At 42.7% G+C, this 144179-nt stretch overlaps 3 protein-coding genes, 1 non-coding gene and 1 pseudogene across 7 annotated transcripts in view; 3 read left to right on the forward strand and 2 right to left on the reverse strand.

Annotated features, from left to right (window-relative positions):
* Window positions 1-6713, forward strand: part of Slc35b1 (solute carrier family 35 member B1) — an 8583-nt gene extending 1870 nt beyond the window's left edge. For 2 of the 3 annotated variants that reach the window (XM_027924719.3, XM_027924720.3), the window contains exons 3-9: window positions 96-201; window positions 493-523; window positions 1117-1274; window positions 2065-2191; window positions 3097-3203; window positions 3377-3530; window positions 4120-6713. In XM_027924719.3, coding sequence (XP_027780520.1) covers window positions 96-201; window positions 493-523; window positions 1117-1274; window positions 2065-2191; window positions 3097-3203; window positions 3377-3530; window positions 4120-4172 — 736 coding nt within the window. In that variant the 3' untranslated portion in view covers window positions 4173-6713. Of the gene's footprint in view, window positions 1-70; window positions 202-492; window positions 524-1116; window positions 1275-2064; window positions 2192-3096; window positions 3204-3376; window positions 3531-4119 lie in introns of all 3 variants that reach the window. The other variant, XM_027924717.3, reaches the window with a different exon arrangement.
* A 13118-nt stretch (window positions 6714-19831) lies between these two features.
* On the forward strand, window positions 19832-100353 carry Spop (speckle type BTB/POZ protein). Its single transcript, XM_027924680.3, has 10 exons — window positions 19832-20070; window positions 79213-79356; window positions 79997-80118; window positions 82222-82373; window positions 82471-82598; window positions 89185-89362; window positions 92947-93002; window positions 93465-93587; window positions 97079-97221; window positions 98675-100353. The coding sequence occupies exons 2-10, from the start codon at window positions 79279-79281 to the stop codon at window positions 98817-98819; spliced, it is 1125 nt and encodes a 374-aa protein (XP_027780481.1). The 5' UTR covers window positions 19832-20070; window positions 79213-79278; the 3' UTR covers window positions 98820-100353.
* Window positions 31274-31346, forward strand: Trnaa-ugc (transfer RNA alanine (anticodon UGC)). Its single transcript has one exon. It is a non-coding gene; the product is annotated as a tRNA-Ala (tRNA).
* LOC114083404 (U2 small nuclear ribonucleoprotein B'' pseudogene) lies at window positions 39751-40254 on the reverse strand (annotated as a pseudogene).
* A 16825-nt stretch (window positions 100354-117178) lies between the features above and the next one.
* On the reverse strand, window positions 117179-120872 carry Nxph3 (neurexophilin 3). Of its 2 annotated transcripts, XM_027924700.2 has the most exons (3): window positions 120341-120458; window positions 119767-119857; window positions 117179-118277 (listed from the first exon to the last, which is right to left on the reverse strand). In XM_027924700.2, exons 2-3 carry the CDS (start codon window positions 119770-119772, stop codon window positions 117573-117575), a joined length of 711 nt encoding a protein of 236 aa, XP_027780501.1. In that variant the 5' UTR covers window positions 119773-119857; window positions 120341-120458; the 3' UTR covers window positions 117179-117572. The 2 variants fall into 2 exon arrangements, with proteins under 2 accessions (XP_027780501.1, XP_027780500.1); XM_027924699.2 differs by lacking the exons at window positions 119767-119857; window positions 120341-120458 and adding an exon at window positions 120674-120872.
* Window positions 120873-144179: the final 23307 nt, after the last annotated feature.

Raw genomic sequence — 144179 nt, forward strand, 5'->3', positions numbered from 1 at the left:
TTTGCTTAGTGGTCCATCCTAGCCCCACCAGGTTTCTCTTGTATGTTTTTTTTTCTTCTTCTTCTCCCAGTGATCCAGTTTTTTGACACTGCCAGGGTGGATCGTACTCGGAGCTGGCTCTATGCTGCCTGTTCTTTGTCCTATTTGGGTGCTATGGTCTCCAGCAACTCAGCACTACAGTTTGTCAACTATCCAACTCAGGTGAAACTTCAGGGTGGGATGAGTGTTGGCTCAGAATTGTTTGAAAAGAACTGAGGAGGCTTCTGTCATGTCTGTGACTTAAATAAAAAGAAACAGCCTTGGGAAACAGTATTTGAGAAATTCAGAGTATAAAACCTGGAGCTAGGGTATAGTGGTGGGTTGGGCAATGACAGGGCTGCTTTCTGAGGCTAATGTGCCCCATGTAAGCCCTTTGCTTACTTAATGTGACATGCAGTATGGTTCCTGGCATGTCATAAATGCTCAGAAATTATTTGCTGAATTTAATTTCAGGTCCTTGGTAAATCCTGCAAGCCAATCCCAGGTAAGCAGAAGAAGATGATCTCCATCTTCTGTCCTCACTTTTCCTGGAATAAGCTCACTTTTCCTCTGCCAGAGAGATCTGTGTCTCTCTGGATTTCATCATACCTTTCTCCAAAGAGTTTCCTTCAGTCCTTCTCCCTGCCCATCTAGGCATCTTTGCCATTTCCTGTGGTGTGTACCGGCTGGTAAACCTCAGTGCAAGCTGGAGACTAGCCTAGTCAGCTTCACGTGGTCAGTCATTTTGGTGTCCATGTGTTTACATTATTATTACATATCCTAAGTCCCATTTTGCTCATCAGTTTCTTTTTCTCAACCCCTCATCTTTCCCCACTGTTTCCCACTCATGCTGCATTTCTTCCCATAACTTTCACCTTTGTCCTCTACCTTTTCTCCGCCTTATACTCTACTCAAGCTTGTTGCTCAGTCATCTTTATCTAGGTGCCAGCTTGGCACCCCTCCTCTCATTTTCTTTAGGACTTCTTTCTCAGACATTCTTTTCTTCCTGAGTCTTTTCTTGGCTCCTGGGAGGAGGGTAACCGGGGTAATTGATGCCTGTGAGTACCTGAATTTTCCACTCTGTTTTTTTCCCTGTAGTCATGCTCCTTGGGGTGACCCTCTTGAAGAAGAAGTACCCATTGGCCAAGTACCTGTGTGTGTTGCTAATTGTGGCTGGAGTGGCCCTTTTCATGTACAAACCCAAGAAAGTAGTTGGGATGGAAGAACACACAATCGGCTATGGAGAATTACTCCTGGTATGCAGTCCTGGGGAGGGCAGACTTTTCTGGCAAAGTTAACCAGAGGACAGCCCTACTTTGGAGACAGAAGGCTAGTTACATGTCTTGAGAAAGGTTGTGGTACTCCTTGCCCTCCATTTTTGGGCTCTGCTGAACCCATGATGGGAAGCCTGAAATATTTAACTACAGCTTCTGGGGAACAGTTAACTCTGAGGTTTGTGTCTAGATCATAATGTGAGGTCATGGAGACCTGAGAAAAAAGGAATAATGTAGCTCTTACTGTGAACTTCCAAGCAGTGTGGAGGCCAGGGTTAAAAATAATACACTGGGAGCTATTGCTTATGTGTTAGGGACCATTCCAAATCTTTTACATATTAATTGATTTTTACAACAATCTCCTAACACAGGTAATATTTTACAGATAGTGAAACCTAGGCTTGTTGTCCATGCTATTTAAATGGTGGAGTTAGGATTCCAAACCAGGCAGTCTGACCACAGAATCCATTATTTGAAGCACTGTACTTCAAGCTAGGAAACTAACCTGATGGGATTAGATTTCTCCAGTTTTAATGAAAGCTCTACTCTATTATAGTTCCATTCTACAGCTCAGTTAGCCTGTCAATTCAGTGCCTGGGGGACGGATATCATCTCTGCCCACCTTCTACCCAGGACCAAATGACATCAGTGTTCCTAGGTCTCTGTCCTGGGGTAGTGGCTTTTTGAGGAGCCCTGAGGATAGGAATCCTGTGTCCTGAATTAGGGAGAGGACTTGGTGGTTGCATTGCAGGTTGCTCCCTTTCTTTCCCAGCTATTGTCTCTGACCTTGGATGGACTGACAGGTGTTTCCCAGGACCACATGCGGGCTCATTACCAAACAGGCTCCAACCACATGATGTTGAACATCAACCTTTGGTCGACATTGCTTCTAGGAGCTGGTAAGGAGCAGTTCTGCTATTCTTTCCATGTATCACCAGAGGGCAGACTGCACTTGTCCAGTTGATCCTATCTCTGCTGCCAGTTGCTTACTTTGTGCAGACCAGTGCTTGGTTCCAAGATGCCCTTCTGTCTAAACCCTGAGAAACCTTCCTGGAATGACCTGCACTAGCAGGATTTGCTTACTACCTGTCACTAATGCAACAGGGGGTCTCTCTGTGTGTCAGATATCATGGGAAGACACACATTGTAAAACACATGGAAGTACCTGGGAACTTTCCCTCTTAGAGGCAAACAAGATATTGGAATGGTGTTCATAGGAAACAAACAGGTATACACTGAAAGCAGTTCAAATGTGAGTGCATTTTTCTCCCCTGGTACTGGGGATTGAACCCCAGGGAAACTCTACCACTGGACTATATCCCCAGCCCTTTTTATATTTTTAAACAGGGTCTCACTGAGTTTCCCTGGCTTATATTTTGCTTTGAAATGATTGTTTCCTAATTTTTCAAATCTGGGCACCTGTAGAAAGTATTTTTTGTGTAGCACATCAGGTTAATGGAGGAGGCTAGAGGTGGCTGGAGGTGACTAATGCAAGGAGCTTCTTTGAGTGAGAGGTATATGGGTCACTATCTCTCTCCACAGCACCCAAGGATCTTTGCTGCCTCCAATCACTGGAGTGGAAGTAACTCCTTAACTTTCAAGCCTTTCTCACCAAATCAAGTCTTTAGTTAGTTTTTCTAATCAGAAAACAAAACAAAAACATGAGAAAGATGCATGACAGGCAATATAAAGGCACTCCATGTAGTTTTCCATACTTATCCTCCTTCATAGTACTGGAGCAGACCATGCATAGGTGTGTGTGCCACATAAGATGTGCCATTTATCTTTCACTGTTTCTTCTTAGGAATCCTGTTCACTGGGGAGCTCTGGGAGTTCTTGAGCTTTGCTGAAAGGTACCCAATCATCATCTATAATATCCTGCTCTTTGGCCTGACTAGTGCCTTGGGTCAGGTGAGTTCTTGAGAGGGGATATCTTGGCTTCCTTGTGGTAGTGGCTGGTTCCTTGGGAAAGACTGGCCTGGCTGAGATAAGAAATGTCAAGATTAGCCCTGATGTCTGTTACTTTAGACCTAATGGTAAGATACCTAAGAATCAACCTGAGCCACCTTTCTCTCATTCTCTAGAGCTTCATCTTCATGACAGTTGTGTATTTTGGTCCCCTGACCTGCTCAATCATCACAACAACTCGGAAGTTCTTCACTATTTTGGCCTCTGTGATCCTCTTTGCCAACCCCATTAGCCTCATGCAGTGGGTAGGCACTGTGCTTGTGTTCCTGGGTAAGTTCCATCCAGAGAAGACACCTCTCTTGGCTACACAGAGGGGCGATGACAGAGCTCTTTATGTTTTTTCCCCTAAAATATATTTATGTATTTGAAAATTTAGCTGTTTTAGAGAAAACTTTCTCAAAAGAGAAAAGGAAGCATTATTTCTAATGTATTCTTCTTAGTGTGCTGTTCTTCAGTGGTCTCCTTCCACTGACTTGATTTACCCAGATCCTGAGCAAGACAAAATTATGCTATTCCCTACTAACTTGTGATGACATAGATGAACTGAGAAAACTATCTTAGACATTCTGACTCAACTTTCTTTCAGTCTTGCTATATGTACACACACACACACACACAAATATGAACATGTGAACATGCATGCGTGCACACACACATATTTGTCATTACCAGTATCTTGGTCATTTTTTTTTGTTTGTTTGGTGCTATTCTGTTGTCTCTGAGAAAGTTATGTAGAACCAGTGTTCTGAAATTCAGTTTATTTAAAGTCCCCTTTTGGAGAACCAAGACTAACTCCCCAAAATCATTGGTAGGTTTTGTGTCTCCCCATGAAGCTAAGTCCATTTTCTCCTTTCCATAGGTCTTGGTCTTGATGCCAAGTTTGGGAAGGGAGCAAAGAAGACAACCCACTAGGAAGAGAGAGACTACCTCCACTCCAAGAATACTTAAGTTATTATCTCCAACAGTGACATCTCCTGGGAAAATGGACTTAGTAGTGATAAGGAACTGGGTTCCAGATTTTGTTTGTTTTTTTTTTTTTTTTTTTAATCAAAGGAAGCAAAATCACATATTCTAAAAAAAGCTCTTGGATTTTCACAAGATGAGTGGGCAGTTTCTGTTCTTGATCAACTGGGGCATAGTCTAGTACAAATAAAAAGAGAAGGAAGAGGCAGGGGTCTGCTCGCATCCCACTCTGCCCCTGGCCGCTCTCTTAGGTGTGGGTGGCATGGTTGTCCAGGTGATTCCCCAAGAGTCTGAGCATGATAAGGTAGAACCTTGAGAGATTGTATGATTGTATGGCTGTGCCAGCAGTCTCTGTTCCTGTGGGCAAAGCTCTGAATATGCTATGACAGGTGGCTGTTTTGTTATAGCTACAGATGTAGGCATCACTTCTTAAGTTTGGGTGGGCAAGCATGTCATGAAAAACCGAAGGTATATTCTCTCCTTATGAAGTACCTCAAGGTTAGGGTTAAATGAACCCAGATTCCCAGAGTTTGCTAGTTTTTCTCTTTTCCCCACTGCCTCTCTCAGCCAAAGCATGACAGAGAGACCCCATGCATGTATCATAAACAGCTTTGGAAAGTCTGTGAATGTACTTTTCCTATTCCCTCCCTCCATCTCTCCGTCTGTTCTCAGTCCACCTGGTCCCCTCCAGGGAGGCTGGATTAATCCCTCCTATTCCCCTGCCCCCCTTCAGCTGCGAAAGCATTGCAGTCCTCTGCCATCCTGGCTGTGCCAAGGTGTCACCATGCCAGCTTCTGCCTGTTGAAAGGGATGCTGGCGGAAGGCATGGTGGCTGAGTCCTGGCACAGAGCCGCTGTAGAGTTTTCTGGGTGGTAATGGGGGGATAAGGCGGAGCATGGAGCAGAGCCACCTGCCCACTGCTGCCTTCAGAGTTGGAAATCACAATCCTCCAAGGACCAAACTTTACACATGAAAGTGCATTTCTACCAGCTGCAACTTTCCCTCCATCTGTTCAACAGCCCCAGCCCCTTGGCTCTCCAGATGGGAGCGCGGCCTCCTTCCTGAGCACTGCCTTGGCACCCCCCCTCCCCCTGACTTTCAAGCCCTGCCTCACTTGCACTGATCTTGCTCCCTAGGGGCCAGGGTTTCACTGCAGCCCTGCCTCCCCAATGGCTCCTTCCCCCATTTTTAACTCTTCCTTGAGAAGTTTTAAGTACATCTGGCTGAACTAACTTCCTTTCTCCACCCTTTCCCCTCTGTTTTTTCATCCTGAAGGTTTCATCATTTGGCTTCTTGCCTGCTAGACTGATAGTTCTTCCAGTGTCTTCTGGAGATTAGTTAGATGGTTAGATCGAGTTACAGGGTCAAGGCTGACAAGCAAGCATCATCCAAGCCTGCTGTTTAAACAAGAGACATCTTCCTAGCTATCAGACTTGGCCCTTCCATCTCTTCCCTCTGCCATTCCCAACTAGCTGTCTCAAAAATGCCTAATACTAATCACCAAGAGCAAGACCGGGTGACAGCAGCTCAGCACCCTGGAGAGATGGCTCACAGGGTAAGCCTGTTCTACCAGTGGTGGCTGGTCCTGTTCTAATGTGTTCACTCAATCTCTTGTCCATTCATCCAACATTTATTTCCTTCTGGATGCCACCCACTGTGAGCATGCTGGGAGTTCAGTTAAGTAGAACTAGTACTTACCCTCTAGGGGGCTCACAGTCTAATTGGGAGATAGGAAAACCGGATCACTGCTTCTCAGAAATGCAGGGATAACAACGAAGGAAGGTGTCCAGGCAAGGTGAGGCTTGACTGGAAAGTGTAGGAAGATGAAAGTAGCAGATGGAGCTTGGCAGCATTGCCAAGCAGGAAAAGGGTTTTCAACTGCCTGACTGCTCCCCCTTTTACCCCTCTGGTCAGTTCCAGTGAGAACACATGGCAGGACAATAGTTTTCATTACTCAACGTGAAGATAATCTGAAAATGTTTTGTAAGCTGCCAGCTTATCCCGGGTGACATACTTACCTGTAGCATCACAGGGACCGAGAGTGCCAGATTTGACTAAAATCGGTACCACTGTAAGCTTGTAACATTAGGGCTGATAAATGTGAAATACCAGACAAGTTCAAACAGAAGCGTTGTTGATCACTAACCCTGGGCGGCCTGATGCCTCAGGTTTCTAAAGATCAAAGGACTTTCATCTGCAGTTAATTCTCAGCTATGTGCAGAAGGGAGGGAACCAGCATGCAAATTTCTCCAAGCCCTGTGTTTTTAGTTTGGGGCACGTTGTACTTATTTCTATTTTGGTCGAAGCATCAGGTCCACCTCCTTTGCTGTTCTTGCACAGGCTCATGGTATAGTGATTTTTCATTTCCTGTTTACCTCAGTCTACAGCAAGGGGAGGGACCCACAAATGTGATTTGGGATACCATCCTAGGATAAGCTATTCTGGAAGTAAACATTAAAAGAAATAAAAATCACATTGTTTTATAAAGGACTTCAATTGGCAGGAATTAAACATTAACTGGATAATCAATGAAATGGGTATTTAGGAATAAATGATGTGTTTTTCCACTGCCCTGTAATACCCTTGTGAAGAGGACTGAGCAAACTTCTGCATTTTTTAGAGATGGAAGAACCTAAAGGAGGGAATATAAGGTGACTTGCAGTAGGTTCCTGGGTATGTCCCTGAGTTGTGTCCTCCAAGGAAGGAAAATAAAGCTCCTCAGAAGCCCTATAGCCTCCACTGTCTGGCTCCACTTGTCAGGGAACAGTTTGCACATTTATGAGTGGAGCTGGTCATTTTCCCCAGATGCCCTGGCAGAGAAATTGTCCCAGGTCTCTGTGGGATCATTCAGCCCTTCCCATCAAAAACCTACCAGCTGTCTTTAGGAACAGTAATCTCATATATTTATAGAGCTCCTGTTTTCCCAAAGCTCTTTAGTACGTGACATTTTATCCTTAGAACACTCCTGGGGAGGGTTAGGCCAGAAGCAGGTCTCTCCATATTTGGAGTAGGAATCCTGAAATCCACCCAAGTGTATCACCTGAAGGTGGCAGGACTCCATGGGAGGGTGGGAATCAGAAGTGAGCCTCCTGTCTGACTTCCCACCACTGGGGGTCAGGAAGCTCTTTAACCCTCATCTAAGCCAGTGGATCCCAGCTGTTTGGGTTCTCTGGAAATTCCCAGTAGAAATTCCAAATAATTTGGTGGTCTGATACAGGTATGCTGGCTTTTTATTTTTTCAAGGACCTTTTTAAAAAGTTAATTACCATTGTAGAGGGCTGGGGATGTGGCTCAAGTGGTAGCGCGCTCGCCTGGCATGCTTGCGGCCTGGGTTCGATCCTCATGCACCACATACAAACAAAGATGTTGTGTCCACCGATACTTGAAAAATAAATATTAAAAAAATTTTTTTTAAAAAATTACCATTGTAGATTAGAAAAGGACATTTTAACTAAAAAAAAAATTAGGAAAGGCTTTCTGCCTTCCAAGGTAATTATAATTGAAAACCATATTGCTATTGTAAATTGCAAGTTAAATGCAGAAAATATTCATAAAATATTACTCTGATAATATATTGTAGGGTATATTGTTATGATTATTTGCCTGATACAACTTGGGGTTTGGCAGCTATGTTCCATGGCACAATGCAAAGGAACTACAATATCAGATAAATGTGGAGAACGATAGAAGCAGACTGCGATGAGATTTTTCATGACTTAGAACATTCTGAGAACCCAAAAACATCCCCTGGCATTGGCTCCTGCTGCTTTCCCTCTGTGGGGCCAGGAGGAGAGCAGGCTGTAGAGGCTCCAAGGGCTTTCCAGGAAGGGTTGCAAGGAGACCTGGGCAGCCCTACCAGATATATATCCCCAGCATGCTCACAGTGATCAGACTGTGGCTTTGATCACTCAGCCGAGGGTCCAGACTGTATTCTAAAGGGTAGCCATCTACTGGTGAAAGCCAGTTTCTGACAGGCAGTCCTCAGACTGGGAGCCAGTGGGCTGGGCCTGCCATTGGCATGAAGGATGGGAATGGGAACTGGGAAGGACTTGAATTGAAGAGTGATTCATATAGTACCTTCCGCTTAGCTGAGGCACGAGCCCACAAGGGCTGTTGGGTTTTCTGTCCCAATACGCCTGACTCCCTGTAATTTCTGGGAGCAGTAAAAAAAAGAATTGGTTCAAGGCATTTACCAAGGGGGAGGGACAGTGCTATTTCTGGTTTTGTCACAGTGTTCTGGGGTCCAGAGCGAATAGAGGAGCACCTTGTTTTAGCTTAAGTTTGGACCAGATGCTGTTTGCTCCTATTCAGGACCCCAAACTGCCCTAGAGGGAATGTGTTACTCCTATGTAAAGGCTGGGAACTCCCTGAAATTTTATGTAAATTGTGTGTGTGGATGTGCACGCACACACGCAAGCACGCATGAGAAAAGAGGAGATATGTCAAGCTGGTAGATTCGTTTTTGTTTTTTTTTTAAAGGAATCTACAGTTCTCTTCAGATTAACAAGGGGGTTAGTACATAGGCTCCACCATACTCATTGGACTCCATTAATTAAAGGTGATTTCCCAGATAGAATTGTAAAATATGAAAAGCCATCACTTGCATCTCTGCTTGCATGGAGGACTAGGGTTGAGGATACAGAAATACCTGAGGAGAGCAACCCATCCAGCTTCATTTCTAGTTTTCACCTGGCATCATCCACACACTATCTAGGGCTAACAGATTTAACAAATAAAAATACAGGATGCTTGGCTAAATTTGAATTTCAGATAAACAACACATACTTTTTTGGTTTAAGTATATCCCCAGATTCAAATTTAACTGGCATTCTGTATTTTATCTGGCAACATTATCAGTAGCATTAGTCATTATCACAAATGTCCTCATGGTCTCCTCTCTTCCTAGGAAGGCACTTTCACATACATCACAACTTGCAGTTCTGTGTGCAAGGCTTTCAGGTGCTTTTGTTCTGGGCCCAAAAGTTTATAATTCCTCTCATGGACCAGGGGAGGTGCAGGTTCAGACTCCGTCAGCAGGGGGCACCATTCTCTAAAAATAGATTCCCAAGAGAGTTCCAGGGGCTTCAGGAAGGGGAAGGGGGGACACGTGAGAGTTGAAGGTTCTATTTGCTGCTCCTGTCTTCCCCCTGGAGCTCACTTCTCACCCTGCCATCCTGCCAAAGCTATTTTTGTGAATCAAGAATCTGATCCTGTCACTCCACTCCTCACTTCCAGGGTTCCACCGTTACCTTCAATGCACCATAAAAAGCCCTTCAGGATCCCACTGGAGTCTCTTTTGCCTGCATCATCAACTCCTGCTACTTCCAGCTTGCTTATCCCACCCACCTCACACTCCCGGCACCCCCATTCACCAGCAACTATTTGTAGTTTCCCTGTATGCTATTTACTGTCATGCCTTTGTGCCTGAAATTTCCTCTTAGAATTCCTTTTCCAATTGGTCCTTCTAGTGACTGTTCATTCAACACATTTCACCATTATGCATTCAGATGAATCATATAACAGGCACCACACTCTGAATTGCAGGTACAATGAAGCAGGCCACTGACTGGAGCCTTGATTACAATTCACATTGAGGGTTATGGGAAGAGGGACAATAAACAAACAAATAAACAAGGCAGTTAGTTCAAGGGTTAACTAACATGTTTTACTCAAATAGAGTTGACTGTTCATACCTAGGGCCTCTGATGGCTTTCATGTTGAAGGTTCTAAGTCCCAACACCCACAAAATCATTGCTGAGAATATGCAGGAGTGAAGCAGTCAGGTTTAAGTCAGTAGGAAAGGGAGTGGGTGAAGGAGAGTATGACCTGTGATAAATTGAGAGTGCCTGTCCCACCTACAATGTGCAGTGACTTTTCACTTCCTGATTGAGGCCAAATTTGTTATTTTAAGAAAAGTTGGGGCTTGGGATGTGGCTCAAGTGGTAGTGTGCTTGCCTGGCATGCGTGAGGCACTGGGTTTGATCCTCAGCACCACATAAAGATAAAATAAAGGTATTGTGTTCACCTAAAAAACTAAAAAAATAAATAAATAAACATAAAAAAAAGAAAAGAAAAGCTGGAAATCCTGAGTTTTCATGAACTCTCCCATTTTTTGGAATTCTTTGCCAGATTAAACATATAAGCAGGTCAGATTTGGCCCAGGGCCACCAGTTTGCCACCTTCCATACTGCACCACTTGCATCATTGCTTTTTTTTTTTTTTAAAGAAATTTTTAGTTGTAGTTGAACGCAATACCTTTATTTTATTTATTTATTTTTATGTGGTGCTGAGGATCGAACCCAGGACCTCACATGTGCTAGGCAAGTGCTCTACCACTGAGCTACAATCCCAGCCTGCCTTTTATCATATTAGTGCTCATAAATGTTTTTAATCCCAAGATTATTTGTATCTTTAACCCCTAATGCAGTGTGACTGGCTCATCTAAGAGTTTGATAAGTGTTGGTGGAAGGGAGAAAAGAAGGAGAGAGGGAGGAGACAAACTGGGAACAACAGTTTATTGATGGAAGTTCTTATTGCCATTGCTCTGGGCAGAGGACAGATGGAACAAGAAAGCCTGACTCTGAATTTATTGCTGAGTGTGAGTGTGTGCATACAAGTGTGAGTTCCCATGTTAGCAGGTGTGACAGCTGGAAAATGTGTCCAAGACCCATCAGCTCCTTTTCCTGTGGGCTCTCAAGCTACTCCTCCTTGTTCTTGGAGGATGAGGGGGAGGAGAAGAATGCAGGGCTCATGGTGGACCTATTGGCTTCCTTCCAGGACTGGCTGCCCCTGGCACAGAGATCAGAAAGAGCTTAGATAGGCTTTTGGCACCAACTGATGCATCCTCAAGGGAAGGTGTCTGGCAGCTGCTGCCACCCACTGCCTACCCACCCAAGTGCCCACTGCATAGCAAGCAGTCATGCAGGTCAGAGTTAAAAGGCTTTCTCTTCTCACTTGTCCAAAATGAGATCATCAAAATGATCCTTTACCCTGTGTTGGGGGAGGACACTTATGAGCAATCAAAACTCCCAAGTAAAAGAGAAGGATGGGGGTGGCTTACACTCCTTGTTGTTGCCCCCAGAAACAAAGCAGGCACTTGACCCCTGAGTAGTCTGCTACTTTCCGCGAAAGGTATGCTGTCCTTTTTATCCAGCAAGGATGCTGCCTTACGCCCACACGGAGCAACCCATATGCGTTCTCCCCCTCCCAGTGAATAAGGACATATCTTTGAAAAGTAGACATGTGAGCTTCAGAAGGTATATTTTCTCTGAGAAGTAACTAGATCATTCAAGAATCAGAGCCTCCATCTTGGCCCTGAAATCTCCTGGGAGGCTTGGAAGTGGCAATTTTCTGAATGGGACAGAACAGAGGGTATTGGGGCCATCTCAGTGGGTTGGAGTCACTTTCTAGATTGGTCTATGGAAATTTCTGTCCCATGCTTCTCTCTCTGAAGAGAGGTACCTTGAAAGCCAAAACCACCCAGATATCCACATTTCCTATGCTCCCTACCCAGCACTAGGCCAGCCAGAAGTTTGAAGTAGGACTTCCCAGGAAGCAATCCCTCCTGCAGGCAGTGCTAACTTGGCCCAGACTTCAAGCTCTAGATCAGGTTTCTGTCCCAGAGTGACCAACTGAGACAGGAGCACCCAGGGGACTGTGGTCCCGAGCTGTGCGTGGTCTTGGGGAAAAGGGAATAAGGGAAGGAAGGGCAGAGACAGTGGGGAAAGGATCCTGAATTGTTTAGGCTTTTGCTCAGGGAAAGGACAGAATCAAAAGTGAATTGAGTCATTGGGACAATACCTATTTTTCCTAAATTTCCAGAGGCAGGAATGCTGACCCAGTGTCTTGAATCTGGAAGTGAGAAGATTCCTTGATACCTTCCTGGCTCTTTTCTAATCCACATATTAGGATTTCTAGTAAAGCGTCTCCCTGGGGTTGCCACCTGATTCTAAGCCCCTTTCTTCCCAATTTGCCCCACTTGGATTAAAGGGAAAAGGCACACTCCCTCTCTCTCTTTTCCCTCTGCACAAGCTACCTATGATCCCCTTCCATACCTGCTGTTTCCTTCCCTTTCACAGCCCTCCTTTCCTCTGGTCCTTCTCTGTCTTTCCCCTCTCTCCACACTTTCTTTTTCTTGCTCTCCATTTCTGTGGTTCTGACAGTGAATCCTTTCCTTGGCACAGGCCCTCAACTGCTCACCAGCCCCACTGGATATCTCTCCTTATTTCTGTAGATTCTTCCAATTATCTCTCTGGCCTTTTTGGGAGCCTTCCCCTCTGGCCACAGCAGCCTCCTGTGATGATCCAGAACTAATTTCCATTAGGGGGTGGGAGTGGGAAACCAGTTTGAATAAACTGGAAGCTGTTTGGCAGTCTGCTCTGCTCTGCTCCGAGGGCCTTACCAGAGTTAGGTGAATCCTAGGGAAGATGACACCATTGCATAGACTATTAAGAGCTACAGGATCTAGTTTTAATGAATGGAGGATCAAAGACATTTTAGAGTTAGCCAGTCCTTAAAAACAAGGGTCAATGATGGGGAGGATCCGAGGCCCTTACCACAGAAAACAAAGCTGTGACTCAAAGCCATCATCAAGATGTTTCCTTGCTCATCCATGTTCCTGAGTTTAATGTTGTTGGCTTGGGAATTAACTTTGAGGCTTTCCAATGTAGATAAAAATAGAGCTCATAAATGCCATCAGAGGCACTTCCGATAAGGTGGCCTTTTAAGGGAAGACTGGCTCCCAGCAGAGGGTCTGAGTCAAGAAGCCTTTTGGAGGAGTGTTTGGGGCTCTCACAAGCTGCTGACCAGCCTGTGGCTGGCCAAACAATGGATGGATGCAGGAAGAGGAAGCTAAATGGAGGCTTTTGTGGCTGAAATTCCAGGAACAAAGTTCTTGAAAGGAATGTTTATTTCACTGATTCATTTATTAATTCCACATGCATTTATCTGAATACCTTTATGTGCTAGGAATGCTATTTGGTGCTGGAATCAAGAGAGAGAAAAAGGAGATCCCTGCTCCCAAGGAGCTTACTGCTATTTGAAGAACAGAGGGTGGGACTAGAGCAACTGCAGTACAGGTGAGATGCAGGGAGGAGAAGCAAGGCAAGAACTAGCTCAGGGTTTTGGGACATTTGACAGCTTCCTAAAGGAATAGCAGGAGGAATTGAAACCTAAAAGATCAGCAAATTATTACAGGGGGAGGTGGGATGAGGGCAGGGAAAGATGTAAAGAAGACTGTTCTGAAGACAGGGACTATCCTTCTTTCACCAGGAACACCTTGACTTCCCTTTGGGAAATTCTGTCCTCTCTGTTCTCAGTACTGTGGTTTGGCTCCCAGGAGAGAAATGCTGTGTGGCTTTGCCCAGTGCTGCTAACCCATCTCAGATGGCCCTCCCACTTGCTCTCCACACTCCAGTCTCAACTAATTTTCATGTAATTTCTCAAAAATGCCATGCCCTCTCTAGCCTTAGGATCATTTTCTGAACTGTTTTTCTTTCCCATTCGCCTTCTCCATCCCTTTTGTCTACTAACCTTCCATCCATGCCTCTAACCTTTGCCCAAGTCTTCTTTGACATTCCAAGCAAAGTTCTGTTACATATTCATTCAGTAAGAATGTGCGGAGAACCTTCTGCCTATGTGTCAGCTGCTTTGTGCTGGGTGCCAGGACATAATGCAGAGCAAAACAGACATGTCCCTGCCCCCATGGAGCTGACAATCTTGTAGGGGAAACTAGTTATAAACAAGGAATACACAAAACAATTACAGATTGTTGTTTATGTTGTAAAGGAAGTAAACAGAGTTCCATGATAGAAAATAACAGGTCTTTATTTTAGAGTGGGGGGGTGGTTAGAGAAGGCTCTCTGAGGATGTAACAATTAAACTGACACCCGAAAGAAGAGACAGAAGCAGCCACATGAAGAGCGAGGAGAAGAAGGGCAGAAGGAACAGTAATAGCAAAGGCCTGTGGAGGCAAAGAGCTTGGTGGGTTCTAGGAACCAACAGATAGCCAGCATGGCTGGTGCAAGGACAAGAAACAAAGCAACATGATATGATTGAAACATGAGGCCAAGCTCCTGTAGTTAGTGATACAAGGTTTGGATTTTATTCTTGGTACAATGGACATTCAAAAGATTTTAGATGGGCAGCAGCGTGATCTGACTTCAGTTTTAGTCAGATTGTCCTGGTTACTAAGTGAAGGATGGATTAAAGTATACAAAAAGGATTAGGGAGACTAGTTAGGACCCTTTTTCTATGGGCAGCTAGAATTTGAATGGGACAAGAAAGATGGAAAGAAGTGGCTAGATTCAAAAGATACTTTTTTTTGGTATTGGGATTGAACTTAATGAACGTAAGATTTTTTAATGAATGGAAAGAGAATCAGGTTTGCTCCACTTGGCCTACCCCATCCCTATTAGACCCCCACTTCCTTGGAACCTCTGAGCAACTCTTCAGAAGCACAGAGTTTGAGACACCAGCCTCATTTGAAAGTCAGTGGGTTGGAGAATCTCTAAGGTCACTTCTAGTCATAAAATTCTTTTATTCTGAACTGAGAAGTCTGTGAATAGGGACAATAGTTCTATTTCTTTTGACTCATCCTGTAGTATCCTGATGGAGCTCTGTACCCAGGGAGCATTCAGTAAGTGCTAGTTGACTTTTCACTTTGGCAGACATCTTCCATAATTGAATTTTAGATTAAATTCCTTTTTAAAAATAGGATTCTAACATAGAGTAAACTTTCAATTGAAAACAATTCAACCTGATAGAGTAGAATCATGGCAAAGAAATCTAAAATTGTAAAATCCAAGGTAATTCCTATTTGAGTGGAGGCAGAAAAAAATTTTGTTTTTTGCTAAACTAATTATCTACAATTAGGTAAATGTTATTTGGGGGCAAATGCCAATAGGTGGGGAATCAATCCCTTTCCAAAAAGGACCAAAAAACAACTACTGAAAATAATTCACAACAGTGAATACAATCTCTTCTTGATAAGATATTCTTTGTTGAAAACAAATATTAACCTTCTAAAACTTATTTTGAAGTATGACTTCAGATAATTTTTAGACCAGTTTTAAAGGTGAATGAGATGGAGATGGAGTTGCATTGCCAGTCCAAGACAACAATCAAAAGCTAGGATTTAAACTTGCCATTTCTTGTGCTCTCCTGCTCTGCTGCTTTGCCTGCAGCTCCATCCTTCAGCGATCGTGTTTCCCAGCATTTCCCCAGGTCAAAAAATCAGAACATCAATGTCTGTAAGCACATTGATCAAATCTTTGGGTAAGTACATTTCAAACCTTTTGTTTTATTAAAGAGAAAAATAAAATGACAGAATGCTTTTTATATGCCAGGTTCTTTTGAATAAATGTGTCATTAAATGCTATTTACTGCCTGATGATAAATGGCCCATTTTACTGATTACATAAGGGGATTGGTGGTCCAGCATCTGACCCACTTTCTGTTTGGGACGAATCCCCTGCTGTAGATATCATCAATGAGAAGGAAGGCTGAATATCACACTGTGGACACCACCAAGGATACCATAGAAGTGAGACCTTTCCCTGAAATGGACAGGGTCCAGGATTAGCCAACAGGGTGCTGCTGCATATGAGGCACAAAGATGGAGAAAAGAGTAGACATCCTTTGAAGCAGTGGTGATATGTCTGATGGTGGCACTTTGTGGCAGTGCCCAACAGTTGGACCTCTCCTGTCCATCTAAGAAAAGGTTGTTTTTCTTCCTCTACAAACCCTTTGCTCACAGCTGAATTTCCAAGCCTGTCCCTTTAACTCCTGTCAATCTTGGGAGTCAGCAGTACAGTATTTCTTTGGTAAATTCCAATTCTGGTTGATATAACCAGAGTTGGTGCAGTTCTTGCAACCAGGATCCCTGACTGATGCATGAGGAAATTGGCTCCAAGGTTGAAGAGCTTGCTCATTCAGGAATCATAGCAAGAGAAAGTGTTCTGACTGAGAAGTCTTCTGTTTTCCTTGACTCCAGCTTCCCTGGAGAATTCTAAAGAAAGCACAGAGAGGGCTGGGGCTGCAGCTCAGCAGTAGCATGTGCAAGGCCCTGGGTTGGATCCTTACCACCATATAAAAATAAATAAATAGAAAAAAGAAAAAAGGTATTGTGAAAAAATTCTTAAAAAATAGCACAGAGACAAGGAATTAGCATGGTGTACAGTAGGAATTGAATACCAGTAAGTTTATGAACATTTACCCCTAAAATCCACATACAATGACACATCCATAAATAAGTGGGTCTCCTCTATGCCAGGGACCATGCTGTTTTCAAATATTATTTTAGTACATCCTCACGCCAAGGTGATAAGGTGGGAATTGTTTCCATTGTTTCAGTGGAAAAACTAAGTCCCGAAGAAGTTTGTCCAAGTTTACATTACAGTGGTAGTGCTGGGATGAACTTGACTCTCCAGAGAAGAAAACTGTTCATTAATTAATCCACAGCTCCACTATGAAATTTAATCAATCTGCCAATTTTCTATTAACCCCACTGTGGCCCTCATACAGCTTCATCGGTAGGTGTATTCTTGTTCTTTCTTTTTGTGTGGTCTTATATCTGTCCCTGGGTATGTCATTTGACTTTTTTCCTTTAGGCCGGGTGTCTGGACTATATCCCTACTGAGGTCTTCCTTCCCGTATATCCAACTCCAAAGTCCACCATAGCAGTTACTGGAGCAGGCACCAATTGAAAGTTGGCCATTGACTGGTCAAGGAAGAACAGTACAGACAGAAAGACTTATCTTCCTAAAGAGCTTACAACCAAAATCGGAGTTTGTACTTATCTTCTGTGCCATTCTGTTTGCCTCTTCCTCCCCTGTAGCTCCCAGAAGAACCATGCCTTAACTTACTAGACTGTAAAATGGAGCAAAAGATCCTTGTTGGCAGAATAAATAAATACCAGACATTTCAGGGTCTTTGGGGACAGATCCCTTGCCCAGACCTGGCTCACGACAGGCCAATGAACACTTCGTTGTTTGTGTTTTGGATTAAGAAAATGAGTTCTGCATGTTTCCTACCATCACAAGAAGCAGCGAATTGAATTGGTGCCATTGTAAGCTTGATTGTTGTTGCATAGATAAAAGCCTCATTAAGTCCCTCATGAGGAGAAAAGAATTTTATTTTGAGGAAAGAGGAGCAAGGAGGGCTTCTTGCTTATTGTGGTTACAACAACAAAACATTAAATGGAGGAAATAATTAAATAACTGCACTTTTTTTACCCTCGTCAAGAGACTGGGTGAGTTTTTAATTAGTGCTGCATTTTCAATAAATCTGTATCTGTACATGGTGCCGATTCTTTCCTGGATAAGGAAAAGATAATAATGAGAATCCTATTTTTTCAGCCCACACTAAAGGGATGCCTGGTATATTTAATCATGCTGTAGAAATCCTGGCAGCTTTCTCTGAGCCCGGCCTCTGCTCTAATTACATTTCTAGATTTTAGTAAATTGAAAGGGAAAATGTAGGAACAAAATAATTAAAACCGAAGAGGAAGTGCATATTAAAAAGGAGAAGCTGTTTAAAATTCTTCCACATAGTGCTTCCAAGGACATCTACAATCGTTTAATCAGCTCCACACCAAATCAAAGTCCTTTGTACAGAGGCTGGTAGGATCATATCTCAGGTGGGCGGTATGGTCCCTTCAGTAGAATGGGAGCCTCATGGCATGGAGCTACAGATGGGGATAAGGACCTCTTCCAGATGGGGACAGGAGCTATAGATGTGAATAGTGTTCTTCCATATCACTGGGGATTTAGGCCCAGCCTGGATAAGCTGCTGGCATGAACTCACTTGTCCTGAGGAGCCCCTCCCAGATCCTGGGCAGAGCCTGACTAGGCTTCAGGGATTCGTTTCAATTGTGAGAAAGCTAAAGCAGGTTGTCAGTGTTTTCATTTTACCTCTTTCTGCATTGATACCCACCACCATGCTCCTTTCTCCAAGGACTACCCTTTTCTTTCTTCCCTGCCTCCCTGTGATCTCTGGTTAAGAGTATAGGTAACTGAACAGTCTCAGTGACATGAGAAGCCAATTGTAACTGGTTATTACTGAGTTACCTCTGGGCCTTTCTGAATTTTCACAGGGACCAAAAACTTTTCTGGCTTTAGCTAGAGGAATGAATGAATGTTTGTTGATAATGATAAATGAAATCTTAAAAAAATTAATAAGATTAGTGTAATCTAATTGAAAAGTTTCAAGTGTCAGCCTAATACACATGACAAAAACTCTCTTTGTTTTGAAGTGGAGCAGAACACTAACCACATCATTGTAGAATTTGAGATCTCCATCTTTTGGATCATTTTGGCTGAAATGAGGTTTGTGTAAGCTCTAGGAGTTTGGAGTATTTTGTCCATGATTCCTAGGAAGTTTTAAGATGTGGGATTACTGGGTCTACTTTTGTAGCTAAAAGTAAAAGACAGCCTGGCACTATTAGAGGTTTCTCTCCAAACTCCTGTGGCTTTGCTCCTGGGCTGCCAGCCTTCCCTGCTGAACAGGCTCACCAGCCAACTGATGCCAGCACGCATGTGGCAGGAGACAGCAAGCACTGTCTCCTGGAGACTCTCCCATAGGCCTGAAAGGCAGCAGGACTCCCAGAAGTTGTTCCCCAGACAGGGCCCACACTGTTACCCAACGACCACAGGTTGATCTCTTTCATCCTATGCTCTGGGAGAGAGAGAGAGAGAGAGAGAGAGAGAGAGAGAGAGAGAGAGAGAGAGAGAGTGTGTGTGTGTGTGTGTGTGTTATGATACTATCTCAGTACAGAAGAGGCAATGCAGGATTATTTGGTTTGATTCAGTAAGAATAATTTTTTAAGATTTAAGCTAAGGAAAAGAATCATAGCAATAAAATATATCCCATTACTGACATTATTACTCCCATACAGAGATTATTTTTCCCCCTTGCAGGGCCAAGATGCTGCGAGACTTTCTTTTACTCAACCCAGGAATTAGTGATGGTCCTTGGGAGCTAAAATGTGAGGCAAACTGGGGATCCAGGTGTCCAAGACCACAAATGTCAACTGAATCAACTTCCTTTCAGTTAGTTAGGCCACCTACATACCCTGCCTTCCCCAGAAAGAACGGTCCTTCTTGGTTTTGTTTCGAAATGCTAAATTTTAAAAGATATTTTTAAAAGTCTCTATCATTGAGATAAAGTCCAAAAAATATTTTACTGAGTTGGTTTAAAAAAAAAATGAGTGAATACATGTAAAAGTCATTGGTAGTCCATAAACTGCTTTCAAACATAGGTTTTCATTGTGAAATGCCTTTAATATTATATCGCCCACTCCATCCCTCGACTTGGTGCTCTTCCATCGGGTCCTCGCACCTCCGCGCGGCCTCCTGCACCTTACACGCGACCCCCTCCAAGTTCCCGCCTCTTTCTACTCAGGCCCCACCTTCTCCTTAAATTCCCGTGCCCTGGCGAGGCCCCGGGACGCATGCGCACCAGGGAAGGTAGGCGGAGTCTTGAGGAAGAGAGAGGAGGGGCAGGAGAGCCCAGGGAGGGGAGGGAGGAGAGGGAGAGGAGGAAGAGGAGGGGAGGGGAACAGAGGGGAGGAGGCCGCGTGGGGTGGGGCCCGGCGGGTACGCGCTCGCTGCGTCGACGTGCTGACGCCAGGACGCTCCGGCCGGTGTGTGTCGGTGTGTGTGTGTGTGTGTGAGTGTGGTGTGTGTGGTGTGTGTGTGTGTGTGGTGTGTGTGTGTGTGTGTGTGTGTGAGTGCGCGCGCTCGGAGTGTGTGTATTTGTGTATCGGCGGTCCCGCAGGTCCCGGATGTTGCGGACAGTATGAGGCCAGCGCAGGGGGACGGGGACCAGCAGCTGTCGCCGCCGCTCTCAGGTGAGTGGGGGGAGGAGTGTCGAGGGAGGGGGTTATCCTGCCGGGTGGGGGGGCGCCTCCCTTAAGACGTGACTAACCCCATTACTCCCCCACACACATATTATCTGCCCCATTTCCTACTCCTTGGTTACTTGGCCTATGAATACCAGCACCTAGTCAACCGTCTGTTCTCCCTATCCCAAGCATTCAGAAGACACAAACGCGCCCCCTGCCTTCAGCCCCCCCATCATTTCCCAGCCCCATCCCCCTTGCCAAATAGTGAGCTGTCGCCTGCGGCGAGATGGGTGATTGCGCATGCGCGAGTGTGAACGAGCTCGGGGTGCCTGTTCGCTGCCCTTGGGGCGCATGCGCATGACTGTGTTGCAGGGACCTGCGGGATAAAGAGCCCCTTCACCACGCGCCCGCCTTCTTCCCAGGCAATGGGCTAGACTTGCTGCCCAATAGTGAGCCTGTTGCTAGTATCTGAGAGGGAGAATTTAAATTATGTGAGTGGCTTAAGGACAAAGCACTATTCGCATCTGGTGTTGCCCTAGAGACTCCCAGACTACCACGCCGCCCACAGCCAATATGACCCATGCTGACCCTTCCTTTGAAACTACCACTGCAACTTCTGGTTCTAAGATTACTTTTCCTCTACTCATGTTGTATCTTTAGTGTAAACTTTCCCTAAATTTAGGAGTAGGTGTCCCAACCCATTTATTCTGGCGGGGGATTTTGATAGCTTTGCTAAAAGAAATGGAGGGGGAATTCCTTTTAGTAAAATTCTTAATTACCCTCACAGAACTAGGTAAGGAAGGGCTGAAGAGCACGCACAAAAGCTTAGGTTAATGTAAATCAAGACTTAAGGATTCTCAGTTACCAGGCCTCCTACTTTGTGTGACCTGTTTGCCTCTTTTTTTTGGGTCAAAGATCTTCCTTAGAGCTTTTGTTTTAGCTGTACATTATTAATGCCCTGTGACCATCACATGAAAACAAAGACAGTCTGAAACACTTGATGAACAATAATTTGTCCAGTGAAAATTTTAATTTTAAATAATGAGTAAGATGTTTTCTTTCTCATTGGAAAATCACAAAAACAATTTAAAATAAAGAATTTTAAGGTACAATAATGTTCCAGTGAACTAGGACCTGGGTTTCAGTTGGCTTGTTATATTTGGTCCTTTAATTTGCTCCTGTGTTATGACTTTCTTGGATAGTTGGCTGCATCTTACCTCTGCCATCAGAAGGAAAAGATAAACTCTTTCTTAGCAGAAGACTTTGCCGAAGAGTGTTGAAATGAATAGCTAAATTGTGGGGGGAGCACAAAGGGGAAGGAAGGGACATTTTCTGTTTTTCAGTTATCCTGCCAAACTTGTCTCCTAAGTGGATAAATGGAAATGGAAAGTAAGCCTTTCTAGTCTTTTCCTTTAATATTCTTTTCTCAAAGTCTCCCCATTCTTAAATCTAGGATCTCGTGTTTTGAGGCCTTAAAGTATGTATGTGTGTATAAATATGTAATGTATGTGTGTGTGTTTTTTTTTCCACTTCCCCATTTAACCCTGGTCTTATGTGGTTCAGCTGTCTTTTGTGAAATTTCCTGTTGCCATATTACTGTTGGAGCCAAGAGATGAAATAAGAGAAACTACAAGGGATTTGGGGTACATATATCATTCTATGTGCTGGGAAAGAGCTAGAGACTCACCTTTTTTCCCCTCATGCTGAGAAGTATATGTTATTGTGACAGCCCCACACTTAGGATCCGAGTAGTTGGTATCCATTTGGTACTTTGATGATTTCTCCTTTTGGAGCAGTCTGTATAGTGACTAGTTTTGTAGTTGGAAATACTTAATGTCACCCATGATCCAGACTTGGATCAAGGTTCTGGCAAAATCTAGAAGTGAGGTAATAAATTCTGTCTTCTCAGTAGGCTTCTGTCATCTGGGATGCTTTGTTCTTATCTGGAAACGTTTCATCTAGTTGAATTCATTGAAGCTTTGTTTAAACTTTGATGGTACAAAGGCATGAAATGCTTTTAGGATTAAGATAAGTATTGTTAAGTAATTTGTATTGGTGTAGAGCCTTGTTTAAAAAAATCACTCTTTAAAACAATATGGGTAATACATGTACATATATATGAAATAAAATTCAGAAAGTACACAAAGAGAGTGAAAAGCTTTTTAGCGCCATCCTCCTGTCCATCTAGTGACCCTCCCCATAGTCAGTATCTTGTTTATCCTTCCAGAGAGAGTCTATGCAGTTTATAAGTACATATGCCTGTACTTTGGTTGGTTGGTTGGTTGGTTGGTTTTTGTTTTACACAATGATAGATACTGTACCTGTTATTCTGAAATTTTCCTTTTCACTTAGATTTGTCTTGGTGATCGTTTCATACAGTATATGCAGTATCTCCTTGTTTTTGAAAGATGACAGGTATTGCATTTTTATAGAGGTATTTCAGCCAATTCTTACTATTGGACATTTATTTCTAGAGCTACAATTAATTTTTTATATGTACTTGGATATTTGATTAAATTCCTAGAGAAGTGATAGATCAATGTGTGTGTGCATTTTTAACCTTAGATATTGCTAAATTGCTTTCTATAGAGGTTGTATGTGCAACAGTGCAAGTCTGCCTGTTTCCTCACCAGTACTGTGTTATCAAAATTTTTAATCTTTTGTGCATTCTTTATGATTTTAAAGTTAATTATGTAGCTTGTTATGCTTCATTACACAAAGGAGTTGTGAACAAATACAGTCACTGTTTTTTTCTTTTTTAAATTTTTTTTTTAGTTGTAGATGGACACAATATTTTTATTTATTTGTTTGTTTGTTTATTTATTTATTTTATGTGGTGCTGAGGATCAAACCCAGGGCCTCATGTGTGCAAGGCAAGTGCTGTACCACTGAGCTACAACACCAGCCCACAGTCACTGTTGTAAAGATCAAGGATGGTAGAAGAAATTGTGCAACTGAAAAATAATGCCATGAGAATGAGGCCATGTATCTGGATAACTGCCACATCCTTGACAGTGCTAGGGAGGCATATAAGACCTGTAATCTAATTTCTTCTCTTAACTCTTAGATGCTAGTTTCTTTTTTTTATTATTTTTTATTCTAATTTGTTATATATGATAGCACAATGCATTACAATTCATATTACACATATAGAGCACAATTTATCATATGTCTAGTTGTATACAGATGCTAGTTTCTTTATGTGAAACTCTTAAAGCTGTAAGTGATGTTTTGTGATATCCTTTTGATAGCTGTGATGTGAGATTGATTATCCAAATGAATTGCTGTTCTCTTGAAGAACCAGTTAGTTAAGGTGCTTTACTGAGTGCCTACTGTCCCAGGTAGAATGTTGGTATTTGCACTTTTAAAAGTCTGCTGATTACAGATTACTTCAGTATAAGCCATGAAGAAATAGAAAAGAATGAAAAGATGTCTGTGTTTGGAACTTATAGTCTTACTAGGAAACCAGATCTACTGAATATATGAAATATAAGAGGACAGTTAGAAAATAGGATGTGAATAGGATTATATTGGACTTTGTGCTGAAACAATCTTGCAAGGAAGTGATCAAAGGTATAGGAGAATTTGCTCAGGAGGACTTATTGGAAGAAGTGCATTTTGAACCTTTTTACCCTTTTTTTCTACAACTGTTTAAGTAAAAATTAAATATACAGAAAAATGGAAAGAATAGTATAGATAACATCTTTATGCCCATCACTTTGATTTAGCTGTTGTTCACATTTCTGCTATACTTGCTGTATCTATCTATATATGTACATATGTGTTTAGATACATAATATGTACATTTTTGTACTGCAGATATCATGACTTTAAACTTAAATACTTTAGATGTATCTCCTTGAAATACATTGTTCTATTTAATTGTCCTTACAGTACTTGTTACAGTTCAGGCAGTTAATAGTAATGCTGATATTCAGTTTCTTTCAGATTTTTCCCAGTTGCCTTGAACATGACACTTTTTTTTTTTTTTTAGCTGTTTGTTTATTTTCTTTCAAACATGTCTCTCTAGTCTTAAAAATACAGAAAAGTTTAGAAACCACACAACATGGGTTTTTTTGTTGTTGTCTTTAAGAAACAAGATCATTTATGTTGTAGCATATACCACTTCTGGAATTTTCCAGTTGTTTCTTAACTGTTTAATTTCTTTATCCCTGTGTTACCTATGAACTGGTATTAAGACTAAAGGCTTGATTACATTATCATTAAACATTTTTGGTAAAAAATACTTCTCAGATGTTGTTCTGTTCCTCATGGCATCATATTAGGAAATACATTAATGTCATAGCCCTGTAATGAATAATGTTAAGTTTGATCATTTGTGTTTCAGGTGATAAATAACAGATCTCTTCATGGTAAAGATGTTTTTCACTTTGTAATTAGCAAGTAATCTGTAGAGAGGTGCCCCTCTGGCACCATACTGTTAATACTTCTCCTGCATCCTTTAAAAGGATGGTCCTTGCCTGAATCAGTTAATTCACTGGTTGTTACAAAATGGTGATATCTAATTGTACTAGTCCTTTTTACATTGGTTTTAGATTGGTTTTCAGTCTTCAATGAAGATTTTTCTCATCACTTTGGAATAAATGATAATTTCTACTAAAAAGAGAATTTCTTAATTCTTTCAACACTTTTCTAAGAAGGGAGATGGTCAGCTTTAATGGTGGTAAATGAATTTTCCTTTTCTCTCTTTTAGTATCATCATGAACTCATGGTTTTTAATTTATTGTGTTCTACCAACAATTACAATCTTTGTGATGCACAAGATGTTCCATATTTGGCCTGTGGGAGCCCTTTCAGCTCAGTGTGTGAGTGCTTCCTTGCTTTCTGGCATAAGTTGTTCCTGGCTCACTTTGTATTTTTCCTGTCCCAGATGTGAAACCCTCACTCTACCTTTATACATCTTCCCTTTCAATAAATGAGGTTTTTCGTCTCCCTTATGGAGCTTCTGGAACCAAATTCTCAAAACTGAAGGTGCCTTTATTTAACCTGGTGGACTTAGTGTTTTACTTCTGTGCCACTGGCATTGCTGGATTCTAGATTTTAGAACTCACAGCTTCTTTGTCTTAAATATTGAATATTCTTTTCCACCCCCTGTACTGGAGATTGAACCCAGGGCCATTCTACCATTGAGCTACATCTCCAGCCTTTTTATTTTTACTTTTTTATTTTGAGACAGGTCTGAGTTTCTGAGGCTAGTCTGGAACTTGTAATTTTCTTGCCTTAGCCTTTCAAGTAGCAGGGATTAGAAACATGTGCCACCAGGCTCTGCTCTCTTAAATATTCTTTGTAAAAGACAGGTAGTGTCTCTCTCGAAGATAGTGGTGCTTTCCGCCCCACCTAAAAGTTTAGCTAGAAAGGACATGGGGATTTTTTTTTTTTTTTCCTCATGAGCAACCCTGCTTTTTTCTGAGATGAAAAGTACACAGAATGAAAGACTGAAATTTGTATTTATAAGTTTTGTTGGGGGTGTGGCATTTTCATTGTTGTATAAAAACATCTTCGTATGTATATGCATGCATATATTTTTCTTCTGTTTTCTTCATTTACATACATTTCTTACATGGTTGGAGTATTATGTAAGATTATGCTGTAATAACACATTTTTTCCCATTATCATTAGATTTTCATCATAAAAAAGGAGTAAGACAAATTGTTCTTAATTAGGGAATAACTTCAGCTAGGTTGTGAACCCTGATATCCAATTGTCCTAACTCTGGGTCTGGAACAATGCTGAATCCTATGAATTTCTTTTGTGTACTGTATAGACTCAGGAGAAATGTCAGTGCATCTGCAGTGTTTTCTGAAATTCACCATGCTAATGAAGGTTAATACAAATGAAAGAACAGAACTGCATTCTAAAGCTGGTTTCAGGGGCTAGACTAATTCCTGCCTTAGTAAAAAAAAAAAAAAGAGTCTTATTAAATTTTTCCCATGTAGAGTGGTATTTTGAGTTTTGTCTTACTGATTTCAAGTTACTCAAAGTCAGATAATAACAGTATTCTGATACTTATCTGAAATTCATTTCTCAATTTCTTTTTTACTCTCTTGTCATATTTACAAGGTTATTTATCTTCAACCTGGTTTCATAACATTACTGGCTCCATATTAATTCTGGTTGTGTATTCAGAGAAGCACACCTGTTTCTTGTATTTATAAGGCATGGCTATGCTGACACATTTAATAGTAAGATCTAGTAGCTTCTTTCCCCCCCACCCTCACTCAGTGCCAGGAATTGAACCCAGGACCTCATGCATGAAAGGCAAATACTGTATCACTAAGCCACATTTTCAGCCCTTTTTTTACTTTTGTTTTTTTAATCCCTCCATATCAGGAAAAAAAAAAAATCCTTACAGACTCTTTAGGGAATGTAGAGGCTGTCATTCATAAAATTACTGTCAGGATTGGCAAGGAGTTGCCCAAGTGCTCTGTATGGCAGAGCTGGTCAAGGCAGCTTTGGGAGACCTGGGTACAACCTTAGAGTGGGTATAACCAATGTGATCCTGCAATCTGTACACGTGGTAAAAATAAGAATTCATACCCCACTTGAATCAAATGTATGAAATATGATATGTCAAGATCGTTGTAATGTTTTGAGCAACCAATAAAAAAAAATAGAGTGGGAATTAAATATTCAAACAATAACTCTTGTTTGGCTAGGAAGACCTTTGCTCTTGGATGTTTCTTGCTATGAAGCTGTTGGCATAAATCTTCATGCTGTGGCGCCATTTACATCAGAGAAGGGCCTGGAGTAGTTTTCTAAAGCCTCTGGTTTCTCCTGTCTGCCTGTTTATTTATTTGTAAGGGGAAAAATATGTGTGTAATCATTTTCTCCTTAAATTGAGATTTATATAATCCTTTACTTGATATTTAGAAATAGGTAAGCCACATAAAGTTTGCTGTAAATAGAAATGATCTTTTTAATGTAGAACATCATTTGTGCTGTCTTAATTTTTAAAATATAAAATGTGTTAAACAGTGGCACATGCCTGTAATCCCAATGACTCCAGAGGCTGAGGCAGGAGGATCTCGAGTTCAAAGCCAGCCTCAGTAAAAGTGAGGCGCTAAGCAACTCAGTGAGACCCTGTCTCTAAATAAAAAACAGAAAAGGACTTAGAATGTGGCTCAATGGTCCAGTGCCCCTGAGTTCAATCCCTAGTACCTTCCCCCACCAAAAAAAGTAACACATCCTGAGGCATGATGTGCTGGGGAGTGACAGTGTCCAAATTATATTGTTATATTGTGTGCATGTATGAATATGTAACAACAAATCCCATCATGATGTACAACCATAATGCGCAAATAAAAAATGTGGGAAAAATAAATTAATTAGGGCTAGGGTTGTGGCTCAGCAGTAGAGCTCTCGCCTAGCACATGTGAGGCCCTAGGTTAGATCCTCAGCACCATATAAAAAAATAAAAGATATTTTTAAAAATAATTAATTAAAGTGCTGTGAAGGAATAGAAAAAATATGTATTAAATATTAAAAAAGACTTAACACTTTTCTGAATTTGGTTTTTATCAAATTCTAGCTTTGCTACAATTCAGTGTGCACCCTATAATTCTGATTATCATTCTCTAATATTTGTGTTTAATATGGTTTTTGAGATTTACTTGGTTTATATATAACTGGAGTTCATTTTAATTGCTGTATGGTATTTTACTGTATGAATGTATTGTGTTAACCATTTATCCATTTCCTGCTAGTAAACGTTTTAAGATATTTCTAATTTTTTGTTATTATGCATAATAATAAACATTTTTATTATATTTCCAACATAACCACTTTAAAGTGTACAATTCTGTAGTTGAAGTACATTCACAATGTTGTTCAACAGTGTCTAGAACTTTTTTTTAAAATATTTATTTATTTTTTTAGTTATCGGCAGACACAACATCTTTGTTGGTATGTGGTGCTGAGGATCGAACCCGGGCCGCACGCATGCCAGACGAGCGCGCTACCACTTGAGCCACATCCCCAGCCCCCTAGAACTTTTTCATCTTGTAATACTGAAATGCTAAACAATATCCACCCCTCTACTTTCTATCTTTAGGAATTTGACCACTCTAGGTGCCACAATAAGTGGGATCATACAGAATTTGTCTTTTTGGTGACTTTTTTCACTTAACATACTATCCTCAAAATTCATCTGTGTTGGGACAGGGTTGTGGCTCAGTGGTAGAGCGCTTGCCTAGCATTTGTGAGGCACTGGGTTCAATCCCCCGCACCACATAAAAATAAAACAAAGTAAAGGTATTGTGTCCAACTACAACTAAAAAAAAAAAAAATTTTTTAAATTCATCTGTATTGTAGTATGTATCAAAATTACCTTTCTTTTAAAGACTAATCGATATCCCATTGTATTTGTATACCATATATTGTTTATTCATTCATCAGTTGGTAAACATTTGGTTGTTTCCAGCTTTTGTTGTGAGTAATGCTACTGTGAACATGGATTTACAATATCTCCTCAAGACCCTCCTTTTAATTCTTTTGAGTATATACCCAGTCTTAAAATTTCTAGAATATATGATGATTCTGTTTTTAATTTTAACTTTTTGGTACTAGGTTCTATTTTTAATTTTAACTTTTTGGTACCAGAGGTGTTTTATCACTGAGCTACATCCCCAGCCCTTTTATTTATTTTTTAATTTTGAGACAGGGTCTCACTAAGTTGCTTAGGGCCTAACATTGCTGAGGCTTGCCGGAGGCCGGCTGGCTGGGCAAAATAGCTGGGGGGTGACGAATAACTTGTATACGTTGATACAGCAGGAGTAGGAGCTGTTTATTGCAGGACAGGAGCAGTATTTATACATTCCACATAGCTTATCTAATTAGCATAAACTAGATACATCAGTCAACCAATAAGGAATCTCCACACTTAATGGCTCGCTTTTGTTACTTCTCAAACCACTCCCTCTGGCATTTTGCCAGGCACCATCCAGACTTGTTTACGAACTCTAACATTTCCCCCTTTTGTTTAATTTAAATAATGACCATAGTGGTTTTTACACAAACACCATAAATAATCTGCTATGAGCAAAAGGGGAGGATACAAAATTCCACAATACCAAGCCACTTGATGGCTCCATGCAAGAAGCCCTTGGAAAAATTATACCAGCAATGACACCGTTAGCAAAGTTACAATTTGTTGTAGATTACAGTTTGTTGTCTCAGTCCAGGTAAAGCAGTGTTTCAATAGATTAACTCACAGTCCCGGTAAATCACAGTCCAGGTAAGTTCTGCAGGCAGCTAGCTTAAATCACAGTCCAGGTAAGTTCTTCAGGCAGCTAGCCTAAGCTGTAGCAGCAGAAACAGCAACAGCTCCGAAGTCTCGTCCGTTTTTCAGCCGAAGTTTCATCCGGTTTTCAGCAACACTGGAAATTTTTCCATCCTCGTCCTCACCGGCACTGGGACGAAGGCAGGAACTCTTGCAAAGATGCTAAAGAAAATCCTGTAGCATTCCACTAAGAAAACAACTTTCTGAACAATTTAGTACATTATCTCAAGGTTTTTTACATTTAAGTAAGCCTTAATGGTGCTCATTACTCATTAGCTTCCAGGTGTGGGAGAACCATTGTAGTTACTGGCCTTGGAAATGACCAAACATCAGGGACGCCAGTAGCGTCTTCTGCTGGCTGTAGTGCCTGGGCAGCCCCAGATGGCCCTGGGGAGTGTCCCGGACTCAAACTGCTACTGGGCACAGGGAGCAAGAGCCTGCGAGACTGTTCCTCCAGGTCAGGTCTAGATTTGGGCGGGGCAGTGGAAGAGCCAGCTCCCTGGCCAGGAGGCGGGGAAGGGCCAGTCGCTGCCGCCTCTTGGAAAATCCTTGCTGTGCTGTGACCAGCTTGCACACGGCTTGCACACTCGGCAGCCACCTCTCCGCTTCACGCACCCTCCGGTAAGGAAAAGTATTTAGTAATAGCCTTTTGCTGCAACTTTTTTCCTGATAATCCTTCTTCTTCTGAACTTTCTTTTTCTTTCTGACTAGAGTTCCTGGGCTCTTATCAACACATGCCCTAACTATTCTTGGTTCCACTGGGGTGCCTTCTTTCCTTAGTAATTTACTTCTCACCCCTTCCATATTTTCATCACAAAGACAATATAATACACTGAGACAAAACAAGACACAAACATACTATATCAATCTTCTCCATCTTCTTAAAATGGCCATTTTTCCTCTCGCCCTATCTGTCTAGGGACGAGCAGATTTGCTCCCGTCCTATCTATGGATGGGCAGCTTTTTTTTCGTCACTTACCCCCGAGTGTCCCGGGGCTCCCCATACGGGCCACCAGTTGCCGCAGTCTGGCTGGGCACAAATCACGAGCCACTGAAGCAGGAACAAACTTTATTTTTGAACTGCAGGAAAACACTTCACACAGCTCCCGGGGAATCCTCCCGAACGCCACACGGCTGGTCCAGGAACCCCCAGCCGGAAATATCTCTCCCGGAAATCCCTCCTCCTGCACTTCCCCAACCAATGGGAACTCTTGGGGAATCCCCGGAAATCCCCATGAAAACTCCAAAATAGTGCGAGAACTCAAAAGGTTCGGCAGAGGCGGATAGTAATGCCTCGCCTGTCAATCAATACTGTTGGCAAAATGCCAGGGGCCATACAGACTCGGCCGTGGCTCTCAGCAGAGGCTGACCTCAAACTTTCAATCCTCTTGTCTCAGACTCCCAAATTGCTGGGATCACAGGCATCTGGCACTGGCTTATTTGTAATTTTTTTTTTTTAATATTAGTTTTAGGTGGACACAATATTTTATTTTTATGTGGTGCTGAGAATCGAACCCAGTGCCTCACACATGCTAGGTGAGCGCACTACCACTTGAGCCACATCCCCAGCCCTTATTTGTAATTTTTAAAGGAAACTCCACTCTATCTTCCACAGTGGTTGCCCCATTTTACTTTCCCTCCCTCCAACAGTGCACAAGTTTCAAGTTCCGTACATCCTCACTAACATTTTTTTGTTGTTGTTTTTTAGTAGCCATCCTAATGGGTGTGTTTTAATTTGTTTTAAGTTTGTCTTTATTATTAAAGTTGAGTTTTAAGTTTTAGCATGATTAATTTCTTTTTATGGCTTTTTTTAATGTTTTCTTTTTATGGCTTGTGTTTTTTGTGTCTTGATGAAGGAATACTCCATTCTACTGAGGTAACATTTTCTTCTAAAAAGTTTTAGATGGTCTGGGGATATAGCTCAGTTGGTAGAGTGCTTGCCTTGCATGCACAAGGCCCTGGGTTCAATCCCCAGCACTACCAAAAAAATTAGAGTTTTGCTTTTCACATTTTAACCCCTAATCTACCTGGAATTAATTAATTAATTAATTAATTTTTAAAAAGACTTTTTAGTTGTCAATGAACCTTTATTTTATTTATTTATGTGCAGTGCTGAGAATTGAACCCAGTGCCTCCCACATGCTAGGCAAGTACTGTATCACTGAGCCACAACCCCAGCCCCCTGAAATTAATTTTGATGTTCAGTGTGAAGTAGGAATCAAAACTTTTTTTTTTTCCCCCTGTAAGGTTAACCCTGAAGTATGGTTCTAAATTTCTTTTCTTTTTATTTTTCATAAGGATAATCCAGTGACCCAGCATCATGTATTCGGTAGTCCATCTGCTTCGTTCTACTTTGTAATGCCACTTATATGTTTCCATACATAAAAGCGCTTGCATGTGTTTTGCCTCTATTCTGTACCATTAGTCTGTTTGCTTTATTGTGCTGGGTGCTGCCTTAATTATCAGAATTTTATAATAATTGTTCTTACTTGGTAGAGCAAAACTCAGTACCTTTTGTTTTTCTGTTTATCAAGCTCCCTAAAAAACTTTGTCAGATTGGTACATTTTAATGAAGCCATTTGCTATCTAAATATATTCACATAAAAAAATAGGCTTGCCTTATCTAATTAGCAACTGATTATTTGTTCTGAATGAGCCTACAGTTTCCACTCAATTTTTAATTTTGTTGGAGTGATTTTCATTTTTATTTAGGAATATGATTCTTCAAATGGAAGACACCAAATAAAACAGTTTGGTATTGAGGTTTATGATGTTAAAGCTTTCTTGATCTTAAGAAAATGGAACCTATTTAAACTAGCTCATATAAAAAGATTTATCAAAAGGAAATAATAATTGTAGAATGCAAGGCAAAGTTGACCAACCAGATTTTCAAAAGAGCTGGAACAAAAACAGTTCCATAGACTTCAGCAATAAGAGCTGATGGAGTCTTGTTCTCTGCTATAAATAAACTTTAGTTTCTATGAGACTGTATTCAGATTCTTGAGGGAGATCTAATTTGGTCAAACTAAGACATGATTTCCTCCAGGTTCACCCCAGTTGTGGAAGGGGAGAGGTAGATTTGGTACATACAGCAATTTGGGGGTTGGCTAGACTCAGAGACAGATTTTCTTGAAGCAGGGATCTCAAACATTGTTGGTCATAGGACTGTTTACACTCTTAAAAATTGAGTACACTAAGCTGGGTGTGGCGGCATATGCCTGTAATCCTAGTAACTTTGGGTGCGAAGGCAGGAGGATTACAAGTTCAAGACCACAAGACCAGCCCCTGTCTAAAAATAAAAAGGACTGGGGTTGTAGCTCAGTGGTAACATGCCCTTTAGTTCAATCCCCGGTATCAAAAAAAAAAAGAGCTTTTGTTTGGATTATATCTGTTGATTTTTATCAAAGTAGAAATTGAGATGGAAAACATTTACAGAATAATTATTATTTAAAAATAACAATAAACCCATCTCATTAATGTAATATTCTTATGAAAAATAACTTCAAAAAATGAGTGAAAAGGGTGGTGGCACTTTTTCATTTTTGCAAATCTCTTAAATATCCAGCTTAATGGAATACCACTCGATTCTCATATCTGCTTTTAGATTCAGTCTGATGTGATAGGTGGTTTTGATTGAAGTATAAGAAATATGACTTCAGAGGATATGTAAAAAGTATATGAAGAAAATATGGCCTCAAAGTATAGTTGAAAAAGGGAGAAGTTTTTTTTGTTTGTTTGTTTGTTAGCATTTTCAGACAGTTGTGTATATTCTCTGATACCATACCAAAAGTTGACAAGTGTTTCTTACAAGTTAAGTTACATTGTGGAATCTGAAATTGTATCATGTTATTGTTAAATTCAAATTCATTAGTCTTGTGTTGTGTTTGAATGCATTATTTATTTAATTTTTTCAGAAGTGGGATCTCACTATGTTGCCCAGGCCAGCCCCAAACTGCTGAGCTCAAGTAAACCTCCTGCCTCAGCCTCTTGAGTAGCTGGGACTACAAGTGCATGGCTAAATGGATCTTTTACCCATACATGATTTTATAATAGTAGGCATTGATCATTTAGGAAATTTAGGAGTTAAGCAGATCTTCCATATGTTTAAACATTTCACAATGCAATATTATTTATTTATTTATGTTATTTAATTTTATTTACTTTTATATGGTGCTAAGGATCGAACCCAGTGCCTCACACATGGTAGGCAAGTGTTCTGCCACTGAGCTACAGCCCCAGCCCCACAATGCAGTATTTTAAAAGCTCACATTAGTTAATATTACCATTCCATTTCATGAGAAAAGTTTGCTGGTTTTGGGAAGATGTCAGGCAACTGTAAGTTTTCTAAAATTGTAAATTTTTTCATTAAAGCTCGGGTTTTATCATTGGCAACAAAAACTGTCAGTTGTTTTTCTTTATGTGGCAGACTCCATTTTCCAGAAAATGTCTGCTAAATATTCTTGTCTGAATAACCAGTTTGTTCTTTGTTCCAAGAAAAAGTAGCGTTCCATAAAAAAAGTGACCAATTGAGCTGATAACCCAGTCTTAAGTGCTTTTTTGAAATTATTGTGCTTGAGTATCCTGTGAAGTGCTTTCTTTCATTACACAGAATATTTAAAAGACCTATATTCAAAGGTTCAGATTTGATAAAATAATTTTTATTACTTCCATCAAGAAAGTCCTAGCTGGGTGTTGTGGTGCATGCCTGTAATCCCAGTGGCTTGGAAGGCTGAGGCAGGAGGATTGCAAATTCGAAGCCAGTTTTAGCAACTCCATGAGATCCCATCTCAAAATGGAAAATAAAAATGCCTGGGGATGTGGCTCAGTGGTTAAGTGCCTCTGATTTCAATCTGTGGTAGGAAAAACAAAACAAAACAAACAAAAAGAAAGTGTTAGCACAATTGGCTCCCCCCCCATCACCTATGCATGGTGGTGATTCTAGTGCAGTTTGAACAATCAAAAAAAGGCAAGTTTTTTTAGTATTACTATAAAATATTTTTGACTTAACAGACCTTTTAAAAGGGAATTTCAGGGATCTTTGGGGCATATTCTGAGAACTTATAGCCTTAGGAGAGGATGTGGTGGGGAGAAAAGGTCTGTACTTAGATATAACAAGCATTTCATAACGTAATTAAAAAATATATTTATTTTTTAGTTGTAGTTGGACACAATACCTTTATTTTATTTATTATTTTTATGTGGTGCTGAGGATCGAACCCAGGTCCTTGCATGTGCTAGGCGAGTGGTCTACCGTTGAGCCACAACCACAGTCCCTCATAATGTAATTTTACTGACTTGCTAGTGAAATCACTTAGCACACTTAATATGTCAAAATGAATGGAATATTTTAAAAGAGCATAAAAATCTTGAAATGTCAAATTGAATAGAAATGCATCCCTAGGAACTAATGTTTTCAAACACCAGAGTTTTAAGATTTTCAACCAGGTAGTCTTTCAAGTCTATAATAATATTAGAATAAACTGTCTTAATAAACATAAAATTTGTGGTATGTAGTAGTGCATAGAGTTTAACATTTTCCTGTCTGCCTCTTTCTTCCTTCCTTCCCCCTCCCACCCCTTTCTCTCTGACAGGGTCTTATTATGTTGCCCAGGTTGGTCTTGAACTCCGAGCTCACACGATCCTCCTATCTCAGCCTTCCAAGTAGCTGGGACATAGAGGAACATGCCACCACACCTGACAATTATATATAATATATATATTTTAATATTTATTTTTTAGTTGTAGTTGAACACAATACCTTTATTTATTTTATTTTTATGTGGTGCTGAGGATTGAACCCAGAGCCCTCTACTTGCTAGTCAAGCGCTCTACCACTGAGCCACAACCCCAACCCCTTAAGTATATTTTTTTAAATTGCATTTGAGAAAAATTTCTCTAAAAATTGTGTTTAGGAAAGTAATACCTTTTCAGAAAACACATAAAAGAAGAAAAGTCCTGAAAGGAAAGGCTGGGAGTCCACCATACCAGCTTTATTATACCTTTTGGTCATTAAAGGGTCTTGCTAAAGAGAAACAGCCCCCACTTCCTTCCAACTATTTAAGTTATGTTTTGTCACAGATAAGGGAGTAGTGTTGTTAACTGACTTCATTTCAGTGAATATCTATTAGTGACTAGGCAAAAGGCGTTAAAGAAGGTATGTTCTGAAACAGTGGAGCATTAAACCAGCATTATTTATTTGGTGTTTAGAAGAAGAAATCACTGAATTTAGAAAGCTGGGGTGAGAGGAAAGTCTCTGTGAAGGTTAATTTACCCTGGGTTTTGAACAATAGGTATTTTGAAGGTTAGAATTTTGATTGGCAGAGATGGAGAAGGGAATTCAGGAAGAAGGTATGTCATAAGCAAAAATGTGGAGGTAGGGAATTTCTATGTTTGTTAGTAGAGGGTTTGTACTGGAAATCATGAGTGTAGTGTGGCTGAGGCAAAAGATATATGGGATTATGAGAGATAAGACTGAAGAGTAAATTGGCTGAGAACATGGAAGGTTTTCTACTATTGCCAGGCACTTGGGTTTAATGTGGTAAACCATGGGGGACATTGGAAATTTTTGAGTTGGGCATGGTGGTATATGCGTGTAATCCCAGGGACTTGGGAGGCTGAAACAGGAGGATCTCAAGTTGGAGGCCAGCCTTGAAATTTAGCAAGACCCTGTCTCAAAATTAAAAGGTCTGGAGGTATAGCTTAGTGGTAAAGCTCCCCTGGGTTCATGATAGCAGTGTACTTTCAGAAAATTTTTTTACTTCATTTATTTATTGATTATTGACTAGTTTTTGAATAGTTATTCTGTACCATGTAAGCATGAGCCAAGGTATATATAATGGCCACCCAAACAGAAAATTTCTACTCAGAATTTGCAATTTAGGAGAGGAGTTTCAGCAAATAAACACAACTATAAATTATAAATGGTATGAAAGAATGGGATAAATTACTAGTAGGATAATGGGGGGAGATTAAATTTAATTTGGGGAGCCAGAGAAAGCTTGCTGAGACATTAAATATTGAGTTCCTACTAGGTACCAGATGCTGTTCTGGGTCCTGGGAATATAGTTAAAGCACAAAGCAGACAAAATCCCTCTCTCATGGAGCTCATATTCAGGCAGCAAATAGGATTCAATAAAGTATGTGGTATGTGATCACAAGTCCCAAGAAGAGAAATTGATAGGAAATACTGGGTGGGAGTAGGATTTGCATTGTTAGGTAGAATAGTGAAGGAAGGCCTTTCAAAATCACTACAAAGGTAATGTTTGAGTAAAGGTCTGTAGAAAGAGGAGGAGTGAACTAGCACTCTAGGTAGAGGCCTTATCGAGGGCAAAAGCCATGAGGCATGTATAAGCCTGGCCTGTTCAAGGAACCAGCAAGTCCAGTATAGCTAGAGTTAAGTGAACAAGGGGAAAGTAGTAGATATTAAGTCAAAGAAATTCATGAACGTCCGGCTCCTATATAACAGTGAAGTCCAAATCCTGTTAGAATCACCTGTGGAGCTTTAAAAACTCATACCTGGGCTGCACTCATACCACTTAAACTAGAAACTGCTGGTGGGACTCAGGAGGTAAGAGATGGAGAAAAGTAGATATATTTGAGAAGTATGTTAAAGAATTAATTATAGATTGAATGTGGGGATTGAGGAAAAGAAAAGTGTCAAGAATGACTCCCAGGTTTCTGGCTCAAAACAGCTGGATGGGTAGAGGTGTCACTTACTGAGATGGGGGTGGGAGATAAAGAGGAATGGGAGAAGTAGGTGTGGGATTTGGAGGGAAGATCAGAAATCAGGAGTTCAATTTTAGATACGAATAAAGCTAAGTATAAATATGTTGAGTAGGCAGATCTGTGAGTGGAGCTTCAAGTGAAAGCAGAGCTTGAGGTAATAAATTTGTATATCATATGCTTATTGATGGTCTTTAAATTGTCTTAATGACATCATATGGGCTAAATTTGATGGAGAAAGAAGTGGAGGTGTGTAAACTAGCTAGCCTATTCCAGTAATCAGAAGAATAATTGGTGCTAGCATAAACTAGGATAATGTCAGTGGAACTGGAAATGAAGGAGTAGGTTGGGGATTTTAAGGATCTGTGGAACCTGTATTTAGTGGGGGTGGGCATTAGGCAAGGAAATAAAGATAACATCAAGATGTCAAGCTTGGATGAATTGATGGGTCTATTAGCAGATATAAACCAGTCAGAATGAGCTGCTGTGGAGAAAAAAGTGCACTTGGTTTTGGATGTGTTGCCCTTTAGGACAGAGACCCCCTTCAGCAGGCAAGCAGTTGGATCTTTCATACTGAATTTTGGGAAAGGGAGGTGAAGTTTGAAACAGCTCTAGAAATTCATTTTCATACGTTGAAAATGAAACTTTTATGTACAATTGATGCACCATGGGAACAGCAAGATTCATGAAAATGACAACATTCCCTCTTCATTATGACTTCTTAGGCCTTCTATTGTATGGTCCTTGCCTTTTTCTTGCATAATAGTGTTTCCCTTTGGTTGCCATATATAAGCTTACTGCCTTTTTATTCTAGTATATCCGTTCAAGTCTTCTCTTGGGACTTTTACACTTTTTGTTTTCTCATATTGACTCTTCCCTTCCTCTTGGTAGGGGGATAGAAATGCAGACATAATCCAGAAGTTAGTATCTGGGAAGTGGAGGAAGTCCAAGAGATCCTTGCTGAGAAATTGGAGTATGGATGAGCATCTGAAATGGAATGGCTCTGGAAACTTATGAAATTGAAATCCAAACCCAAAGACTACCAAGTATTGGGCACCCCAGTACTCTAAATCTGTTGACTAGAGGTACCAAAGCAGTGGTGGTTCCCTGAACCTTGGTCATATGTGATGATGTGGTGGTGGTGATGGTTGACATTTGGAATATAATTTGACTTGGTGATAACTTGACTCATTGCCATCTATCATGTTTACCACTTAGGGAAATATCTTCTCCATAAAGTAGAAACTTCCTTCAGTGAAAGTTATCATAAATTATTTCAGAAATTTCTGGCTTTAAGAAACAATATAAAGACAACAGGGAATTTAGTTACATATCAGTTTTGACATATTTTTTAGTAGTTATAACTTTTTTTATTTTGGTACTGGGGATTAAACTTGGGCACTCAAATCACTGAGCCACATCCCTAGCCCTATTTTGTATTGGAGACAGGGTCTTACCGAGTTGCTTAGCACCTCGCTTTTGCTGAGGCTGACTTTGAACTCATGATCCTCCTGCCTCAGGCTCCTGAACTACTGGGATTACAGGCCTGTGCCACCATGCCCAGTGGGGTTATAACTCAATAAGCGAATGTGGCACTCTGAGTGGTGGTGATTGTAGTAAATGGGAGTAATACACTGGGTACAGATCTTTAAAAAGAACTGCATGTAATTTAAAAACTTACACTGTATTTTTTCATAATAAAAGTTTTCATTTTCTGATTATAAAATAATTCATGGAAAAAATAGAAACAGGGGCTGGGGATGTGGCTCAAGCGGTAGCACGCTAGCCTGGCATGCGTGCGGCCCGGGTTCGATCCTCAGCACCACATACAAACAAAGATGTTGTGTCCGCCAAAAACTAAAAAATAAATAAATAAATATTAAAAAAAAAAAAAAAAAGAAAAAATAGAAACATATAATGAAAAAAAGTTTAAAAAATTGCCCCAAATACAACCAGGCAGTTTCTTTTTATAAATATTTTTTTAGTTATAGATGGACACAATATCTTTATTTTTATGTGGTGCTGAGGATCAAACCCAGTGCCTCACATAGGCAAGTACTCTACCACTGAGCTACAACCCCAACCCCAGACAATTTATTATAGTTAACATTTTTCTGAATATTATTGGGTATTTCTCTAAACGTGTATTTGCATGTGTTGTTTATCAGTGTATTTTTTCATGCCAGTAAAAAAAGAAAAATCTCTTAAAGTGACTACATAGAATCTGTTGTATGGAGACATCATATTTTATTTGTCCAAGTGCATATTGTGGAACTTCTCTAGTTTTTGTTTAGATAAATTATGCTGTCACGAATAGCCTTGTACATAAATCTATATACGCTGGTCAAATTGATTCCTTAGACTTAACTGCTGAAGTGGCACTACTGTGTTAAAGAGTATGCAATGTTACATTTTTTTCTTAATCATTCCTTATTTTTTTTTTTGTATAGGATATAAAGAAAAGTTTATTGTACAAAATTAAGGCCTTTGTATTTCCTAGTTCACTAAGGTTAAAGAAAGAGTGGATGAATTTTTTTTAAGTCCTTTGCAAAAATTTCACTTTCACTTATCCCCCACCTTGAACCATTAAAATGACTTGACTAAATGTTATCAAAGCAAACACTGTGGATAACATCAAGTCCATTAAAAATGACTATCCCAAGTGTTATTTCTTGGCATAGTTGATCATAGCATGGGATAGGGTGATCTTAAACCACCCCTGGCATCTCCAGCCTGCTTGTCATTTTCAAAATTGACAAAAGCAGTGTCATACCTTCCAAGTATCAGACTGTATTTCCTTAAAACCAGGGAACAGATTAAACAGCATGGATAACATCATCTTCTTCTCTTCTGGTAAATTATTAAGGAATAAAATATAGTTTTGAGGGTAATCAGGAATCTGAGGATTTGGTGTTGAATTTCCTTGGGTGTTAGCTGAATTTGGAATTTCCCGACCAGGCTTTTTGTTTGCAGTTGTTGCAGTCTGTTCCAGTTTTGGCTTTTTTCTTTTCTTTGTCAGCAAAAAGTGCCTCATATTTTAAATATCGTATCAGAATCTGTTTTTGCATACTGGATTCACATTGGTTTACCATAAAATGGAAATCCTTGTAACTGTCTCAAAGCATTTGTAGATGAGCTCAGTTCCTTAAACAGAGCCCTGCCCTCTCATATAGAGATCTCTTCAGTTCTTCTTAATTTTGTCATTCATATGGTTGATATAAATTTATGATTTGGCTTAATATCGAAGTTTGGGTTAGATTCTTCAAGTAGCTTTAGTGCCTCATCTGCTCCTGTTCAAACAGTGAAGAGGTGGGCCAGCCCAGTAGCCCCAGCAACTGTGAAGTACAAGTCACTCCAGTCCACATAAGGCCTTCACTCCTTAGATATTATTTATTTATTTATTTAAGTTATACATTGACACAGTATCTTTATTTTGTTTATTTTTATGTGGTGCTGAGGATTGAACCCAGGGTCTCACACGTATGAGGCAAGCACTCTACCGCTGAGCCACAGTCCCAGCCCACTCCTTAGATATTTTTATAGTTGAAAAGATTTATCATCAGTAAAGGATTTTTAATTTTTTTTTTTTTTTTTTAAGTAAAGGACTTTTGTGTGTGTGTGGTGCTTGAACCTAGGGCCTTGTGCATGCAGGGCAAGCACTCTATCAACTAGCTATAGAAGCCCCAGAAAGAACTTTTTAATAAAGGAAAAGTTACATTCTTATAGTGACTGTTCTTACCATCTGACAAATTGTGTTTTTTCAAAGTACTTATTCCTATGTCTCATTAGATCCATCAAGAGAATTTAAGGCCAGCTTATGGCATATGCCTGTAATCTCAATGACTCAAGCCAATTTAGTGACTCCACAATTTAGTGACACCATGTCTCAAAATAGAAAATAAAAAGGGTTGGGGATATGGGTAAGTGGTAGAGTGTCCCTGGGTTCAATTCCAGTACTCCCCTGCATCCTCTCCCCTCTGCAAAAAAAAAAAAAAAAAAAAAAAAAAAAAATTTGGGATAAAGAAAGACATATACCGAAGGATTATAAGTCTGAGCATCCTATGTTTGTTGTCAGCTCATGGGTTCTAAGTAATAATTATTAACTGCTAAGAAGGTGACAGTAAGTATGATTGGAATTCAGAGTGTACAGGGTAGAGCTTGATCTGAATCTGGAAATATAGTATTCAGATAAGAGGTAGGAGGATCTTCTTGGCTTTCAGAGGGTATGAATAAATGAGAAAGAGATATAGAAATATGAATGAGCTGACCAACAAGTTAGAGTCAGCTAATTGTGAAGAGGAGAATTTATGTATGATGTAGTGGAAAGGCATGTATGGGAGTGAAGTTAGATCCCAGATGATTGCTTTTATTTTTATTTTATTTTTTTAATATTTTCTTTTTTTTTGTACTGAGGATTGAACCCAGGAGGGGCTTTACCGCTGAGTCACATCCCCAGCCCTTTTGATTTTTTTTTTTTTTTTAACTTTGAGACAGTGTCTCACTAAGTTGCTTAGGGCCTTGTTAAGTTGCTGAGGCTGGCCTCAATCTTTTGATTGTCCTGCTTCAGCCTCCTGAGCTTCTGTGATTACAGGTGTGCCTGACTGCTTTTATTTTTACAACATCTTAAGTTGTGCAGTATGGAACTATAAGATAAAGCAGATGTGTAGATGTGGCCTCATTTTAAGCAAACTAGATATATTAAAGTAACTTTTTACAAGAAATGTAGGAAAAGGGTCATTTATTTATGTATTTATTTATTTATTTATTTTCATACAGTTATTTATTTATTTATTTATTTTTACGTGGTGCTGAGGATCAAACCCAGTGCCTCACACATGCTAGGTGAGTGCTCTACTGCTGAGCCACAACCCCAGCCCCTGAAGGGTCATTTATTTATGTGTAAATTATTCAAATAACAAACTTTCCAATAATACGTATTTATTTTACCATGTAATTCAGTAGACATGTTGCAACTTTGTGGATCTTAGTGTCTTCTATAAAATCAAAGAGTTTAGGCAAGGTAGTCTCTGAAGTCCTTTTCTGACACTGAGATTATTACATAACTGTTGAAGAATAATATCTTGATTTTATGAAATAAGTTGGCCTGTGATCAGATTGGTACCCACTTCTAGCTCTGTAGGTAAAATATAACCCCATATCTGTGGAAACAAAATCCTCAACTGAATGATTCTGTAATGGCCTTGCAGATTTAGTTTGATTCACCTTTGGAAATTCAGTTCTCATCTTTTATTTCTGAATGACAGTTATTCAGTTGAAAGAATGTTATGGCTAAGAGCCACAAGAGGATGCTGTGAGGTCAAGAGGGATTATTACATCATAGTCAGTTTTAACATTATCCTCATGTAAATTATCCCTCAAAATTTTCTCAGGTTGGCTTCCTGTTTTATGTTCAGTTCAGTCCCATGATATCTTTAATGTATGTCCAGACTATGTAAATAATTATTATAAGTTCAGACAAAAGATAATTTGGATGTAAATCTTTAGAAGAAATGACAGTGTATTCAAAAGTAAAATGTGTTAAGGATTTCTTTTTACTATCTGTTTTGAATTATTCATATCACTTTTTACCTCCCTTAATATGAATAATTGAGAACTGACTAGTACTTTCTTAAAATCAAGGACTTTTCTCTGTAAAGTACATAATCAAAGCTAGTTAATGGCATGCTTTGTGTATTTCTCTCCTAATGTAACATTCTTTTCAATAAATTTTACTACTTTTGACCAAAATAGTACATTTTAAAGAGAACTGAGGTAAGGTGTCACAAGGTAACCAACTAGCTCTTCTGACAGGCTGTCTCAGGATGCCATTAACTTGGTGAGATCTTTAAAATTCAGGCTTCATTCTTCAGTTTTGTTGGTAACTTCAGTTGCTTCAGTGTCACTAGAATTGATTAGTGTCAGGTAAAATAGCTAATTCACAGGAGCTGACAGAATGCCATTTTATTAATGTATTTAAAAAAATTTTTTTAGTTGTAGTTGACACAATACCTTTATTTTATTTATTTATTTTTATGTGGTGCTGAGGATCGAACCCAGTGCCTCGCACGTGCTAGGCGAGCGCTGTACTGCTGAGCCACAACCCCAGCCCTTATTAATATGTTTTGAGAGGTAGTCTTTTCCTTGGCATAGAAAATATGTCATTACTGTCCATTCCCTTTCTAGAGTCAAGGTACTACTTTAAAAGGAAGAATATCTAATATTTACTGAGCAAGTTACCATGTGTCAGGCATTATTCTAAGCATTTTACCTGTATTGAACTCATTTAATCTTTAGAATAACCTTAAAGAGGAAGATAATCTCATCTGTATTTTATAGATGAGGAGTCTGTGACACAGAAAGGTTCTTAAGTAATGTTCCTGAGATTTTACAGCTAGGAAACATACTGTACCATACAAATGAACAGATCACTTGGTGGGACTGGGGATGTAGTTCAGTGGTTGAGTGCGTGCCTACCATGCACAGAGATCCTGGGTTTAGTCCCCAGCATGGTGGGGCAGAGTGGGGCTTGGGTGGGGGAGAGTTTATTGGTAAGCATGGAATCTTATCTAAGAGAAATAAAAACCTTGATGCCATTTCATCTGGATCGTGTTAGAATCACTCATTTTTTTTCAAGCATTTACTATTTGCAAGACACTTCCTAGACACCTGGCTTACCTTGGTTAATATAACATAGCAAGTGCACTCCAGGGACTCTCAGTCTAGTGGGAAAGAAAAATAATTACAGCAGCAAGAAATCTACACACGGAGATTGAGAAGGAAGTATTTAATTCTATTTGGAGAGATCAGAGTTTACAAAGATGAGGGAGAGGCATTCTGGGTAGAGAAAACATACTCAAAAGATGTCAGCAAAAAATAGTTCATTCTGTTTGTAGGAATAGAAAAAGAAAATATAGCAATTAAAGTAATACTGCAGTGTGCTAATGTCAGGGACTTGACTGCTTGTGGTTGTGGGATGAAGAGAAATATGGGTTTGGGATGTATTTCTGAGGTAAAATTGGTAAGATGTGATGACTGCATTGTGGGATGGGAAGTAGAAGAGTGTATAGGGAGCAGGGTGGGGAATTGAGGCTGACTCCTAGGTTTCTAGTTTGAATACTTGAATGAATGATAGAATCATTGGAAAAATAATCAGATTGTGGGAGGAAGTAGGGCTATCATTTTGGACTTGTTGAGTTTCATATGTTTATGGGATAGCCGTGTTGAAATGTTTAGTAGTAGAAAGTTGGTTTATGGTACAGAAGAGGTACAGAAGAGATAAGCAGGCATAGAAATCAATAAAATGATAATTGAAGAGTGGCTAGAAGGCAGGATCAAAAGAAAAGGACCATTATTTCTTTTCAGTAAATCCTTGCTTAACCTTTTGGATTTTGTTTTGCCTGCTTTTGACTTGGTAGAAATCTTTTCTTTTTAATTCACAGAACTGTACACCAGAAAGTATAATTTTACTGTATGTAAAATTGTAAATAAACAAGGATATAGCTCAGTTGGTAGAGTGCTTGCCTCACATGCACAAGGCCCTAGGTTCAATTCCCAGCACCGCCCCCCCCCAAAAAAAAATAAAAAATGCATCTAGAGTTTTTATCCCAGAATTTTGTGGATGATCTACTCTTTGCACTCTTTAACAATATATGGGTAGGTCTTTTTGTAATGCAAAAACCTCATTTTATTTTATTTATTTAATTTTATCTTTTTGGTGGGGATTGAATCCAGGGTTGCTTAACCACTGAACCACATTCCCAGTTCTTTTCATTTTTTATTTTGAGACAGAATGTCACTAAGTTGCTTATTAGGACCTTACTAATTTCCTGGGGCTGGCCTTCCAACTTGTGATCCTCCTGCTTCAGCCTCCCCAGTCTCTTGGATTATAAGTGCACATCACAATGCCTGGCAAAAACCTCATTTTAACAAAATTATCTAGGCTTTTCCAACAGTACTGTGACCATGTTTGCAAATAAGTAAGTGTTGAGTTTTATTTTGTCAGTTTTTCTTTTACTTAATCATCAGTACTTAAGCAAGCAAGAAAGGACCTGAAGAGTCCTCAGACTGAAAGGCACAGTACTAATTCTACTCTTTTTCCAAACAAATTGTGAATGACTTTACCATGCAAATCTGAGTTTTGTTTTAATTTTTTTTTTTTTTTTTTGGAAATTTCCTCTTGAATAAGATATTTTAACATTAGCTGCCGCAGTCTGGCTGGGCACAAAATCATGAGCCACTCACAGCCTTGTAGATTAAAACAGCAATTCTTTATTCCCGAACTCACACCGGCACCCTACAAACACGTTCTGGGCAAAATCCACACTCTCCACCGGGCTCTGAATCCCAAAACACTCTCTGAATCCCCAGGGAACTCAAGGAGCAGGCACGTCTGAGGCAGTAGGATACGCCCTATTCCCAGCAGGGTACACCTTAAACCTGGAACGGCCCTAAATCCCAATCTGCCCTAAACCCTGATCCACCCTAAACCCGGATCTGCCCTGGTCCTTGAGCAAGGTCACTTTTCATGCAAACTCACTGCAAATGACCTGGGTCCACCATGGAGAGTCCTTCCTCTAAGCAACATGGAGTAGGCTGACAAAGAAATTGCAATGCGTCATTCCTACTTGGCAATGGCTCTCAGCATCTCCCCACTTCTGATTAATTAAACAACAAGCAATGTGGCTTAAGGACGGTGCCTGGTAGGTTGTCCAATTCACCATATGGTTCTTACCCGTCATGGGAAAAACTGACCTCTAGGCATCAGCCTCCTGTCTTAGGTTGATACCACTGCAATTGAATCATACCCGTCACTGACTACCGGTCCAGCATACAGCCATACTTGTGGAATGGCCTATGCACCAGTTTGGGGGGGGGGGTGAGGTTCTTCCCTCACCTCTGTTGGCCCCCAAATTTGGCCTTGGTGCCAGTGGGGGGGTGAGGTTCTTTGCCTCACCTCTCTTGGCCCCCAAATTTTAGACCATCACTAGCAGAAGGGAGGAGGATACAGAAATGCCACGACACCAAGCCAATTAACAGCTCCTTTGGAAAAATTGGATCACTGGTGACACCATCAGCAAAGATATGCCAGCACTACCACAATTCGCTGCACCAAACGATAGTTCACAATGCATACAAGTGATACATAGTCCAGGCAAGTTCTGCAAGCAGTTCAAAGCGGAGGAGTCTATCAATATGTCCATTTCCTCCCAAAGTAAATCGACTTCTTGATTGAGCATTACTTGTTGAGTTATATTCATTGATGCATCAGTTTATACAGTTTACAGTTTATACAGCTATCATAGAAGCTGTAGTTTGGTTTTATCTTAGTCTTCACCGGCACTGGGATGGAGATAAGAATTCTGGCAATGATGCTAAAGAGACATTATCCTAAACAGAATTATTAAAAATAATGAAAAGGAAAGGTGAAAGTAAACAAACAGATCTGTTAACCTCCTTTAAAAACAATCCTTAACAGCTGTTTACCTAATTTAAACCATTTAAATCACGTGAATAAAAAAAAAAAATAATTCGGATCCATTTTTTCATGAGCGCTCCTCATATAAGAAATATGGACATACGCACACACAGACATACAACACAAAACACAAGAGTGCACACAAACGTACAACACATAAGACAATAATAAAGGCCTTGTAGCTTTACCTAGGTGAAATCTCCATTGCAATGTTTAAAAACTCCACAGTCAAAAAATAAAACTGATCAGAAAAACATTAACCTAGGTTTGTATGAGCTCAAAAAATAAAATAGAACTTTATGATGTGGGAAAAGGCAATAATAAAATAGATATTGAAAAAAGCATCCTGGTTAATCACTGTCACAGATGTAAGAATAGCCAAGCTGGAGCTCTGGATATCAGCTGTTATGGATTTGAGTCAAATCATCTTCTTTTTGGTCTGTAGAAATTGTTTTGGTTAGTCTCTCTGGAATCCAAATCGGCTGCTGTTCTCCCTGTGGAAACACACAAACAGAACCCCAACTACAGACAATCACTGGGTCAGGACCTTTCCATTGTCCTGTTAGAATATCCTTCCAAAGTACCTTAGGCTTATGTACATTTTTTGGATACATATGCCTTTCCGCAGCACTAAGTCCTGATGAATCCAAATTTGAAAAGTTTAGAGTAAAAACGGTTATTTTAAGTTTATCTTTGGGGGATATATACCCCTTTCCAATTCCCTCTTTTTTGCTTTAATAAGTATATGTCTGTATCTAAAAGTTGTCTTAGCTTTTTGCGTTTTCTATCTGAAATACCTTACTTGACATTTTCAACCATTTTTTATCTTATTTCTATCTTCTAGTCCCCCCCCCCAAGGTTTGTACATTCACCCTTAGTTGCTTTTTTTTCCTCTTAGTTTTCTTTTGTTTCCTATTTTGTGGGTTTAAAATTATTGTCTTCCTACATCTTTTTTATCTTCCTACATCTTTTCTATCTTTTTTTCTTTTTAACTTTCTATACTTCTGTCTTTAAAGTTTTTCACTTCAAATTTTTAATCTTCTTTATCTAAGTATCTTTTATCCTGTTATCTTCCCATTTTCATGGGTTTTCTTTCCTCCATCATGAAGGCATCTTAACCACCTTCAATATAACCTTTTAAAGCCTTCCAATTATCATCTATACTGTACTTTTAAATGTACTTTTTCACCACCTGCAGCTTCACTCTTTTAAACGAGGCTTAGATTCTGTTTAAATCGCTTAATGTTAGTTTACATGGCTGCCCTTCAACTAAAGGCTTTTTTTTTTTTTTTTTACTCCATTAAGAAGCTTTGTCTCAATCTGCCATGTACAAATACCTTTTTTTTCTTTCTTTCTTTCTCAAGCTTTTAAAGTAAGTCTAGTTTCCTCAAAATCTTTTTAAATGGCATTTTACAACTTTTTACTTTACCACACAGAGATTATCTCATCTAGAAACATATCTTTTTCTTTTAACCTTCCATATTAAAATATATTTTCACATCTTCAATCTTTTAATATCTCTTTTCTAGCCGTTAACCCTTTTTATAAATTCACATTCTGAAACAACTCTTATAAAATTTCTGATTTAGACAAATTACTCCACTTTAATAAGATGAAATACTTTCATGTTTTTTATGATACTATAATATTATAATTGAAACCCAACTGAAACTTCTTATACTCTTTGTATATAAATTACACATGATAGAATCTTAACTTAGTAACCTTGTTTTAGCAAAGACACAGACACAAAGCAATATTAAACTTTTTTCCATTTACCAATTTATGAAAACACACATAATGTTTAAATATATTACCTTATGGAACTTAATAAGTAAAGAGTACTTGATTTTATATTTAGTGGTTGATATTTTAACACTTTAGCTTTGTAAATTAATCAGATGTCTGTAAAAACCAAGATCTTGGACAAATGTAGTAAACAGAACTAGCCATCTCTTTCTTGTTGAAGAAAAATCCTTCTACAGGATACCATGATGGTCCCGTTGATAGACTTAATAACTCGTCTTTAAAAAGCCATGGGCTACATTTTTGTATTGTATCAACATATGTCCTAACTGTTCTTGGTCTTACTGGGGTGCCTCCTTTCTCTAACAATTTCTCTTCCTCAGAGGCGAACAACTTCAAACCTTGAGTCAACCACTTTCCCCAATTTGCCTGAGAAAGTTCTAGGAACAGGCAACTTGAAATAAAAACAAAATAAATCAAAACAAGAACACATTGTTTTTTGAAATGCTCACCTATTCTTTCTCTCTTCCTCAAGAGCGAGAAATTTCACTTACCTCCAAGTTTCAGGCGTTCCCCGTACGGGCCACCAAATGCCGCAGTCTGGCTGGGCACAAAATCACGAGCCACTCACAGCCTTGTAGATTAAAACAGCAATTCTTTATTCCCGAACTCACACTGGCACCCTACAAACACGTTCTGGGCAAAATCCACACTCTCCACCGGGCTCTGAATCCCAAAATACTCTCTGAATACTCAATGGGAACTCGAGGAGCGGGCGGAGGCAGCAGGATACGCCCTATTCCCAGCAGGGTACACCTTGAGCAAGGTCACCTTTCATGCAAAGTCACTGCAAATGACCTGGGTCCACCATGGAGAGTTCTTCCTCTAAGAACATGGAGTAGGCTGACAAAGAAATTGCAGTGCGTCATTCCTACTTGGCAATGACTCTCAGCAATTAGCTATGGCAGGAACTGAAATAAAGATCATAGTTTCATTCCAGAGTAAAGAATAAAAGTATTATCTTTTGCCAACTACAGTATAAAGACATTGTGAATTAGCTAAATGAACATCAATTTTTTTTTGGCGGACACAACATCTTTGTTTGTATGTGGTGCTGAGGATCGAACCAGGGCCGCACGCATGCCAGGCGAGCGCGCTACCACTTGAGCCACAGCCCCAATGAACATCAATTTTAAAAGTCAAAGTTTATAGACGTAAATTATCTATAGAAGTGATTGCGTTAATTACAAGTAATATGAAAGTCTCAAGAATGTTTGACATCAGTTTTGAAGCTGAATTTGAAAGTTATTTGCATCACATGATCTGATTGGATAAAATATTCTGGTTGCAATGTCAATAACCAATAGTGTGCACTTTGGTTACATGTCTGCAACCAATAATGACCTATTAATGGTTCTCTTTTATGTCATAATAGTTTGCATTTAACATAGCAACCCAACCAAACATTGCTTCAGTTTGTTCTTGACAGTGTAATTGGCAAGCTGTGTGTTAAATTGAGTGTCTTTGGATTTGACTTTTGGACTAGTTTCAAGTAGTCATTGGTCCATTGCCACGTTATACTAATCTCTAATCCAAGAAACACATTCTTATGTATCTTGGAAAGAGTGGATAGTGTTGTTTGAGGCTTACCTCTTTTGTGTGATTGAGATTTTTTCTTTGGTGTAAAATTTTCACTTGAAAATTTTTTACTTAAAAATGTTATCCACTTACCTGTGTAGTTCAGTCTGATAAACTGGACATTGAACTCTGGTAAGTAGAATTTGTTAGCATCTAGAAGACTTTCATAATTTTTCAGTTACAGTCAGTCTTAAAGGGCCTACCCATATACCTGCAGGTAAGGACTTATTTATATCATGGGTAGGACCCTTACCAAATAACCCTTATTTGACTTTTCATCCTATTAATGTCACTTCCTCTCCTTTTCTATTGATATCCTATTGGATGCCTAGAACTGTTTGCTGTGAGCCCAATGTCTTCAGCTGAGCCCTTACAATAATTTGTGGCATAGTTATAGTAAGGGCTAGAAGACAAACCTTCTTTTTAAAAGATATTTCTGGTCTACGATCCTGATTGGCTAGTTTTATGTGTAGGTTTTTAAGGTTGGCCTTGATTCTGAGTGCTTCCTGTTAATGCCTAAAATCATAGGGCTTGTGCTTTAGTGATCACTGGGAGCTTAGTTTTCTCAAGAGATTTAATATTGGATGCATCTGGTTTATGTGAGTGAGGAAAGAATATGGTGGGAAGTCTTATGAGTTCATAAATTTTATTTTTTCACTTATAAATTTAAAGGAACGTCTGCTGAAAATATACAAATTGGATGTATGTTTCCTGATTCTGTTTTTTTTTTTTTGAGGTGCGAGTAACTGTAGCTTGAACTCAGGGCAATCAACCACTGAGCCACATCCCAGCCCTGTTTTGTATTTATTTAGAGACAGGGTCTCACTGAGTTACTTAGCGCCTCACCATTGCTGAACTCACCATCCTCCTGCCTCAACCTCCTGAGCCCGTGGAATTATAGGCGTGCACCATTGCACACAGCTCTATGTTTTTTATTTGTTTGTTTATTTTTGGAGTGGGGAATCAGGTACTGGGATTGAACCAGTGGGAGCTTAACTACTGAGTCACATCCCCAGTCCTTTTTTATATTTTTATTTAGAGACAGGATTTTGCTGAGATGCATAGCGCCTCACTAAGTTGCGGAGGCTGGCTTTGAACCTGTGATCCTCCTGCTTTAGCTTCCTGAGCTGCTGGGATTCCAGCTTGTGCCACTGCCTGGCTCTGATTCTGTAATATGCATTTTTTCACATTTCAGTGTAAGGACAAAATATTTTTAAATTTTGCATGATACAGTTGAAGGTGTAATAAATATAATAGTTACAGGAAAGTAAAATGGGAACTTTGTGTATATTTATTTTGATTTTAGGAGATCATGGGAACCCACCCACACCCACACTCTTAGAGTTGCCTGTTGTTTATATGGTCCTTTGCAAATACTTTCTGTAAAATTAAGATGATAATTTCCAAAGTGGATACTATGAATTAATTTAAAAGTTGTTTACTGGGTATCTACTACATTATAGACGTTGTACCACTTGTTTAATTTAAAAATGTAAAATCATTCTAAGAGCTGCTTCCTGTGTGTTTTATTAACACATTTATCAGGTCTGGTATCATGCACTATCCTTTTTAATTTGGGGGTAAACAGTTGACTTAATGGGAATCTTGTCAATGACAAAGACAAGGAACTAAATTTACTTTTATGTGTGCTGATAACATTCTCTGAAAGCGGACAGATTATATGTGGAGGAATTTAGCCACTGCTTGTTTGCAATGTTGTGGATTAAACCCAGTGTCTCAAGCCTTCTACCACTGGCTGAGCTACAGCCCCAGCCTGCAATACACCTTATTAAATCCACATTCTGATCTAAGACAGAACTGGACTTTTTGTGGAGTTTCATAGAATTTACAATATAAATTGTTTGCCTATTCTGTGAATAGAAATTTATTTTCTGTCAATATCTTTTTTTACAAGCACCACAAGGAAATATCAACACTTAAATCTTGTAAGCAACCAGCAGGCAAGTACCATATATTATGTTTGCTATATTTTTGGTTGGAGTTTGTCAATAAAAGATTTGGTTGTTTTTTGTTTATTTAAGTCTAAATCTCACTGTTTCTTGTACTTTGCATGTTTGTACCCATTCTTTTTTTTTTTTTTTTTTTTTTTAATTCTCTCTGTCTATCCTGAATGGATAGTGAACTAAGAGGTAGATGCTCAGTGGGGAATCACATTAGAAGCATATATTGATAACTTTGGAGGGCAATTAGAAGTATCTATCAAAATAAAGTGTGCAGGCTCTTGGGCCTCCTTGTACTTTTTTGTTCAGGTATCTCGCTCATGTCTTGCATGGGTGAGGGAACAGTTTCCCATTGGAGGACTGGGTTGACTCTGAAATAAAAGCTATGAAAGTAGAACCAAGATACAGCCACAGAAGACCAGAAATATGTTTTACAGAACAGGGGCAGTGCCAGGTTAAGCCAATCAGAGGGGGGTGTGGGTATTGGTGCACTTGCCTTATTTATATCGGTATATATCAAGGGTAGATATAAAGTTTCAGTGTGGGAGGAGTCTTCTCTAGGTGCTTGCTTTTTCTCGGAAAATAGGATATAGGTGGGGGGGGTAAACAGGCTGTTTGGCTCTTAGTAGGTCATGCCCATCTCAAGTGCTGTGCTAGTGCTTAAGATAAAACTAGGCAGGACACCATGTGAAACAGGCCTTCTCAAACCAGCAGGTTTACTGCTGGGAGTTCCTGATACCAGGCTTTCCTGTCTAATGCTTCAACAACCACTTGCATTTCATGCACAGGTACACTTGTTTGCCACATAGTTTGTGAGAAAAATCTGAAACCACCAGGTGTGGTGGCACAGGCCTGAAATCCCGGCAGCTCTGGAGGCTAAGGCAGGAGGATCAGGAAGCCAGTCTCAGCAAAAAAGCCAGGAGCTAAGTAACTCAGTGAGACTCTGTCTCTAAATAAAATACAAAATATAGCTAGGGATATGACCCAGTTGTTGAGTGCCCCAGAGCAGAGTTCAATCCCCAATAACTACCCCTCCACCCTACCCCCCCAGACCCCCCCCAAAAAAAAAAAAATCTGGAAACCACACAGCATGGTGCAGTAGAATTCTTTACAACCTTTAGAAAGAATAAGTATATGTATGGCCTACAGGGAATTTGCTGGTACATGCGTTTTTTGTTTGTTTATTTATTTTAATTTTTTATTTTTTTGAGAATACAAAACAAACAGTGGTTGTTTTAGGCTTTGGAGGGACTCAGGAGTCTAGGAGGAAACTTATTTTTCAATTAAAGCTTCCTGTAATTTTTGAATTATGTTGTGTGTGTGCTGGTTTTAGTTTTTTAAAAGAACATACGAAGAGAGATAAAATAACAGTCTTTCCAAAGCATTAGAGCTTTAGCACTGGTTATGACTTTAGACATTCTTACACAGTTGTGCCTTTAATTTACAGATGAGAAAATTTAGATTTAGGGATGGGACTGTGGCTCAGCAGTAGAATACTTGCCTTGCATGTGTGAGGCCCTGGGTTGTATTCTCAGCACCACGTATAAATAAATAAAGATCTATCAACAACTAAGGGAAAAATATTTTTAAAAAGATAGATTAGATTTAGCTAAGTATCTTCGAAGATTGCACTAGAATTCAGGTCCCAAGGATAGCAGTAGCTTATGAATGTATTGACTTGTTTTGTTCTTATTCTAAGTTTATTTAACTGATGGCCATTTCTCATGGTGAAGAATTGATTTTGGAAGACCCAATAAAAAGTTGACCTTTGTAAGACAATTCTTAGAGTAACAACCTCTGGCAGTAATGATAAAATGTTAACTCTTCCCACATTTTAGAACATTGAAGTACTCAATACCTTAAAAGTGAATTTATGTATGAAACTTTGAAGTATTTATTTGAATGAATTTGTATCTAGCGTCTGGAGATTCCCTGTTTGATTTAAATATCTAGCTGACTATTCTGTATTTTTAAAATTGATTTTTATTGTGTTTTTTTTTTTCCACCAGTGTCTAGGGGTGAATAGATGGCTAAGATAGTCTTGTGGTATCTAAATGGCTTGCTATTTAAAGGCAAAATTATCTGTAAGAGATGGTGGAAAGGGGCTGGAGTTGTGGCTCAGTGTTAGAGCACTCGCCTAGCACATGTGAGGCACTGGATTCAATCCTTAGCACAACACAAAAATAAATAAAATAAAGGTATTATGTCCAACTATAGCTAAAAAAATAAAAGAGATGGTGGGAAATTGCTTAAAGAAGGAAATTTTATGTATTGAGGAGAAGCTCTCAGTTATTGAATATATGAAAGTTCTTTTAACTCTTCAAGACCAGAAACATTTTTGCATTCAAACCATCCAAAGAAGTTGGTCATGAGGCCAGGCTTGGGAGGCTAAGACAAAAGGATCCCAAGTTCAAAGCCGCCTTAGCAAAACCAAGTTGCTAAGCAACTCAGTGAGACCCTGTCCCTAAAGAAAATACAAAAAACGGCTGTGGATGTGGCTCAGTGGGTGAGTGCCCCTGAGTTCAGTCCCTGGTACCCCCAAAGATAAATAAATAAATTGGTTATGGTAAGATTGACAGTTAAGTATGGAACTATTGGGGATATAGCTCAGGACCTAACATGCACAAGGTCTTGGGTTCAATCCCCAGCACCATTAAAAAAAAAAAAAGTAAACCTCATGTTTTGGGCTGGGGTTGTGGCTCAGTGGTAGAGCACTCGCCTAGCAAGTGCGAGGCTCTGGGTTCGATCCTCAGCACCACATAAAAATAAATAAATAAAATAAGTATGGAACTGGGCATTCAGACTACATTCAGTGAGTATTTTTTGATTAATCGAGTTTAGGGCTCAAGCAGTAGAAACCCATTTATTAATGTTAAGATCAATTGTTAGATTTGAAATTAAAAATCTACTTGTGACTCTTCTACTAGCATAGGTGGAGAAAACATACTTTTCCAAAATTTAATTGATACATAGTCATATCTCAAAATACTCTAAATATTTGATAATAATTTGACTAGGCTGACATAAAAAAATCTGCTTTGAAGCAAAGAATTTTCAGGAAGTAAAGAAACCTTTCACATATTGAACATCAGAGTCAAATTAATTTTTCTGTGCCGTTTTAATTAGTAAAGGTTTGGTTGAGTTGAGAAGGAGAAAAGGTTGTAGGAGCCAAGAACAAATAGATTTGCAAATTTATCTTTGTAACTCTGTATTCTTAAGAAGGAATCCAGTTTGTATAGCCACTTTAATTAATTTTTTTAAACATTTATCTTTTAGTTGTAGGTGGACACAATATCTTTATTTTTATGTGGTGCTGAGTATCGAACCCAGTGCTTCATGCATGCTAGACAAGCACTCTACTTCTGAGCCACAATCCCAGCCCCACTTTAATTAATTTTGTCATGGATGTAGACTGAGCAGTGGAACTGGGTGGCTTAATATGAACAGATAACTTAATTTGGTCACATTAGATAAAACTGGAAAGCTAGGTTGGGAGTATTAATGTTGCATGTATTTTTTGGTTCCTAGTATCTTTTCTGGTAATGCAGAAAATTTGGTTGGTTCCTTGATTCTACATAGTGCCTCACCAATATCTTTCTTGAGTTATTACAGTTTATCTGTCATTGAGCCTGACATCCTTAATTATAGCCTGATTGTATCTCACTAATGTATTATTTTTCATTTTACTCACTTTGAAATACTTGATTCCTTGGGGCTGGGGTTGTGGCTCAGTGGCAGAGCACTAGCCTTGCGCATGTGAGGCACTGAGTTCAGTCCTCAGCACCACATAAAAACAAACAAAATAAAGATTTTTTTTTTTTTTTAAAGAAAGAAATTCTTGAGCCCAACATCTCCTTTTTATAGCAAAACTGTGGGGAATGATAGTCTGACTTCTGGTCTTTGCTCTTCTGCATGTAATAAATACATCATTGGGCAAGCCACTATTCTGGTTTGGGGTTCAGTTTCCTGATCTCTAAAACAAAATATAGTTCTAGATTTGTTTTATTAATTCCTTTATTCATCAAACATTTATGAAGCACCTTCTGTGTGCCAGACATAATACAAGATGCTCTGGGTACAGTCCTTGTCCTTGAAGAGTAATCCAATTGAAAGAACTTCTTTCATTTTATTCAAAATACACATTTTTTGGTGGTGGTGCGTGGGGATCAAGCCTAAGGCCTTGTACTTGCCTGCTCTCTACTATTAAACCACATCCTCAGTTCATTTTTTTTTTACTTTATTCAAATCAGCTTTGTCTTTTACTTCTGGATAATCATGGGGTATTAACAGTTTTCTTGATTTTTTACTATAACCCTATAAAATATTTATTTAAAATGGTATTGTTTATATTTTCATCTCTAAAAATACTCATGTCTTGCTGGGCACAATGGAGAATGCCTATAATCCCGGGGGGGTTAAGAAACTGAGGCAGGAGGATTGTGAGTTCAAAGCAGCCTCAACTTCTTCATGAGGCACTAAGCAATTCAGCAACACCCTGTCTCTAAATGAAATATAAAAAAGGGCTGGGGATGTAGTTCAGTGGTTTAGTGCTCCTGGGTTCAATTCCCAGTGCAACAACAACAACAAAAAACACCTCACCAGAAAAAAAAAACCTCATGTCTCTACACTTTTTTATTTGTAAGCCAGTTTCCATTCTGGAAAATAACCCCAGCTCTCTGGTTCCATTATGATCAGGTTTTTTGTTTAATTAAAAGAAAACAAACTATCTGTATCCTACAGAATAAGACTTAGTGAGCAAAAAATAGTGATTTTTCTTTCTTTTTTTTTTTTTTGCAGTGCTGAGAACTGAATAGAATAAGATTTAGTAGTCAGAAAAACTAGTGATTTTTTTTTTCTTTTTTAAAGTTCAGGGTTTGAACCCAGGGTCTTGTACATGCTAGGCAGGTTCTCTATCACTGGGCTATACTCCCAGCCCTAAACTAGTGATTTTTTAAGGCAAATAAAAAGTAAAGGCAGAGTCTAGAGATGTGGTTTTACAGTTTTCAAAAAGAAAGGCCTGAATAATATTATCAGAGAATTTTCAGATATTAGAGTATGACTTTGTTTAAAAACTTTATACTCAAAGGAAAAAGAAATTTTGATAGAGATTCTGTTGAGTGCTAAAAAGTCAAGACCAGGGAGCTGCTTCTGACTTGATATATGGGCATTATCTTAACAGAGCCCCACTGTACAGGCTCTAGTTCTTAAGTCAGCAGGAATAGAAGTCATTATTTTAAGTGCACCCAGAAGATTATCAGGCTAGACTGTAGATGGTGTAGTGAGTAAATTCATATGAAATAAATTCATAGAGGAGCAGGGTAGTTCTACTCATTTTGATTATGGTCAAAGATGTGACTTTTGAACTGAAGCCTGAATAACAAGCGGCAGCAATGAGAAGATCTAGAAGAGTCTTCCAGGCTGAAGGAAAGAGTGTGTAAAGTCCCTGAGATGGAAACAAGCTTTGCTTGTTTAGAAAGAAGGCCAGTAGTGTGTTTGGTCAGGTGAGTAGTAAGAGGCAGGGGTAGGTGATGAATTTGGTATCATGGGACAGCTCTTTTATGAGGACCCTATAGAGTTAAAGACATTGAATTTTATTCTAAATGTGGTTAAATGGAGGAGGTACATAGTTTGATTAACATTTTAAAAGCTTCCTATGCCTGCTATGTGGAGAACAGATTGGTGCAAAAGAAGCTGGGAGATCAGTTAGGAACCATTAAAATCTGGTCAGGTGAGAGAAAATGGTGGCTTGAACAGAAATGGGTAATTGAGAAGCAGCACAGCTTACAAGTCTTGCTGATTGATAGAATATGAAAAGATAGGGTTCTTGGCTTGAGCGTCTTGGTTGAAGATAGTGCCAGTTAGAATTTTAGTCATTTTAGACACCTCAAATGAATATAATTAAGAAATTGTGGAAATTGTGCTTTTTAATTCTATAGGCTTATGGCAAAAAAGTGATAGAAATCTCTAGGGAGGAAAGACATTGGCTTCTTAGAAACTCAGACTAGAAAATTACTCCAGCATGTTAGAGTACTTTTTAATTAATTAATCTTTTGTAGTAGAGATTGAACCCAGGGGCACTCTACCACTGAGCTACCTCCCCAGGCCTTCTTAATTTTTTTTTTTTTTTTAGACAGGGTCATGCTAAGTTGCAGGGCTGGTCTAGAACTTGGGATCCTTCTGTCTTAGCCTTCTGAGTTGCTGGGATTATAGGTGTGCTCCACTGTGCTTGTTTAGATGTTTTATTTTTTAAATTAAAGATGATGAGGTGCTAATGCATTAAAAGCCATTGTAAAAGAATTAGGGCGTAGCTGGGCATGGTGGTACTCACCTGTAATCCCAGCAACTCAGGAGGCTGAGGAGGAGAATCCCAAGTTTGAAGCCAGCCTCAGCAACTGAGCAAAACCCTATCTCAAAAATAAAAGAAAGGGCTGGGGGTGCAAGTCAGTGGAAGAGTGTCCCTGAGTTCAATTTCCCAGTACTGCAGGATGGGGTTGGAGGAGAGGATATAGGGTTTGTTTCTAAGTTCAGTCTTGGAAGTAGGCAAAAACCCATCAATGATTTTCTGAGGTCTCCATTAATAAGGGTGTTTAGTATTCATTAGAACTAAAAAGCATTTGTAGAGTTGTCACTTGAAAATTAAAACCAGAATTGAAAGCTATATTATATTAATGTGTCTTCTCATATTTTTCCAATTTCTGCATGTTGAATAAAAGACTATACTTGATCTAAGAATCAGCAAATCATAGAATTAAAAAGTACTGGATTAGTAGTTAAAAGATTTGCATTCTAATCCAAGTCCCTTAATACGAATGTGACCATGACAAATAGAAATCTTTGTTTCCTTATTTGTAAAATACTTGCCCTGCATGGCTCACAGAACTGTTGAAAATCCCAAATAAGATCATGAATGTGAGAGTACTCTGAAGACCATGAAGCTTTGAAAACAGTACTACTTTTGAGGGGTGTGTTACACAGCTGCAGCATTTAATGCAAAAGGTCTTTGGAAGGCCTTAGAGGAGACCAGAAGGTTGGGGGTGGGAGTGCACAGGTTGTAAGTCTTCTGTGAATTTTGAGGTTGTGATTTCCATTAGACTGTAGTACTCAACTGTATAGACGTATTCTAAATGGCTTTATAATTCTTAGTCAAAGGGATTTGTGAAACAGATGACCCTGAATAAATTTAAATGCTATAAAAATAAAGTGTACAAGTTTGATTTTACTTCCTTATTTGATAGTCAGAAATTTATTTCTAAACATAATGCTAAAATGAAAAGCAGCAAAAAAGGGGGGGTAGTGTTTTTTACTTTTTAACTTTTTTGCCGCTTTATTTTACCTTCGGGCTGTGGAGTGGGATGTTATTTGGTTTATTTGGGAATATCTTTTCCTTTAAGTGAAAAGTATAAATATGCCAGAGGCATGCTGGCAGTTTAAAGCAGTTGGTCATTGAGAGAAGGGAAGAGGAAAAAAAAATATTTTGGAACAGGACATGTAAAAGGAAGAGAGAGGACAAAACATTTGAAAGAAAAGACTTAAATTATTTCAAGAAAGCAAAGGACAAAAAAGTCTCAAGTGTTCTTTCTTAAATCTGTCTTTGAGTTTACAGATACTAAAATTTGAGATGATTAGAGGAGGAGGAATTGGTCCTTACAGATAATTAAATAAAATTGAGGAAAGGGAGGACAAATTACTTTAGGAAGTTAGAATGGTGGAGAGGAAAGAGAAGGTGCTCTGTGGTAACAGTTTCCTTATAAGGATTTACAGTCTCTCCAAAGATCTGTTGGATTGCTTCTGAGCATTATTTTTATTTAAGAAGTGCTTTCTTACTAAAGTGTATGTTTATTCCCTTTGCCTAAGTAACCTCAGTGCTATATAATTCCCATCAACTATAGGAAAAATATTTTACCAACATAGGATTTTCACTAATAAGATAATTTGGACAATTCATTGCCTTTTTAAATTTTTGATTTAGACTACAGTATTGACTGTTCTCACTGGGCACAGTGGCACATGCCTGTAATTCCAGTGACTTGGAAGACTGAGGCAGGAGGATGGCAAGTTTGAGGGCAGCCTCAGCAATTTATTGAGGTCCTAAGTTATTTAGTAAGACCCTGTCTCAAAAAAGTCGGGGGGGGGGGGCGCTGGGGTGTAGCTCAGTGGTATAATAGTACTGGCTTCGATCCCCAGTACCAAAAAAAAAGTATTCAATAAAATAAAATATTACTCCGGCTGGGCATTGTGGCACACACCTATAGTCCCAGTTGCTGGAGAGTCTGAGGAAGGAAGATCTCTTTTTGCGGGGGGCAGTGGGAGGTACTGAGGATTTAACCCTAGGGGCACTTTACCACTGAGATATATAGTTCAAATATAAATATGTAGATATTTGTTTGTTTATTTTGATACTGGGGATTGAACTCAGGACACTTGACCACTGAGCCACATCTTCAGCCCTATTTTGTATTTTATTTATAGAGACTCACTAAGTTGTTCAGTGTTTCGCTATATATTTTATTTTGGACAGGGCCTCGCTAAATTACTTAGGGCCCCTCTAAGATGCAGAGACACACCTTGAACTTAAGATCCTCCTGCCCCATTGTGCTTACCCAGGAGGATCTCTTGAGTTCTTGAGGCCAACCTGCACAATAGCAAAACCCATCTCAAAAAAAAAAAAAAAACAGTTCTGATGTTCTGAGTTTTGTTTGTTTTTGACGTACATTTTTTTTTTCCTGGTATTAGGAATTGAGCTCAAGGATGCTCTTTTATTCAGTCACATCCCTAGCCCTTTTATTTTTTATTTTGAGATGGTCTTAGTAAATTCTCTGGGCTGGCCATGAACTGGGATCCTCCTGCCTCAGCTTGGGATTCAGGCATGCATCACCATTCCCTGCTTTTGTTGTTGTTTTTAAAGCTTTTCTACTTTACCATTCCCTGAATTCATTGATTTGAAATGTTTTATTAAGTCCAGTGTGGTGGTACATGCCTATAATCCCAGTGGCTTGGAAGGCTGAGGCAGGAGGATTACAAGTTCAGAGCCAGCCTCAGAATTTAGCAAGGCCATGGGTAACTTAAAGAGACCCTGTCTCAAAATAAAAAATAAAAAGGGCTGGGGATGTGGCTTAGTAGTTAGGCATCCCTGGGCTTAATCCCTGGTACCAGAAGAAAAAAAAGAAGACTTCTAAAAAGATAATACAAACATAATTATATATTTCCCCTAACAAATGTGTAACACCTATTTTAATAACAACAATATTGTTGAGGGCAAAAAGAGACAAGAACACTCATATATTCCTGGTGTGGTGTAAACTGGCATAACTGTTACGAGAACCACTTGACAATATATAACATTAAGACTGAGTGCATGCTTCCTTTATACTTCTTGCTATTTTTTTAAGCTTGTAAAAAATTAGCACATTTTATTTTTATAGTCAGAAAAAATATTTGAAGAATCATGCAAACAAAATATAACTTCAAGAAGAAATTTCTTTATATTTTATTCTGACTCCTACAGAAACAATAAAAACTTATTATGTATGCAGATGAAATATCCCAAGAGGGCAACTATGGTTTGAAAAAAAATATTTTTGACTTAAGAACTAAAAAAATTTATAGCAGAGTTCAGAGTAGAAGGGAAAACAAAACTCCATGGTGTTAGTGTTTTAATAAGAATATGATATTGTTCTAAATAAAGATTTAAGATAGGAACATTTTTTTTCTGCTGCATAAAATGTGGCGATGATATGACAAAGAGCAGGCAACAAACTTCATTCAGTGATTACAGTGGCATAAAGAAGGATCATTCAGTAAGCAAAACTGCCTACTGGGTAACATGACGGGTATGTCTGAGTATACAGATAGCACTCATACCCTTGATGGAATATTTCGTCCATGTTAAAATCAGAGTAAGCCTAGATCCAAAGGAACTTTCTAACCAAAATACTTATGACCTGAGCCATATTTTAAGAACAGATCTGAGAAGAAATACACAGGCATCTAAAATTCTAGTTATATTTATTACTCTGATTTCCATTTTAAGCTCCTACTGGTTGTTTAAAAAAAATACTCAGCATATAAATTCCCTTCAAATTCTTAAAGATAGTTCATATATTCATGAGACAGGTGGCTGCCCAAACTAGTTGTTAAGAAAGGAAGTCCTCCTCAAACACTTGCGCAGGCAGAGTGTGTTATTAGAGAAGAGTAACAGTTTTCATTTGTAACACTTCAGGATTCCAAGTACTGGAAACTCTGAATGGGATCCAGGTTTAAAGGAGTAAAGACATGCAGTATAAAAGTAAAAAATATACTCAACCTCACAATAATGAATAAAATACATGGATTAAAGACACCTATGAAAAAAATTGTTAAATCACTGGTCACTGAAACATATAATCCTTTGAAGGATATGTTCCTATCTTAAATTTTTATTTAGAAGAATATGTTCTTCTTGGAACATTAACACCATGGAGTTTTGTTTTCTATTCTGGAAACTGTCATAAAATTTGAACAAAATTTATATGTAATAATTCTAACACAATAACAATGTAAGGCCTATCTTTTAAAATGCTTCCTTTGGCTTAGAATGCTCTAAGAAACTGCTAAATAGCTGTGTCTGAATCATGTTAAGGAGACACAAAAATCACATGAACTGGATTCTACAGATCACTAAATAGTTTCACAGTTAGTGGGTTAAAATATTATAGGAGTTAAAAAGTAGTAAATGAGGGGCTGGAGATATAGCTCATTTGGTAGAGTGCTTGCCTCATATATACAAAGCCCTGGGTTCAACCCCAAACCCCCCTCCCCCCCAAAAAAAATTAGTAAATTAAAACTTAGGAAAAGGGGAAAGAAAACTGAAGTTTATAAAAAACAGCTATTGGGGGGGGCTGGGGTTGTGGCTCAACAGTAGAGTGCTCGCCTTGCACATGCGAGGCCCTAGGTTCGATCCTCAGCACCCAATAAATAAATAAATAAATAAATAAATCGGCAACTACATTAAAAAATAAAGAAGTGAAAACGTTCAAATATTCATCTAAGAAGTTGTAGAAGTGCTGAAATATTGATTCTGTGAAGTTAAATGGGGAAACCTAGCATACCCACATAGATTTTAGAAAACAAGAATAAATGAAAACAAAATGACTGCTATAAAATGTCTACATATATATACATATACACATGTATATATACTCACATAATTCATTATGTAAAAATTAAACACATGAAGCAATACATTTTTATACACAGATTCACATACACTGCTCTGGAAGGATACATAAAATTCATTGCAATAAGATTTCTCTGTGGAGTAAGGGTGGGAAACAGTGAATAAAGAGGACTTGAGTTCATAGAATTTGTCATAATTGCTCTTTGGCTTTTTAAATAAAGCATTCCTTCTTCTTTTTTTCTGGTATCAGGGATTTAACCCAGGGGCACTTAACTACTGAGCCACATCCTCAGCCCCTTTTTATATTTTATTCGAGACAGGGTCTTGCTGAGTTGCTTAGGGCCTCACTAAGTTGCTGAGGCTGTGTTTGAATTTGTGATCCTCCTGCTTCAGCACCCACCTCCCTCCACCCACCCTCCCGCCCAAGTTGCTGGGATTACAGGCATGCATCACTGTACCTGGCTTTTAATTTCTTTTAAATGTGATTTTTTTCCTTTTTTTTTTTTTTTTTGGTGTCTTCTTTCAGAACCTAACAATATATGGTTATGTAGAACTATAATGCATTTTTACTTTATAGAGTTGGTTATTTTCTCTCTAGGAGCAATGTCTTATTGCTATATAACATTCTACAATGTGAATATACTGTAACTTATCCATTCTGTTAATGGACATGTGAATTATTTCTAATTAGCTGTTATGAAAGAGGCTGTTATGAACATTCTTGCTAACATGTGCTAGTAGTTTCGTATTATTGTACAGAAGTTTCTCTAGGCCATTTGGGAATGGAATTGTTGGATCTTTAGTGTTATTATATTATATTATAACATAATATAATATTAAATTGTTTTGTACTCAGCAGGAAAAATGATAAATATTTGAGGTGATGGATGTGTCAATTACTGTGATATAATAATCATTACACACTAAATGTGTATTGAAATATCAGTGTTCCACAAATACGTGTAATTATTGTGTGTTAATTAAAAATTGAAAAAAATAATAAACTGTTTTCCAAAGGAGAAGCACCAGTTTGTCCTGTCAGCACAATCAGAGTGGCCTTATTTCTCCTAGTCCTTGTGTCTGTGTATGTGTGTGGGGGGGGGCTGGAGATCAAACCCAAAGCCTCACAAATGCCTGACAAATGCCGAAACCACTCAACTACAGTCTCAGACTCTTTTAACATTGGCCAGTTCGTTGAACCTGAAAATGTTAACTCTGGCAAGTTAACTAGAAACCAAAACTTTAAATTTAAATAAAAGAGAGGAAAGAACTAAAGTTATTGATTTCTGCTTTAAGAATCTAGATATTCAGAGCATTTTTACTTTACAGAGTTGGTTATTTTCTCTGTAGGAGCAATGTCTTATAAGATCTTAAAGGCAGAAGGTCAGGCATCTTGCCTGTCTCTTTCACCACTGTCCCCCAAAATACCTTGCATTGTTGGTGCTCAGCAAATATTTGTTGAATGAGTTCCACCTGATTCCTGCTACATTTTTTTGTTTGTTTTTGGTACCAGGGATTGAACTCAGGGGTGCTTTCCCACTGAGCCACATCCCTGCTCGACCTTTTTGTCTTTTTATCTAGAGACAGGGTCTTCCTAAATTTCTCAGGGTCTAAGTTGCTGAAGCTGGCTTTGAACTCATAATCTTCCTGGCTTTGGAGGCTAATCTGCTGTGAATACAGGAGTGCTCACCACTACACCTGGCGATTCTTGCTACTTTTAACTGAACTACTTGACACATTTGTAGGCTTTGTTTTATGGTATCTGATCAAGACTGCCCTGTTTTGGCACCAGTATAGTTTTGGGTGATGGCTTATTCCATTACTGGTTTACCAAAATCTATTATATTCTATAAGAAACTTAATTGTACCAACATACTGGTTAAAGTTGGTGTTTCAGGAGATATTATTTTTTTTAAGAACAACTTACAAATGATTAATGCAGTACTTTGTTTTCCCATAAAAGGGAAGACAGTGTCAGAATTTTCTGCCTAGGTTAAGCTCGTAGAAGCCTTGCAACCACTTTTATTTGTTTCTGTTTTGAGTCACCTACTAGGATATGGCAGATTATTAGAGTAGTGGTGTTGTTTAACCAAGATATCTCACTAGTCTTCAGAAGGAACTTTTCTTTCCCTTGTATAATCAGTATACAAGGTCTTTTTTGGGGTGGGGGGTTACTGGAGATTGAACTCAGGGGCACTCAACCACCGAGCCGAATCCCCCGCCCTATTGTGTATTTTATTTAGAGACAGGGTCTCTCTGCTCACTGGTTGCTTAGCACCTTGCTGTTGCTGATGCTGGCTTTGAACCTAGGATCCTCCTGCCTCAGCCTCCCAAGCTGCTGGGATTAATGGCGTGCACCACTGTACCCAGCACAAGGTCTTAACATAGCCCAATCTTCAGTGAAATCCTGCCCACTCCCCATCTTAGTGTGGCAACTACTTGTTAAAACCATAGGTAGTACATGGCTTTGTTTAAATATGTCTTGTTTTGGAGTAATTTAACCATATAGCAATTTTAAAAATATATTTTTTAGTTGTTGGTAGAACTTTATTAATTTATTTATTTATATGCAATGCTGAGAATCAAACCCAGTGCCTCACATGTGCCAGGCAAGTGCGCTATGGCTAAGCTGCAGCCTCAGCCCCATATAGCACTTTTTTTTAAAGGGAATTTTACATAAAAACTCAATAGTAATTCTTTCAGCATTTTGTTAGGGAACTGGCAAAAATGACCACTCCTCTCTTGTGAATATTGACATAGGGTAAGTCATTTGTTTTATTTTTGCTGCTCTCATAGGCCAGTTCATTGGAAGAGCTAACTCAGATGTTTCTTTCATTTTTATACATAATCTTTTTTAAAATATTTTATTTTTTAGTTGTAGTTGGAAACAATACCTTTATTTTATTTATTTATTTTTATGTGGTTCTGAGGATCGAATCCAGGGTCTTACACGTTCTAGACAAGTGCTCTACCGCTGAGCCACAACCCCAACCCCATAATCTTTTTGATAGATGACTAAAAAATAGAGCATTCAGAACTAGTGATGAGATATAAGAATGATAATTTTGTTTAGTAAATCCTTTTTACCAGTCATTTCTTTGTAGATAAATCACTTGATTTTTGTGAGCTTTTCCCTTTAAAGGATAGCCCAAGTAAAGACTTATGATTCAGAATCCGGTTAACTCTGATTAATTATCTTTGTTTCCAACAAGATTTCTTGTTAGACAAATTAGAGTTTTTCTACTGACTTTTGACTGAGTGAATTTTAAAAATGTAGTTTAATTTCAAACATAGTTGTGGGGGAAAAGCAGAATGAGATACATAGAAATATTTACCATAGCTAAAAAATGCATATCTTGAGTGTAATCTGCTGTTTCATTTCAGTGCAAATGGTAGGTATAGTTGAAGTCATAAGGTAGGCATGTATGATTTTTTTTAATAATAATGAAGCTTTACAGCATTAAACATTTTTTTATCACTGACTTCAAAAAAGTTTTATTATAAATATCCCTACCTGGAATAAACCAGAATTACTTATTCAGATCTTTTCTGGTGGCTACTATATACTGGGATGAGGCTGTACATTGATGGTAGAAGGAAACAAAGATGTTTGGATTTAAAATTTTAATCAATGATTGGTAATACATGATACAGAGGCCTTAGAATAAGATTATTTTTCTCTTTAGAAGAGATCTTTAGGGAAGTTAGAATGATAATTTATTTTTAAAAAATTATAATGATAATTTTTTTTTAAAAAAGATACCTTGAAGCAATGTTATAGGCTTCATTTTACTGTATAAAATGAGTTTGATTTTTTTTAATAGACTGCCTTTGGGTATTGTACCTTAATCTTTAAAAAAAAAAAAAATCTTCCCATGAAGATGACTACCACCTTAAAATTTTTACTTTGCAATGTGAGACTTTTACTTGTGGTATGAGATTGGTGTGGAGGGTGACAGTACTGGGGCTTCAATCCAGGAACAGTCTACATTGAGCTACACCTCCATCCCTTTTTTATTTTTATTTTGAGACAGGGTCTTGCTAAGTTGCTGAGGGTCTCTTTGAGTTGCTGAGTCTGGCCACAAACTTTAGATCCTTCTGCCTCTGCCTTCTGAGTACTCAGAATTACATGTGTATACCATAGTGTCCAGCATGGTATGAGAATTTTGCCTCAAATACTTATGTATGTTTTTATAGTCTTGGATGAAATAGGTGTTAATGCATTTTAATCTTAAATTCTGACACTGTTCATCAGGAGCCAGGAAATTCTGTTAGGATAGACATCCTGTCTAACTTTCCCCTGTTTTGTCTGCCTGTGTGGTTTTACTTTTTCCTGGAGTAATGAATCTTGGAATGAACACTTCAAACTGAGAACTTCCTGCCCATCCTTTGTTCCATTTAGTTTAGTCTACTTAGAACTTTAGCATACAATTCGGCTTATTTTTAATAACTTTAGAAGGGAATTTATTTTCTTCAGATAATTTCCAGGTAAGGCACAATGGTCCACGTAAACAGTAGTCAGGTATCTTCTGTTAAGAACACAAAGGAGAAGATGAAACACTCCCACCCTTATAGTTGGATGAAGGTCTAGGTATATTTCGCTAAAAATGTGTCTCCACAGAATAGTGAATTCTGTACTGTTAGGTAGTAGTAGTTAATGCCCAACATAATTGGTTTCTCTTGTAATATAATAAATTCTCTGGAGCATGCGAGCCTTTTTAGTTTCCAAGTTAATGTACTTATTCCGGATTGTATATCCTAAGACTCATTTAGACTTTCATCCTTGAAACAGATTTCTTGGGCCCCTTCTGTAGCCAAATAATGTTAACAAGAAATATTTTTAAATGGTATGATTAAAGTTTAAATGGCCAAAGAGAGGACTGGGGCTATAGCTCAGTGGTAGAGCGCCCGCCTTGCACATGTTAGGCACTGGATTCGATCCTCAGCACCACATAAGAATAAATAAAGATATTGTGTCCAACTACAATTAAAAAAATATTTTTAAAAAATAGATTAATAAATGGCCAAAGAGAAAAACACCTGTTGAATTTGGTTTTTGTAAGACCAGAGGACCCTGCGGGGTTGTGCAACCTCTGCTTATTTTATGAAATGACTCTTTTTTTAATTCTTTGCATACTGGACATACTTAAATAGTATTAGAGCCAACACTGTTTAGATTTTATAAGGTTCTTTCTAGTCATAGTTGAAGAAGAGACCATAACCTCTCAAATCTCAAAACAGCTTTGGGAATATTAAGTATTTAATAAATAGAATCTTCTTAACCATAGGGGTTGCCCTTACCCCGCCTTTCCTCCTACTCCTCATTTTTATTTATTTATTTTTATTCTTTTCTAGCTGTTGTTTAAGTGGTTTTTTCAACCTAAAAAATCTTTGACCACATGTGGGATGTGTTAAAAATCTTCATCTTTCCCAAGTTCACCTTTTGTGACCCTAGAGAATTTTGCCCAAGTCATTCATTGAAATTGACACGATTCTGGTTTGTGAAAATGGAGCCAAAGCTGGTAGGTTGGTTTTACCTAACCTTATTTCTAAAGATGTATTCTTTTGGAACTGAGACCCACTTTGAAGTGAAATAGCCCCTGCATAATCAGGTTTGTTTCTTGGTTTGAATTCATGTCATTTCATTTTAAACATCTCCTAAGTGATGGTTTTTCAAAGTGATATGTGGAGAAGCTTAATCTCGTGAGTTCTATCTTTTTTTGCCTTTTCTTTTCCTCCCTCCCTCCTTTCTTCTTTCCTTTCTTTCTCTTTTTTTCTTTCTTTTATCGGCCGGTTGAGTTTTTCTTCCCTATAGGGGTTCTGTAATTAACAGCAGCAACACATCACCTGATGGTATTAACTCAGACTTTGTGAAATTTGTGCTTGTTGCAGCCATGGTTATTTGCTGGATCCTCCATCCAAGCAGACAGTAATTTTTTTCCTCTTATGTTGTTACATGGTTGTATTTCTCTTACTAGTCATTTGTGCCTAAATTAAAAAGCAAAACATAAACTCCAGAAGTCTTGTTAACATCTCAGTCTCACAAGATGTATGAGTGGCATCTGTCCCTTTCCAGGACAAGCCTCTCTGCATTTGGAACAAAGATGCATTGTATTCCCCCTTGACATATTTTGGGTTAGAGAATTGTGCTGATATGTCTATATCAATAACTCTTACATAATGGATAGTTTTTAAGGGGAAGGAATGATTCCCTGGTCATTAACTTAAATCAGCAATAAATTTTTCTGCTCTGATTATTTTGCTAACTGAAGAAGTTGCATTGCTACTGGAAAAGTGAGAATTATTCCATGTTCTAACCTTTGAGCTGGCAGCTAAGATCTCCTTGGGGACAAGGACAGTTTGTAGTTATTTAGAATCTGTAAGAAGGGCAGCAGTGCTGTAAACAGCCACTAAGAATGGGGGATTCAGTGGAAGCATTCCACTGCTGTCCTACTGCATTCAGTGACTTGAGAATCATGTACCTCCTTGTCATCTTCAGCTTACTTTGGATGAACCTTACTAGTGAGGCTATTTCTATAAAACACTATCGTATAATGCTTGGGTTGAGAAGAAGGAAAAAAGGCTATTTTAAAATGTACAAAAGCATATCTAAACCTCAAAACTATTTCACAATCTATACTTGCCTAAGAAATATCTGCAAACTGGGAACATCTTAAATGTATTGACTTGCACACTTAATATTATACTTTTATAACAGTAGCAAGAACAATTCAGTTCTTTTTTTTTTTTTTTTTGAGATATCAGGTTTTTTGCTTTGTTGCCCAGGCCAGCCTCAAACTCCTGAACTCAAGTGGTTTTCCTGCCTCAACCTCCCAGGTGCACACACCATTATCATGCTGACTTTAACCCTTAATTAGAGAATCTGTGCCGGAAATATGGTCCTACTTCTTAGCCTGGCCTAAAAAAACTTGAGTTAAGTGCCTAAACATATTTTTAAAACATGTCTTCATAGATACATGTTTACACATATGTGTATTTAATGTTAGTTATCTTTCTCCACATGTCAATTTTAAGGGAATCAAACCCAGCATCAGATATTAAAATTATAGCTCAGATCTAAGGAAATGCCAATGATCTGCCTTAATTTGATCAATACTTTGGAATTTTATTATGTAGAATTTAACTTGAAATAACCTGAGGTTTAGGCTGGGTTCCTGACAGCTGCTGTAAATAGTACCTTCTGTACTTGGAATTATTCTGAGAAATGTGCTTCTCTCAGTATTGTCTTGTGGATTCAGGAAGCCCCTTCCCCATGTCCCTTCAAGTTTCCCTTTTCTCTTCAAGTTTTCTGGAATTATTTTTTTTTAAATTAAATAAGAGTATAAATAATTTTGGAATGAACTCTTAAGTTCTTTATAATGGGAATGAGATGAACTGATGATTTTCTTTTTAAAATGTTTTATTGTTACAAAAGTATGCCTGGGTTTCTATAGCTGCATTTATTCAGCAACTCCTAAACTTGTAACTTATTAACTAAAATTCACTAAGGAAAAATATATCCTAATGTGGAAAAGTGTAGTTATTCAACATAAATTTCTTGTAACAAATATTAATTGAGTACCTTGATACCTGTCATCTACCATTCTAGGCACAGGGAAATTCTGTTCTCTGTTGAGTGTAACTTCTACTGGGGAAGACGGTAGACAAGAGAGAAAATAAAAAGATAATTTGAGATAATGGTAATAAAGATGACAATAAAATAAGGTAATATGGAGAAAGGAGCAGGATAGAAATGGAAGCTACTTCAGATCAGTGGTCAGGGAAAGATCTCTCTGAGGATATTACATTTTATAGGAGACCTAAATGATATGAAGATCTGGCTATGAAAAGACCTAAGGGAAAAAAGAACTTTCAAGATTGAGGGAAAAGATGTGTGTTCATAGAATAGAATTCAAGTCCTGAGGACTGCAGCATAGTGATTGAGAACGGAGGTGTGCCAAATCAGGACAAGAAGTTTGATTTTATTTAGATAGCAGTGGAAACCACTGAAAAATTCCTGTTTTGTCTCTCATGGGTCTGATTTAAAAGCTTTTTTATAACTTGGAAAGATTCATTGTAAAGGCTGCTACAATGCCCTTAAATTTTTTTTAAATTTACTATTTTAATAGGTAATAAATATATTTACATGGCTCAAAACTGGAAAAGACCAAAAGTAATACAGTGGAAATTGGTTTTCCCATCGGGGTACCCAGTTTCCATCTGAGGAAGTAAGCAGTGTCCCTAGATTGTTGTGTAGCTTTTCAGTGATATTCTATATATTTTTAAACAAAAATGTTTTTATTAAAAATTGATTTTTACAGATGTTTATTATATCATATCTGTCATAATTATTTAATCTATTCACTATTGATAGACTTTCAGATTACTTCCATTTTTTTTTGTGAGTTTACAATTAGTGCCATATTGAAAAACCTTTTGTATTTGTCACTTTAAATAAATTAATAAGGATAATTTTTAGAAGTGGAATTGCTGGATTAAAGGGCATGTGCATTTCTTAATAGATATTGCCTTTCACAGAGATTGTAATGATTTGTACTACAACCAGATTTGTTCTCCTTACCCTGGGCAAACGTTATCAAACATTTTGATCTTTGCCAATTCAGTGGTTGAATCAATGTGTAATTCAAGTTGCAATTATCTTAGTAAGAATGAAAGTTGAATATCTTTCCATATATTTAGAAACATTGATACTGCCATTTCTGTAAACCATTTTTACCCCATTTTTCTGTTAGGCTATTGGCTTTTTTCTTCTTAATCTCTAGATTCATTTAATATTGTTAAATCCTTCTATAGGTTCAGTGTTTAAGAATTTTAAAAAATGAAATGAAAGACCAGACATCTTTAATTCATATAATTTTACAAAGCATGAAACTGATTAAAAAATAAATAAGGAAACCTTAGTTCTTCCTTTGGTGATTGAGGTCACTCTTCATTGCCCCTAGGTTCATTTTAAGAAGTGTCTCTAATTAGAAAAACAAACATACATACACACGTTTAGTATTTTGTTAAATTGAACTCCAGAAGATTTACTCATAATAGATATTCAAAAGTCATTCAAACCTTGCAACAAAGGAAAGTCAGTATGACCTGTAATAACTGTCCTTGAGGTAATGAGAAAGAAATTATTACCTCCTGGGCTGTATATGATTGAGTACACTGTAACAGAAACAAAAAGGAAAAGCTCCTCTTAGGTTACATTAGTTTCTCAAAAATGAGTATACCCAAGTCTTTTATAGTTGTTGGTTTTGGTGTTTTTTGTTTTTTTTTTTTTTTTTAATCAGTGATCTTTTTTGGCATCTCTGATTTGGAAAATGCAAATGTCTCTCAGGTTTAAAATAGATACGACATTGGATTTTTCTTTACTTGGAAACTGTACAAGGCTTTAAACCAAAAGATTGAAAAAGAGAGAGAGGGATAGGTTTTTTAAAGTCACTAACAAACCATTCTCTGGCAAGAAACTACATTCCCAGCTTGTGCATATTGTGTATTATGTTGTACCACATGAAATTGCCTATATTCAACTATTTTTTTGGCACACAAAACAATAGTTTCGTGGTTCAATCTAATAATTTCACAATCTTATTCCTATCATTTTAAAATAAATGGACATAAAGCTAATTCATAGAACTCATATATGAGATACGTGTCTACATGTGTTAATTGGTTGATTTGATTTCTTTTTTTTTAATTTAGATAAGTAGAATAGATTGATGAGAGGAATATGGTCATGGAGGAATCAAAGACAAACAAATGACTGCACAGTATGTAACACTTTCCAGAGAATATTCTAGCCTAGTCTGTATTCTCTATGGGATAAACTATTGGGACATTTCCCTTTTTGTACAAGGAATTTATATATCTTGAAAGAATTCTGATAATATAGGAGTTTAGCCCAAATTAGTTCAAGAATAAAGACAATTATAACCAGTCTTTCTCTTCTTGTTGAATGAAGATAATACTGGGGGGGCCTACTTTTATGAGAATTGAGATTGATGTGCCAGGTTGAGAGTTTGGGACTTTGCAATTTATCCAAAAGAATAAATTAATGTGATCTGGGGTTGTGGCTCAGTGGTAGAGCGCTTGCCTAGCATGTGAGAGGTACTGGGTTCAATCCTCAGCACCACATAACATAATATATAAAACATAACATAATATAAAAAACACAGCACAAAATAACTAAATAAAATAAAGGTGTGTGTCCATCTACAACTAAAAATAAAAGTAATAATTCCACTTTTAGAATTTGTGTGGTACTAAATTCAATAAATAAATAAATCAGTGATCCTTATTACACTGCAAATCTGATACACTAAACATTGTTGAAAGGGCTGTGAAGAAGCAACAAATTAGAAAATATAAAGAACTTAAAATGCAACTGGATAAATACTGAGTGAATATCTTTGGTTAAAGGCAAGCTATGCCAGGTAGTAAGGTGATGGATACAAGGAACACAGCTTTATATTCTTAGTAGCTTAAAGTCTGCTGGAGGCAGCAGAACTTTTGAAAGTATAAAAGAAGGCAGGAAAATATAGGTTTGGTTGGAAATCGAACAGTGTAATTTCTTTTTTTAATTTGTTTTAATTAGTTACACATGACAGTAGAAGGCATTTATGCACTTTGATATATTATACGTAAGTCAATATAATTTCTCATTTTTCTGTGTACATATTGCAGAATCATATCGGTCATGCAGTTACATATATACATATGGTAGTAAAGTCTGTTTCATTCTACTGTCTTTTCTATCTCCACATTCCCTCCTCTCCCCTCCCATCACTTCCCTTTACCTAATCTAAGGTAATGCTATTCTTTCCTAGTGCCCCCCACACACACCTTATTGTAAATTAGTAACTGCATATTAGAGAAAACATTTGGCCTTTGGTTTTGTGGGATTGGCTTATTTAGCTTAGCATCATATTCTCCAACTCCAACCATTTACTGGCAAATGTCATAGTTTTACTTTGCTTTAAAGTTGAGTAATATTCCATTGAGTATATATACCATATTTTCTTTATCCATTCATCTATTGAGGGACACCTAGGTTGGTTCCATAGTCTAGCTATTGTGAATTGAACTGCTATAAACATTGATGTGTGGGGCTGGGGTTGTGGCTTAGTGGTAGAGTGCTCCCCTAGCATGCACGAGGCAATGGGTTCGATCCTCAGCACCACATAAATGTAAAATAAAGATATTGTGTTAAAAAAAAATTGATGTGGCTGCATCACTGTAGTATGCTAATTTTAAGTTCTTTGGGTATAAACCAAGGAGTGGGATAGCTGGGTCAAAAGGTGGTTCCATTCCCAATATTCTGAGGAATCTCCATACTGTTTCCATAGTGGTTGCACCAATTTGCAGTCCCACCAGCAACGTATGAGTGTACCTTTTTCACCACATTCTCGCCAACATTTATTGTTGCCTGTATTCTTAATGATTGCCATTCTGACAGGAGATGAGATCTTAGAATAGTTTTGATTTGCGTTTCTCTAATTGCTAGAGATGTTGAACACTTTTTCATATATTTGTTGATCAATTGTATTTCTTCTGTGAAGTGTCTGTTCAGAAACAGTGTAATTTCTGTTCAAAGCATTATTTGTGTGTTATAACAGCATCAGTACATTTTATTTTTTATATTTGTCTGTCCTCCGGAATTTAACCTTCTAGGTTGAAATCATATTATGTTGATTGACTTAAATCTCTTGTCAAAAATGATTAATGAGGGGCTGGGGTTATAGCTCAGTAGTAGAGTGCTTGCCTTGCACGTGTGAGGCACTGGATTCAATCCTCAGCACCACATAAAAGTAAAGTTAATATATTTAAAAAGAAAAAAAAATAGTTAATGACCTCATGGTCTCATAATGCCTGCTAGGAAGCATTCTGTCTGAGAGAGCTATTAGTTGTTAACTGGTACTAATTTAAGTGATATTACAAAGATTGACAAAGATAATTTGAAGTATATTTCTTGATGTAATCAGAAGAGGTCTTTCTTCACAAGTCAAGATTGGTAAGCAGGAAAATAAGTGATGGTATATAACAGATATGTTCAGCCTCAGAGTTGTCAGCATACTAGAAGCTTGGCATTAAGAGAACTCGGACGGTCTTGTCTTAACTTGTTTGAAGCTATGAACAAACATTTTGGCTCTAGTTGTCTCCTGCAAAGATTCTCAACCTATGACCCTCAAATAGATCTTTTCTAAAATTGTTTTTCTGCTGGGCATCTGCAGCAATTGGCATGAAGTGCTAGAGAGTTCATGTAGCACCAGGCTACTTTGCTGATGAAAACTTTGCCCGTGGTGCCTGCTATAAGTGAAATTAATTAGACTTGTGCTATCCTAGTCAATTTCCCTCCCAGCAGGTTGTATGGTTAGAGCTCCTGAGAGTCTTAAGACTGAGTCTTCAGTTCTACTAATTGCCGGGTTGTACATTTTTAAAAATTGGAAGATGGGTGGTGATACACACACACATGACTTGGCTGCAGCAGAGAAGATGGAGAAAAATAACTAAGACCAAACTAATATTTTTTTTCTTGGTTGTAGTAATAGACCAAGATTTTGTAGCAATAATTAATCTGGTTTTTAAATTTTGTCCTTTTCTTGTGCTTGAGAATTTCTAGATGATTAATTATCAGATAAATTTGAAGTTTACTTTTTTAACAAAAAACTTCAAATTAGAATTTTTATGATGGCTTAGTGTAGAGAGAGTGTGAAGCACACACCTCCAGAGCCAAATTTTATGCTAACTACTATGTAAAATTCACATCTCATTGCCACCTTACCCAAAAGTGGGACTTTTGAAATTTCATTCTGACCAGTAATGGTAACTGGGATTTGTAAAACTGCATAAGGTATATTTGCTTGTTACTGAACAAATAAGTAGTTCTGTGAGAATGTTTTCTTTCAAATGCAGGCTTACTTTGAAGGTGATCACAATAGTATTTAGTGTTTTGTTTTGTTTTTTATGGGGGATTGAACTAAGGGGTGCTTAACTGCTGAGCCACATCCCCAACAACATATAAAAGACAACAGTTGAGAGAAAAGGGAATAATTAAGCTATTAGAGTTGTTACAGAGTGAGTATATGATCATATATAAGATGTAAAATAATTAAACAGGCATATGAATCTGTAGTTCTAAGATATAAGTCACAGATTTGTCTTTGGGCTTCCTACTGGCCCAGTAAAGAGGGCAACATGATCAGTTATAATATTTAAGTTGTTTGTCCATAGTTGAAAACTAACCAGGTGTTCAGGAAAGAAAATTATCCCTTGGTTATTATAAATCAGACAATATCCTTAAACTGTTGTACAATACCCAAGTACCTGTCATCCCTAACAAATATTTGTATTCTCATATTTGCCTCATGTCATCCTTATTTTAAAACAAACATAACACAGTTGAAGTATCTTATATTCTCTTCCCAATCTTATTCTTTCTCTCCTGTGATCATAAAACTTATAACTTGTCAGTGTTGTTTTTTCTTTCTTTCTTTTTTTTCTTCTACTTCATGCATATATCTGTAATAGTACTTAAATCTTAAATTTGCATAAATAGTATACTGCACGGCACATGTCATTCCAGAACTTTCTTTTTTCATTAGTTCTGTGATATCCATGGTGCTATAGATCTAGTTTATTAATTACAAATCACGAAATAATAGTTTCCCATTATGTGGAAGTAATCTAATTTAATTATCTATTTCCCTACTAATGGATTTTTAGTTTGTCTAGTTTTTCACTATTAGAGTGTCATTTTGAACACTCCTGTCTATGTTTTCTTGTGCCTAAGCATAGAGTTTTCTAGGGCAGTGGTTCTCAAATGTGGCTCCAGAAGAAGCACATCAGGATCACCTGGGATCTTGTGTCCAGCCCAAACCTCTGAATCAGAAACTTTGGGGATGGGGCCAGCAATCTGTTTCAGAGGTGATTCTGAAGAGCTCCAAATTTGAGAACTAGTGCTCTAATGCATACACAGCTAAGAATGAGATTACTAAGGCTTAGGGTACATATTCTTTAAATTTAGCTGGATATGGCCAGATTCCCATATGTAGTATAGTTACTGCTTTACAGCCTTACCAATAGTTTATGAAAGTTCCTATTTTCTCATTCATACTATGGTTAAATATTTTTTTCTTACTGGTCTAGGAGATATAAAATGTTTAAGAGATATTTTCTTTTTTCTTTCTTTTATTGTTAGTGATAACTTGTACAGGATAGTTGCCCTTTTTCTTATTGACTTTTGTATGAACAATTTATAATTAATTTTTATATATTAATAAAATTATTAATATATGCATTACAAGATTTTTTTCCTTTCCTTCTGTTTTGACTTTGTTTATGTTACTTAAAAATTGTTGCCAAGCTGGGCACAGTGGTACACGCATGTAATCCCAGCAGCTCGAGAGGATGAAGCAGGAGGATCATGAGTTCAAAGCCAGCCTCAGCAAAAGCAAGGTGCTAAGCAATTCAGTGAGACCCTGTCTCTAAATAAAATACAAAATAGGGCTGGGGATGTGGCTCAGTAGTCAAGTGCCTCCTGAGTTCAGTCCCTGGTACGCCTCCCCCAAAAATTCACCAGTTTTAAAATCATATGTATTTAAGGTATGCAACCTAGTATTTTGATATGTATATGCATAGTGAAATGATTACTTCAGTCAAGCCAATTAACTTATTGCCCACATGTGTACATGTGAAAAAAGCACACGAAGTCTACCCTCTTAGCAAATTTCCAGTATAGAATACAATACAGAATATATTACAATTAACTGTAGTCTTTATGTTGTTAGATCTTTAGACTTACTCAGCCTACCTATGTGCAACTTTGTACCCTTTGACCTATATTTCCTTATTCCCTCCTGCCCAAAATTCACCAATTTTTTTTTAATGTCCTTTGTATTTAGAAAGGCCTTATAGAGAAGTTTAAGTTGGATTTGCTTTGCTGCTGGAATACTATCCCACTGAGACATATAGCAGTTATTTGAAAATAGGCTGGGGCTGGGGCTGGGGCTCAGTGGCAGAGTGCTTGCTAGCATGTGTAAGGGACTACATTGGATCCTCAGCACCACATAAAAGTAAATAAATACAATGGAGGTATTGTGTCCATCTACAACTTTAAAAAAAAATAGACTGGGATTTATGAGAGAGGTAAGACTTAGAGAGATTTGGGAAACATTTGTGTAAGGCCAATAAATTGACACTGTTAAGATGGATAAAATTGCCATAAAGACAATGTAGATTGAGAAAATGGTCAAGGATTAAAGGGGAAGCAACAATACAGGAAGAGAATCCAAGAGATTTGAGGAATGATCAACAACAGAAGGATCTAGAAAATCAGATGGTAACAAATTGTGAGGAGATATTCTCTAATGCCCCTTAGAGAAAGGAGCACATTTAAGAAAGGTGTAAAAATGTTGCCTTTAAGAATGCAGCTAGCAGGCTGGGATTGTGGCTCAGTGGTAGAGCACTCCCCTAGCATGCAAGAGGCCCTGGGTTTAATCCTCAGCACCACATAAAAATACATAAAATAAAATAAATTAAAAGGTATTGTGTCCAACTACAACTAAAAATAAAATAAAATAAAAAGAATGCAGCTAGCAAAGGTTTGAGGAGTAAAAGATTTCTACTACTTTAGCAGCAAGTATAAGAGATGACGCAAAGTTAGAGCAATATTGCTGGGGATGTAGCTTAGTTGGTAAAGTGCTTGCCTGGCATGTCCTAGGCCTTGTGGGGTGGGGTAGAGGGGTAACAAGGTCATTTTGTGTTAGGAGAGGAACATTTGTGCCCTTAGGGAAGGAGCCAGTGGCAAGTTGGGAAGTATGAAGTTGCATCTGGTAATCTTGCTGGCTCCTTTGCAGGCAGCCTTTTCATAGATGTTCTTTATCTACGCTTTGAATAAGATCATTTGGTAAGATAATATTGAGCACTGTGCAAGGGTTAAGATAGGCTGCTATAACTGAGTAGGAGACTACTTTAGGTGGTCTTCTCTGAAGTAAATATTAAATTTGAGACCTAAGTGGTAAGGAACCATGTGAATGGTCAGGATAAAGCTTTCCAGACAAACCACAAAATTTCCAGTCTCTAGAAGATCAAACAAAGAATAGTAAACCAATCTAATAAATATTGTTTGTTGGATTCAACCAGAGTGAAGAAAGAACAGAAATCTTTGTTCCCTGACTTTGGAAACCTTGTTTAACCTTCAAACTGGCGATGTCAAGGGTTCCAAGTCCTCCACCTCCGGCAGAAATGTCGAGTGGCCCTGTAGCTGAGAGCTGGTGCTACACTCAGGTAATTTCTTGATTCACCCTGTAAATCTTGCATCTTGGGAGGATTTGATGAACAAATATTCTTTTTGCTTTTCTATGTTGTGTTTCCTGCTTTCTCTGGAACATTTAAAGTGCTTGTCAACCTTGCATTCTTTTCTTGGTTTTTCACATGGAATCTGAATCTCCAAGACTAGTGTTTTTCGATGGTGGTTGAAAGGGGGAATCTTAGAAACTAGATTTGTTTATATCCCCTTGATGGAAATATGCACTAAGGCTCCCCTGCTGGAGGATCCATGTCTGAGATTTGCAACCCCAGGCAGTGTTCTCAACATCTCAATTGGAGACTCATTTTAGGTCTGGTATTATCATCTGCTTTCCCAGCCCTGGTTTGATACTGGTCCCTCTGCTCCATGTTTTTTCACTTTCCATACAGTGTTTCTCAGAAACTCAAAAAGTTATGAAAAGCAATTGGTCAGTGTGAGATTTTTTAAAAATGAGGGAACTGAAGCAAGAAAACGCTGAACCTCCTTGCTAGCTCAGCCATGCTAGCGGGCGGGCATCACATAGAGAGAGGGAGGAGGGAAAATGTTTATCTGATCTTCAGCCTTTTTTTTTTTTTTTCCACTTCCTATTTAATTGCTTTCCTGATTTTCTATCAACAGATCAAGGTAGTGAAATTCTCCTACATGTGGACCATTAATAACTTTAGCTTTTGCCGGGAAGAAATGGGTGAAGTCATTAAAAGTTCAACCTTTTCATCAGGAGCCAATGATAAACTGAAATGGTGAGGAAGAATACCTCTACCTGTAAAATTTTTTCCCCTAAGTTGCCTATTTTGCTTGGTTTTATGGGACACTGATTAGAATGTAAGTTCTTTTTTTTTTTTTTTTAATATTTGTTAGTTGTATTTGGACACAATATCTTTAGTTTACTTATTCATTTTTATGTGGTTCTGAGGCTCAAACACAGGGCCTCACACATGCTAGGTGAGTGCTCTTTCGCTGAGCTTTTACAATCCCAGCCCTAGAATGTTAAGTTCTTGAAAGCAGGGACTTTGTTTTGTTTTTACTATGTCCCCAGTGCTTAGAACAGTGCCTAGCAAACAATAGGTGATCACAAAAATTTGATTAATTCATTGAATTTATCAGAGATCAGTAAACTCAAGCTGTAGGGTAATACAAATGAATAAAGAGGACCAATGTTAAAAATGATATCCATACATGGTATGAGTAGTAACTACTTGGCAATCAAGTAGGTATCCTTATAAAAGGAGCAGAGGCTACTCAACTCAGCCAACCATAGCTATCTGAATAAGGGCTGACTATCACTAGATTTTCTGGTTTTCTAAGAAAAGCTAGAAATCTAGCTTAAACAAAAAATTTTGACTTTTTAATTGCTTATTTTTAAGCAGTAAAGGGGGGAGGTTATTTGCCTGTGGACTGGACTGACCAGGTTGTAGGATGGAATTTAGCCAGCAGGCTAGTGGTTAGAGTAAGGACCCATCTCTCTCTTCTCAGCCTGCTCTCCATGCTAGCTTTCCTTGTGCTTAAAGGCTGACTAGTAGTAGCAATGGACATAACCCACTATGTGCCAAGAATATGTCACAGTAGCATTGAATGGATGAGGTCTGAGTTCTCTAAACTAATCCCTATGGCAAGGGCAACGTGATCTGGGAGTGGGGATCAGTCATCATCAACTGTACAATGTTATTTATGTAACTGGACTGAACTGATTTTTCAAGGTTGTTGGCATCTCAGCTTTACCCTTGTTACTGTTCATAAGAACAAAGATGGTGTGCTGTCTTAGTATACATCAACATTGCTTGGGTCAAAATTCTGGCTTTTTCACTATGGATTTTTCAAATAGCATTTCAAAAATCAAAATCGTGTGTCATCTTAAAGAGGAGCAGGCACTTAAGGATATACCCATATGCCCATTACAAAGACCAAATATATCTCTGAACCAGTTTGGAACTCTTTGACAACCAACTGAAGAGTTGTTTATTCATTTATTTAGCTGTGTACATTAAGCAGTGGACCACTAGGTATTGAGAGAGCTGTTTATTCTTAGGCATTATATTTAAATTCATATCTGTAGCATATTATATAGTGATGTATGTGGCATCTCTACTCCCTAGAGAAGCACTGGATTGGGCCACCTGTTTAAGAGAGGTGTCATAATACTGGCAAGGCCTAAGGATACATATGGCCTATGTATTCTATGTGATAGAAGCAGTGTCTGAACCACATGCAGTTCAGCTAATGACATTTACAACTTAACTCACTTGAACCTATTCAGTTCTGCTTAAATTTTATTTTGATCCATCCATAACAGATTGGTGTCTCTAACTATTTAGAAGCCTAGTTTGCAACCCTACCATGTATAATGGGGATTTACTTTTGTCTGTGCTTCTTCCATACTTCCTTCTTTATTTTCAGAATATTATTGCCAGATTGATAAAATAATCTGTAAAAGATTAGGTACCATTTGCATATTCTCTAGAATACTTTTTCTCTTCCACAGTGATATTAAAGGGTTCATTGGGTTTTGTTTTGTTTTTTGTTTCTCTGTTGTCTTAACAAAATTAAGGGCTGCTGTTCCTGAGATTGAGGATTGGAATATAACAAGACTAGGCTGAATTTTAAAATGTTTCAGGGTGAAAAAGATGAAAGCCCCTTTATTTTTGTTGTTTACTTTTAAAAGGTGACCCAAATTGCTCTAGAAAGGTGGTTCCCAAGTAGTAATTCTACTGAATCATAATCTGATATGAGGCCTAGACTTTTCTTTAAATATCTCCCTCTTGATTCTGATGTTCTATTCTGTTACTTCACAAGCATTTAAGGATACTTTTGACACCTTTTTTTTTTTCTTTTCCTGTTTTGGCAAGGTGTTTGCGAGTAAACCCAAAAGGGCTAGACGAAGAAAGCAAAGATTACCTGTCACTTTACCTGTTACTGGTCAGCTGTCCAAAGAGTGAAGTTCGGGCAAAATTCAAATTCTCCATCCTGAATGCTAAGGGAGAAGAAACCAAAGCTATGGGTAAATGTTCTTTTTGTTCAATTCTCACATCCAGTATATTCATAAACTGACTGGTTTTTGATAACCCTAAATATGACTTTTTTTTTTCCCATTCTAGAGAGTCAACGAGCTTATAGGTTTGTGCAAGGGAAGGACTGGGGATTCAAAAAATTCATCCGTAGAGATTTTCTTTTGGATGAGGCTAACGGGCTTCTCCCTGATGACAAGCTTACCCTCTTTTGTGAGGTGAGTCCTTTTACCCTGCTTGAGACTGTCCGTTCCCAGACTTCTTGGGCATTTGTGACTTGAATTGTATCAAGAATGTGGAATGAGAAAAATTCCCAAGTGGAGTAGTACTGTACAAATGTTATTTATGTGACTGGACTGAACTGCCTCATGATTTCAAGGTTGTTGGCATCTCAGCTTTACCCTTGTTACTGTTCATAAGAACAAACATGGTGTGCTGTCTTAGTATACATCAACATTAAGTTGCTTGGGTCAAGATTCTGGCTTTTTCACTGTGGATTTTTAAGATAGCATTTGGAAGGGCTATCATTTCAAGCTGAGGGGGGTGACCAGCAATAAAAGTATGTGTCTGTTCCTTTAACTTCCTGGCTCCTCCTTGAGTGAGAAGTCCCTGTATATTTGACAGTGCATTACTTTCCCTTTCTGCTGTTTGAATTAGGTGACTCCCATTGGGTTGTATGCCTATGGTTTGTCTTGCTGGAGTCACTGTGAAATAGAATAGTGGAAGCCACTTTTCCCAGGGTAAAGCTTGCTTACTCAGAGAGAGCTACCTGTAGTCAGGTAACTTTTTCTCACCAAGAACCTAAGAACCTTTTCAGATTTATAGAGGAACCTGTGAAGTAAAATTCCCAAACCAAGAGAAGCTGGTTTCTTTAATGAGTATTGTTTATTCTAATTAGTCATTTCAAGTTGTTTTCCATATATTCAGAAATGCTCACAAACTCATATTGAACTCCAGTTCAACTAGGACATTAACATTCCTGTGTATCATATGGTCTGGGAACCACTTCCTGAGCAGCACCACTTGATAAGAACAACCACTGTATCTTCATGGGGGAGGGTGCAGGCAAACTCCCAACTGCCAAATCCATCTGTCAAATAAGGGGCACATACCGTGAGTTAATGACAGTTCCAAAGGCATATCACCACCATGTGTCAGGAAAAGTTATCCCTTAGGAATCTTGCCCTTTTGCCAGAGAAGCCTGGCCAGCAATAGCAGGCTTCTGTATTTCAACAGAATGGTTGCTAATGATTAAAAAACTTTGCAGGCATGGTTTATTAAAATACTACACTGAATACGTAAAATAGAGTTTGTATAATAGCTGCTTCGTCTTCATTTTAATTGCTAAGTAAAAGAAATATTAGAGTGATAGCATCTATATAAATATGTAAAATGTGGCAGTTGTTTTATGACTGAACTTGAAATTTGAATTCCATATAAGGTCCTATTGGTCACAGATCCTACTCAGTTGTCTGAGTGAAGAAATGAGAACAATTAGGTGTGAGGTTAGATGTTATATATACAGAGCATCAGTTTTAATCTTTACCTATCTTAGAGTCTTGTGTTTCAAGAAAACTTTAAAATAGTGAAGAAGTCTAATTTTGTTGGAACCAAAAGCCAATCTTCAAAGCATTCTCTGAAGAAAATCTCTACATATTGCATCTGTCATTTAAGGCAGAGCCATCACCTTTATTGCAGCATTTCCAAGTCCACAGTGGATCCAGATCCAGCCTTTTCTCACATTGCTTCTTCCGCTTTCCCCAGTCCATTCCAGCTGCTCCAACCCCTGTATTGACATTCTTGATTTGAAAACCCGTTGGCCTGCCCTCACTTGGCAATCTCTCATCCTATGGTTAAGTCTGAGGCTATGTTCCAGCACTCACTCTCTTCACATCTCCATATGAAATTCTCTTAGGAGAAATCCTGTGGTTAAGTTTAGATTTGCCTTACTGACTTAGAAGGGAAGTGAGATGACACTTTGGAAACGAGGAGATGTTGAACAGGGAAGCGTCTGCTGGGTTCTGCTGATGCCATCGGTTTCTTACCATCGAACCAGGTGTGCCATCTGTTCCTCTCACACTTCTCTGTTGGCCACAGGTGCTGAGTGTTGCTTCTCATACTTGGGCTTGTGCCTAGTGAGACTCGTTTCTGTTCCAAGGCTCTCTGTGGACTTAGTAGCATTCAGCATTGCAAGACGGTTGCGTAGGCGTGTATATTGGATGTGTGGGTTTTAAAAATGTCTGCAACTCATCTAAGTTCTTAGCATTTTTCATAGCTCAATCATTTTTGTTGCAAGTTTTATCCCTTTGACCTGTCATTTACTTTAGGCCTAATTAATATTTTCTTACTATCTAGAGACCTTTATGAAGGTCTGCATGGAAATTTAGATTATAAGTGCCCACTATGAGCCATTCCTCCCTTGGCCCCTGGCCCTCCTGTGCTGTCCTGATGAAGGAAGTGCAGTTGTTTCAAGGACTTTTTGCTGCTCCCAGAGGCCCAAAGAAGGAATCCTAAGGTGAAAGACTGAGGATCACACTTTTGTGTACTTGGCCATTATTTTAGTATTTATTGTTACTGAATGTTTAAATTAAATTAGATTATAATTAGAAAATGCCAAATGAGTGGTCTTGTTTGTAATGTGCCACATTAGGTTCACTTCCAGTTTTCAGTGATGCTTTGTCTATTAGGAAATGTGGCAATTCTTCCAAGTTGATTTTTCTTAATTAACTTATTTAAAAGCATTATTTGAATTGTCCCCTTATTGCAATCCTTTGAGCTGAGTCAAATTCTGTTTTCTTAATTTCATTTATAGGGGGAGAAGCAGTGTCTCAAGAGGTCAGGTAATTTTTCCTAACATTGTGCAACAAATTAATGTCAGGGCCATGTCAGCTCTGCAGTTCCCATCTCTAGTCGGCTGCACTACGCTAAGTGGAGCTGAACTTCATTTACCTCTGGAAGCATGGGCGCTCCCAAGTTTTCTTGACAGAGAGTATTTACTTTTGGTAATGAAAGAAAGACATGAAAGCATGCTTAAATTACACTTTTTTAGGGCTGGGGATGTGGCTCAAGCGGTAGCGCGCTCGCCTGGCATGCGTGCGGCCCGGGTTCGATCCTCAGCACCACATACAAAACGAAGATGTTGTATCCGCCGATAACTAAAAAATAAATATTAAAATTTAAAAAATAAATAAATAAATTACACTTTTAATTTTCTCTTTAATAATTTGGACCACAGAAAATCTTCATGAAATTTTTCAGTTCTCTGTCTAGCTATTTATGTTGAAAACAAATGGCTGTTTGCAATAAAGATGCAACATATTCCCCCTTAATTGTACATGCCTTTGACAAACAGAAGATTCTAGTGCCTCTTTGTGATGTTGCAATTAAAAATGAAAAGGAAACACCATTTGAAATATGAAGTACCAAGTATCCAGATACTGGTTAACTCTTTCAAAACATCCCATATAGCAGCTGAGCTTGGTGGCACACACAATCCCAGCTACTCCAGTCTGAGGCAGGAGGATCTCAAATTCTAAGCCAGATTGGGCAACATAGCAAAAGCCTATCACAATATATTTTTTTTTAATTTTTAAAAATCCCATCCATTCCATGATTGTTCTTGAACTACAGAAATGTTGATTTAATATGTAAAATCATTATAGTTTATAATACATGATGATGTAGTAAACCCTACCACCCAACCTCTCCCTGAGATTGATCTCCCTACTCAGAATGAGAAACAGCTATTTTGAATTTTATGATAATCATTCCCTTGTTTATTATTTGTATTCATGAATAATATATTGTTTAGGTTTGGCTTATTTTTGATCTTTATAAAAATGATGTCATACTATATTTATTCATCCTCTTATTGATCGCATTTATGTTGTTGGTAGTCTTTTGCTGTGAGAAATATTGCTACTATATAAACATTTTGTATGCAGTATCTGTTTATTTTTCCAATTCTTTTAATTGTATAGAATTTAAAAAACCTATTTCCATGGGTTTTACTTTGACTTTATGTATAGATGAAGTGTATAAGAATTGGCACATCTTTAGTCTTTTATGAAATTTTCTTTTTTAAGAAAAGGAACTGACTTTAAAAGTGAGACCCTTTTACAACTTGAAATTTAGGGGATCATACAGTCTTCCTGAGACATTTTCATGCATTCATTTATAAGACGACATAAATGTCACAGTCACGTCATCTTCACAGCTGCAATTCTGAATGAGTCTCTATAGTCAACTTTATAGGCATTAAAAAAAGTCTTTAGTTTTTCTCAAAATGGTCTCATTTTAGCATCATCATGTTTGCAGAGAAAAACAATTCCTTTCTAAGTTAAAAGTTTGGGCTCTGACGACTCATTTGTGAGTGCCATTTAAAATTTATTTTTAATTAAGCGTATTTAATGTCGGTAAGAGGTGCCAGACATTCAGAGCTCTGGAGACTCCAAGCATCTGTATATCTACAGAACAAGCCTAGCCCAGACAGTACAGGTACATTCTCCTTCCTGCTGTTATTTTTTTTTTCTTTCTGTGTCCAGAGAAAGGAATTGTTCCAGTGAGAGGTGTCACAGTCTTTGGGCCCCACTCATTACCAAACATATATCTAACCAAGAACATCCAACCATAGTTGATGAGAAATTCAGCTTAGCTTTTGCCAATTCATTTTACCCAGTCTACTAAATTGCCATCAAGTGTTAATGACTTTGGGCTCCTGTCAGCCTGGTTTAATTCAAGCTAGGAACACAGTGCTAAAAGCATTCTCCATTCCCTTCATTGGCCATCCCCAGAGATTCCTGCCTTTCCCTCTGAGGAAGTTGTATTTAATTTGTCTTTCCTTTTCCTTTTCCTTTTTTTTTTTTTTTGGTTTTGTTTTGTTATAAATCAGTATTTTAGATCCATGACTGGGAATAGGCAACTTCTACTTTTGGTGTTAATAATATGAGAAAATAGCTGAACTAAGAAATCTTACATAGGACAAGAGAGAATCTCTGTGGGGTGATTTGTGCTGGATCCCAGACTGTTAAAATAATGTTATAATCTACCTCTGATAAATGTGATACTAATGCTAAACACATTCATAACTGATTAATTTGACCATTTCATTGCTCAAGACCATAACATCTAGTTTTAAACAAATGAATAATAACTTTCTCGACTTGATAGTAAATATCTCACTCTGGGAACGCATCTATGCTCATCAGTATATCATCAATGCACTTTAATATCTCACTTGATATAGAAGGGACTAAGGTCATTTGGATGGGGCATTAACTTTGCCTCCAGGTTTATGACTGTGACTAAGGGATGACTTTCATCTTGAAGGTTAAAAAAAATCTGGGTCATTAAGGATGTTCCTCAGCTGTCTTTCTCATCTGACCATTAGAAATAGCAGTAGTTGGGAGCTAATTCTCAAGGTTTGCAAGTTCTGTTTAGATTTAACTTTTTAACCCTAATGTGATGTAGGAGACAGAGCATGACAATCATTGTTAGGTGGATGACTGCTGTGCAGCATCTTTTCTTTTCTTTGGTAACTGACATTTATTTTATAATGTTATGTGATTTATTAACTCCTTAATTTGGTACCCCCACAGATTTTTCTGAATTTCACTGATTGAACTAGAAGTTGGCTTGGTTTCTACCTAGGCCTGAACAGTTAATTCAGCTGGATAAAACTGCTACCACTGAAGTCATGGTGGGAAGTTGGATCCCTCTGTGAAAGTGGAGTTGAGTTGTCATTCTATTCCAAAGCTATAAGTGCATGTATAGCTATGGCCAGCCATCGTGTATGTCATTGTCTCAAATGACTGAATATAGAGATGTTAAAATGTGGGATATGCACCCATTTATTCCTACCAGAAAGATCTTCTAAGACCTGTCCTTACTGGTAGTGGGTCAGCAATGTTGATTAAACTATCATTTTTGAGGAAGTACCAGTTAATCACTAGGCCCCTTAGAAACTGCACTTCAGCTGGGTGTAATGGTACATGCCTATAATTCCAGAAACTAAGGAGGCTGAGGTAGGAGGATCACAAGTTCAAGGCCAGCACTTAGCAAGACCCTCAATAACTTAGACCTTGTCTCAATAAAATAAAATAAAACAAAATAAAAAAATAAAAAGGACTGGGATTGTAGCTCAACGGTAAAAGCACCCCTGGGTTCAATTCCCAACAGCCCCAGAAAAGAAGCTGCACTTTATTTTCATGTTCCAGACTTAACTAAAAAAAATGAAGTACCTTTAGATTTAAGTTACTAGATTCTTGGGCTGGGGTTGTAGCTTAGTGATTGAGCTCTTGCCTAGCATGTGTGAGGCACTGGGTTTGATTTATAAATAAATAAAATAAAGGTCCATCAACAACTAAAAAAATATTTTTTTAAAAAAGTTACTAGGTTTTTTTCTCTATAGTGTTTTAAGTGTTAGTTTCTATATGAATTCCTTGTATTTAACGTTTTGTCTATGACAGGATTAAATAAATACTTGAAGTTTAACATTTATTTCTGTCAGTTTTTCCCCCTGGAAGCTTTGCCCAGGTTTGAGTGCAGGGGAGGTGGAGCATATTAGAAATTGGAGAAGGAGATTTGTGGGGCTCTCTTGCCATTGCCCTGAGATGGTTTAAAATAAGTATGATTGTGATAAATAGAAAATTACTTGATCAGAGGATAAAGCCTTGCTTTGTGCAGGTGGTTTCAAGAGACTATGACTGAATGTTCTATGGCAATGAGGTCAAAACCTGTCTCTACTGCTGGAAAGAAAATACCTGGTAACAAAAACCTTGGATTGTGTTTTCTTGTATTTCACAGGTGAGTGTGGTACAAGATTCCGTAAACATTTCTGGCCAGAATACCATGAATATGGTGAAGGTTCCTGAATGCCGGTTGGCAGATGAGTTAGGAGGGCTGTGGGAGAATTCCCGGTTCACAGACTGCTGCCTGTGTGTTGCTGGCCAAGAGTTCCAGGCTCACAAAGCTATCTTAGCAGGTAGGTATTTATTTATGGGTTGTTTTATAGTTTTGGTGAAATAAACAGTGACTGCGTAATCTCCTTTTGAACAACTTCAACTTTTTAAACTGAGCCACAAAAAGACCTGCAGATAAATACACTTTTATATTATGACATTAGCTCTCATAACCAAAAGACTGATATCCATAAAAAAATGGCATTTCTGTTTTTCCTCTCTGTAGTGGACTTAGGCCACCATTTTCAAGGAGTAAAAAATGATGTGCAAAGGTTTTGAATGCATTCGCACCAAGAGTAGTGTCAGGATACTTGTTAGGAGCTGGTATCAGCTCCTAGATAGGGTTCAGATATAAAAGAGAGGATTTTGTACTCAGGATAAATACCATCTGGCTGAGTCCCAATCCTAGAGGGCCTAGCCCTCACTTTGATATAAACATATGAGAGTGACGTGATTGTCCCTGACACGGAGGGTCAAGTCTCCATCTAATAGGTCTTTTGCCTGTAAGACAAGAAACACTGACCCAAAAGAGGAACTGACCAGAGAGGACTGATTTCACCACACAAGAAAGAGTAGCAGACAGCCACACACATTTCTCTTCAGATCATAAGATCTGTGAGGAGATAACATGAATTTTAAGGCAAAATGCTTCTTAGGATACTCAGCTTCCTCGTTCTAAAGTACAAACCTGGCAAAGCATAATCTACCTAGTCTAACATCTTCCCATTCCCTGTTTCTACTCGACATCTACTAACATTAAAAAATGTTGTTAACTCTTAGGTTAGTAACATATCTGTATGCCTAGCAAGGCCCTCAACACTGCCAAAATGTCTTTCTATAGATGCAGAATTTGTTCCCTTTATTTCTTTCAACAATAGATATTTTAGCCACTCTCCTTTAGCCTCCAGCTCCTGTAAGATGTCCTTGCCTACTTCTTCCAAGAGAATATTGAAACCCTTTTACAGGAACACCCTTGACTCTTGCCTCTCGCCTACATTCTCAGGGGCAGAGGAGTTCTGCTTCAGGTGGAGAGCAGACTGTTTCTTTCTACTTCTTCTCTGTTCAGATCCTATTTTGCCTTCCCAGAAACCTTACTCTAGCAGTTATTCATATATATATATTCTCATTCTCTCCCCCCACCCCAAAGCTGAATTTCTTGAGTTAGCACATCCATTCTCTACTTCATTCTTCCCGCTTATCCTCAGTTCACCTCCAGGCTATGAAAGCAGTTTTCCAAAGTTATATGTATGACCTGCTTGTTCCTAAATTTGAGAGACTCTTCAGTTCATATATTACATGATTCCTTTCTTTGGTTTTCTTCTTCTGGTTTTCTAGCTGCTTCTAATGTGTGACCTCCCTCTTTTTCAACCATTCCATCAAATATTGGTGAGGTTTAAAGGTGTGCTTCAGTTAGTTTTTACTTGACTCTCCTTGGATGATTTTATGTATTCCCATCGCTTGAGCTGCTGTCTGCCTACGCTAAGACATAGCTACTGCTATGGACCCCTCTCTGTTTTTTAAAATCATTAGTTCTTTAATCTTCAACTGTAATGTTTATTAGTACCTGGAGTCTATAAGTCTTCTGATAAGAACAGTGAGAATTGCTGTGTTTTTGGTATAGATTAAAATATTGAGGTTCAGAGCGTTAAGTGATTTCCCTAGAAAATGGTGAAGGCTATACATCCTGGGAACAAATTTTTACCCCTCACACATCAGATAGAGCTCTAATCTCTAAGGTATATAAAGAGCTCAACAAGATAAGCATCCCCAAAAAAATGATAATCCAATCAATAAATGGGCCAAAGATCTGAGCAGACACTTCTCAGAAGAGGATATACAGTCAATCAACAAATATACGAAAAAATCCTCATCATCTCTAGCAATCAGAGAAATGCAAATTAAAACTACTCCAAGATACCATCTCATTCCAGTAAGAGTGGCAGCCATTATGAAGACAAACAACAACAACAAGTGCTGGCGAGTATGTGGGGAAAAGGGTATACTCATACACTGCTGATAGGACTGCAAATTGGTACAGCCAATTTGGAAAGCAGTATGGAGATTCCTTGGAAAACTGGGAATGGAACCACCATTTGACCCAGCTATTCTTCTTCTCGGACTATACCCAAAGGACCTAAAAATAGTGTATTACAGGTACACAGCCACATCAATGTTTATAGCAGCACGATTCACAATAGCTAAACTGTGGGACCAACCTAGATGTCCTTCAGTGGATGAATGGATTAAAAAATGTGGCATTTATACACAATGGAATATTACTTAGCAATAAAAAAGAATAAGATCATGGCATTTGCAGGGAAATGGATGGCATTAGAGAAGATTATGCTAAGTGAAGTTAGCCAATCCCAAAATCAAATGCCGAATGTCTTCTCTGATATAAGGGGGGTGACTCAAAATGGGGTTGGGAGGGAGAGCAAGGAGGAAGATTACCTCTAGATAGGGAATAGAGGTGGGAGGGAAAGGAAGGGAGAAGGGGAATAGCATGGATGGTGAAAGGAGACCCTCATCATTATACAAGATACATGTATGAAGATGTGAATTTGGTGTCAATATACCTTACATATAATCAGAGATATGATAAATTATGGTCTAATGATGTATTAAGAATTGTAATACAAAAATAAATAAATAAGAAAATGATCAGAAATGTTTTGAGGCCAAAAGTAAAAAAAAGAAAGAAAATGGTGAAAGCTAAAATTAGTTCTTCCTGACAAAAACTGTAGACCAAAAGTTCCCGTTCCCTGCTAGCTCAAAGGCCTCCTACATGAGCCATCTGTTCTTTCACTCTTAAGTAGTGATTGGTAGTCTCAACTTTGACCCATACCCCCAGTTGATTTGGAAACATGAAAATTTTGGGTTCTTAGCCATTTTATCATTGAAATTAAATTTATTTTTCATGCTGTTCATTAAACTAGAATGTGCATGGGGTAGAGAATTGTTTTTCAACCTCTTTCATTAACCCTACTCCTAAGGAGAAAAACTAAATTTAAATTCTCCCTAATGAGAGAAATTAAATATGAAAAAAAAGGTCATTTTATCAGGTAGAGTAAGCTTTTGAAGGGCCATGAACCACTGTGCTATATGAAGCTTTTTTTTTTTTTAACTTCTTTTGAATGGGGGATATCTCTGTTAAGAATGCATAGCTTGGAAGAAGACATAAATGAACATGTACTTCATCTGGTTGGTGCATGCTACTGAGCCCAGCTCTTGACTTTCTTGCTGTGTGGTCCCTAGAAGTAGAGAAAAGTACAGAGTCATTGTTTTAGTCCAAAACCTAGGTGTGGGACTGCCTGTTGGACCATGAGGGACCTTCCATTTGTACCCTCCAGATCTGTACAAAGGACATAGCATTGTCATCCAACAAAAGTAACTGTGGAATAATTTCCTTAAAATATGGATGTTTGGAATATTAAGAAAGAAATTTTATAATTATGAAGAAAGGTATTTTATAATTCTGGTATAATTTGAGGCTGAGTCCCTTTTCTATAGTAATGGAACCAGAAGGAAAATGATCTCTTGTCATAACTGGAGAGAACCAAGAAATTTTCATGGGATAACTTATATTTGTTCCCCTTTCACTTTGTAGCACGTTCTCCAGTTTTTAGTGCCATGTTTGAACATGAAATGGAGGAGAGCAAAAAGGTATGTTAACAGGACGGAAAAGTATGTTATCCAGGTGATTTATTTTCCTATATACATTTTTTTCTTGCTATTTTATTAAAATGGAACACAACTCCCTGAACAGACACCTTCTGAGAGCAGAGTGAGGTGGTCTGTTAGTATTCCAGGTAAAGTGGACTCATTTAATCCCCAGGCAGATCATGTAAACAGTTTTGGGTGAGGTGTGTTTCTACTCATAGTACTCAGGAAAATCAAGGTGGAAAGTCAAAGATACAGTTGTTTTACTCCTGTATTTGAGAAAGCAAAGGTGGTACACAGGATGGGAGAAAAACTATTACAGTTGTAGGACAGGGAGACATTTTCTGTTCATGCTAGGTTTAAAATGATACAAGAGTCTCTCTTCAGTAAAGTTTAAAATCATGAAAATAGTCTAGGAAATTTTTTCTGTTGGAGTGTTTCTCATTTTCTATTTTTCTGACATAGAATCGGGTTGAAATCAATGATGTGGAGCCTGAAGTTTTTAAGGAAATGATGTGCTTCATTTACACGGGGAAGGCTCCAAATCTCGACAAAATGGCTGATGATCTTTTGGCAGCTGCTGACAAGGTGAGATAAGAATAGAAAAATGACTATAGGACTTAGGAATTATTGTGACCTGTTGAGTTCTGTAAATAGGCTTCTGTGTTGCACTGTGGGTAAAATAGACATCTATCCTAGCTTGGCCAGGACAATCTGGTTTATATATGTTTCTTCAAGGCAATTAATAGTATCCTTTTTGTTCTCAAACGCATACTGCCTTGAATGGTGAACTGTAGGGTCACCTCAGCCTACAGAAAAGAAGGATAAGTACAAGATTTACCTCTCTTCTTTTCCCTACCTCAAATTTCAACCGCATTGAGAGTTATGTTTCATACTAACATTTGAACTGTGCTTTATAATTTACAAGATGTTTTACAATTCATTGTTATTTAAACTTTGTCAATGAGAAAATAGTCTTTCACTGTTGAGCATTTTCAGCTTAGTTAAGTAGGTATTATATTGAAGGTATATTGAAGTATACCTTCAAAATTATAAGACAGTTAATAGCTTTTGGGGACAAAAGAGATACTGAACTTATCTAAATCAGATAGTTTCCATTTTGCTGTAGGATTTCTCAGAACCTGTGACGTGTTAGTGTATACTACAAATTTTCTGAAAAAGAGTATGATAGACAGCATTTCTCCAGTTTAGTTAGCCCTGTCTCAATGGTCACCTCCGAGGATTAGTGGTCCCTAAAACATACCGAGAAGCTGATTTTCACTGGGTGTGTACATCAGATGAAGCTCAGTGGCTGGCCGGCCCACCCAGGCCCTGGATACTGTGGAAATGCCACCTATAGGGCAAAGCAGAAGGATCAATATTTGCCCTGTGGAAGCTTCTCTTGTGTAGAGGGTAGAAGTGGTTGATGTGACTGAGCTAAAAGGGCTTCTGACCCCAACAGAGAAAGAGGGTGTTCTGTCTGGATTGCCCCTCTTCCTGCTGTGAGTCTACAACACCCGTCTGAGGGGGAAGTGGGCTTCAGCTGAAGGGTCCAAGAGCTTTCCCAAGATTCATTCAGGGAGATAATGTTCCTTTACACCTGAGGACAAAGGAAGGTGCCTGGGTTTTCAGTGGAGGTTTTCTCTTTATTGATCAGCTTTTTTGAAATGTTTATAGAGGGTGAGGCATGTGGATCCAGTCAATGCTCCTGATAAGAGATTGGAATAATAACTGTATCCTTCTTATCACCTCTGAAGATTTTATTAGTACAATTAGCAATGTAAAAATTACAAACTCTTCAAGTATACCTCAGTTCTGACCAGGGAAAACTTGCTTTCAATGGAGACAGCAAAATTATATTCATTGCCAGTTCTGGAAAGGTAGAAGACACAGCCCAATATCTGCTTTTCATAAAGTTTGTATGGATCTACCTTAGCTGTTCTGTGGTTTTCAGTAAAGTAGTCACTTGTGCTTATATACATCAAGTATTTTTTCACCTCATCTTCAATATCCTGTTAAGGATGAGTAGTATTGCAAGGCCCGCTTTTTAGGTTTTTTTTTTTTCATGTACTGGGGATCAAGCCCAGTGCCTCATGCATGCGAGGCAAGCACTCTACCGCTGAGCCACAACCCTAGCCCACAAGGCCCCACTTTTTAGACAGAAATACAGAGGCTCACAGTTGTACATCCTTTAGAGCCAAGGTTAAACTTCTGTGTCCCTCAAGTTTTGGTTCTTATTCCTCAGCCATAAGCCCTACTGTCCACTTACTCTAAACACCCAGAGCAGGGAGATCAGTCTGAACTTCCCAGCAAAGGATGATATTTCCAAGAAAACATATTTTTAAAAGAAAAAGCAGTTGAATCACAAATGTGTGAATGAGAAATAACTGAAGGGTGTATTTTTAAATTCCATTCAGAATTTCCCATTAAGATGGCCTTCACTCTGATCCTACTTGAAAGTATTTTTACCTTTACACATCCCTATGAGTTTTAGGAAAGCAGAGGTAAGAAATCTTTCATGGAAGGATCTAAACATCTAGAATTTACCCAAGAGGCTGAAACAGCTTCTTCTGAGCTTTTTCAGTCTCCTGGGGACATGTGTAATTAGACCAAAAACAAAACAAAACACGTTGGCCAGGCCTGGGAGACACAATTTCAATCTCCCGGGTAAGTACTACCATTAGGCAGGTTTTTCAGAAGCATAATTAAGAAAAAAACTTTGTCCCCCAAGGGACAAGAATGGCTACTTTTGTCTAATTATGCAGTAGGGATCAGAGCTATTCACAGTGAAAGTCCTTTTAAAAGAATGTATTAGAAAGGATAAGAGGAGTAGTCCCTGCAGCACTGTATAAAGACTGAACGTTTACTCAACCTTTTCCAGCCTTTTAAAACAAAAACAGCAGCCTCATTTCTTGCTTGTCTACTATCATTCCCATTTTCCATGGAAACTGTTTTTCAGTTACTCAAATGTAAAAAATTAAAGTTGCACCAAAACCAATAAAACTCTTCTTGCTGCAGGAGATCAGAGTGCCAGCAGATATGCCTCCTCACCCAGAATTCATAACAATAAAAATTGTCCTGATTTGATTGCCAGGATTCAGCCTGGAGGGGCATCATGTCATTGAGTTCTAAGGCCCTCAAGATGGGACCTGTAAGGAGACTGGATAGCCTCAAAGCAAAACCATTCTCCTGTGAACCGATTAATGACATTTTATTTTGTGACGCCTTTTATTTCTTTCCTCTTTCATTTCCCTGAAGTTCCTTAGTAAGTTCATAATCTCATATTAGAGAGTAAGTAGTAGAGTTCCATCAAACCCAATCAGCTAGATCAAATGTGCCCCAGCATTAACCTAGACCTTCCATTTCCAGAACATTTATGTCCTTTGCTTAGAAGATAGAAGTTTTTGAACTGAAAGTGGATCCAGGGTCTCTGCTGCTTTGTTCTTTTACCCTGAGAATCTTAACCTCAACCCCAATAAAATGGGACTTCATTCATCCTTTCCTATTGAAAAGAAGGAGGCCCTTGGATGACCCTCATTCAAGATCAACTAGTGGCTGAGATGCTGGTGAAAGTCACCATGGGGCTCCTTTTCACTGCCTGATGGGCCAGTTGGGAGATCCTGCCGAGCGAGGTAGTGACAATGCTTAAGTAGAAGGGACTGTGCTTCACCCTAGTCAGCTCTAAATAAAAGGATTGCAGGAAGCTTAATGTTCCTGTTGGCTTGCAGCATTAATGCCCTTTGTAAGCTAGGTGGCAATGGTTGAAGAAAGACTTTAAACATAGTCAGCAGATACAGTATAACTTTAGGATTCTGTCATTGCCTATTTTTTCCTAACAGGTAGACTTTAGAATTTGAATGGCAGCTGCTCAAGTTACTTTAGCTGTCTTCATTTCAAGTTTAAACAACTAACCTTTAGAGTATGGTTATGTTTTATAATTGCTATTGTAGCTTTTCATGCTCTGTGTAATTCTGTTCAGGTCTCTGGTTATACAGCAGTACTGCTAAAGAAAACAACTTCAGTAGCAGTCAGCCCAGAGCTATTATTGCTCTGACGACAGTAGTGCTTGTGTTTTACAGTATGCCCTGGAGCGTTTGAAGGTCATGTGTGAGGATGCCCTCTGCAGTAACCTCTCAGTGGAAAATGCTGCAGAAATTCTCATCCTGGCTGACCTCCACAGCGCAGATCAGTTGAAAACTCAGGCAGTGGATTTCATCAACTAGTGAGTTGGCATCTTCAAAGTTCCTCTTTCAGAATAATTGGGATAGCTAAAGAAATGAGAAAGACTTTGAATTAGTGAGTAAAATAGGCAAGTAGCTTCGTTAACCTTTTTGGTAGTAAGTATAGAGTTCTCATCTTTTCCTTCAGCTTTATAATGTGGAAAAATAGTTTGCTTTCATGGATTGAATCCTATTGGTAAGTTAAGTGTTTTACTTCGAAATACTGAATGGAATTGATGAAAATGATCATTTGCTTCCTGAAAAGCTGTGTGCCCACAGATGATAGCATCTTTACTTCACCTTCACTGACTTAATAAAAGACATAGATTTCTGGGAGAATAGAAGCATATTTTTTAATGAATTAGTAAAATGTATCTATTGTGGAATGGGAAAAAGAGAAGGGATGATCGGTAGCTGAGACGTAAATATTCTGTTTGGAGAAACATTCAACTAGATGTGTTTTTTTTTTTATTCTAAGTGACAGGTGACCTGGCCATAGTGCTTTTGAAAAACTTCAAAAGGGCCACAAGAAGTAGTGACTGCAGCCTGTCTTCTCAGAGGGGAAAATTCTATTCCCTTGCCTGATGGGAAGCAAAGTTAGGGTGGGGAGGCCCTCATAACAGTAGCTCTGGGGTGGGACAGGTCAGAGACATTCCAGGTAGATGAACAAACAATATTTAAAATTTAAAAATGCCCAAATAAAGGAAGTAAGGTCCTCTAGGTGTAGTTTTTGTGTGTGTGCTGGGGATTCAACCCAGGAGCACTTAACCACTGAACCACATCCCCAGCCCTTTTTTGTATTTTATTTAAAGACAGAGTCTTACTGAGTTGCTTAGGGTTTCACAGTGGCTGAGGCTAGTTTTAAACTCTTGATCCTCCTGCCTCAGCCTCTCAAGCTGCTGGAATTACAGGCATGTGCCACCATACCCAGCATAAGATTATTTCTAAGTGGGAGGGAGGAAACCAATAAATGTTAGTACTATTGAGTGTTCACTATGTACTAGATTCACTATGTACTAGGTGTTTTTTTATAAATTAATTCAACCGTTGAATGAAAAGTGGTTTATTATTCTCTCTTTTTTGACAAATAGGTAGGCTCCAAACTATGATCTGCCCTGAGGTTACAGACCAGCCAGGTGGACGCTCAGAGCTGTCTGTCTGAGGCAACCCTTGCTTCTCTCCTTATTAACGTCATTAGTGAATGTAAAGAACATTGACAAAGTTAAGAAGAGCTAAATTCCACTTTTTTTTTTTGATAGTATAGTGGCTCAAAGTCTTGGTATTCAGAATCACAATAGCCACAGTCTGGTCACCAGTCTGCCACTGTCTACCAAGCAAAGTCTTTCATTAATACCCTTTACACCAAACCTTGGAAAATTAGGCTGTTTAGGTGGCTGTTCATCTGTCTTGTGCTCACTTCCTTTGATAATCCCTCTCTCTCTGCATTTCTCTTAGTCATGCTTCAGATGTCTTGGAGACCTCTGGATGGAAGTCAATGGTAGTGTCACATCCCCACTTGGTGGCTGAAGCATATCGCTCTCTGGCTTCAGCACAGTGCCCTTTCCTGGGACCTCCCCGCAAACGCCTGAAGCAATCCTAAGATCCTGCCTTTTGCAAGACTCCAGATTTTCCAGAAGCAGCAGCCCCTGTTGCTGCCACTGACCACCAGGTAGACAGCGCAATCTGTGGAGCTTTACTCTGTTGTGGGGAAGAGACTGCATCGTGGCCCCAGACTTTTGAAACAGCACTAAATAACTTGGGGAAGCCGGGGGGAGGGAAAGGCCCAGGACTCGGGGCTACTCAACCTAATGAAAACCCTGTTGCTGCGTCACCGTGTTCCCTTTGGCTTGACCAAGTCTGACTCTGGGATTCAGTTTAGGTGCTGGCCCTGAGCACATCCCAGTCGTGGTACTTCGGAGAAACCTGCCTGCATCTGACTGAGCAGAACAAATTGTCAGGTGCCTGGAGCAAAAAGGAAAAAGAAGAAAGGAAAAAAAAAAAAGGACATTTAGTTTTAAGAGAAGGGAAAAGGAAAGAAGAGTTTTTGCAGAATTTTTCAAAATCAGTTTGTGAATTCTAATAGTATTTATGTTGAGAGAAGCAAATTTTAGTCCTTCCAACTGTGCTGAAGCTTGGATGTTTGTGAAAACTCCTCACCACCACACAAGTATCAGAAGAGCTCTCTCGTTAGCACTTATTTTTTGCAAGAACAGAATACATCCTTTTATCCTCTTATGAAAGTGACAAGCAAAGGCAAAAGGGGAAGAGGTTATTTGATCTGGAAGATAAGTGTTCTGATGATAGTGGCTTTTGCAAAAATCTTTATTGGTGTTGAAAACTGGAAAAAAAAATTCATCCAGAATTCATGCTGTCTTGACAAGAACTATGGTTCTCTGTTTTTAGATATTGTGGAAAATGTTTTTTGGCATTTTTCTCTGATTTTATTTCTCTTCCCTCCCCCTTCCCTTTTTTCTAAAAAACAAAAACAAAAAAAACACAAGAAATCTGAAAACACACAAAACAAAAACAACAAAAAGAAGAGAAGAAAAAAGGAAATTTTATTATTAATGCTGTGTGAAAAAAGTCCCAGCACAGATTGCTCAGCTGTTTGTACCTGACTTGCCACCTGCATAGGAGCCAGTCCTGTTCCTCCTTCTTAGCCCTCTTCCTACAGGGGAGAACTTCCAAATGTTAATTTTTTCTTTTTGAAAATATAAATAATTACTATTTTGTACTGTGTGGTATCTCTGGTCTTTTGTTTTCACTCACCTGGCTTGTCTCTTGAGTCTGAGTTCCTTGCTTAAAGGATTTTGAAGGCCTAGTTTGATCGTTCATCTTGCAGGGATTATGTTTGAAATGTCTAATAAGCAGAAGGGATTTATTTATTTTTATAATCTCAGGTTTCCATTGTGAGCTATCAGCATCTGCCAATCTTTTGTTCTTGAGTATTGAGAGTCCATATCCTAATGAAGGACCAGGCCCCTACCTCTGCCAAGGCAAGTGATTGTACTGGGCTTTTCTGCATCCTGTATGTTTTAAGACTTAATCCCCAATCTCTTTTCTCCTAACTAAATATTAAAAGATCCAGGGGACACAAATGTGGAGATCAAATAAAGGGAAATTATTGTCTCTTACTGGTCCTGTCATTGACTTGATGTGTTTCCAGAAAAATTGCCTTAACTCCAGTGAGCTCACAAGAATATTCTAGGGTTCCCTGTTAGCCTGCTTCATAGCACTGTTAGGACAAGCAGGATACACGGGAAAATGAATTGGCTGTTCTGCCAAGGTTTTTTTTTTTTTTTTTTTTTTTTTAGTTTCAATGGAGCTTCAACCTATTTAATTTAACATTTCCTTTTGGTGAACTTTAGCCTTTACAAATTTAATTTTCTACTTAGGGTTATGGCTCAATGGTAGAGTTCTTGCCTGGCACAGGTTCGATCCTCAGCACCACATAAAAAATAAATAAATACAATAAAGGTATTGTGTCCATCTACAACTAAAAAAAAAATATTAAAAAGACAAAACATGCATTGCACTTCCCAGGTTCCTCCCTAGGTAACAACCTGTGTAAGGAAATGCCAAGTTCTCTGTGTGCTAACTGTTGTCCTGTGCCGGCTCAGCCCTGCTTTCCAGATCAGCACTCAGACCCTGAGATCAGGGCAGTTGCAGTCTCCTCTACCTATGTTGTCTCTCAGATAACTGCACTTGCTCTCTGCATTTCTCAGTTCTCAGTAAACCTTCATCTACAGTATCTCATTTGAACTTCCCAACCACTTGATGAGTTTGGTTGGGCAGGTGATAGATCGCCTCTTCCATTCTATAGCTGGAAGAAGGTGAAACCCAGGGAAGGAACATGCCTAAGGTCACGCAACTATTGAGTGCCAGATCTTCTAATGTCACATCCTGAAGATTACGTAATGAACTGCAGGAAGTTCCATTTCTGGAATGTTAGGTACAAAATTGGAAGTAAGGCTTGCTTCCTCTGGGAATAGCAAGAACAAAGCTTTGGAAAGGTGCCTCTACTGGCCTGTTCTTCAGAGGTTCCAGGAGGTCAAATCAGATTTCTTTCTCTTCATTCACAGAAAGCTCTTGGTGGGGGACTGGTGGGTTTGGGAAGGTATCCTCCGGGGGGTAACAGTCCTAGCACCTAGTTTCTGGTAGGGTGAAATTCTCTTCTGGGATCTTGAATATTTATGGAATTTCCAATGTGGACTCTACTATGAGTGTAAAGCTATGAGTATTTCAGGCCAGGTGAAACTGTGTAGTGCTTCTCCCGTGATATTATTTCTGGACATGTTTGTTTTTGTTTTAAATGATACAGTTGAAGCCATCTGGTTATGACAACATCAGAGTCCCAGCATACTGTTCATAAACCTCCCACTGCCACCACCCCTTCCCTTAGCTCCCCCACATCTGAAATTTAATTCAAGTTAACTCCACAATCTGGGGCATGTGCTGTCACTGCAGAGATGTCCGTGCCAGTGGAACAGTTGGAGATTTCAATTCCACAAGGATATGGCTTATTTATCAAAACAGTATTTCAGGCAAGTAGTTTCACAGAACCTTTGGAGTTGCATTTTTGGGTCCAAATAGAGTATCTGGCATCATCGCCGTCTCCCCTCCTCCCCTATTATCAGTCCCCCTATATATGTGGCCATCCATGGCAAAACTTTTCCCATTCCTTGTGTAGATATTAAACCTTTCTGTGTTGTAATTAGGCGGCTCAGATGCCTGTATAGGTTTTGACAGTTTGGGTAAGAGATGCCCCCCTTTTCCTTTTCACTGTAAGGCTGCTGGTCTTTTAGCTTTTAAAGAACTGCTGTTGCTGCTGCATTTTTTTTTTTTTTTAATTCCAGCCAAGGACATGAAGCTCTTCTTAGACTAGATCTCTGGCTTGTCCACTCTGTGCTTTCCCTTTAAAATATAGCTTAAACCTGTTGTGAGATCTCCATATTGTATGAGTCTGTGCAAACGAAAGGAAACAGCTTGTATGTTTATGAGCAGAAAAACAAATAGAGGGGGAGTGGAACTGCACTTTGAAACTGACTGTTGCTTTGTTCTGGCCCTTCAACTCCTATAAAAGGAACAACTGAATTCCCCCAACATGGCTGCATTGGATCCTTTGGTTTATCTTTGTCAAAGACAAATTCTTGGCTAGAGCCCAACCTTATTTTCCACAACTAATTATCTTTTTAATCAGCCTGGACCCTGTGTGTTTCCTTTGTCTCATGACTTTTCGCTGAACTCTGCCCTCCATCATTTGGATTCATTTCTGATGACTTGCTGACTAATCTAACATTCAGGTGAGTAGCATTGGGCTGCTCTTTATGTATGTGTGCATGCAAGGTAGATGTGCTTTTCCCTTTTAATTTCGGAGGTGACTGTGCCGCTGTAGATCCTTTGACCCAATAGGTGGACACCTTGTGGAGACAGTAAGCAAGAAAGCAGATGTAGGATGATCAGTCTCTGGGATAATGAGCTGGGAGAACCAGAAGCTCTGACCTCCAAACGAGAACAGAAACTTGAATGTTGTTGACTGATGGGATCTCTACGCCACCAAGCCATTAACAAGATGATCGTGCCCCCTCTGTAAATCCCGTAATGCTAGAGTAGAAAGTGACATCTGGAATGCTGTTTGGTGCTGATTTCTGCAGCTCTGAGAAAAAAAATTAAAAAATTTAGACTTGAGGGAATTCAATACATGCAAGAGAAATGATTAAGGAGTTGAAGTGGATCAACTCTAGGGGAAAAATAGTATGAAGATAAAGTATCTTCATGTGACTTCAGTATGGGATGTAGCACCAGTACCTGCAGTTGACAGATGTCACAGGCATTTTGAACACTTGAGGGCTTGTCTCATACAGCTCCCCTTCATTCCATTTGTGTGGCTTGGGGAGGTGGTACTGTGAATTCCTCAAGGTCACTCAGCCTGGCTCAGAGCCAAGAAATAACAGAAGGCAAAGGAATTGTAGGCCCAGGGAGCAAAAAGAAGGTGAAAATCCAAGAGCTTTCCTGGCATTGACCTGGACTGGTCCACTAGTAATGCTCAGTTGAAATGGGGAGAGTTTTAACCTCTCAAAACCTTTAAAGGTGAGCTCTTCACAAACAAGGAGAAGGAGGAGCCTCATCTTGTTCACTTCCTGTTCATGTAAACAGACATACAGGGAACTGGGGTGACATACTCAAGGTCACAGATTAAAACTCAGGCCACTGATTGAGCAATTGCGGAGCACTTAGAAGACCCCAGACATTGTCCAAGATTGAGCCTAGGACAGAGGATAGGATTTCTGTTCAACTAACTAATGGAGATGGCAGAAATAAACCAGAAAAGCCACAGAACTGACAGCTGGGAAGAAGCTGTTGAACTTAGCAGTACTCAGTCATTGGTTACTTTAGAGTAGTATCGATCAAATGATAGGGGGAGAATACAAGAATGTGGAGGAAAGCAAACAAATTGAGTAAAAGCTTAGAAATTTGGCGGGGAGAGAGGAAGGGAACCTCTCCAACTTTTAAGGATTTATATATCTAGTCAGTCAATACATTTGTTATTGTCTAGCAATAATGGTGTACAGATTGTTCCATAAATTATGGACACTTTTAATAACTGATACTTGTAGTGAGACTACAAACTCAGTTTATGGAATAATTACATAAGCATGACTATAATCATGAGAAAGAAAACAATCAGGGGCTGGGATTGTGGCTCAGAGGTAAAGTGCTCACCTAGCATGTGTGAGGCATTGGGTTCAATCCTCAGCACCACATGAAAATAAAATATATTGTGTCCACCTATAACTAAAAAAATAAATATTAAGAAAAAATAACTTCAACCCTTACACTATTTTTTTAATGTTTTTCTTGTAGTTGTCAATGGATTTTTATTTATGTGCGGTGCTGAGAATCGAACCCAGTGCCTCAAACATTCTAGGCAAGCACTCTACCACTAAGCCACCATCCCAGCCCCACCCCAGCCCCACCCCAGCCCCACAGCCCTTACACTACTATTTTGAGAATGGTTTTTGTAAAGACACATTTCTGTCCTTCTTTAACCTATCTACTTTTTGTTTTTTTGGAGTGGGTGGGTAACGGGGGTTGAACTCTGGGACACTCAACCACTGAGCTACATCCCCAGCCCTATTTTGTATTTTATTTAGAGACAGGGTCTCGTTGAGTTGCTTAGCAACTCGCGGTTGCTGAGGCTGGCTTTGAAAACTCTATCCTCCTGCCTCTGCCTCCCAAACTGCTGGGATTACAGGCATGTGCCACTGCACCTGGCCTAATCTATCCATCTTGTAAAAGTTTACTTCACACTAAGATGTTTTCATGGACCAGGGGTCTGGTTCAGTGATATGCTACTAGAAGTGTACCATTTGGTTCCCCAACATGGAATCCCTGATTGGTAGCTTTGCCAGTTCCCGTGGTGTAAATACTCCCATTATGGATGATTTCAAATCATCAAGGTGACCTTATCAAACAGACATTGGGAGATCTGCACAGTGCGCCATTATCTAGCATATCAAGCATACAGATGCAGTGGATGCAAATGACCTCATGAGCAGAGATAATAGTAAAATGTAAAATTAGGAAGAGATTAATTTTAAATATCTATTACCTTTATTAGTCACATGATAATATAATTTTTAAATGTTTATTTAGTTATAGGTGAACACAGAGTATCTTTATTTTTATGTGGTGCTGAGGATTGAACCCAGTGCCTCACACATATGAGGCAAGCACTTCACCACTGAGCTACAGCCTCAGCCCTTATAACTTAATTCTTAATAATGGCTGCTTTACAAGCAGCTCACAGAATTCCTGAAAATTTAGTAGTTGGCTGTAGAGAGTCAGTGAACCAGCTCCAACACACCACGGCCATGGTTTCAAATTGTCCTCTGATGTTTCTGTGCCTCCTTATTTCCTATTATCCCACAACACTTTTTAAAATATATATCTATTTTTAGTTGTAGTTGGTTGGACACAATACCTTTATTTAATTTATTTTTTTTATGTGGTGCTGAGGATCGAACCCAGCCTCTCGTTCATGCTAGGCAAGCACTCTACCGCTGAGCCACAGCCACAGCCACAGCCCCCCACAACACTTTAAAATGCAGTTATGTAGTTATAATGGCAAAATGAAATACTGCCTTTGTATTCATCTGCATTTACATTAACACATGAACCAATTGTCATATTACACATTTTAATCTCTGTAAATTAACACATTTTTATTTCTCCCTCTTGAATAGTGTGTGTGTTTTATTGGACCACTAATGAAAAACAGGCCTCACCACTGACAAGTTAGCCAACATAATATGAGTCCAGGGCTGTGGTCTCTAGTGCATCCTTCATAGCCCCATTGTCTCTAAGCAAGATTTTTAGAAAAGAAAGAAAGGGACATTGGGTGTGGCCAGCATGCCAATGGGTAATCATCCCCAGTCTGCTCTACTCCACCAAAGGTGAAGAATTCTGCCTTGAGTCGGCCCCTTGAGAAGGAATTTTTACAGCATTTATGTTTTCTTCACTAATTTTTAATTTAAACATTTAGTACACAGTGTGCCAAAAACTGTGCTGGATTCTAGGTAAATGCAGTTAGAAACAGTGACTGTCCCGGCCCTCATGGGAGGTTACAATCCAAAGGAGGGGGTCCTTGATAATCCCACAGATACATGCTGTAAAACGGTGGCAAGTTCCCTGAAGGAAACAAGAGGGGGCCCTGTGAGCCTGGGTCTGGGGCATCCGGAAAGGTTTTCCTAGGAAAACAGCTTTGGAATCAGGTGCTGACAGATGAGAAGCTGCCAGCTTGGTAAAGCTGGGGGAGGCCGATTCCACACAGAGGAAGTTGCACACACAAAATCTGTGTTCTAGGAGACAAGAGGAGGCTGGGAGGCTGGAGTATGGAGAGCAAGTTAGAAGCAAGGTGTACAGGTCCTTCCTAGGTCACGTTTAGGATTCTGGTACTAAGTAAGAGCAGTGGGAAACCCACTGAGGAGTTTTAGGTAGGAGGGGATGACAAGATTGGCATTTTAATAAGTTTTCTGGCTGGTGTCTAAGGAAAGCTAATGTTGGACTTGGGGAGGAAGAAGACAAGACAGGAGATACTGGAACTGAAAGGGAGGTGGCAGAGCTGGAGAACAGTAGATGGAATTAAGAATGTTTAGGGGCAAATTCAGCACAACTTGATGGTTTGGATAGAGTAAGAACAAAAAGGTCTGGCATGTGTGATTAGATGGATTCACCAGAAGAGAGAGCAATGGGAAGGAAGACAGGCTTGAGGGAAGTCAGATCATTAATTTTATTTTACTTGATTATGAGATTCCTTGAGAACAAATGGAGGTACCACCATGGATTGTTGAATTTATGAGACTAGAGCTCAGAGGAGAGGTTGGGACTGGAGAGATGATCTGAACAATGCTGGCTTACAGGTGCCATCAAAGCCCTGGGGTGTGTTAGATAACCAAGGAGGAGAGTGAGGAGAGAAGGCGGCCCAGGACTAAAACTTAAGGAATTCTTATAAGGCTCCTAGGAGCTGGGATGTAGCTTTATGTGCTTAACATATAAAGGCTTTGAGTTTGATTCCCAGCAACACACACACACACACACACACACACACACACATACTGGTTAGTAAAGAAGTGGTGGCCAGAAAGCTATGGGAAGGAAATATAAAGTCAAGAGAGGGCTGGGATGTGGCTTGGTGGTAGAGTGCTTGCAGGTGTGAGGCACTGGGTTCAAGCCTCAGCACCACATAAAAAATAAATAAAGATATTGTGTGTCCATCTACAACTAAAAAAATATTTAAAAAAATAAAGTCAAGAGAACCAAAGGGGGAAAAATAAAATGTCAGCACATGAGACTTTGAGGGACATTTCAGATCCAAACCATAACAGGGCCCCAATTGGGATGAGGTGAGGAGTGGGTAGAAGGTGAGGAACCGGAGATAGTAGAGGCAAGTCTTCCAAGTCTGGCTGTTCAGGGAAGGACAAAGGACAGCCACTGGAGGAGGCAAATGAATCAAGGGGGATGGTGTTGTTTGTCTACAGGATAAAAGAGGCGTGAGCATGTTTAAAGCTGATGGGAAGTGCCCAACAGAGAGGAAGCGGTTGAAGCCCCAAGGTCCAGTAGAGAGGACAGTCAGTCCTGTGAGCCTCTCCCCCTTCTCCCAGTACTGCTGGGAGAAGGGGGAGAGACTCAGGCAAGGAGGCAGCCCAACTTCTCTCTGCAAGAGGAGAGTCCTGCAGAAACAAGCAGGCTTGTCTCACAATGGGAAGGTGAGTGAGTTTGCACCTGGTGGCTTGGATGTTTCTCAGTGTTGAGTAAAAATGAGGTCAATGGAGAGGACTCTGGGAAAGGGTAGGGTCTGCAGCAAACTTGCTGCCGGGGAGGCGGTGCTGAGAGGCCAGCCAGTTAGTGTTCAGGATGTACAGCATCTGGAGTCTGGTAACTTGGCTCTCACCTCCTGTGGCCACTTACAACCCTGGCTAGTACTGGCCTGAGTGAGCCTTTGCTTTCTTATCTGTAAAATGGGCATATTGCACAGGGGTCCTTGTGGGGAGTTAATGAGAAAGTATATGCCATGTCCTTAATGTGGTCACTGGATGTAGGCTCCATAAAGGAAAACTAGAATTGCTATGTCATTATTTCTGTTTCTAACCTAAGCCTTACATGGCCTTTGGAGTCCATTTCCTTTTGGGATTTCTTGGATTGAAAGGTAAGTCTTTGATGAGGCACTGAAATGGGCACCAGGGGGCCCATGGGGATCTTCTGCAGCAGAATGTGCTCAGGAAAAGCATCCTGAGGAGACCGGCTGGTCTGATGTCCTGCCAGGCTCCTGCTCCCACTGCATGGAGGAGGCTGGGCCCACTGAGGTCCTAGAAAAAGCCCACGCCAAGTCTTTCAGGCATCTGGAAGTCCCTCTTCCATTCTTCATTTTTGATCCTCACTGTCAACACTGTGATCCTCTCCAGAGGTTGAGAGGAGGCAGGCCAGAAGCGCTTTGCCTTCTAGGTGTAGAATAGGTTGGGAGAGGAGGCGATGGCGCGGAGCCTGGTTCTTGGGCTGTGGTGCTCGGCTGGGGAAGGGGGGACCGTCTGCTGGATCAAGCCTTTCTCCCCCACAGGGCTTTCTTCTTTTCTCCTTTCTTTTCTGCCAGCTGTTCCCCCCTCCTCTGGAGCATAGAAGCTTTCATTTATTTCTTCCCTGTTTTCCTAGATATTTCTCTCTCCATCTCCAGTCTCACTCACTAGAGTGACATCTTGAGCCTGATCCTGCCGCATTAAAAAAAAAAAAAAAAAAAAAAAAGCCCTCCCGTTCTCATCTCCGCGGAGATGTGGCAGATGGCAGAGCCTGGCTGAGCGGCAGCAGCCCCCATCCCAGCCAGGGAGCTGCCAGGACTGGTGAATGGGACAGTGACATGCCTTTCCACACTTGTGGACCCCCTCCTACCCCCGACCTGGGGATCCCCCAAGCCAAATCGCTTTCGGGTACTGCAGAAGCAGCGTGGGAATGTGGCTGCCTCCAGAGCTGGGTCTCCCTGTCTCTCCTGTGCATAGCGACTGAGCTTCTGGGTCAAGGCTCACTGACAGGCCCCTGAGTATGTCCCTCATGCACACAGCCCTTCTCAGGGTATGCAAGAAACACGGCACACAAAGCCTGTCCTCAGGGAACTCACTGAGTGGCAAATGGACATGACCCTCACCATCAAGGGTGCAGCCCAAGACAGGGGCACATTTCACACACCCACTCACAGGGAGACCAGCAAGGGGCTCTGGAGCCATCCAGGCCGATGAGAAACTCATCAGTGGGTGGATGGAGGTGGTGATGATGGGCGAGGAAAGGACGGAGCTGGATGTGAATGGAGGATGGCTGCTGGGGCAGGAGGATGCCCCAGGCCTGGACACTGGCTTGGCTGACTACTCTATGGGGGTTGAGCTCAGTGCTTCTGAAGCTCGTGTGTGTTTATGGGTAAAGGTCCGTGGGCAGTAGACAGAGGAAACCTCTGGGTGCACTGGAGGGCTTCTGGAAGGCCTACAGAAGGGGATTCTGGGCCCAAGAGCATTAGGAATTTAACAGGTGCCTGATTCCTTATCCAGAATAAGAAAGGCCACAGTAGAGTCCCTTTTTTCCCCCTTTTTACTGGAGATTGAACTTGACCATTGAGCCACACCCCCAGCTCTATTTTGCATTTAGAGACAGGGTCTCACTGAGCTGCTTAGCGCCTTGCCGTTGCTGAGGCTGGCTTTGAACTTGCGATCCTCCTGCCTCAGCCTCCCGAGCCGTTGGGATTACGGTGTGCACCACTGTGCCTAGCATAGATTCCTTTTTATTTGTCATATTTTGTAAACATGACAGACTTCTGGCCTTCCCTAGGTTCCCCCTTCCCACCCCTCACACATTCTCCCTGTAGCAAAGAATGATGGAGCACACGGCCACTGGTCTCCCTCCCTCCCTTGCAGGTGTGGCCAGGGTCGGGGGTGTGGTATGGGGCTGTGATCCAAGCAGCTGGTCTTGGAGCACTTCCTTTATGCCCAACACAGTGCCAGCTGCCTTACTTATACCAACTCATGGCAAGCCTCTGAGAGGTAGAGAGCATTTCCATTTTACAGATGAAAAAGTTGGGGCACAAAGTTGTTTGGTCACTTGCCCAAGGTCTATAATTAGGAAGTGGCCTGGCAAGGATTTGAATTGAGGCCTCCATTCTCTCAATTGCTGCTCTAAGAGGAAAGAGAAACCAGCACTGTCTGACCCTCCCTGGCCTGCCAATAGGATCCCAGGAGCTGGGGGAGCCAGGTGGCAATAACCCGGCACTGACATGATATCATGGACAGCACCAGTCTGTTTCTCTCAGGAACCATGTGGGCAGGTGGGGCAAGAATTGTCACCCAGGGTCCAGAGAGGCAAGAGGACTGAATTAAGTAAGGAAGATTCAAATCCAGATCTCTTCAAACATCCTGGCCTTGTTCTGGCCCTTTTGTGAGGGGAGTCCAGGCTCTGTAGGTCATTCTTCCCCAAACCATAAAGGGATCTGGGGTAAAGATTCCTGGCTTAATGAGAAGAGAAGTTACTAGATTAGGGGCCAAGAGGCTGTGGGTTTTTCTTCCACTCAGTGGTCCTAGGCTAGACCTTGCCCTGCACTGTGCCCCAGGAGCTCACCAAGGTCTCTGAAGATCTTTCCAGAGAAGACGACATCCACTGGCGGAGGAGCGTGTGCCAGCACTGACATGCTGCCCCTCCTCTTCTGCCTGCACCCTTCCTGGAGGGCCTGGGAATGCGGGAGTGTTAAGGGTGCGGCAGCTCATCTTCCTGTTGCCACTTCCTCTCCCACTGGTGGCGTGAAGGCAGTGATCATGTGGCAGAGTGACATCCAATGAGGCATAGCAGGGGAGGCCTCCTGTGCAGACTTGGATGTGCCAGGGCACCTGCTTTCAGGGAGCTGGTTGACTACACCCCAGAGGAAGTGCCATCTAGCCCCACCAGACAGGCCACACGGCCCCTCCCGTCAGGAGCCTCCAGGCTGATGGGGAGGACAGCTCCTGTTCCGGTCTCTGGTTAGTTTAGAGGGGACAACCCCATTTCCTGCTCTGAGAGTCCCTCAGGGGGCTGGTGCACAGCACTGTAGATGCAACCAGATTCTGGAGTAGGAGCAGCTCTTTAGAGGCTGGGGACGATGAGGGTGACAGCAGAGAGGAAGGGGCAGGAAGGCAGGTACACAAAGGCCTATGTTACGGAGGGCTCATTCCATAACATTCAGAAGCTCTGGAGCAGTAGCTTGTGAAGGGAAACTGGAGGTGGTGAAGGGCTGGGCCTAGTGGTTCCTACCCGCCTCAAACTTCTCCCTTCTCTTGGGTCTCTTGCTTCAGTTCCAGCCCATGACGTCACATGGACCCCCCAGTAGTACATTCTCTGTAAGGTGACGGACGGCTCTGGTGTGAACCAATACCTTTCTCCCTGGACTACCAGCCCAGTGGAGACCAGCTGGAACTTTCAGAGGTTTCATTAAACAATATTTGTTGAGTGAATAAGTACTAAGGGAGAACAGAAGGGGTATTAAGGGATGATGTCCACAAGGCCTAAAAATAGCCCAGCTCACGAGTCTGGATTTCTGAGTCTGTCCTTGCCAGGGCTTGGCAGGCTCTGGCCAGGCGGGGCTCCTTCTGCCTGCACAGGGAGGAGGTAGTTGAGACCCTGCACCATAGGGGGCCTTACTAGTCCCCCAAAACCCACATGACCCATCTGTCATCCCCTTCCCCTCTCTCCCTAGAATCCTGACCCCTTGAGGAAAGAGGCATGGCTTTTCTTTAGTGGGTACAGAGGTGCCCCTGTTCCTTGAGCCAGGTCACTGAAGAGAAATCAGAGTCACAGCTGCTCTTAGCCAGAGTGCCCTGCTCAGGGAGTGCCAGGGTCTCAGGAGCCCTCAGACCTGACCTTAAACAGGATGGTTGGTCTCGCCCCAGCTCAAAACCAAGACTGACAGCTTTAGATCCAACAGCCTGGTGCTCTGTTCCCAGGGGCCTGGTTTACTCCTCCCAGTGCTTAGCTGTACCCTGTAGGCCGGACACACTGGCTGCTCCATACGGTTTGAGGCCACCAGGGTGGGAGAAACTCCTCACAAGCTTGGGATCCCTGAGTGCTGAAAGGGTAGCTGCCACTCTGCCCCTTCGACAGTTCCCCTTCTATCACAGGCCCCCTCCTGCCTTGGACTTCCAGAGCTGTGTTGTTGCAGGTAATTAAAGGGTTTTAATTAAATTAGGATCCCATCTGGCTGGGATCCGTCAGGCCCTTAACGAGGATTGTGTGTCACCAACATCAGAATGTGGATGGGGACTTAGACATGTGGGGGCTGAATTGGGGGACTAGAGGCCCTTCAGACAGGGGTAGAGGATCCTCTGAGCCCCTCCCAGGCTCCCAGCACTGCAGCAGCTTATTCTACCTCCAGAAATGGAGGCCATGTGCCCTAGCTGGCACAGGGGCCAAGGAGGACCAGAAGTCTCCCAAGTTCATGTTTGCCTGTGAGTCTATAGACCTGTCTGGCGTGTCGTAAGATGTGGGCATCATCTCAGTTCTACAGAGGATGAAACTGAGGTCCATAGGAACAGGTGCACTAACACCAGTGAATCACGTGGAGGTAGAGACCCAAAACACAGTGGCTTAAATAATGTAGAAGTTTTGATTTTTCTCAGTTAGACATGGTGGCTGGTAATCCCAGCTATTCAGGGAGCTGAGGAAGAGGACCTCAAGTTTGAGATCAGTCTGGACAACTTAGTAAGACCCTGCCTCAAAAAATAAAAGGGTTGAGGATGTAGCTTACTGATAAAGAACCACTGGGTTTGATCTTCAGTTCTGCCAAATAAAGAAGAACTTTGATTTTTCTCTTACCCCAAAGGCTGAAGGTAGGCCATGTGGGGCTGCTTTGGCATTTCTATTAAACAAATTTTCGGGGACCAAGACTTCTCCCAGCTCACCACTGTGCCATGTCTAAGGTGCAGCTTGTGTCCCCATAGTCTAACATGGCAGCTAGAATTAGCAGTCACAGAATTCCAGGCAACAGGGTGGAAGATGGAATAAAGAAGGAGCCAAGAGTATACACCGACTGCCTTAAGATTTCTGGAACTTGACATATAACCACTTGGCCTCAATGTCATTAGCCACATCTTAGTCACATGACCACAGCTAGGTATAGGGAGGTATTTCAGTCACGGTGTCCAGCTAACAACTGAGGATCTCATTACTATGGAGAAAGGAGAAATAGATACTGGGGGACTATGGGCTCTCTCTGCTATGTATATCACAGGGCAGCACCAGGACAGGAACCTGGGTCTCCTACCTCCAGTCTGGGGCCCTTTCACCTATTTTTATTGGGGAGAGGTTGAGGGGCACTGAGCCACATCCCCAGCCCTATTTTGTATTTTATTTAGAGATAGGGTCTCACTGAGTTGCTTAGCGCCTCACTTTTACTGAGGCTGGCTTTGGACTGGCGATCCTCGCCTTAGCCTCCTGAGCCACTGGGATTACAGGCATACGCCACTGCACCTGGCTCCTTTCACCTATTTTTCCAGGAACTGAAATCAACACAACTTTATCTCCAACAGCAAAAAGAGGAAATAGCATTCAAGGAGCACTTTATTTTATTTTCCCAACAGGTCTCCAAGGAGTAGAACCTTAGTTTTCATAGAAAGGGGGCTGCAGGAGATTGTGTCTTTTGTCCAAGACTGCCCAGCTAATAAATTACAGGCCCAGGACAAGGACCTTCCTGGACCTCCTTGTACACCCATGTTACTTTTTCATTGATTCAGGAGGCGCTATCTTGTCCCTTGGAACCACCTAGCCAGGTGTCCCTGCAATGATGCAGGAAGAGCCCTTAAACTAGGCATCCTTGGTGGGACTTATTATTGGACCAACCTTTGGGCTCAGCAGGCCAACAGGAAACAAGATCCCCTGTGGAACAAGGACCAGCCCCCAGGTCTCCTCTGGTATTTGTGCCTTGGGGATGGTGTCAGTTGCCACTCCAGGACTTTGGCATAATCAGCAGGTACCACCCCCACCCCATCTTGCCTCTGCCTGGTGGGGCTGATGGTGCCTCTTGTCGCCTGTCACCCCAGCCTCCGATTCTCCTGGCAGCACCGCAGGACTCAGAGTCTTTGGAAGTAACATTTCTCTCTCCCACTCCCAACCATGACATTGGATCACTTCCCACAGAGCAGAGCGACTGGTTCATTGTGTCTCCCTCATCCCCCTACACTGGGTGATCCCATCCTTGGTCATCCTATGACCTTCAGTTAACTCCACCCCCATAGTCCCTTCCCCCAGCTTCCCCAACCACCCACCCACCTCTGTGCCTCTGAGCAATGGGCCTCTCTGCAGGAGTCTGCCACATGCAAGGTCATCAGCTTTCCTGCCAAGGATGGGGAGGGGGTGACTCAGTTCCTGCTTGCTCATCTCAGGGAAGAGAATGGAGGGACCAGACACCCATTCACTTTTGCCTTAAGCTCCGTCAAGAGGAGGACTCAGCATCACTGCCAGTTGACCTGACACGTGTTCGTTCCCTCTTGCTGGCTCTGCAGACAGCTGAGAAGGTGCACCCTGGAGATGGGAACAGCGAGGCCCAGGCAGTGCCTCTGTGCAGAGCTGAAGGGCAGAGGCAGCCTCCATGTGTCCTGTTGCTTAGAAAAGAGCGAGCCGTTCTCCCTTCCTCCATAGTGAGGTTCTGGGCATCGAAGGGGGGACTCCAGCCTGATGAGGGAGGCTTGGCCTCCACCTGGGGACCCTCAGTAGGAAGGGTCCCTGCCCTCAGGGAGCACTCAGTCTGACGAGGGAGGCACAGAAGCTGGCCTCAGGAATTTCCTAATCTAATGAAGGCAGCCCAGCCCCTGACTCCAGGTGCTCCCCAATTTGATAGAGTGGGGGATGCAGTCATGTCTTCAAAGAGCCCCTCGTATGGTAGGCTTGCTTCAGGGGCTCCATTCTGATGGGGGAGACTGAATGGATGTGGGAGCAAGACAGGACCAGCAGAATGGAAGAGTCCAAGGAGAGTTCAGATGGCCCTGAAGGGCATCAGGTGGGGTGGGGGGTATGGAGAAGCCACAGGGTTGGGGTGAAGGTGGGCCCTGGACTCTCTCAATGGGGAGAAGATGAGCTCCTTCAAGAGGAACCAACATTCCCATAAGTGTGGGAATGGCTGGGGTGGGAGGTCACACCACTTCGAGGGCCCCTCCTATGGCCTGGCGAACATCCTTGAGCCTTTCTGAACTCCAGCTGGGGTCCATCTCGGTGGGGGAAGTCATAGACTTTGCCCTCAAGGACAGAGGTAGCTGCCTTCTTAGACCTGGTAAGTTGAGTGGACCTGTTACTCTTGTGAATATATGAGGACTCAGGATATATCTGGCAAGAATAGTAGCGACCAGAGGCCTGTTCCAAAGAATTAAGATTGGGAATGAAGTCTGTTAGCAAAATTCAAGCTAGAAGAACAGCGTGGTTGCCCGGGAAGGCAGGAAAGGAGGAATGAGGCAGCAGTGTGCATGAGGGTGAAATGAAGTTATTAAAATGAACCCACCCCCTGTGCAGGCAGAACTGTGTGCCAGGAAGGCCGAGCCCTCCAGCTGTCGGCAGCATCTGGCTCTCTGCAGGAGCAGAGGAGCAGGAGGGGGTGGGTCAGAGCGCCCCCAGGTCCTGCTGAGAGTTCAGCCGCCACACAGGACTGGGAGCTGGGGACAGCCCCACCGCTCCTTCCTGTCTTCCTCCAGACCCCACAGCATGATGCGAGGTCCTCCTTGGTGTCTGGAGGGCATCCGTAGGTGGAAGTACCTCCAGATTCCAGCAGCACCAAGCCTCCTGTCCCTGAGTCTCTCTGAACTCTCAGCACCTGGCCACAGGGTAGAGAGGGAGAAAGAGGCTTGGAGAGGCTTGTGTGTCTCAAGTTGGCTCAGGAGAGGCGGCCCCAGGAAGCAGTGGGTAAGGGAATGCTAGAATGGGAACATGAGCTCAAGCCACTTCTTTCTGGGTCACTTCACACAAGGTGGGTTTGCACCAAGGTGGCTCTTAAGCCCCCATGGCTCTGTGCTGCAGTGTGCGGCAGCTCCGTGCTGCTGGGCAGGAGCAAAGGCCAGGGGTGGTGGGTCCATGCGTCCTTGTACAGGTCTTTCCCCACTGTGGTGACACTGCCGAAAGGGATCCAGGGAACCTGAGCACTGACCTCCCAAGACAGCAGACCCAGAATGACCTCCAGAGGGACAGGGGACAGGGTGGAGTGGGGTGAGGCTCTAGCCTTCCCCTCACTGATCCCCTAAAGGGCCAACCTGTTTCCTGGTAGGGAGTCATGGGCAACCATCCATTCTGAGGCTTGCCGGCTGGGAGAAGGGAATGGCTGCCTTCAGTCCCCTTTGTCCTTCACTCCACCCCAGCCTTAGGACCGAGGAATCTGTGTGGTCACGACCTTCTAGGTAATTCGGATGCCCACTCACATTTTAGAACCCCTGGTCTGGGCAGACCTCTCCTGTTAAAACTGAAAGAGACCAGAGAAGACAATGAACAAGACCACACAGAAAACTAATGGCAGGGCTAGGACCTACTGGTCCTCTGACACTAGGGCTGGCCTGGGTGGCAATTCAGGGAGGACACGGTGTTCCTGATTTGGCCCATCCCACCCGCCAGCTCTTCCTCCTTGAGCTGCTCTTGCAGAGGCCACCTCCAGCCCCATGAGCACCAAGCATGGGGTAGTCACTCTGGTTCCGGTGCTGGATCTGATGGCCTGGAAAGGGGCCTGGAGAGGGCAGCCCTGGAGCCTCAGCGAACACCAGCTCCAGCAGCTGATGGAGCCTCGAGGCTCTGCTGCCCCTGAGAAATGCTGACCAGACCAGGGACTCTCGGGGACCCCTCCCTGGACAACTCAGAATGCAGTGTCCTGGGGGAAAGCTTTATTCCCTGTTCCAAGAACAAGACTCTGCACACGGAAGTTGACAATCAGGTGATTTCACAAGACTTCCCGCCCCTCCCCCCCGCCCACAGACAGACACTAGGGAACAGACCCAGCATGCCCTCCGTCCTACCCCAGGCTCGTCCCTATCAGGAGAGGTGCAGTCTGACAGGTGGGGCTGACTATTGAGGGACCACACTCAGAAGGGGGTGCAGTGCAGGAGGGACACAGCACACAGGTGGTCTTCCACCCATGGCCTTAGTGCTAGGAGGACCACCACCGTCCTCAGTTTGAGAATGGTGTGCTATCAGCAAGAGGGTGGGTGAGAGAGCAGAGTGCTGGCAGGAGAGGGCACTGTGGAAAGGGGTGGCTGGCTGCAGGCCGATGGTCTATTTGTCCAAACCTCAAAGCCCTCCTGGTGACCACTTGAGTCTCCTGCTGTTCTCTGTGCAGGAAAGGGGCTAGAGCTGCCTTCCATGGGCTCCAAGGAAGCCTTGCCTCAGCCAGCCATCCCGAGCTATTACTTGGTGCATCCACTGATGACCACCCCCCCCACCCCCCCTGCCGCCTGATGCTGTCTTCTCTCAGGATGGCCAGGAGGGAGCCAGGGACTTCTCCATGACTTGATCTGGGGCCATCCTGATCTGCCTGCTCAGGGCTGGCCTCTGCCTCGGCTCAATGGGAAGCCCTGTAGGGTGCCCAGAGCCCACTCCTCCTCCAGTGCTCCTGGGTTCCAGTAGCTCCACAACCTCGGGTTGGGGCCAGCACTGGGGACCCTTCCCCTCCACTAGAGACTTGGTCCTGGCCCCACCTGGCATCTCCTTCTCTCCACCCCCCTCCCTGCCTTGAGGCCCATCCCTTTCCCTGCCCAGCGTCCAGACAGATGGCCTCCTGCACCGGCAGGCCTGTCCTTCCAGCCCTGGCCTGGCCTCTGTGGCCTGCCCAGGGTCACCCAGAGGGGTAGTAGGGGGTGTCGCTGTGGTAGTTGTAATCAGGGCACACCTTCTGGACCAGTCGGTAGTCTGTGCTGTAGAAGGCAATGTAGACGCAGACGACTTTGAATGGCTGGGAGCAGCTCCAGGTGGCTGAGCTCTGCGCATGGTCTCGGGAACAGGTTTTGGCTGGGTCGTGGGTGCAGAGGGAGGTCCGGCGGCCCCGCTCTACCTTCTCCCACTCCATCCGGCAGTTGAAGATTTTGGATGCCTTGGCTTCAATGAAGATTTGCTGTTCCTGGTGGAACTCCACAGCTTTGCTGGGGGGCACAAGGCTGATGGAGATGTTGCCCTGACCCGTGGCATTGTGGCGGAAGTGGACGCTGAAGGTCCCGTTGCCGTGGTCCACTATCTTCCCCGTGACGAGCAGGTTCAGGGCCACTGTCTTGATGTTGGAATAGAAGTCACCCCAGCCAAATATTTTCTTCACCTTGGCCGAGGGTGGTGGAGTGTGGTTTGGGCGGTTGGGGTGCTGCCCAAGGACCCCCCAAGCCTCCCCAGGTGGAACCAGCAACCCTAGGAGAGTGGAGTTGGCCATGGGGCGGGACTTAGGTGAGATGTGGCCCCGCTTCCGAGGCACCCGGGGCCGGGGCTGGCCCTCATGGTCATCATGCTCAGAGTCCTCTGAGCCAGGGGGACCATCATCCTGGCCACAGATGACCTATGGAAGGGAGTTGGAAAGACAGTGAGAGCTCTATACCCAAAGAACCCAGGAGTTCTGGTCTGCCACTCCCTACCACAGTGTTATCTCTGTCCCTGTCTTTTCCTTCGACTCTGACTCAGGCTGAGGGGCTCCTGCAAGGTGCCCATTTATGCTGGGGTCAGCATGACTGTGGCTTGAATGATGGTCCCATCTCTTGCTTGGACACTTAAGTCATTCCCACAACCTCTCCCTACAGTCCTGCCTTCAAATCTGGAAGGATTGTCAGAAATTCTTTCTAGTGGACTATGGCACCAGAGACCCAAGGCCCTGCCCTAGGCAGTCCCACTTTGATGGGGTAGACTCAGCTGCTGATCTTGGAAAAGTCCCATCTGATGGCAAAATCCCCTAGTCTGATGGAAGAGGTACAATGCCTGCCTGCCTCTGTGAAACACCCAGGCTGGTCCTAGAGGCACATTCTCTGCCCTCAAAGAGCCCCCGAGTCAGCTAGGGGAGCCCCTTACTAACCTAGGGTCTTCTAGTAGACAGGGGAACAGTTCCTGCCTTTGGGGACTTTCCTAGCCTGTTGGGTAAAACACCGTCCCTAACCTAGGATAACTACTACTCTTCAATGCAAAAAGAGCCAACAGTCAGTGAAATAAGAACACAGAATCCAGTGAAATTCTCTGTCAAGTACAAATAAATGCAGCGTAGGTTTTGGCAGGAGGACTAGGGGGAGACGGGAAGGGAGTGCCACACCCAGGATGGCCTAGGGTATGGAAAGCCAAACACTTCTCTGGGGAACATTGATGATGACATGCCAAGATGTTACTTGCATTATGAGTAGGAGTTCTGATTATTCCCATTTCACAGAGGACATCAGGGCTCAGAGGTTACATCAGAGCAAACAAGGCTAAGGTCACATAGGGTCAGCCTTCCTATTACGCCATGTATTCCCAGCCTCACAGACCAGATGTCTTTTAAAAAAGAATTTTATCCAAGCCCCATTCCCAGTCCAAGTGTCCTGTAAAACTCTGCCAGGCCTGGACCTGCCTCTGCGGGCTCAGTTAGGTGACAGGCAGCACCCAGGGAGGCTTCCTGGAGGAGTGATGAGAGCCAGCAGAGTGGGCCTGACCCAGGTCCTTGGCAGCTCTGCAGGGCCTCACTCAGGGAGGTTAGAAGATTTCCTGAGGGCAGTGGCCTGCTTGTGTATTTGTTTAGTTTTTGAGAGTTCTCACCCATTTGCCTGCCACCAGCCCCAGGGACACAAATTCAGCCGGCAATGTGTGGGTCTGATGGTGATAATGGGATGGGGCTGCTGGATGTGGATATCCAAAGGAGCTTGGGGGTTTCCTACCCCTTGTTATGGCCTTGGAAGGGCCTGCCACTGTGCTGTGGCCAAGCCCATCTCTGCCCCAAGGCCAAGGCTGGCCTGCCTGGCAGGGTCCCTGGTGGGGTTCAGGAACATCCGGGAAGGGAGACTCCAGGGGCTCGGTTCAGGGCTGCTCACCTGCATGTACTCGACCCTGGGGGTCACAGCTGAAAGGGCCGCAGGTAAGGACTAAGCAGGGAAGGGCTCTTCCAACAGTGGAACGAGGGTGCTGGCAGAGGGGATTATTATTTTGAGAGAAGAGGCAGATCCAGATGTGCAGCTGAGGCTTCTCCAGGATGGATTTGGGGCGGGGTGGGGCGGGGGGCGTCGGGCTAAGAGTAGTAGGGGAGTTAAGCCTGGGTTGGGGTCGGGGGTGGGGTTCTCTGCGTCCTGGGCCGCCGGGAAGCCGCGAGACAGCGCCCGGGGAGCGGGTTCAGGGCGCTCCACTCATCTACCGCGAGCGCCCGGGGCGGGAGCCGCCTGCCCAGGTCCTGTGGGGCTCCGGCTGCGCGCAGCCAGGAGAGGAGAGGAAAACAACAGGCGAGGAGGGAGGGAGCGGGAGGGAAGGCGGCAGGGAGGGACGCAGGGGCCGCCCCCTGCCTGGACCGTCTCCGCGCGCTGGAGCACCCAGAACCCAGGGCTCTCTGGGTCCTAGAGGTCAGGGGAGAAACCCGTGTCCCCTGACCTGGCAGGTCACGGGCTCCACACCTACCCCTCCATCCTCGTTCCGCGCGTCTCAGGGTGCCGGGAAGGGGTCGGATAACCCTTGGCGACCCGGCTCCAGGCCTTTTCCCTAGTGCTAGTCGCACCTCCGGCCACCAGCCGAGGAGTGGGTGGGCCAGTCAAGCACCCTCTCCCCGCCCCTATTAACCCTATCTGTCCAGTCTCCGGCCTCGGACCCGCCCTCTCCCCCAGCCTCCAGTCTTCCCCTCCATCCCTGGGATACCGGGGGAAGGGAGAAACTTTCAGGGCTCAGAAGCTTCCCGCGCTCTCCCCCGATCCTCCGGCCCCCGCCCCTCCGCGGAGCTCCCCGCGGACCACTCACCAGATAGAGGCTGCCCTGCACTAGGAACACGAAGCAGCAGCGAGTCAGTTGCATCGTCCTCTTCTGCTCTTGTCCGCCTTCCTCTCTTTTTCCTTTCGGGGTCCCAGGCCCCTTTCTCCCCTTCCTGCTCCTTTAGGCGCGCCGTCCCATGCTCCAGTCCTTGGCGGCTCGCGGCCCTCCCCTCAGCCAGTCTCTCAGGACCGACCCCGCCCCCTTCGGTCCAGCTGTACAGCCGCCGCCCCCCACACCGAGTCCAGCTGTGCCCGGCGCGTCCCCGCTCGAGGTCCCAGATGTGTGCCCCGAGCGCCTCGAAGGGCTCCAGCGGCTCCGCGGCTCTAAATATGCGCTCCGCGCCCCTCTGGGTTCCAGCGGCTCGGCTCTCGCCCAGATGTGCTGGGGACCACAGCGCGCGCGCCCGTCCCCGGTGCTAATTCCCCAGACCAGACGGCCCCTCCCGCCCCGTCGCAGCGCGCCCCCTGGCGGACGCCCCGGGCTGCGCTGAGCCTCGGCCGCCCGCTCCCCGCGCTGCGCCCCGCCAGACTGGAGCGCTCCTGGCGCCCAGGCGGCTCCGGCTTCCTCGTCCCTCCCACTGGCGGCGGCGGCGGCGGCAGGTACGGTGAGCCCAGTCGGTACCTCCGGAGTTAACTCCTCCCCTGCCGGCCCACAGCTCGGGGACCGAGGACGCTGGCTCTCCAGCGAAGGGGGCAGGATGTGGGGCGGAGTAATTGGGAAAGGAACAGAGAGGGTGATAGCAAGGCGTAAGGGCTATACCTTTTCAACCCCTCTGTCAGGAACCTGTTTTCCCAAAGCAGGCATCAGAAATCTGCTGCCCTACCCCCAACCCTGAGTCCTGGAATTTGGAAAGATAATTTTTTCCAAACCCATTCTAAGAGGACATCTTCCTATTGTAGTCTTCTAAGTGTCTAGCCTTCACTCCTTTTGCTATCACGGTGCATTCCGTTTCTTCTTAGAGGACCTGGGAGTATCACTAGACCTTAGTAATAACTGAGGAGCGTTTGTCTGGGGTCCTAATCACTAGGCACTAGGCTGGATTCTGGGACAGGGGGCAAGGCTAAACCTCCTGAGAAGTAGGGGAATGAGGTGGGCAAGGCCTCCCGGGAGGCTGTCCCTCTGTTGTTCACTACTTACCCTCTCTGTGACACAGAGGGGTCACCAAGTTGAGAGGGATTCCCGAGGCTCTAGTTGGATCTTTGGTCTCTGCAAAGGTTTGCAAAAGGACAAGAAGGAAGAACTAAGACCCTCATATTAGATTCCCAAAGGCAGGGGCCTATCCTCCATCATCCCCACTGCCTGACATTTAGGGGTTTTTTAGTCTTTAGAAAAATAAAAGGTCAAGCCCTGGTACCTCTTGGAGGCTGTGAGGGTGAGGAGGTACCCAGCATTTGGAGTGGTTCCAGCCTGGGCTGGGTTTGGGGGGCATGCACTCTTCCCTGTGGCCCTCTGAGGTCCAGCTTGGTCCCTGGCTGCAGCCCCCAGCACACACTCAGCCTCCTCCCCCACCATCTGCCAGGCGGGTGCACGGGGAATGCAGATGAATCTTAATACCAGCCTGGGCCAAGTTTGAAGAGGGAGACAGACTCTGCAGAACCAAGACAGCATCACAGAGCCCCCCTGTGTTTCCAGGCACCCTAGGTTCCTAGGCAGCAGCTCTTCCTGGCGGTGGTGGGGGCCTGTCTACATCTAGTCAAAGACCCCCAAAGCCAGGGGAGGAGGGAACAGGTAAATCCATGTCTGGCCTCTCAGCCTCTAGTCCGGCTGAAAGGAAGAAGCTGTCAGCCTGAGCGTGGGCAGCTAGTTCCGGTGCTCAGCTAGGCAGAGGCATAGCTGAGCCCACTCCTTGTCCAGTTCAGAAGGTCCTGTCCCCCCAGGAGAGCAGTGTGGCTGAGCAGAAAGCTCCGTTTTCAGGCCAGACAGTTCTAAATTCCACTCCAGACCTGGACCTGCTGTGTGACCTTGGGTAGGTTACTTTGGTTCTCTGATGCCAGTTTCCTGATCTGTTGTTGCAAGAACAAAATGAGATGAAATGTGCAAACAAAGTGCAGGCGCGTTGGCTGGCGGGTAGTCGTAGGAGTGCAATAAATGGAAGTTCTCGCTTTTCTACTTCCCACACATGTGCTTGGGCTGCTTCTCCTGCTAGGCTTGCCCTCGCTCCCCTCTTGGTCATTTCTGGCTCTCACTTCCTTCAAGTTTCTGCTCTGCATTCATCCATCAACCACCGGCCCAGCCTGTCCTCAGTGCCAGGCACCAGGCCAGGGGCTGGGAATCAGAGATGAATGGGACACCATCCCTGCCTTCAAGGATCTCATTGACTAGTGTGGAAGAGAGACATGAAAATTAATAGGTATAACCCACTGTGGTGAATAGAATACCAGATCCTCGCACAGGGCATTATACGGATCACTAAGGAAGGGAGGGATGGGGCAACTTTCTGGAGAAGGTGTCATGAGATTGTGGGGAGGTGTCTTGGCCAGACAAGGGCTATTCCTGGCAAGGGGCATTGAGTGATCACAGGTCTGGAGGCTAGACCTGGAAGCAGCCTGCTTGCTGTTCCTACAGCCCCGAGGGAGGAGGGGAGGCAGGTCAGATGATGAGGAGCTTACGTGTCAGGTCATGGGGTTGGGACCCTTGTCCATGGGGCACCTTTGAAAATGTTTAAGTAGGCTGGTGATGATACCAGATTCACATTTTAGAAAGTTTTTTTTTTTTTTTTTTTTTTTTTTAGAATTCATTAGAAAGAGGAGAGGCTAGAGGGAGAGAGAAGGGGAGAGACTCAATCAGGAGATGCATGCACTGGTCTGGGGCAGGTGGGGAGGTGGAAGACATCTTTTGGAGGCAAAGGGATCAGACTGGGTTGATGCTGAGGTGGGGGAGGGGAGAGAGGGAGTGAAGCCTGCTGCCCACTTCTGTGGCTTGGGTGACAAGCTGGATGATCAATGAGGGGGCACCACAGGCAAGGGAGGAGGGTGGGACCTGGGGAGGCGGGTGAAGGAGTCAGCTTTGATCATGCCAATTCTGGGAGCTTTGGGCCATTCAAGAGCAGGAGAAAGCTGAGCCTAGAGTGTGGAAGATGCCAGAGGAGCAGCAGGCCTGGATGGAGGTGCCCTGGGTGTGCTGGTATTTAAGAGATGGGCAGAGGAAGAGAACCACCAAAGGATCCCAGGAGGAGTGGGTGTCCAGGGGCAAGGAAGGCAGGTGGGGCCGATCCAGGAACTCCAGGAGGGTCTCATGCTGGCATGAGTGTGCCCAGCAGAGCAGGCACAGTGCAGGGTGAATGCCATGCAAAATCTAAGGTGCCACCTCCATGGAGGTGGGGACCTAGGACTTTGTGTTTTTATAGCCCCTGCCCCACCCAGGGGATGTGGGATATGGATGGAAGTGGCCCCTGGACCTTACCTCATTGTGGTAAAACCCCAGTGTAGGGAGTGTCAGCCACAGCACAAAGGAGCAGAGAGACCCAGCAAGGGAGAGACAGAAAAGTGACCACCCACCCAGTGTAGTTGAGATTCTTCAGCCACTTCACCCAACCTTGGTCCCTCCAGCTGCTCCCAGGGCAGGAAGAAAGACTGTAGGCATAGAGCGCTGTGTACCAAGCAGAATCACACAGCTCTGCCTGCCTTTCAGGCTCAGGATCCTCTGTCCCCCAAGCCTCTCCCCCACCATGCAGTTCACACAGTAGGAGCTCATCTAAAGAGGAAGGTATGAATGCACTAGTCTCACCCTGTATCCACTAAGGTTGGCTGGAGCATTTGCTTAGCATCTCTGATGCCTTCCCCTGCTTCTCTCATGGCTGGAAGAATCCTGCCTATATGGCTTCCCTCCTCCCCGCCTCCCCAGTGCTCCTGGAATGAACACAACACAGTGGGCACCTGTTCAGTGCTTAGCCAATGAATGGGAAATGGGGTTCCCAATGGTTTGAAAGGCAGAGAGTAGATGCCATTGAGCCAGCCGGAGAGGAGAGGTCTGGGAGGGCGGGTGAAAGGAGATCATTATTGTTGATAATCTCTCATGTTTAGCTGGCAATTTGCAATTTTAAAGTGTTAAGATAGAGCGCTGTGTATAGGTATTAGGGAGGCCTAGAGGGAAACCCTAATTCAAATGAAAGGCCAAGCTCAGATCCCAGAGAGATTAGTCTGAAATGATGTGTGGATCAGCTCAGGTGGGAGGGGAAGGAAAGAACCTTCCAGGCAGAGGAAGCAGCTCATGCAAAGGCCAGAGATAAAAGCAAGCCTGGGAGTGGGGCTCTGAGGTGGATGGGATGAAAGACTCATTTGTTCCACAAATAGTTATCAAGTGTCTACTTTTATGTCCGGTCCTGGGCTGGGTGTGGGGTGCAGCTGCCAACGGTCTCTACTGTTCTGCAGTCCTTATTTGCATGGAGACTTTGGGCTGTGAAGGAGACAGAGATGAAATAGCAAAGCACATGAAAACATGAGCCCTGAGATGGGCAAGTGGTACAAAGGAAGAAGAAAGGCAAGTTCCAGGAGAGAAAGGAAGAGGGGTCCTCACTGACTCAGGCCTAAAGGATGAGGAAGCCTGAGTCAGCCAGAGAGCAGAGTGGCGCCTTCCAGCAGAGGGAACGACACGGGTGGAGACCCTGAGCCCAGGGAGTGCTTAGTACTTTGGAGGAGCTGAAAGAAGGTGAGCATGGTGAAGACAGAGAGAAGACAGAGAGAGGACACAAGGCCACCAGAGGCGGGGGGGGGGGGGGCAGGGGCTTGAGAGCCCAGGGCTTTACGGGTTGGGGTATGGGTTTGGGGTTTCATTCTGTGATTGAAGGCATCTGTTTTGGTTGTGATTGTGAGTTGCAAACAGGGTCAGATGTTTCCTTTAGAGGGATCACCAGGAAGATGGTTCCTGTAACAGTGGAAAGGGTGAAGCTGAGAGGTGAAACTGGAGGCTGGGAGGTGATGGCAGTCTGAATTAGGACAGAGACAGCAGGGGTGTCAGGAAGCAGAGGAGACAGGAAAGGATGGCCCTGAAAGATGTCTACCGGGTGGAAACACAGGACATGAGAGTTGAAGGGTCAAAGCTGGCCCCCAGCTCTCTGGCCCAGGGAACACAGGTGTGGGGGAGAATGTGTAGCCCCATCCTGAATAGATGGCCTGTAAGGTGCTCAGGGTGCTCAGGTGCAGTGAATAGCAGGTGCAGAGTGGAGTTCAGCCTGGAGGGACAAGACTGGCCAGTGTGGAAGCCTGGAGAGTCCATGCAGGGTGAGGTTGGAAGAGCAAGCAAAAGCCAGCCCAGCAGGGAGTGTGCAGTAGGCCACCAGAGCCACCAGAGGGAAGGGGAGGGGAGACACCCCAGTGGGGGACAAGGGAACCAGAGGGGCAGCAGGGAATTCCTGGCTTGGAAGGCCCCAAGGGAAGCTGTTAACGTCCCAAATTGTGCATACCTCAGTCCTGAGAGGTCATTTTTCTATCCTCCTGTCTGCATAGGACCTCACCAGCCAGGGGGGACCTTCTCCTAGGAGAAGTGGAGTCCTGCAGCCCTGCATTAGGCGTCTGGCGCTGAGATCCACTTCAGTGATTTGGAACAGTCTCTCCTCTTCTTGGGCCTCAGCTTCTCCATCTGCAAAGGGGGATCATCCTGCTCATTTCATGGGGTGAGGATGTGGGAAAGGTAAGACAGTCAGCACTCTCCTGGGCACATCCCACTCCCTGGCCTTTTGTCTGGATGTAACTGGTGGAAAGCGATTTGTAAACAGCAAGGCACGGAACAAAAGGAGTCATGCCCGTTCTTTCCTGTTACATTTCAGCATCTTGGGAGATGAGAAGCACACGAGGGAGGAAACAGGGCCTGAGCGAGGTCGCTAGACAACAGGGCACCTGGCAGGGAGCCAACACCTGGCACCAGGTCAGTGGCTGCCCCCTTGGCCACCTGTCAGCTGGATCCAAGTCGCTGCGGTCAACAGCAGCTGTGCAGGGGGCTACGGAGAGACGGTGCGGGTGTGGTGGGCGGAGGGAAATGGGGTCAGTGCGCCACCTGCCGGGCACTTGAGAGAGAAGGCCCTGCGCGCTCCTTTATCCGGCGTAGGAGCGTGGGGCTCAAGCCCTTCCTGCTTGCGCTTGCCGGGCACACAGTGTGGCTTCACAAGTATTCTTCAAGAGTGAAGGGTGTATCTGGGCGCGGTGGCGCACGTCTGTAAGCCCAGCGACTCCGGGGGCTGAAGCAAGGGGATCACAAGTTCGAGGCCAGTCTCAGCAAATTGGGGAGGCCCAAAACAATTTAGCAAGACCCGATCTCAAAATTTTTTTAAAAAAAGCGTCCTACTCAGAGACTTGGAGGCCTTGTTGTGCACTTGATCTCTGGAGCCAGATTACCTCCTCCCCGTCGTAGATTTGCCAGGGTGTCGTAGGCAAAATCACTTAACTTCTGTGTGCCCCCATGTTGGTAATAATAGTAACCGCTGCGTTGGCTATTGTTATACTCACATTCATGTACTAATTCAGATTTCCTAGTGTCGCCTTCCTGCCCTGGTGCACCTAGGGAGGCAGCTGTCAGTGGAAACAGGTTTGGCCGGAGGGGGACAGGGGTTCATGCAACTTGGCTCCCTGAGCCTCGGGTTGTTCATTTGTGAAAAAGGTCACTACAACCATCTTCAGCCAGAAGTTCCCGCTTCCGGTGCACTGAGGACACCCAAAGGGGGCGCAAGGTGGGCGGAGAGGAAAGGCGCCCCTGGTGTTCGCACGCTCTCCTGACGGGTGGCCACCGGCTTTGCCTCAAGAGGGGCAGCCACACCAGCCCGAATTCAGGTCGCACTTGTCCTTCTTTTCCCGATAGACATTGAGCCCATAACGCCAACTGGCAGCTGTCTCCAGGGCGTCTGGGGCCACCTACCAGGCCTACCCTACCCAGGCTCTCCAGCTGCTCGCAGGGCAGACTGTCCCCGGGGCGTCCGGACGAGCCTAGCGGCGCTTCCTATTTCCAGGCTAGTAGTGACGCCTGGCGGCTCACAGGAGAACAGCGACCTGCGCTCCACAGGCTTCCTGCTTACCAGGAACCCCATCAAGCAAGGTGGGCGTAGAAGGACTCCCCATAGCAGCACTGACCTGGGCTTCTAGTGGGGAAATGGAATCTAGAAACTTAAAATGCCATCAGAGACGGGATAGAATCTAAGAGCTTTGAGGAAGAGACAGGGCGGCGGTGATAGTTAAGAACAACAGGGAGGTTAGAGGAAAGGCTCTCCTGTTTTCTCCCTCTGAATTATTTGAGGTCCTGATTGATTCCCTTTGGTGCCCCAATCCCCAGAATTCTTAAATGGGGGAGAGGGGAAGGATTCTGGGTGTGGCCGCAGCCTGAAATCAGCCCTAGCCTGGGCTGCTCCTTGGTGCGGTCAGCTGCCACAAAGAGCCTAGAAGAGCGAGAGGCAGCAGGAAGGATACCACTTGGATAATGCTTTTCTGCCTCTGGCTCACCCTGGGCCACTGTGGGAGTGTGGCTGCCCACACCTACTGATGCAAACTCAGCCTTGCCTGCTTCAGGGACTTACCGGCTCATGGGAGGCCTGACTTCAGCCAGGGTACAAACTTTTCATTCCTGAAAGCCAGGTCTGAAGTCAGCAGCCTCCAGACTCAGTCCTAACTCAAGATAAGCCAAGTTATACTTGTCATATTCATTCTTACAATCTGTAGACCCCTGTGTTCCACCCCAGGGAGGGCGCCACCTGCCCCTCATGAGAATCTCCTCTCTAGCTTTGTCTCTGTTCTCACCCCACCTCCTCCCCCATATCAACTGCACCCTCTCCTCCCCAGAGCAGGCTGCAGGACTCCGTCATTGCTTATGAGGACCACAGCAGCATTTGGACTAGTCTCTCCCGGCCCTTTAAGATCCACCCTGAGAGCCAGCAGGAGAGATGGTATCTCTCCCCTGGTTCAGTTGCTTTTAAGTCTTTCTGTAGCCCCAAGGTTGCCAGAGCAGATTCACTAAACAGTGCTCAAATTCTGTCATTTAACTGCACAGCCCAAGGAGGCTGGTTCTATTATTGCCACATTTTACAGAAGAGAACTGAGGCTTAGAAAGATGAGAAACATTCCCAAGGACTCACAGCTAGAACTCCCCAGAGCTGGGACTGGAACCCAGGCAGCTGGGTCCCCAGAGCCCTGGTTCTGCCAAGCCTGTGTTTCCTGAAGTGAGGTATGTGTGACTTAGCTAGAAGAGTCCTTTTTAAATAATACAGATGGAAATTTTAAATTTTAATAGAAGCATGTTTCTTTTTAAGACTTTTCTTCTATTTTATTTATGGCAAGGGATGCTGATTTTCCATTTATGACACAAAGTGTCCCTTTAAAGTAAATTTATTTGGGGGCAATAGTAATTGAAAGAAAAGTACCAAGTACCTGATGGCACGGTGGGGTGTGCATGTGAGAACAGGGTGGTAGCCTGTTGATAGCAGTGTGCTGCTTCTCACGAGACACTAAACTCTAGCACATTTATAGGTACTCTGGCCCTGCTCACCCTAAGGCCCTCTCGTTTTCTTTCCTCACCCCCCATTTGGCCTCTGAGTCATTTGCAACCCCCTCCGGCCTTCTGTGCCTTTGGACATGCTGTTCCCTCAGCCGGACCTCCTCTTCCTGCTGCTTGGTTTTCTCACCATTGGAGGCTTAACCCACCTCAGGCATCACTTCCTCCCGAGGTTTTTCTAAAATGGAATGGAAAACCCTCCCACCATGGTACCTCGAGTCACCTGCCCTTAAGCTTATACACACACACATACACACACAATTTTTTGGGAGGAGGGTACTAGTGATTGAATCTAGGGTGCTCTACCACTGAGCTACACTCCCAGCCCTTGTACTTTATTTTATTTATTTATTTATTTATTTATTTGAGACAGGTCTTGCTAAGTTGATCAGGCTGGCCTTGAACTTGGCCTCCCAAGTTGTTGGGATCACAGGTGTGCACCACCACCTGGCTCCCTAAACTATATCATACTTTGTTCTCCTCTCTCCCCTCACCACTTCTAGGAGTTCACCCAGACTGTGAACTCTGGGAAGCCCGGGATTGTCTGTTTTGGTTCAGCACCTGACACCCAGAAGGGGCTCAATATTTACATGTGCAATTAATAAGTTCAATGAGAAGCCAGGTGAGGGAAAGGTTGGTTCCAGATGGGTGGACAGGAGACAGATGGCTACAGCTTTTGAGAAGGTGGATGTGGGTTTTTGAACTGGATGTTGAGGAAGCATAGAGAACTAGGGATGATGGTCACCTGGAAACAGTCAGAGATCTTTGAGGGAATCATCTGTCCAAGGGGAAGTGTCAATTTACTTAGTAAATGATGCTGTTTTATCAGTGATCCATCTGGAAGAAAATAAAGGTAAATCCTCCCCTCGCTTCTGACACCACCTACAAAATGGATCCCAGATGGATTAAAAAAAACTTAATTATATTAACAAAAACTAAAAATATTAGAAGATAATTTAGAAGACTAACTCTTTAACATGGGGATGAGGAAACTTTTCTTAAGACAAGGAACTGAGAAGTCATAAAATAGAGATGGATTTGGTTATGAAAAATTATTTGTGTGACAACAGGTTCCATAAATAAAATAAAAAATAAACAATAGACTGAAAAAAATTTGCAATATGTAACAAAGAATTACTATCCCTTCTATAAAAAATAAACTATGAACCAATAAGACAAAAAATAACAAATAGGTTATGGCATGAACATGTGGTTACAGAAGATATATGTGAAAAGAGATTCTGCCTCACTGGGAGTCAGGGAAATGCAATTTAAAACAACAATGAGTTGTGTATTTTTAAAAATTAATGGACGTTATTTTCGAGAGCAGTTCTACAATTACAGAAAAAAAAATCTGAATAGATAGTACAGAGAGTTCCCATCCACCACCCACCCCCAGCTTCCCCTATTATTAACAACATATATCAGTGTGGAACATTTGCCACAATTAACGAGTCAATATTGATATATTATGATTAATTAAAGTTCATAGTTTATTCAAATTTTCTTAATTTTTACCTAGTGTCCTTTTCCATTCTAAGATCCATTACAGGATATCCCATGACATATAATCATCATTCCTCCTGAGTATCCCCCTTGTGTGTGACCCTTTCTCAGACTTCATTGTTTTTGATGACCTTGACAATTGGAAGAGTATTGGTCAAGTGTATTGTAGGATGCTGCTCTATTGAAATTTGTGTGATATTTTTCTCATAGGCTGGGGCTATGGATTTTGGGGATAGGTTAGAGTGCCACTGTCATCCATTATATCAAGGGTCCATGCTGTTAGAGTGACTTATGATTCTTGATGTTGGCCTTGAACACCTGGCTGAAGTACTTTGTCAGATTCCTCTGCTTTAGCACAGTACCCTCCTCTTCCACAGGATACTCTCTAGAAGGAAGTCATTATTGAGCAGCCCACAGTTAAGGAGTGAGGAATTATGTTCCCCCTCTTTACAGTAAAGTATCTATGTATTTGGAATTCTGCACAGATTCGTCTCTTCTCCCTCACCTATTAATTTATTCAATAATATAGGCATATCAGCATGAACTCATGGATATTTATATTCCACTTTGGGTTCTATAACCCAAAGTTACTTCATTTTTGGTGTTTACCTCGTTATGAGGTGTTTTTTACCCTTCAAATTGGAAAAAGGAAAAGATCTATTCCAAAGCAGGGCTGCAGCCCAGAGGGTAAACAGCTGCCACTTTGGGGTTGGAACTGCATGTTCTGACCTGAAAGTTCTGGAAGAACAAAGAACAAAAGCAGAGCAATTTGTGCTGTCTAAGCCCATTTTTATTTAAAAAGAAGGAATCTACCTATTTATCTATCCATCCAACTATCTAATTGGTCTCCTGGCAGCTGCTACTGCTCCATTCTCTATCCGTTCTCTACCCAGTGGACACCTGAATGTCCTTGGGCAACACAGGCATAGATATCCCCTCCTTGCCAATGGTGGCTTTCCTATGCCCTTAGACTAACCTTGAGAATCCTTATGATGGCTCTCAGCGCCCTCTATCGAGGCTCCACTCAGTGTCGCTGTGCGGAGAGCCCTCCCCTGGTAACCTTACCTGAAGCAGCCTGGTCCCTCCCCCAGGCCACATCACTGCCACCCATCAGCCCACGGTTTCCCCCAGAGAATTCATCTCTGTTTAATGTACCCCCGCCCCGCCCCGCCCCAGATTCTAAGCCCATGAGGGCAGGGCGGTGGCCATCTTGCTGTTGACTTGTTTGCTGTTGAGCAGTGGCCCAGGGAAAAAGAGGCAGAAAAGTGCTTCTCAGTGCTCCTGGCCCCGGGGGGATAGGGGGAGGGGGCTGGGAAGGGAGAGAGGAGATTATCAATTTTGTCTTCAGATACCTCTGGTTTGTTTAATGGGTTACAAAGAACATGTAGTACTACGGTTTATAATTAAAAAGAAAATCCAATAAAGTTAATAAAAAAAAAGAAAGAAAGAAATTAAAGTTTTCATTTCCCCAGGACAGAATAAGAAGGACGCAGAAGACTTCAAGAGAGAATTTGGTTGGTGTACCAGGGAGGTAGGTGGTCTCCTGAGGCTGGGGATTGGAGGTGGAGAAGAGATGGTGGAGAGAAGGGATCAGTGGGGAGACCTAAGGTCCCAGAATAGTTAAGAGACTGTAGTAGAAGCAGCAGGGCGGGAGACACAGGTGGGGACTGGGGGACCTAGAAGCTGTATTTGTGCAGCCGGCTCCATGTGGTTTTTTCTGGGGTGGTGGTAGGGAGCATGGCTGGTAGGGGTGGCTAAGATCCGCTGACCCTCGCTGAAATTTGGACAGCCCAGTCTAGTCCCTGGCCCCAGCATTTCCCGTCTTAGCATCAGTTTTCCCCATAATAATTTAGGGGTTAACACAGGAGTCCCCAATATTCTCCAGCTCTGATATCCACTTCAGTGGAAGCTGGCTCCTGGGGTCCCTGGGAACGCCAGGATCCTGCAGAAGCCAGGTTTCCCGCAGCCCCTTATAGAAGCCCTGAACAGGAGGCTTCCGCCTCTGACCAACAGAGGGCGCTGTGGCGCCGCCGCCGGGAGGTCAGCGCGGTTCAGGCTGGTTGTTTGAGGCTGCTAAAGCACGAACTGCGCCCCAAGTTTCCACTGCCTCCCGGTTCATGGGTTCCCTCTTGGTACCGCCCTGGTCGCTCGAGTGTCCACAGGACTCGGGTGTCGGGTTCTCCAAGCCTGGGTCGAAGACATAAGGCTGGATCGGGAGCCAGAAGTCATTCCTTCCATGCCCCTGCCTCCAGGAGGTTTCTCAGGGAAGTCCCTGCTGCGGACGAGTGTGGGGCTGCTTTTCTCACATGGCATGTCTGCACTTCTGATGCCCCGACTCTGTCTCATGACAGCTGAAAACCTCAAGGGCTGTTTTCAGAGATAGGGAAGTTGATGTTGAAGTCCCCAGAGGGGTGTGGGGGTGGGGGTGGGGGTGCGGTCAGCCTCTATCCTCAGCATCCTCGAGGCTTCCCCTGCCTAAGCCTAAGAGGGTGGCCAGCTTCCTAGTGCATGCTCAGGACTTACCTCCTCTGCCCAAGGCTAGACCAGCCCTGGACAGCCTTCCTTGTGCAACAGCATCCCCCAGCAAGGCTTTCCCAAGTCTCCCTGTCCCAAGTCACCCACTCCAACTCCTTCCATGGCCAGGGCTGGCTGGGCCCCAGTGGGGACATCCTGGGGCAGGATCAGCTCCAACTTGCAGGCCTCTCAGTCTTGTATCTTGCTTCCTCCTTCCCCGTCTCATGCTTCGCTGACTCTGCCATCCCAGGCCTGGCAGGCTCTGGGATGTCCAAAGAACAGAGGAAGCTCCACAGCCTCTTAGTCACCCAGTTTGTCCCGGAATTCTGGTCATCTGGGCTACCCTCCTTGGAGTGGACTGGGCGCACAGCATGGGACCAGGTCCTCATAGAACATTCTGGGACCCTAGCCACCTGATGGCCAAGCCCCCTGGAGGGTCAGGGAAAGGAAACTCCCTCTGACGTGGCCCAGACTATGAGTTGGAGGAGCCACACACTGGCTTCATTGTCCAGATTCTAAGGGGAAATCCACGTGTCCTTGGAGTAAGGGCTCTGGACCCTCACTTCCCCCATGGCTCTCCTCAGTAGGATGGAGGGGCCACATTAGGTTTTTGGCCTAAAGCAGAGTGGCAGGTGGTGGTAGTGGACTTGGGCCACTGGGCTGCTGAGAAGTACACTCCAGGCCAGCCTCCTGGGAGGGATGCCTGGCACTCAGTGTGGCTTGTGGAGTGGAAAGTATCTATAGCAGGGCCCTCTGGACTGAGATGCTGAATGGATGTGCTGGAGGGGGCTGAGCGACCAGCACCCCTGGACCAGTGTGGACAAGGGTTCCACACCCCCCATGACCTTGTCCCAGCTGGCCCTCCCCTTGTGCAGTCCTGTTCTCAGGGGATACCGTGAACCTCTATTGGTCATGGGAACTGGGCCTATGGAAGCTGCTTCTCAGGATGTCCCTCACTCCCATCAGTTGCTGAATCCAGGTAGAGCACAGGCCTCTCTGCTACAGAGACACAGTGAATAGCGTGGATATGTACAGAGAGGCCATATCAGAAACATTTGACTGGACATTTGCCCATGCCCAGAGCTGTCCCCATGTTTGGCTGACAGGTGGGCAAAGTGGTTAAGGTCTTGCCAGGTTCAAATCTGGATTCTAATACTTGCTTACTCTAGCCCTTGGCAAGAAAGACCCTAAACCTTCCTAGCATTGCTTTCCCCACTTGATGTAATAGCTGAGAGGGTCCTCACCAGAAGTGAGCTGATGTGTGTGTCATACCCTTGAACCTACAAAACGAAGCCAAATAAACCTCTTTTCTTTTTGATTTAGGTTGTCTCAGGCATTATGCTATAGCAACAAAATACAACTAATAGTGGGCTCAATGGCACACACCTGTAATCCCAGCAACTTGGGAGGCTGAGGCAGGAGGATCGAAAGTTTGAGACCAACCTGAACAACTTAGCAAGGCCGTATCTAAAAATAAAATGGCTGGGGGTGTAGCTTAGTGGTAGAGAACGCTTTGGTTCGATCCCCAGTACTGGGGAAGGAAAAAAAAAAAAGCTCATATATCACCCAAGGAAGCTGCATTTAGGGAGTGAGAGCAGGAAACCTGAGGAAGAAGAATAACAGTGGAGATGAGACAGGAACAGCAGGCTAGAGACAAAGCTCTGACCAGAGAACTGCCACTCTGACTGGAATTCCAGGGACCCACTGGTGGTAAAATCTCTGAAGTAGCTACTTGATCAGTTACTCACACAGGACAGCTACTGCTGGACCTGCCCAGGTCGGGGTCTGGGAGGGATCTGCCACTTGGAACACCTCACTGGCTGGCAGGCCGAGCACATGGGCCATGTACAGACCCCAGGCTCTGTGTGAGGCTGAGTTGTAGGTGCTTGTGCATCGTGTAAAATGCACTAGAGGCTCTGGGAGTGTGTGGATACGAGTGTGGACAAAGGAGTGTGAATTTTGAGCATGTGTGTGAAAATACATAACTATGGGCATCTGTGCAGCCACATATATGTGTATACATATGTGCATCAGTGTCTGTCACCATCGGGGTCTGGGGTTCCTTTTTGCATATGCACAGAGCTGTGTATACTCTTGTGCATGAACTCAGTGAATATAGGTGTATGTAGGAACAGGACTATAAGCATCTCTGTGTGTGTGTGTGTGTGTGTGTGTGTGAGAGAGAGAGAGAGTGAGAGAGAAGGAGGGTGGGGGTACTGATTCTTACTAGGCATCTTGGTCAAGGGGCTATGGAGAGAAGCAAGCCCCCAGAAAAAGGTGTCGGAAAAGCTTGGGCACCCTGTGAAACTGGAATTCTGTGGTTGCTTAGGAATGGCCAACCGGGAAGCATATGCAAATAAGATAAAAGCAATATGCAAATGAGCAGATTTCTCTTTCCTGGCCTGTGCTGGGGCCCAGGAATCCTCCTGGAGCCCTGGGGGAAGGGGGAGTGGAAAGTGGGGACTGGAGCTCCCTGTCACCTTGGTTCCTTCCAGCTTGTGGATTAAGGCTCAAAATCTCACAAGACCCCACGGCTACCATGAGACCCCATGGGAGACTTTCAGCTGCCACTGAACCTAGTTCCCAGCTGTGGTAGGGGTGGAGGAGGAGGGGCAGGAGCTGGTTGGGAGCTCCCAGACCCCACCACGGAGAATGGATGTCACAGTGACAGCTGGCCTGGCCTTCATTCACCAGTCAAGCCCAGTTGCTGGGGCGCCAGGGTGAGGAGGGATCAAGGGCAGACGGAAGGCCTGGGGATGGGCATGCAGGGCCTCCTGGGTTTCACTGGCGCCCAAGTCACAGAAGCGGAGAAGCTGGTAGCCCTTGACCTCCTCCCTGCCTGCAGGGGACTCTAGATGGCCCAGTGTGGAGTCACAGGGCCAGGACTCTGCCTAGGCTCCCCACTCCAGGCTTGTCCCTCTGCCAGGCAGGGTGCCTCCTGCACATGTGCCGCATGCGCAGTGCACACCTCGCCTGTGCCTCACACCCCGCAGGCCCTGCGCACAGAGCACCAGCACCCAGGACCCGACCCTTGCGCGCCCAGCGCAGCTCCTGGAACACCTCCCTCCACAGGAGCTCAGGCCTCAGGGGGCCTTTCTTCCTTTACTCCCAGGCACATGTCTCCCCACAGGCTGGCCAGGGGTGCATGGCTTCCCCGCCTCCGTGGGCTCCCCCAATACACTATGCTTGAGCCGTATCTGCTCCCCACAGCTCCTGATCCACTTTCCCTGACACAGAGGCTGTGACTCCTCCCTTCAGCTAAGAGCTCTGAAGGCAGGAACTGTGTACCCCTCCAGCTAAGAGCTCCTCGAGGGTGGTAACTGTCCCCACTCTCCGGCTCTCCTGCAGGAGGTGTGTCTGCCGAGGCCCCATCAAGGCTGGGATCTGCACAGTGCCAATGATCTGGGGTGAAAGGACAGATAAACGGCCTTGCTTCATGCTTAATCGAAGGTCAAGGGTCAAACCTCATGAGGACCAGGAAGGGAAACCCCATCTGAATCTCTGGAGGGCCAGCCTGCCCAGGATAAAACTCTGCTCTACTGCCATGGCCACAGTCCTTCCTGCTGTCCAGCCAGATGAGCCCTGGAATTCCCCAACACAGGGCCTGTACTCGGGTTCATACCCCTTTCTCCCAGGAAGTCCTTCTGAGTGTCATCCTTAAATCTCCTGTGTTGTGGCATTTCTTCTCTGTGGTTTCATGAGACTCTCACCTGGGGTAACTCCCGACCCTTAGTTTATCCAAAGTGTATTGTCCCTGTCGAACAATGTGAGGGCCGGGAGAGGTCTTCATGACCATTCCAGGGTCATCACCTCATGGGTAAATTCAGGCCAGCAGAATGGACAGAAAAAGCCCACAGGAATCGAGGGCAGAGGCCCCCCAGCCCTTGCTTGTTCCTGGGCATGTTCTGCAGCACCCCCCAGTCTCCCCCCCCAGGACCCCTCCTAAAGGTGAGAGTGAACTTCAGGCCTCTGTCCAGTGCCTCTTGAGCCCCTCAGCAGTCTCCCTGGCATTGGCAGCGGGGTGAGCTTAGGGCTGGGACTGTGTACCCCACAGGCAGCCACAGCTGGGGCTGGGGAGGGCCGTGGGGCGAGGGCTGAGCCCTGGTGGGGACCCTCTGGACCTCCCGCCTGGCCTGCTCACACCCCCGAGAGATGCTTCCAGGATAAAGTGGCGACCCTGCTGCCCCAGAGCAGTGAGCTCCGTTCAGGAAATGGAGGGCGTCTGGTGAGTGTTTCAGGATGACATGACCCACTCCCTTTGGTCCTGGCCCCTCAGGAGGTTGGGGAATGGGCAGAGTCTGGCAGCCAGACCACAGTCCCCGCACTGGCAGGAAACAGACCTCTCTGGTGAGCCCTCTGTCCTGGGAGAGCCTGGTGCTCTGACCTCAGGCAGCCCAATGCGAAGGAGGAGGCAGGGCCCGTGCCCTCGGGGCTCCAGGTTGAAAGCAGGCAGCCCCTGGCCCCCTCTCCTTTAATAATTCATAGCCCTCCCATTGCCATGAGTTTAATGTCTGCCTGTCCCGGCCGGCTGGGATCTCTACAAGACCGCTCCTCTGGTCCCCGCTGTCTGAACCCAGCACAAGGCCTGGCCTGGGCTGGCTGGGCACGGAAATACGTTGAATGGACAGGGAGCCACAGGCCAGCTGCCAGGGAGAAGCCAGTGTTTTTCCCCACTGCAGGTCCCATCAGGCCCCAGGAGCTACTGATTTTCCTCCTAAACATGGACTTGACCTTCCCTGGGCTCCCTGCCCCTGGAGACCCAGCCATTCCATTCCCTTCTTACAGAAGCCAAAGCCAAGCTCCCCAACCCACATGGGAACTGCCCCCTTGCGTGGCCCCAAGCCTCCCATGGCTCCCCACTGCCCCTCGCCTGGCATTCTTGGGCCTTTCTCACCCGGCTGCACAGAGCCACCCTGGAACCTTCTCTCAACAGCCCTGTCCCTCCTCTCCGTCACCCACTGGGGGCTGCAGGACTCCTGCTGTGCTCCTGTGGCTTTGGCTTCTTCGCCTCTCTTGGTGTCTGTCCATTCACCTTTAAATCTGCCTCCCAACGTGCCCCAGGACGCAGGCGCAGAGCTCAGTAAATGGCTGCTCTCTGGACACTGGAGCCACCAGGGCTGCCTCCTCCCCCACCTCCTCTTGACTTCCTCTGTCACTTGTCACATCAAGGATGGTTTTGTCTGCTGATGTGCTTGTGTGTCCAACTCCTGCCTCACCAACTGCAGCGTGAGTTCACCATGGCTCTGACGTCACTACCCAGAGCATGATGGCACCAGCAGCCCTGGTAGAGCAGGTCTTCCCTTCCTCCACCCTCCCAGTATCACATGCTGTAGCGTCTGCGCCTACTGTCACCTTTCAAACAGGAGGCAGTAACTCAGTTACCCGTCCAGGGGTCTGTGACTCGTGTGACTCATGTGATTCCTGTGACTCCTGTGACTTGTGGGCGGGGAGCTATGCTGGGAGCCCAGGCTTCGCCATGGCACCCTGCTGCCTCCAGGCCCTGCCAGGCCATTTCTCCTGCTCCTACTCCTCCTGGACCCACTTCCTGTTTCTCTGCTGGGAGGCTGAGGGCAATTGGAGATCTGAGGTGAGGACCACTGGCCAGAGGGGGGCAGTCAGTATCTGCCATAGAGATGGACTACAGTGCCAGAGTCAGAATAGATAGGAGCAAGGTCAGACAATAAAAAGAACTTCCAGATCCTGGCACCTTTGAGGGCAAAACCTGTATCTTGTTTTTGTAAACCAAATGAATATGTGAACCAGAAGCAAGGGAGGACTCTGTCTAGACAGAGGAGGCTGCAGAGGTGGTTGAGGGCTGGGGCAGTGGGATGGCAGTGATGAATTCATAGGGACAGAGTGGGGAGGGGACATGCTGGGAGAGGAGGGGCTAAGCACCCCTCCCGGCAGCTTGCTCAGGCCTCTGACCACGGGTGCTTTGGCTCAGGCAGTGGAACCTGTTTGAGACGTCCCCTCTTTGTCCTCCTGCCCGGGTTATTGGCAGGCCTGCGGTCCCACAGGCTAGCCGGCCAGCTGTGGGGCTGTCTGGGGCTGCGTCTGGTGCAATGGGGTGTGAGAACATCTGGGGCTGGGTGAGCAGAACAGGGAAGTCGTGGGGCGTGGGGCCGTGGACCCTGGGGCCTGCTGAGATCGGCACAGCAGGGCAAACCACCCCAGGGGACTTCCACGGCCAGGAACCCTGGGTGTCTGTCTGGCTGCGGGTCTCTGTGCCCTGCAGGTTGGCCACAGGCTGGGTGCTTCCCTTCATAGGGTGCAGCTTGGAGGGAGGATTCTCAAAGCAGGCAGCCAGGAGTCTGTGCTGGTGGCCTTGTTGGGGAGAGAGGGAGAATCGGAGACAAGGAGGCCGCCTTCAGACTGAGCGCGTCGTGGCCAGCCGGAGAAGCGCTGTGCCCCTCTTACCACTTCTCTCCTGGGGTGTGGTCCAGAGGCACCACCTGGGCCAGGCTGCGTCCTGATACCACCCTGCACCGCCCACCTAGGACTTGCCACACTAGGTCAGGTAGCCGGTGCTTTGATCTCACAAGCCCCCATTCTTTCCTTCCAGCTTATATTCCATATGTCATCGATGGTCTGGTTAGTGGCTCTGTCCCCACTAAGATCCCTGAGGTCCCCTCTCTGCTGATTCAGTAAAGCACTCCCAGTGCCAAGCACAGAGAAGGAAACAGGACTTTCGGAGGTGTCCACGACAAGACATCGTCATGTCCTCCCCACCCCACAAATGCTCACAGCTGCCCATGCCCCCAGCCACTCGCTTGCTGTGGTCGGATCTCTCCATCTAAGGCCCTGCAATCAACAGCGACATTGTTCACCAGATTAGCTTTGCTGGAACTGTCCTCTCCCCTCCCCACCCCCACCACAGTTGCCTTCAAAATCCCACTAGGCGGAGCTCAGAGTACCCCAACTCTTAGACGCTTTCCCAGAGTCCCCGAAGGATCTAAGGTGACTTCTTCATTTGGAGTGGCCCTTCCCCTTGCAGATGGGGGTCCCGGAGCCTTGTCAACCTGCCATACCCTCAGCGTGCCTAGGGGATGCTCAGTAGCCCTTTGTTGGGTCAAAGGTGAAGAAAGGGTCCACACCCAGCCCCTGCCCTGGCCTGTTGGCAGGTCTCTGTGACTGATGGCGGCAGGAGTCTATAGAAGGAGGTGTAGTAAGGTGACAAAGCCTCTTAGTGGATGGTATGGCAGAGGCATGTGAGGTGACTCCTTTCTATAATTCTCTCCCCTCCAGTGGAGGCAGGACATGTGACTAGCTTCCAGTCAGCAGAATAAGTCAAATGTGCAACGAAGGCCCCAAACCAGCTGCCTTTGGGTTGTCAGAGGGAGGGTGCTCTGGGTGGGCCTGACTTCATCGGGTGAAAGTTCTTAAAAGAAGGACTGAGGCCCTCCCTGAGGTCAGAGTTACCTACTAGGTGGAAAGAAATAACCTTCCCTGTGGTGAGAGGGCCTGGGAGAGGCCTTGAGGAGCCAAGAGCAGCCCACAAACCTGAACCTCAGTTCCTCACTGAACTGTGCCAGTACCACATGACTTTGGTCCCTTGAATTCCAGAAAGGAATGCATCCTGGCCAACACCTTGACTGCAGCCAGTGAGGGCCTGAGGACAGCACCCAGACTTGTGACCCCGGAACCTGGGAGACATTGATGCGTGTGTGCTGGCTGAAGGATTGGACGCTCAGCAGTGGACACGGGAGGGAGGCCTGAGAGGAGAGGCCCCAAGGGAGCCAGGGTGGGGCAGAGGCATGCAGGGTGCAAGGACCCCTGGAGGACAGGAGGCTGAACTCAGGTCTTCACGCACCCACCTGCACCCCTCCTGGAGTTACCCACCCCTGCCAACCCCCAGTGCTTGGCTCAGTGAGTCCATGTGAAATCTACCTGGCCTCAGAGGGTGACTAGGGGGTACACGGTTTGGGGGTCCCAGGCTTGGGTCTCCTTGAATTCAGACCAACATCAGGATAACACTAAACCTATCCCAAACACACACCCCAACACTAACACCAACTGTAAGCCCCAAATTACCATAGAGGCAGGTGAAACACGGATCCCCAACCCTCACCACCCCCCTACAGGGCCCTGGCGCCGCCTGTGGCCCAGACGGCCCCCCGAGCAGACAGCTGCTGCTCCCCTCAGCTCTTCTCCGGTTATTGTGACCAGGCGGGCTGCAGGGGGAAGAGTTCACAGTCAACCATGGAGGGTCAGCAGCTGGGGCTCCAGATGTGGGGGAGCCCAGAGCCCGGGATAGTGTTACACCCAAGTGGCTGGTCTGCTTTCCCAGGAGGGACAGGGATGTTAGGGTGGCTGGGGATGGAGTGGGGGGTTCCTACCCTATCCTCACCCCAGCTCTGCTCTTGGGCCCCTCCTGGGTGTGGGCAACCTACCGTCCGCTGAAAGGGAAGGAGAGCTGGATCCACACTCAATAGGGGTGCAAACCACCACCCCCTTTGGTTCCCTCCTGCCCTTGAAGAGAACCAGACCCAGATGTCCCAAGGCCTTGCTGGAAGCCTCCAGCCAGAGCAGCTGGTGGGAGGAGGCTGACCCCTCTCCAGCCCCTTCCTGTTGTTCAGAGTGAATACACCAGGATTCAGTTTCTCCACTGACCCCCTCCCCTGCCAGCCCCTGCCCAGGGCTCCCGTCCATCCTGTCTCCGCCAGAGCCTCTCCAGGATCTAGACAAAGAAGCCATCTCAGGTTCCCTTGTGAGGCGCCTGCCCTTTGATCTGCCCCTCCTCCTGCTCTGGGTTCTGGGGTGTCCCGGGGTGGGGGAGCTGCATCCAGGGACAGGCACCCAGAGATAAGATCCGGGATGGGAAGGAGCCCAGGATAAAAAGGACTTGAAAGGGTGCCGACAGGCCCCACTTCTTCGGCCTTTCCTCTGCCTGCCTGCCCAGCCTTTACCCCATCATCTGCCCATTGTCCTCTCCCCAGACCCTGGGCTCCCGTCAGGACCCTGGCTGGAAGGTTCTCAGGGCCTGACTTCCAAGGCCCTCCAGCTTCCCAGAGATTCTGTGGGGGAAAGGTACCCATTGCATGGAGCAGAGCCGCTCAAAACAGAGTCCCAGGACACCTGCTGCAATGGGGTCACCTGGGGGCTCAGGGCCCTGCCCTGTCCCACACTCACTGAACCCATTACAGGAGGGGCCTGGGCATGTGCACATTCAGCAAGTTCCCAGTTGACACCACAGGACCCCTTGGTCCTCACTCTCAGAATCTTCAGGGACACAGCAATGGATCCATCATGAGCCACCTCCTCGCCCAGGCCTTGGCACCATGCAGGGACTCCCACCAGACCTCCAGGGCTTAGCCCCTTACATCACAGGGGCTCTCCTTTCCAGGAAACCCCAGATCTGTCCTCTTCTGCTGCTCCCCTTGGGGGCTGCAAGCCTCAGACAGTGTCCAAAACTGGACGGGGCCCCGGACAGGCCCCTCTCTCCTTTTCACGTATTGCCAGGTCCTCAGGGCAGGCAGGATGGCAAGCAGTTCCGAGTTTGTGCTCCAGGCCCAGCCCCAGCCTCACCATGTATCAGCTTGAAGCCTGGGGTGACCCCCGGGTCTCCCTTGGTTTCAACTTCTGAGGTCTTCTCTGAGTCCCACCCCTCTGCCAGCTCCTCTTCTCTCTAGCCATGGGACTTTCTCTCCCCCAAGTTCACTTTCTTCTATTTTTTATTCCTATGCCCCCAACACCCCCTGCCCTGGGCTTCCTCCCCTTCACTCTGCCATAGACGCCCTTGTTCTCTTGCACCCTGGCAGTCTGACCCTTCAGGGAGGAGACCTGTGTGGGTCAGGAAGACCAGGCAGAGGTCTTCATTACCTGCAAGACTCAGGCTGCTGCTCCAAATGGAATAACTGGGATTGTATTTGTCCCCTCTTCAAAACACCTGAGACAGCCAGAGGGAGTGTACCAAGGAGTGGTTTCAAGAGACTGGACACCTGGCAGAGAAGAACAGTGGTCCCCTAGAGAGGGGGAGCCAATGAGCTGAGCCCCAAGAGCCCCCCACTGTGGCACAGGGAGGGAACCAAGGCAGAGTGGAGAGGGGGTGCCCAAAGAGGAGGAGATGGAGGTGAGAGTCAGGAGGACACGGTGACTAGAGTTAGCAGGCCAGAGTCCTGGAGAGGAGAGTCCTGGAGAGCGGCCAGCCCTGGATGAGCAGAGGGTGTGCGGCAGAGTAGTGCTTAGCGTGTGTGAGGAGACCTCCCTTGGCTGGAAAAGCCGATCCCAGAGGATTTAAGAACAGGGCCTGATGTTCACCAGGGGCTGGGAATTGTGCCTGTTTCCACCAGCCGGACTGGAAAAATTCATCATTCAAGTGGCATTGTGCAGAATACTCAGGAAGGTTTTACTTTAATCATGAGGAATAATGAGCCCCAGACCCAACACTGCTCTGGACCTGTTTTTGAAAAAGAACAAAGTTGGGCAACTAACTCGACCTGGTTTTAAGACTTATTATAAAGCTATAGTAATCAAGACAGGATGGTGTTGGTGTATAGACAAATAGATCAATACCGGAAATAGACCTACCTGCACACTGGCAACTGATTTTGGACAAAGGTCTGAAGGCAGTTCAGAAGAGAAAGGAGAGCTAAAAAGAACTGTGATCCATATATCTCAACCATACACAAAAATAAACTCAAAAAAATTCAGAGATTTGGGGCTGGGGTTATAGCTCAGTGGTAGAGTACCTGCCTAGCATGATTTAGGCACTGAGTTTAATTCTCAGCACCACATAAAAATAAATAAAATAAAGGTCCATCAGCAACTAAAAATTTTTTTAAGAGATTCAAATGCAAAACTTAAAATTATAAACTTTCTAGGAAAAAATATTTGGAAAGCTGTGACACACACTTATAATCCTAGACACTGGGGAGGCTGAGGCAGGAGGATCTCACTTGAGGCTATCCTGGGCAACTTAGTAAGACCCAGTCTCAAAATAAAAATTTAAAAAGGGCTGGGAGTATAGTTCAGTGGTAAAGTATCCTTGGGTTCAATCCCCAGTAAA

This window comes from Marmota flaviventris, chromosome 17, assembly GCF_047511675.1.
Source record: "Marmota flaviventris isolate mMarFla1 chromosome 17, mMarFla1.hap1, whole genome shotgun sequence".
NCBI lineage: Eukaryota > Metazoa > Chordata > Mammalia > Rodentia > Sciuridae > Marmota > Marmota flaviventris.

Excerpts from the sequence above, each read along its gene's own strand:
- Spop (XM_027924680.3), top strand. The coding sequence starts at position 79,279 with ATGTCAAGGGTTCCAAGTCCTCCACCTCCGGCAGAAATGTCGAGTGGC. Across the intron at positions 93,003-93,464 it reads AAATGGAGGAGAGCAAAAAG|AATCGGGTTGAAATCAATGA; the intron begins GTATGTTAACAG and ends TTTCTGACATAG. Across the intron at positions 97,222-98,674 it reads GCAGTGGATTTCATCAACTA|TCATGCTTCAGATGTCTTGG; the intron begins GTGAGTTGGCAT and ends CATTTCTCTTAG.
- Nxph3 (XM_027924699.2), bottom strand. The coding sequence starts at position 120,727 with ATGCAACTGACTCGCTGCTGCTTCGTGTTCCTAGTGCAGGGCAGCCTC. Across the intron at positions 118,278-120,673 it reads TGCAGGGCAGCCTCTATCTG|GTCATCTGTGGCCAGGATGA; the intron begins GTGAGTGGTCCG and ends TCCCTTCCATAG.